Source organism: Numenius arquata, chromosome 1 (assembly GCF_964106895.1).
Source record: "Numenius arquata chromosome 1, bNumArq3.hap1.1, whole genome shotgun sequence".
Lineage (NCBI taxonomy): Eukaryota > Metazoa > Chordata > Aves > Charadriiformes > Scolopacidae > Numenius > Numenius arquata.
The window spans coordinates 25,611,615-25,753,657 of NC_133576.1; the positions used below are offsets into that span (position 1 = coordinate 25,611,615).

General features: G+C 46.5%; 2 protein-coding genes across 2 annotated transcripts; both read left to right on the forward strand.

Annotated features, from left to right (window-relative positions):
• Positions 1-3,816: 3,816 nt before the first annotated feature.
• Positions 3,817-77,157, forward strand: PTGFRN (prostaglandin F2 receptor inhibitor). The gene is made up of 11 exons (XM_074166751.1): positions 3,817-3,888; positions 6,191-6,303; positions 7,284-8,104; positions 39,172-39,537; positions 40,400-40,819; positions 45,738-46,121; positions 50,484-50,909; positions 58,005-58,424; positions 68,503-68,610; positions 75,415-75,720; positions 76,991-77,157. The coding sequence occupies exons 1-11, from the start codon at positions 3,817-3,819 to the stop codon at positions 77,155-77,157; spliced, it is 3,603 nt and encodes a 1,200-aa protein (XP_074022852.1).
• A 15,382-nt stretch (positions 77,158-92,539) lies between these two features.
• Positions 92,540-111,367, forward strand: CD101 (CD101 molecule). The gene is made up of 9 exons (XM_074152606.1): positions 92,540-92,588; positions 93,674-94,051; positions 94,969-95,385; positions 98,433-98,816; positions 99,613-99,996; positions 100,947-101,351; positions 106,257-106,664; positions 107,497-107,892; positions 111,171-111,367. Exons 1-9 carry the CDS (start codon positions 92,540-92,542, stop codon positions 111,365-111,367), a joined length of 3,018 nt encoding a protein of 1,005 aa, XP_074008707.1.
• Positions 111,368-142,043: the final 30,676 nt, after the last annotated feature.

Sequence of the window (142,043 nt, forward strand, 5' to 3'; positions counted from 1 at the left end):
AGCAGAGGTTTCAGTTTGCCAGTTGTTATTGAACTTTTATGTTGGTTTTATTTTGCATGTACTTTGCATCTCTAATCTCTTTGCTTGGCACTGCAAGTTAGAAATGAACCTGAAAAACACACATGGAATCTTCATTGACTTTCCCTGACTCTTGTCTGAGAACACAAAGCTCTTCATATCATCTCCTCCAGTCCCATCAAAGGGAGGGAAGCCCCTCCGGAAAACTGACTTCCGGATCATCCTTTGGACTGATATCTCTGCTCCTTGGGATGGAGTGACTGCACTAGCTTATATCATGCCTCTTTCCTGTTTCTAGGCTCTCGTTAATAAAGAGTGTGCCCAGATTGTCAGACAGGGTCACGATCACCAGCCCCAGCCTAATCTCTTAATTAACTCCTGTTAATGTAAGTGCACTTGAAAAGATTCTTTTAGCCTCAGTGTTCAAGAAATTAGAAGTCCTCTCTTGAAGAGACAGCATGTTTCTTCTTTCATGGTTTGGTACAGTGACAATGTCTTGCTGTATGAGAAGGATTTGCCACATCCTATGGTGCTCACTTCTCATCCCTGGATTATAGATTATTTTAAATCAACTCAGGATAATAGGTGACAGCTCAGTGTATCTTATGTGTAGCATTGCAGTCTTGCATAGGTAGAGACCTCCCGGCTTCTTGTTCCTGTAATTTCCATGTCTCAGAATAGCCTCAAGTCAAGGTTGCGTTATGCACCTTGCGTAGTAGAAGGTAACAATGTGTGAGGTTCTGGGACCTGCCAGAGAAATGCACTGTTACTGCTTCTGATATAATCCGTTTTATCCTCATTGCATGGATGTCCTACTCATTGCAATCAAGGTCAGAAAAGTATTTAAGCCTGTTTCTGATGTGGGAAGACAGCAGTCTCACAGGTAAAAAACACAAAGAAGAGCTAAGCTCGGATTGACCTTAGTGAAAAGAAGCAAGCTCCCCAAATGGAGTGTAACTGGACTGTATCAAGAGAGTGAATTTGGAGCCGGGTGAGAATTGTACCCGCTCACATTATAAGCAGAGACTCTTCCCTCCCTCGTGACTTCAATTTTGCCTAGGAGAATCCATATAAAAACAAACAAATGCCAACAGAAATGTTTCTATTGTTTTCCTTCTCTCTTTCTAATGAAAACTGTTCCTTTAAAACAGAGCAATATCCTCCCCTATGATTTTTGCAGTCACAATGCAGAAAGAGAGAGAACCTGAAAGCAAAATTGACTCCTTTTGATTTTTCCTAGTTCAAGAGAGGAGACGTGCCTGTGGGAAAGAGAACAAAAATCATGCAGAGTAAATCTGGATTTTAAACTGTTGCTAATGGTCAACAGCAATCATCCAAATAGTTATTTCTGGTTTTATAGTTTATTTGTGTTTAAGCTGACAGCAGATCTTTAATTTGATATTCAGTCTTCCTTACATAAAAATATGTATCTTTTAGATTGGTTCTTTAATTATTCACTTTGTACGAGTTGAGGCACCAAGTTGCTGGGGGATAATTTTGGCATATACTGTCTTAGCATGTATGTTCTGTTCACTAATTCTTTGGTTGCTGATGCTCAATTTGGTACTAGAGATCAAATCCTGTTTGCACTGAAGTTGACAAGAAAATGTCCAATCGTTTGAATAGGGTGTTGATTTTATCCTTACTGTTCATAAGCTGCCATAGCATCTAATGCCAAATCTTTAATACCTATCTAGTGCTTTGAAGTGCAGCCCCTCATATTAGGTAGTAAGCATTCACAATTTCAACCAAAAAGCAAGGGAGGGACTGCAGCCCTGCTGCTGGAAGCGCAAAAGAGAGGCATGAAGTAGGAGGATGTTTCATTTATTGCCTAACAGGTTGGATAACTTTTTTGCGTGTGGTTTGCTCAGTGACATGGATGCACAACCCACAGCCACGGATGGGTCTCTGTAACCTACCTATTTCCTAATTATTATGGCTCTAACCTGTAGACCATCACCCAGGCAAGGCATCTAGAGATACGCTACTAAATCTATACATATGCATGGAAATATCACGATACATGGAGCTTTCTCCTCATGTGTTTAGTGCTCAAAAATTCCATCAAATTCAACCAGAGCTCAGCATATAACATAAAGCAGCTGTTTATGAGTGCTTAAGTAGTTAGGAACCAAGCTTCAGACAGCCAGATTTGAAAAATGCAGTCAGTCTTTAAATGATGTGCTCTGTTGAAAGGAGTCTAGTATAAAAACGCTCATGAAGTCTGAGAGTTTATGATGTAAAGAAACCTGTAGCACACGGTGTGTGCTTCCTCCTTTTCCTGGGTTTCATTATGCCTTCCTGCCTCACAGAACAGCTGTAACATTAAACCCATTGAAATTTGTAAAGTGCTTAGAGATCCGCTGAAGGGAGGCAATAGAAGAGTAAAAGGTACTCAATTTTCATTGCTATCATATCAGGCAAGATAGTTTCCAGAGTGTCTTCATAATAAGTAAGAATAAATAACTTCAAATGCAGAATCTGTTCTGTGCTCATTAATAGGTATCTCTCAGACTGTGGTTAAGGACAATCCCTTTTAAGGAAAAGGTCAGCGGAGATTTGAAGATTTGAATTCATATTTCAGTACCTTTCTGAGGGCCATGGCTTGAAGCACCAGGGTGCACTTTACTAGTGCATGAACACTATCCAGGTCTACTGGCATTTGAATAATAGTGCCAGACAGTTTGTTTGACCATTTTCTCCTGTCAAATTTCAACTAGATTTTCAAATAAATCATTCACCAATATTTTTTCCTCATGATTTAGTTAGCTCAATAGCCAGCTGAACAATATTCATCAAATAAATTACTCACCTTTTCCCCATCAATCTGCAAATAATTTATTCACAAATACTTTTTACATGAGGCAGCCAGCTCTAGCCAGGACAAATCAAGGTAATTTCCTACTCTTTTGATCAAATGCCAGTAGGACTTTATCTTGGACAGCTCAATAGATGCAGGTTTTAATGCATAATACATAATGGGTAAACTGAGTTTTTCACCTTTCTTTGTGAGCTCTCTGCTATTGCCCATATTTCTGTTCAGTTACTGAGAGAGGAATGACAAGGGGGCATACATTTTCCATGCAGGTACGCTCGGAAGCATTTCACAAAAACAACTGGACAGCTTCGAGGGTGTAGGGCTCACGTCAGCCACAACTGTGATGGGGCGGCTCCTTGGCTGGAACATGCAAGCTGTTTAATAGAGCAAGGCAAAATTTAACAAGAGTCAAGGGAGGAAATGAAGATGAGTATTGTGCCCACTCCAAAACACAAAGGGAACCCAGAGGCAGAATGAAATCAAGCAATGAGGAATTTGGCCAGCACGCTGGGGATAATGTCCCTAGCTCTTGAGAAAAGGGTCTTTAATGAGTAGCCAAAACACGAGACAGCACATCCCCATGTAGATGCCTCCAGGACAACGTTCGCGCTGTGCTTCCCTTTCCCTGGGGTTCTCATGCAAGCAGTTTGGAAGCCGCTGACAGTCCCCTTCCTGCCCGTAGTGGCTGCTGTACTGCTGACGGAGCAGTTGAGCATGGCCTTATCTGCCTGTCTGCCTATCCCTCTCTTTTGTTGTGGAGAGCTTACGGCTGCCACACACCAGAAGCAAGGGGCCTCGTGTAGCTAAGGCATTGGGACCAAAAGATTTCTCCCCTGCTTAAGTTTGGCAGCCAGCAATCTGCACCGCACGCAAGCAGCACTTTTGCAGCCTCTGCCCTAAACAGGGTGCTGGGACCCTATCAGCGTGGGTCCTACTGCTGTTGGTTGGAGATATATGGGACTTCTGAATGCTATTTACCCATGCTCTTTGCACTGTATGTGGACCTGCTACGCAGTCGTCTTACCTTTGTCCTCTGCTGCTCAGGCAACAAGGTGAGGAGAACAAGAATTGTTTATCCATGTCTGTCAAAAGAGAAACTTTGCAAAAGCTAGCAAGTATACGTTGGAGGAGTGGTGCAAGTAGGGAGTGGCTGCATGTGGGTTTCTTTAGGATCAGTGTGCGTTTGTGTTCATGCGCATGTGTGCATGCATAACAATGTGTTTAATATAACACTTCAATCTCGATCCTTCCCTGAGATTCTGTTGGTTAATCCAGTTCCACCGAAATGAGAGATCCCTTCAGCCTATGCATTATGCAGAAATCTAGGTATGAAGAAATGTAGGCAAACATTTCTGCAGCATCATCAATAAATGAATTATATGTGGTATCTACTCAAAACAACATGCTAAACACTGAAAGTCAAATGGGATGCCTTCCTCAGACACAAACAACTGACCACATATTTACTCTGTATCTCATAAATAAACATGGAGAAAGCACAAAAACAGAGGAAGATATTTGTCTCGACTTTATACTTGGAGAAAGCTTTTGCCTCAGTCTGGCTCTCATAGCTGAACTATACAAAATGGAATTGGCAAGGGGAAAAAATGACATAATCACATACATGTAACAATCCATTGAAAGTAGGACACACAAAAAAGAGAAGAAAACAGGCTTTGAAGGAGAAGGTAGACTAACACAGCGGTCAGCTTCAGGCCTGCTCTTTCTGTCATCTATGCTGGCGATTTATCAGCCTCGGAGAAGTGATTCTCAAATTCAATGTGGGATCTCAAACACCTGCTTAAATTGTCACAACATTACAAGATGTATTTTAACACACCCTGCTGCAAGGCCATGTAGTGAGGAAGGAAGAAGATTGGTGATGAATGGCAGGGTAAAGATGCTCTCTTGGAAAACATAGACGCCGAAAGAGACTTGGGGATTCAACATGGGTAATGGACTCCACAAGCTTTTTGTGCAGTGTAGGCAGTTAATGGTCTAATTCCATTATTAGATACGTGAGAAGGGGAAAACCAAACGGCTGAGAAATGATTTCTGCTCTGTGCACAGCGTGTGTTTATAGACCACAATGACTTTATATCCAGGGTGGGTACCGGCGAGTAAAAAAGCACATAGAAACATTTGGAGAGTCCAAAAAATGCTGCAGTGACTAAAACTGAATCTTACAATGTGAGGCTTCAAAGAAAACAATCTATTCAGTTTAGCAAGGAGAGGTGATAGGAGTACCATGTATAGTTACTTATCCATGAAAATGGGATGGGTGTGCAGTTTTGTAGACAAAGGCATAACAAGTTCTGATGTCTCGAAGTTGAAGTTAGACAAATTCAACCTTGAAGGAAGCAATTTCCTAGCAGCAAGGATAATTAAACATTGGAATAAATTAGTAGGTGGAGTAAGGCACTTGCCATCACTTGGAGTCTTTAAGACAAGATGTGTTGTCTTTCAAACTCACTTTGATCCAGCTGCTGTGAAAAAAAAAAAAAAAAAGATATCTATGTCTTGTGTATACAGGTCAGATTAATGGATTACAGTGGCCCCTTCTGTCTGGAAGTCTGACTATATGGGAGGGAAATTGGTTCTTACTAAATACGAAGTAAAATAGTGAGATGACACTTATTGAGAATACCACACACCACAGCTCAGGATAGCAGGGGTTCACCTATTCTTTTCACCGCTGTGACCAACAGTGCATAGCAGTGGTGAAGCAGATGCCGGTATCTGGCAGTTACAATAATGGCAATAGGGAGTTCCAAATCGGACAGTCATAAGGAAAATCTTTCCAAGGACATAAGGAAAATCTTCAAGTCACTGCTGTAACTTTTCAGCACTGTAATTCAGGTCCCGGATTGGTGATCCCCAACTAGCAACAGAGCACCAGAAATACAAAGCACAGAGAAAACTTGGACTGGGGCAAAACTGGGACTTGGACTCCTGCAAAATCAGTGGCCTTGTGCATACAGTGAACTTTACATTCCTGATTACATCCGTGTGTACATATCAGGATTGCTGCTGCAAGGCTTAAGAGGCACAAGGTGATGCATTTTCAGGACTAGAGTTTGATGAAGGATCAGCAGTTTAACCAGCAGCTGGCAGGTTGATGGCAGCTGACCAGTAAGGGCGAGAGATCTTCTAACCTGTTTTCTGAATTTGACGTGAGGGAAACGTCTTGGTTTACAGAAGTGATGTTTTCCAGTGAAAAAAAAATTTGTTTGAATGCTGGCCAAAGGAGAAGGTAGAGCAGAATGATTGGAAACAGGCATATGAAACATGGATGAAGATAGATAGTTTTGTTTTCTTTGGAAAGCCCTTTCTCAGTCACGCTTGTGGATTCAGCTTCATTTGAGGTTTGGGAGCTCAGAGAACTTCAGTGTGGACAGGACTAAGTGTCTCCCAGGCACCTCGTGGCTGCAGCTCTGCAAAGAGATCTACTGTGTGCAGGAGCTCAGGTAATTGTGGTTAGAGGCTGAAAGTTCTCCTCGTCAGTTTTAGGAGGAACTTGTTTCATTCCTATCAGCCAACACCCTCTGTACTAGAAAGCATTACAGAATGAATAACAAAGTCCAACCTAAAATCCAGTCTGATAATCATGCTCGGCTACAGAGAGTGCACTTCCTGCTAGTGGGAGCAAACAACCTCGCCCAAGCCAAGTCATGCTCAAGACCAAGGTGCACTGGAGATGCTAGAATAAAGCCTAAAGCAGCCATTTTGCACGGCAGCAGCAGCCCAAACCCATGGCTCTGGAGATTCCCCACACGGAGAAACGCGTAACGCAGATCTGGCTCCACCAAACAACAGAAAATATGGTAGCTTGAAGGGAGCCTGGGCCGCAAACAGCAAAATGGACACAAGGAGAGCACTGATTTTACAGTTACTGTAGCAAGGGGCCTGAAACAGCAGATAACCGTCCAAGTTACTAGAGAGCAGGCCAGTGCCTCGGTTCTTTGTTGTCACAAACAAACAGGAAATTAAATCCCCGGGCAAACAAGAATCTCTGCGAGCAGGCCGGGAAGAAAGGCGGTGGAGCGGTGGCATGAATGTCACATGGCAGCAGCCCCGTATTGCCTTAAGTGGGAACACGGGGAGGGAGAAGGAAACCCAGTCCCAAAACAGGGCAATGCTGCTTGTGTGACGGCTGCCTGGCATCGATGGCATGGGGAAGAGCGGCCCCCTTCATGCATCACCAGGCAGACGGTGTCTGCGCTGCCTTGGCCGGGCACTGGTCCTGCTCTCCCTCCCCTGACCCAAGCCCTGAGGCCAGCGGGACCACTCCAGGGAGCGGGCAGGAGCACAAGCAGGCCCATTGCTGCCGTGTGTGCCCGTGGATGGGCAGGGGACACGGGTGGGCCCTCTCGGCAGTGCTTTTTGAGACAATGCATGCACGGATGGGGACATGAGTAGACCCCGCAGTCGGGGCTGTGTGACCCAGGTGTGAGGGAGCCTCCGTGCCCGGCGGGGGTGGGGTGCACGGGCCGGCAAGGAGCGCCCGGCTGCGGTTTGCATGTGGAGATGGGCAGGACCGACCCTACCCTCCCCCCCGGCCTGTGTGGCGGCTCGATGTGGGGGGACCCTACGCTGGGGCTGCCTCTGTGAGGAAAGGGGGCACCAGCCGACCCCACGCTGCGGAGTGCGAAGACAGCGGACACGGGCAGACCTCACCCCACAGCGGCGGGGCCTCGGGAGTGGGGAAACCCGCAGCCGGGACAGGACGGGGCGTGAGCGGCGCCGTAGCGGTCCCGCGCGCCCCAACGGCCGCTCTCAATCCCAACGGTTCCCCAGCGCCCGGGCACCGGGGCTTTCCCGGGCCACGCGTGGGAAGCGGGAGCGGCCGGAGACAGCGTCGCCCTCCGCGGCGGCTGGCGGCGGCCGGGCCGGTGTCGGCCCCTCTTATCCCCTCCCCTTTTAGGGGGTGTGGGCCGGGCCGGGCCGGACCCCCGCACCGCCCCCGCTACCTGCGGGCGGGGGCGCATGGGGGCGGGCGCTGGGGAAAGTTTGTCTCTGTGGTTGGCTGCGCCGCGCGGCGCGGCCGGTCGGGGCGGGCGGGCGGCTCCGTGTGCTCGCAGGGCAGCGGGAAGGCGAGCGGCCGGCCGAGGGAGCGCCCTGCCGCCGGTCCTCGGGCGAAGCGAGCGTGTGTGTGCCGGAGAACCCCCTCGCCTAGCGAGAGGCACCCCCGTAGCCTTGCAAGCATGGGGCACCGCGGGGAGAGGGCGTCCTGCTTGCCTCTCCTCTTCCTGCTGCTGCTGCTGCTGGGTGAGCCCGGGGGTGCGCGGCCGAGGGCAGCAGGGAGGGTGGCTGGGAGGGGGGGGGGCAGGCCGGGCTGGGCTTCGGCCACCTCGCCCGCAGGTAGTGAGGGAGGGCCGGGCCGGTGGAGCGCGGGCCCCTCGGCGGGGAGGGGACCGCCGGCCGTTCCCTGCTCGCCTGAGGCGCGGCTGAGCCTAGCCGGGGCGCTGCCCTCCGGGGAGTCCGGACAGCCCCGCCTGCCCGCCGTGCTCTGCCGTCCCCAGGCTCGCCGGGCTGTCGCCGCCTTCGCCTTCTCCCGGCCCGCCCGCGGGCGTTAACGGCCGGCGCAGCCCTAACGGCTCCACAGCCCCCTCCCGCCCCCCGCTGCCCCCTCCAAGGGCCGGGGCGCGGGTTGCTGCCGGGTATCTCCCCGAAACTTTGAGGGGCCCCATCAGAGTAGCGATGGGGCGGTGTGCGTGCCTGCAGCGTGGCGTGGTTCCCCGGGGAGAGGGGCTTCCACGGGCGGCCGGCGTTAACGTGACGGCGCAGCGGTAGCTGCTCTCCCACGACCTGGTGCCTGGGCTGTGGCCGCTCTTGAGGTGAGGGCAGCGACATGTCACCTCGCAGAGCGTGAAGTGACTCGTTTCGGGGCCGAGGGGGGTGATCCTTCTCCGGCCTGTTCCACGGCTGCAGGAGGCGCCCCCCCCCAAGCCCTGTATGCCGGCAGTAGAAACCCGGGCTCTCCGAGCACACAGGTGTTGGGGGGAGAAGCGATATACTTCTCCTGTGCCCGCCCCTCCTGGCTCTCGGCGTTTGCTGCCTCTGCCGTGAAGTTCTGCTAAGAGATGAGGAATAACTGTGTAGGTGATGTTTGATGCCATGCTCACATAATTGTGTAGCTGTCGTGAGCTTAACGTGTGGCATTGTTCCTTACCGGTGTCAATGCCAGGCAGGCAGCATGCAGTGATAAAGACTGTAGCAAGAACTACACTGGACTTGTAGCATTGTTGCTAACAGTGTTACTCAAGTAGCAGTGAGTTTAACTAGAGAACAAGAAGATCGTTCAGGTAAGATAGTTATGTGTAGTATTTAAGTGGTTCAGTGTCAAATGAGTGCAGTCAGGAGTACTTTAGATGCTGGTGAGCAAGTGTGTCCCACAAATTACTACACGCAGTTCTCGATTCAGAACACTTGACTAATGGCAGGTAGTAAGCAGGAGCCTTTTCCAGATTTGGGGTGGAAGGAGTGAGTAACTAAACAGTGCCCCAGCCCCATGCTGCAGCACTCTTCTTTAAACAAAACTATTTGCTGACTTACTTTGTGCTTGTACTTTTGACATTGCTATGACTAATTCTTTTTCAAAAGTCTGCCAGACCACTTTCCTCATGGTTTGGCTGTTGAATCTTTCATAGCCAGGTCTGCAGAGCAGATAGTTACAATTGAAAAGTCAGCTTCCTAAACCTGGGCTCGTCCCAGTCTCTCTTTCCTGAGGCTGCTTTCAGGCAGTGAGGCAATCCGGGCAGAGGGATGTCTATCTATGAGATCCTACCACACAAAGGTGTCTACTGTGTTTTCTCTTACTTGCAGCTGAGGTTAGTCATGTCATTTATCTTTACAATATAGGCATTCTGCCAGCTGGGGAAACAGTGAAGAACTGGAGAGAACACCTTTAGTGGTTTTGTTTAGAAACAGAAAGGGAATAAAATTTTTCAAGAGAATGGCTTAGCAGGACAAGCGGAAAATCAGGACTCTCAGATACTCAAGGTCATGCAGCAAAAAGTAAAAACTATTAAGGATGACATGCAACAGGAAAGTTGTTTCCTTCTTAATTCCAGACAAAATAATTAGAAGAACTTAAAATGCGTATGCACAGATATCTGGCCACTGTCCATGATATGGTTTGTCTGGATGTTCTGAGCTGCCTTTTGGGGATTTTTTATTTTTTTTTTTTAATTGGAATGGTGCAGTTAAAATTGAAAGTGCTTTTGTGCGCAGGAAAAAAACCCCAATCTTCAACTTTTCAGTTTTCCTTGTGGTGTGTGTTGCAGTATTGTTATCTTCTGATATCATTACTTAGTAGCTTCTATGAGATATTCCAAATGTTAAGAGGTTGGGAAGGTGGTGCTCCTATCACTCTGGATGGGAAAAGTATGCTTCTGTGAACACGTGTTTTCTAGCAGCTCATTAATAGAGAGACAGGTTGGGGCTTTTCGTTAACTAATGTGCTGCAAGTGTTGAGGAATTCTTGTATAGGGAAGGAGTTGAAGCATAGAAGAGTTAATCCCTTGTGTGTATTTAGACTTGATTGTTTTGTTCAGATCTTTACAAAATAACCCAGCAAAAGGATACAAATAGCTGAAGTATTTGGCTGTGATAAATAAGAATGTTTTCTCATCCTTTCTTCTGGATCCAGTACAGTTATAATCTTGGTTACAGTTAATCCAGTATGGTTATAAATTTGGTAAGTAGATTGTGGGTCCTGAGATTAAGGCTTGATCTAGTCTTCTCCTCTCCTCTGGTGTGGTTACAGCCTGAGAAGAGAGGGCAGCATGAGGGCGTTTTGTACTGCCATTTGCCTTTTTTATGTGTGATTTCATTCTGCAGTCAATCTGCCCAAACAACATGTGAAATGCTCTGGAAACCAAAACATCCCTCCTGGGACAAGACATCCAAAAAACAAAACAGGTATCTGGTGGTTACCAGGGCTCAGACTGTTAAGTAAACAGTAAGCCTGCCAGCTCCTGGATTATTTTTTTTTTCCCCCCCTGGTTCTTGTTTGAGATTCAAGGCAAGAATTTCAGTGTGTTTGAAAAAAAAGCTGGTTTTTGTTTAAGTGCTATGGGGCTTGAGGAGAGCAGGTACTCAGTAAATCCTGGGGGAAACCCATTGATGATGGGCTTTCCAGAGATGGCCTTATTCTTACTGTCATTTAGACCTGTGTGACACTCGCTGTCCGCTATGATGAAAGTCAGTTCCAGCATGCCAGATCCCCAGGAGCATTGTGTATACGTGAATAGAGTTGTTTCCTACAACTCGTATCTGAAATTCTTTATTGTTTTTTATTTTTCTTTTCCTCAGAAGTTACAACAATTAGTCTTTCGAATCAAGGTTTAATTCAAACTCTGCAATAGAAAGCTTTTGGTAATTAGTGTAAGTTATTGTGATCATGAACTTCAAGGAAAAGCATGCTTTAATCTTTCCCTGCGTTTGCAGCTAAAGTGAAAGCATTAAGAAATGGGAGAGCCTCAAGGTTTAGGGCAGGGAGATGATGTAAGGATGACTGCCCACGGAGCATTCAAGGTGTGTTAGAGTGGAATCTGCCTCCTATTCCCTTGCTGGTGCCTGCTTACCTGCCAGTGAGTCCAGGCTGGTGGCCTTTGCCTGCCTGCTGTTGGAAGAAGGCAAGTTTAGATCCTCACTGGTACTTACAGAAGGAGTAGCTAGTAGCAGCTAGGCCTGCCTGTCTCTGTTGTAGCTTTGGAGGTGGTTAAAAAGGCTCCAGACAGGGAAATACCGACAAGCCTGTCCTGGTCTTAGCAGCTGCAGACTGCTAAGGTGGTAGAAGCACGTAGTGAGCGTTGAACTGGGTTGGTGAGGCACTGAAGGGCAGGTGGTGTTGCTGAGGAGGAAGCACTTTCTGTGTGGTTTTGCCATGATGATGTATTTTCTTAGCGTGTAGGCTGTGGGAAGCTGTGGGAATCAAAGGGTGAGCAGTGTAGTGAGTGCTTTTTACATCCTGTGTTCTTTTGGGTTGGCAAATGATAGTTTAGTCACCTTTTCTGGCTCTCTTGTGTCTCTGTAGGTTCCTGCCCAGGGCTCCTTTTTAGGGAGTCCTGGTGCTTTTTCTGAAATTCTTCGACCTTGTTCTCCAGGTTTCTCGACTGCTACATTTCAACATAGCAACAGCTTGCTCTCTTTAGGTAGTCTCTGTTGTATTTGGCTCTAATCCCTGAACTGAGGTATAAACCTGCCTGAACAAGATTTGAAGTAAGCAGTAGGGGTCATTTAAAAATGCAGCCACATGCTTGATTAGAGGGGAATGTACTTAAGAAATAATATATATCCATCCGTCTAGCTATATAAACAAACATTGAGGGACATTTGAGATTTCAGCTTTCACATCTAATAAATTTATGGGTTGATTTGTTTTTGTGTAGTAGGTTTCTGTTGTTGTGTGGTTTGTTTGGTTTTTTTTTCAGTCTCCATAATCCTTTTTAAGCGCTTACCTGCAAAACAGACCTATGTATTTTTTTAGTAGGAAAATGGTTACATATCTCAATAAGATACTTTTAGAAAGTGAACATTTCAATTCTCTGTTTTTAGATGCCTTTCATTGATTTTTATTTGTGTGTGTGTAGTTCTGTGTTTTAGAAGGAAGGAAATGGACATGTTAACCGAAAATGTGAATTCTTTCTGAATATGTATAGAAATCAATCACTTGAAAGTTAAGTTGGAAAGAACTTGAGGAAAACGTTACTAACAAGCTGGGTCAAAGTAGGGGTTATGTCAGTGTCTATCAAGGTCTCTAGTACTGCTTTCTTAGAAGATCTGCAGTAGTAAATGATAAAATCTGTTTTCTAGACGTCTGTAAGGCAGAATTGTCGAGGGATACCAATGTTTCAATTTCTGTCCAAGAATAGTGAGCAGTTTCCTGCATGACCTTAGTTCCTAACCTGAGCAAGGTCCCCCAAACCTGGATCAAACAAGACAGGGAGAGACTGTAACATAAGTGGTTTTTGTCTGGGTTGTTAGTATCTCATGCCCTAAGGAAGAAATGACCTTGTATCAATGAGATAGTAAGTTCTCCAAGTGTACATTTTTTTTGTCAGTTTATTCTTTAGAAAACCTCAAATTGTAGCTTTCTTCCAAGGCTTGAATACCTGCTGAGAAGGGGTTTAAAAATAATAAGATAAACTTTTAATACACCTTATGCATTAGGTTTTGCAAGGGGCAAAGATACAAAATCAGTTTCAGACCAAACTGCTTTTGGGATAAGATGATCTGAAAAATGGTTGCTTGGATGCCAGAAGCCTTGAATATTGTCTTTTCAAATAATCAGCACAGCTAAAATAAGATAAAAAGCAAGAAAGAAGTTATGGAACTTTAAAAAGTTTCTTAATTTTTTGAGTTTCATATCAGAAACTGGCTTACTCATTTACATGTAAGCTTTCATAATTGTAAAGCATAACTGTTTTCTTCTAACTGAAATCTGAGACAGAAAGAAGGATGGTCATCTTTTTTCTCTGGAGTTGGAGGAGGTTTCGAAGCTGGGCTTCCAGTGAAAATCATTATCAACTTTAACTATGGCATTCTGACTAAGTTTAAAGTGAGCTTGATAGAAAGTAGAACCTAAATGCCTTTGTTGAGTCTTGTAGAGTTATAATGCAGTACGGTAATGCTGGTGGATTTGATGTAATTGCTATGGGGACTGCATGAAACTTGTGGTAGCGTGTTGCAGTCAGTGTTCTTTTTTATTATACTAGATGAGGCAAGTTGCAGGGAAAGTCTTGTGACAGGGTATGAAGAAGCAGCCTGGAGAACAATATCTCTTGTATGCAGCAATGGCAAAATACTGCTGCAAAAATACGAAGAATTGCTGAGGCAAGCTGAAGTATTTGACTAGTGATAATCTCTATGGCCAGATGGAATTTGCATGGATGCTCTAAAGGATCTGAACCATTAGCTGAACTGTGGGAAGAATAGGTAAATAATATTGAGTCCTGGACAGGATTTCCTTTAAAAAAGGATCTGAGGATTATTTTTGTAATTAATTGACTTGTGAACTTCAGGAATGAGAACTAATTGAAGACTGGAGCTCCCAGGCAAACTGTCACAACTGCTGATAGGCAGGGCTGCCAGCTATGCCTGTAGTGTCTGCTTGATACTTTCTGTTATAAGGGCCATCTCTTAAATTGTTTATTATTCCGCAATACTTTAGGCATTCATGCTGAAATTTTCTGGGCTGGTGTCTACCACAGGTTGATATTTTATTCTAGGAAATCCATGCTGTGCCCCCCACCCAAAAAGAAAAAGCTCCAGTATTTCCAACCATACACTTGGGAAGGGAGCAGGGAGAAGCTTTTTTTTCTTTTTAATTCTTGCATTTTCTGGCCAATTCTCCCTCCTCGCTCTTGAACAAATAATAATCACAGCTGCTAAGCTGAGAAGTTCTAGCACCTCCGTGCTTTAGAGCAAGCGATGGAAATTTGGCTGGAGAGCTAACTTTGCATCAAGAATGTGGCTTTTGCTGTTCTTATAATGTGGCCAAATTTGAGATTTTTCATAAGACCTGGAAAAGCATTAGTTTGTAAATGCTCGGTAGGGAATTAGTCTCAGGTCCCTAGAGAAAGCACTCTGTCATTGCTTTTAAGGTGTCAAAGGATTACAGCTGGATTTGGGGGCAGAGAAGTGGAAGTGTTTTTATTCCAGTTTCAGACTTCCATAAGTGTGTTGTGAAGTGTGGTGTGGGTTTTTTTTTTTCCCCTCTCTCCCCCTTCTGTGAAATTGGCCAATGCTGGAGCAACGTGCTGGTCTGTGTTGATCACTGATCATATCTGCTGTGAGAGTCTGGTGCTTGTAGCACACAAAGTATATAATCTTTCTTATCTGCGGCTTTTTTTTTTAAAAAAAAAAAAAAAAAAATCAATGTAAACTTTATGTGTGGGTTTTAACTTTTGTGCTCTGGCTTCAGTTCTTTCAGGCTTTTTCCCAGGTGTCCCCCATTGTCCTTTACTTCATGCTGGCTGTAAAACAGCTCCTGCTCCTACAGTTGCTCTCAGGGAAAAAAAAAAAAAAAGGAAAGAACTTATGCCACTCTTTTTGTTTAACAGGCTTGATTAGTCTGGACATGCCTTTCTGCTGACTTTCTTAAAGATGTGGTTTAGCTATGCTGTTTATAGTGTTTGCTTTATGACTGCAATTTGCATGTTTTCATGCTTTTTGAGTCATTCTTGCCATATCAGTAGCTGTTAAAAAGAGTTTGGTGGAGCCATTACTTTGGGTCATGTTGGTTAGCAAGAGTCCAGTTCTGACAAAAGCTAGCTCTTTTGTTAGAACTAGGTTTCTGGCACTAGGTTTGCCAGTCTTAAAAGGAATAATCGCCAATGTAAGGGACTTTATTTCCATGTTAGCTCCAACTGCAGGGGTACAGCATCGTGTTTCAGTTTGTCTTTGATGCAATGTGGCTGTGGGGAATCTTTGAGCAGGCATTGTTCTCCTACTCGCGTTAAAATGATTGTTGCAAGAGAGGCATCCACGGGGACCTCTGCCAGCTTCTTATTGATGTGTTCAGTTTCATCTATTGACACACTACCCTTCATTATTACACAGTGAATCCTGTGGCACTGGAATTTGCTATTAAATCTGCCCTGCAAAAGAGAATTGGCAGGGGCTGCTTTAAAAGCAGTGTGACCCCTGCATTTCCAAAGAATAGCTTCTAAATACGAAACAGATGCTGAACTAGTAGAGGATGCTTCCTAAATTTTCAGGGTACCAAACATAATCATTTTGAGAGAAAATCAGGATTCATGTAATTTGTGAATAATCATTTAAGTTTCAATACCCTTTTTCCAGAAACCTATGTCTAATCAGTACATATATTCGTTTGTGCTTGAATACAGAAAGTAATACTGAGGTGAAAACAGGCAATTATTTGTTAATTGAAACTGTTAGAATAAGCAGTGAGGTGTTAGTCTTTTAGTCTGTGCTCCAATCCTCTTCTGAGTGCTAGAGTGTAAGAGAGGTAATGCATCTTCCCTTGCCTTTTGCCATAAACTATTTTGTGCTTTCAGAGCACCACCCATAATATTTACCCAGATATTACATCTTCCATCTCCCAAAAGAGGTGTTATGTTCTTTAGAAGCCCAGTGGCATACTGTGTATTGGCAGGTGTTGTCAGTGGATGGAATTTATGTCTGTGAAGAGGCTTTGTGTTGTATGTAGAGTGTGCTTGTTCATATTCAGTTCATACGGAGATTTAAATTAATGCAGAGTAGTAAGTCTATTGCATCAACCTTGTTTGCCTTTGATCTCAGGGTTTGGTTCTAGGCAGGGCACGCTGTACCTTTTGGTGTAGGGAGCTGAAGTGCTTGGAGCAGGTTTCATCAGTGAGAAAATAAAGAGCATGACTGCTTATCGGAGACAAAATCACTCTGTGATTGTCTGGAGGTGGGAGGTAGCAAGGTGAGCCTGGGTCTTGCATGTGTATCACAGAGCCAGGGTGAATGGATACTAACTCTATTGACTAAGCCCTGGTTGCTGGCAACTGTATTGATAGGCACCTGTCAATAGTTGCAAAGCTGCTGACATCCCTAGGTTTGTGGATTTATTCATTAAAAAAAAAAAAAGTTGAGAAAATAGCATATATAGCCAGGAGTCAACGTGCACAGAAGTGTGGCTGTTGCTAGAAATTAGAGATGGGGGAAGGGAGGCGAGGAGAGAGTACTGGAGCAGGACACTTCCCAGAGAGAAAACGAAGTGGGGGAATAGCTTGTTTAAAATGGGTTAAAGGTGTGCCTGCATGAGAGGGTGGTATTGGGACAGTTATCACCAAAAAACAGCTGTGGTTAAAAACACAAGTTTCTCAAAGCTCTGCAAGCAGATCTTGAAATACCCTAGTTTTCTAAGCAAAGTTTTCTGCTCACCACTAGTAGGTAAATGGAATATCTAATTGTAGACTCCTGCAGAATTTAAAACAAGGACTGAAGTGTGATTCTTGTGGCTGGAGGGTATGCTGTGGCATCTGAATTGACACTGATGTCTGCCTTTTGAGTCTGAAAGGGAGGGGTGAAGGGAAGGCTGCAGTACTCTGAACAGTTACTGGGTGGGGATGTCCTTCCGAAACAGTCGGAAGAACAAATGAGACTTCAGATGGTACTCTTGTTCCTGCCATGACCAGAGGGTGCAGGGAGCGTGCCTGTTCCAGACTTTGCCTCATAAACCTATAAGTATTAACATAGATTGGCCAAAGCTATTTGGAAAGGAGCTGTTAAAGGTGATTTAAAGTATTTCTCACTGACCATCCTGTTGGTGTGAGCAGTCAGCTTTTGGTTTGTATATAGATACAGAGATTTTTCTCCCTGTTTGAAGCTGTGAAGACACTTACCTCTTTGTGCATCTGGGCACTTCTGTGCCCAGACTTAGAAGGCGGGTCCTTTCCTTTCTTTAACAATTCCTACCCAGAGTAAGAAACTGGTCCCCTTACAGTGCTTTCATGGAACACACATATGCCACAAAGTAACTCGCTGGCTTCTCTTTCTTTTGTATTTTCTTCTTTTCTTGCACTTCTGGTTTTGGTGCATCGGGGTGAGAACTCGCTTTGTGTATGTGGGTTTGGCCAAAGTCCAGCATGAGTACTCTTCTCACGTGAGTGACAGTCAGCAGTATTCCTCCAGTGTCAGGGTTGCCTTGTTGCTGTAGAATCTTGCTTGCTGTTCAAAGTATGAGTTTTTGGCAGGGAGGAGGCTAGGACCCAAGCTGCAGTTTCTGTGAATGGCATAGTGATGAAGAGCACTTCATGCTGATGATTTTTTCATCTTAGTCTGGTGGCATAAGGTCTTTTTTGACCTTGGGTGCACAGGAGGGAGAAAAAGGAAAGGTGCCTGGGGTACCTGCGTGTGAGGAGGGGGCACCATGGGCTCATAGAAGATCTAGCAATGACACATGCTGGACCTCCTTAGGACCTGTGTGCATTAAACTTATTGAAGGCCAACTGAGAAGACTGATTGCTGGTTAGGTATTCTTTCCCCCTACCTCCTTCCTTAGGTGTCAAACTCTCATGTTGACAAGATAATGTGATGAACAGCTTTAGGCTTGAAGCCTTGTGCTGATTGTTCGAGGACAAAGATACCTGATATAAGGGCCCATGTTGTGAATTGGTGGTGGAGGACAGCTAGCCTTGGGGAGTTTGGTAATGTGAAGCTAGAGCTTTCTGCTTTTGATTGTGCGGGTATGAATGCAGCCTTGTGTCTACTTTTTGCTGGGCCTGTGTAAAATGAATTACTGGTTTTGCTTCAGTTGAGTGAGCATATGCCTGCTGGCCTGAGTAAAATAGCAGCAGGTACTGGGTGGTGTTTTAGTCAACAAGGTCGCTCCCTCAATAAGGCTGAGTGAGCTCAGTACCCTGTTTCTGATACAAAACAGCCAGATGTGTTAGCTGTGACTAACTGTGACTAACACATGCACATAGAGGCTGTCGAGGGGACAGCCCTGTTTGCCTTCTTTTGACTGTTTTGTTTGCATGGGTGAGTGAAGAACTTTGGCCTTCAAAGTTACTTGGGTGCTTTTCAGTACTATTTAACATCACCACTTCACTCTGCACCTCCCCATCAATTGGTTTTTTTTGCATTCATAAGTTTGAAAGGCTCGTGAATTGATGATTGTTTTCAATACATTCAGCCAAGGAGACTTTTAACGTGTGGTAATTAATGTCCTATCTTTAAGACCTCCACGTAGTCCTGGATGTATGCCACCAGATTATCATAGGAAATATTCTGATGATTGTTCCTGTCTGTTTAGCAAGACCTCTAAATTTCTCACAGGCAACGGCATGTACCCACTCTCTTGTAATTTGATATAAAATTTGCTCCTGAGTTTAAAACAGATCTAGTACTTCCTCAGAGGCAGTAGTGCGTATGGGTAAGTCATGCTGGGTTTGGACACTTAATCTCTAAGCATGTGCAGAATGGAGCAAGTATGGCTACTCGTGTTTTTGTTCTGCTGTGGCATACTTTGGAGACGGCAGGTTGATACGTTGAGTGTAGTAGCTTGAACGGTTGGTGGGAGCTTGCCGGGATCTGTGGCTCTGCTTCAGTAGCCTCTGCCGCAGGAGCCTGAGACTGTCTCCTAGCTAGCCTGCGTGCATTGAGGTGGTTCTTTTTCTTGAAAAAGATGGCATGCATGCTTTGTATCAAAATAGATAAAGGGCAGTGAATTCCTGCTGGGAAACTTGAATAGCACTCATTTAGATAGAATTCTGCTTATCTGGTGGTATATATTGTTGGCATTTTTAGGAGAGTGGAATCTCTCTCTTGCCCTCTTTCAGAACATCTGTTTCTGTGCATGAAGTCATCTTTTGCCTGCCCTTTTTTTTTTTTTTTTTCCCCCATTTGAGTCGACTTCTACCTAAACAGTCTCCTCTGCAGCATCAGAAGTATGAATGCCAGCAGGGATTTTGTCAGGTCATCTTGGGTGTTTTGTTCTGCAGGAAAGTCACTGTGGTTAGAAGCACTGGAGTGTATACTTCTGATTGGGCAGAACCGTGAGAGGCCTTGGGACTTAAGCTGGGCTGAGTGTTGATGCAGGGCGATAGCAAAGGTATAACTGCATGTGAAACTTTACAGAGGTTCCTCACTGCATCTGTCTCAGATGAAGTAAGGACCTGTATGCCATCTCTCCTGACTATATCAGGCTGGTCTAATGAAAGATCTCTAAAGAATATCGCCTTAGACCACGTGGCTACATAAATACTGCGACTAGAATATACAGTTTTCTGTGAAGTTATAATTCTGATGATGATTTCTGCCATGGGCATGCTGAATTACGCATTGCATGGAGGTTCCTGTCACAGGTCACAAGTAATAATAAAACCAGAGTTTTAAAACCAAGTAAGTTCTACAAATTTTTGTAGTTGGCAAAACATTCTTTGAATTTGTGGTGATAGTCCTATAGTGTCCTGGTTTGGGGGTGGAGCAGAGGCAACTTTCTGTGCAGTGAGAGAGGCTCGCTCTTATCCTTGTTGCTGCGGCTCCCAGGGTCAGCTGACCTGGTTGTTTACCCTTGGAGGGGCTGTACCTGTGGGGAGGGGTGGGCAGGTCACGTGACCCAAACTGACCAATAGGGTGTTCCAGCCCATCTGCCATGCTCAGTATAAAAGCTGAGGGTTCAAAGGGGTCAGGTTGGCTCTCCTCGGTGGCTGTCTTTCTTTAATGACTGACGTCTGAGGAGGATCCTGTCAGTTTGTCTACCTTGGATCCTGATCCATGGGTTCCTGAATTAAGATCCAGTTTCCAGTCATCACTGAGTCCAGTCTGGAACTTTTCCAGTGCCTGCCGGTGACATCTCCCTTGGGGAGCTCGATACTGGTTTGTATATATTGCATCTATTTCATTATTTCCTTTTTTATTATTAATATTTCATTAAAATAGATTATTTTTTTCCTAAACTCATAAGTCTCTTATCTCTCTTCTTTCTCTCCTTGGAGCAAGAGGTGGGGGAGAGCATCTGTTGTCTTGGCATTGGCCAACCCAGCCCAAACTGAGACATACAGAAATTCCACTGTCCCTTTCTGGATTGCACCACCCTACCCCCTTAGCATTATCTAACTCAGAGTGCTGTACCAGGTTGTTTTTTTTTTTATGTTGAGATGGAAACTCATTGGAATGAGTTGGTGTTTTCTTTCCCTGTCCTTTGACTTTTCTGACATTTAAGGAGGAAATGGGGACAAACATTTAACTGGGTGACATCCAGGCTTAACAGAAGCTTCTGAGGTTAGACTGAAGGAAGTCTGTCCTTTTTTCCTCCCTTTTAAAGACAGAAGTTAAGGAGCCTCATTTTAAACTTTTCCTGCAGGATGTTTCTTGTAACTCTAGTACTGTCTCATGGTCTTAGTCTGGCTTTGTCTGCAATTCAGCATTCAACTGTTGCGTATTGCCACAAAAACATATAAATGCTGAAACAGTCCACAATAGTGATGCTAAATTTGTTACTAGTTTCCAGTGTTGACATTCGAGGATGTGGCCTTTACCTCTGCTGTTGTTTCAGGCTCTATGCACATAACTTCACAGCCTTGGTTTATGATACATCTGTTTGGGTGGGTTTCACTCAAAGTTTGAGCTAAACAGTGTATAAATATGTATCCTTCCTGTAGAAGATAAGGTTCCGATTATAATCTCAGTTGAGTTCTGCTGCTTAACAGGTGATAGTTTCAGTGGTAACCAGTTGACTGTCCAAACATGTGACTCTTCCCTAGTAGTCAGCTATGTACATAGTCTTTCTTAAAGCACTTGTCAGCTAGGAATAAGAAGTTGTTTTGATTATTCACAGCACCATGCCTGAGAGCTTTCTTACTCAGATTACAAAATCTCTAGAGTAACGTGATGCGAGTACAGCTTTATTAGAATTGTGAACTCCCATAGTGATTAAAAGGAAAGAATACATCCACCAAGTGGATTAATGAAGATGGTTCTTTTTATCAGTAGAGAGATTTTTTTCAGTAGAATCTCAGAGAATTCTGGGAGATCTTACTGGTTGTACCGAGCAACTGTAGGTGATGGACAGGTAGTGAATTTCTTGCATTGAACTGTTAATACATGAAAGTACAGTAGTGTGAATGGGGCAGGTAAAAATATAAATACCTTGAACACAAGTGCTCAGGGAAGATAATTACTCAAGTGTTCAACTGATTTCTTTTTCCTTTTTTTTTTTAAACACCAATTCTCTTTGGCTAAGAGGATCTCCTTTTATGATAAAGCCAAATAATACTTCTTTTCAATCTAGGGACAGACTGGACTTCTGTACTTTAAGATTTCCTAGCAATCCCCTGTCCAAGGCTTGCTTATTCCTTGTGAAAGGGACAAAGATCATGAAATAATCTGTGTTTTGTCTGGAGAAAGGCAAAACCTGATCTAGTTGTATGCCCTGTACCCTGCATTTTGACTCTTGGTAGGCTTAGGCTATAAAACTACAAACAGTAGAGGCATTTGTAGGTTGCTCTTGCATTGCATTATGGCGGGTGCTCTTCTGTTTAAGGTCTTGGAAATGTCTTATGTGATGTTGTGGATTTTAACTGGTTTAAGCTCCAGGGAAATGCACTTCAGTTCATTAGTCTCTAAAACCTATTCTTATTTCTGAAAAATTAAGTAGGGAGACAGGGGGTGAGGTGAGAGGAAAGTTGTATAGTTAACTAGAGCTCTATAAATGCTGTATGTACCTTCTTCTATTTAGGTGTTCACTAGCAGCAGGAGTGCCTTCTAGGTACTCTGTTACTTTCTTATAACAGTAATAATGCCAATTGCTCTCTAATAATAAACAAACTTTGCTATAGAATAGTGCTGTTAACATGATGTATGACTGCCATATCAACAAGTGAGCTAAACCCAACTGATTTTGTGATGCAGTAAAATAAAAAGCGAGCAGGGAGTGTAAATAGTACTTTGAAGCTTTAAAGTATGAATTTACAAACAATGAAGAAATTAAAAGAGAGAAACAGTTTTGTTGTATTTATGTGTGAAAGGCTTGGCAGTCTTTTTGTTATGGTCCTTAAATTGTTATGTATTGCTGATGTTTGACAGGGCTAGATGCAGAGCTGGGAGGAGGATCCTTTATTTTTAAACCATCCATTGAGAAGCCTGACTACATGTATACTGCATCTCTTTCTGAGTATTAAAAAAGGCATAACTCCTTTTGCCCACTGAAGCTTAAGATATATCACGGACTTTTTCAAGCAATGCTATTTTTTCAGATGTTATCAAGAAGCATGAGACCAAGAGGAATTTCCTTATATTGCAGAGCATTCAGTCCCTTTCTTGCTTATCTTTTTCTTTTTTTTTTTTTTGTTAATGTTTGTGAGATCAGGCTTTCAGTTCAGTTTTTTGCAGCCTGAGTTCAAGGCCTAGGTGCCGAATGAACATCTTTTGGGTATAGGTTGGTGTAGTATATATGTATTTCACATTTCTATTTTTTTTCCCTTGTTTTCTCACATATGTGTCTGTGTTTTGTGTTTGCATTCTGAAGGGTACGTCCGTTCATATAATCTCTGGTGCTAAGGCTGGGTGAACAGATCTCTTTCACTTGATGTGGCTTGCAGGGTATGGTCTGATAAAGGGGATCAGGGCTTGCTCTGCACGTTGGACTGCAATGTTTCACGCTCTGGCTTTCTGTGCCTAGTCAGAAGTAACTCTGGGGAATATTAGCCCTCCCTGTGTGTTGAGTATATCTCCTGTGTTACCGGAGGGTTGTTTGCCCCCAAATGAAGGGGGCAGTTCAGGGAGACACCTTTTAGCTAAAAATCTCAAAGGTGCTTAAAAGGTACAACTGATAATCTCTCACTTTTTAATAGTATGGACTACTAATTCTAGTGTCTGTGGCCAAGTCCATCTACAGCTTTCCTGGTGAATTTTAACACCCATGACTTTCTAAATTGGTGGTGTATTTTCCACTTCTGTTCTTATGCTGTTCTATATGGCATGCTGTTAGAGAGCTGCTGCGTTTGCACCAGACATCATTTCTTCTCAGTTGATGTTAAAATTGCTTCTTTGTGTTAATACAGTGGCTGGTGGAGACTTCTGAGACTTAGTCTGCAGTGCACTATTGCTTTTGCAATAGCTATTTGGAACCTGCAATGTTGCTTTTAGTTCTTATGCTACATATGTGTACCAGTTCAGAAAATGGCTGGCGTGCTGTCTGTTGGGATGAAGTTTGGCTGTAGAGACTTTTGTTCTGTTGAACAATGGGACATAACTGTTCTTCCCAGTGTAACAAATGTGAGGATGCCTAGGGTGAATGCAATCTGCTGTCTCTTTTGATGTAAGCTGATTGTAAGTGTTAGTTACTGAATAATTTCAGAATACCCAGGTTTCACCCAAACGTTAACAGCTACTTATTTTGTACGTAGGTTGTCTTATTAAATAGTGTAGCCTAGGACAGCTCTGCAAGGAGACTGGAGCAGAAAAGAAGCAATTAAGCACTTTCCCTCTGGGTGTCTTTCAAAAACTGTATTCTCCTCCTCCTGCTATTTTAATGTCATGTTGGTTCTCTACCTGCCTTTCTCTTGTTTCATGCTCAAAAGGATTCCCTCTTTTCTGATTTTTAAGAGTTCCTTGAAAATTCTGTGTTCTTTCATTTCTTTTTTTCTCTCTCTTCTCATTGCTGGGCACAGCTTAGTCAGCAGCCTGGATGCCACTGAGGAGCAGCACTAGTAAAAAAGGTGCTTCAAGCTCTTGCTTCCTAAAGCTGTAGAAAGAGAGGGTGGGCTGTCTCCAAAGGTCCATTCAGAGGTCTTGCATCTGACAGCGGCCAAGAGCGGATGGCTAGGGAAGAGTGAGCACACCCTGTTACTATCCTAGTGTATCATCTCATGATCATCTGTAGCTTGGAGATTTCCTAAGTTAGAGATGGTATCCTCATGTTTAACCTTGGATTATCATAGAATCCTAGAATAGTTTGGGGTTGGAACCGACCTTTAAAGGTCATCCAGTCCAACCTCCTGCAAGAAGCAGAGATGTGTTGTTCAACTAGAACAGGTTGCTCAGAGCCCCGTCCAACCTGACCTTGAATGATTCCAGGGATGGGGCATCTAGCACCTCTCTGGGCAACCTGTTCCGTTGTAAAAAAAATTTCTTTCTTCTATCTACTCTAAACCTACCCTCTTTTAGTTTAAAACCATTATTCATCCTTATTTCCTCCAAGAGTTTGCTGGCTCATGGGTGTTGCATTTGGCTACCTTTTGGAGTTTTGTTTTCTGAAATATTCTGGGTGATGGTGCATATTAGCTGATCTCTGAGTGTGTGTTAACTTTTCCTTTCTCTTTTATCACCTGTGCTGTTGACCTTTCTATTAACAGCAGCAAAGTAAACACTTCTGAGATACATTTCTTAAAACACTTCCTGTTATTCCCACTTTTAAGATGTGTATTTAGGCATGCTTATCTGAAAGCTAGTAACTAATGGCTGAATGCCAAACTTTCCTAAGAGTCCAAGCAGTAATATGTTGTGATGCAGTCTTTTATTACATGGCTGCACGTGGGCTTTCAACTGTCTAATGGCATAAAATTCTTCCTAAAAGCTTAAATATGTGTGACATTCTGTAGTACTATGTGTTAATGTGTATACCAGGGAGACTATTCAGTAATGGTTGAGTAATGGTTGAGAGGTGAGGGTAGATGCTACTTTAAATGCTGCAAGTTAATCAAAACAGGTAACGGAGAAAACTTGCTGGCATATAATCTAAAGGGGGAAAAGACTTTAAATTTCTAATGGGGAATATGAGCAGACTGTTGGACTTCTACAGTCAGGTACTGAGTTGATGAACCTTGCTATTCCGCTACTGGAGATAACAAAATACCTACATTGAATACAGGGCAAGGTTTTCAGAGGTGACGCAAGGCTTGAGGCTGTGATTCTGAAACGTCATAAAGAGACTTGGTTCTCCAGAAGGTTAATAGGGTTTTTTGAAAATTGAACCTCTCCATTTATTCAACTAGCTAACTTTGGTCACAAGAGTGGAGTGTTTCTTTTTTTTTTTTTTTTTTCTGCTTGCTCTAGAAGGCGCCAATACAAAAGAGTTTGTTTCTCTCCAGGACTGGGGTAATTAGGAGTGGAGCTGTACCTGGCGTGTGTCTTGCGTGAGGTAGTTCAGCTTTCTTCTGGTTTCTGAATCTTTCGTGTGTTGCCCACGTGCACGTACCTGCCCACCCATTCCAGAAAGTCTCTTCTTTTTGTTCAGTAAAATTAATCTTCTAGTAAATTAACCAGCAGCTGCATGCAATACTATTTCCTTTCACGTGTGAGAACAGCTTTCTAGAGGTAGAATTCAGGGGCACGGACAGCTAATTACACAGCTAATTTGCCTTCAAGCTCTCGGAGGCAGTGAATGCCAGCAAATTTTTGACTCTTACATGCTTTTTTGAAAATTTTGGCTATTAAATTTGTTGAGCAGGGATAAGCAACACTGAAGTGTGGGTGGATTTCATATCCTAGCTGTACATTTGTTCATGGCTCAACTCACATTTGTGATTTAGGGAAGAGTTCCCATTTCCACACTGAAGTTCAAGTTAAATGTGAACAGCCCTTTAAGTATCCTTTAGGAGCACACAGGCTGCATCTTTATTACCATTTTAGTTGTGGCAAGGATTGAATTTCTGAGGTGAATCTCCCCATTGTCCCACTTTCTGCACATTGCTTTTTACTGGGAAGCAAACTGAGTGTGCAATTAAGAGTCCTTTGGATGTAACTGAACCAGAAGTGTCACTCTAGGAGAGTATGTGCTGTACTTCAGGTGCCCTGGGGTCTTTGGCCTATGGCACTGAACCTGGTGCAATGCAAGTGCCCAAACATGCGTAGTGTGATACTTGGGGCCTCAGCACCAACTGCCCTCTACAGCCTTTTCTCCTTTTGGACTGTGCCAGGTGCTAAAGTAGACAGTTGTACTAGCCTTAAATTTCTGTGTGATGGGGGATAAGATTTTTTGCTTTTTAAATATTAGTGAAGTAAATAAGCAGGCTGTCTTGAGTTCCATCTACTGATCTAATACCTTATTCTCAATTTTCAGGGGTCTTAATGCAGCCAACTAGATTGATTTGAATGTTGTTTGTGAAGCTTTTTCCTGTGTTTCCAGAACTGTCTGTGTTGGTATTTGTCTTTTTCAAATAATGAAGAGTGCTGTGGCATGCCTGTTTTTAAAGCCAGCTGTTTTGCAGACCCATCTGGGGGCAATTTTATTTAACGGTCTGTGTGGGGGTTACACAGACCGTTTTAAAGACCTTGACTGGAATCCCTGTGTGCCTTCTAGATGTTGTTTTATGTCCCTGACCTCTCAGCTTTTTCTTACCTGGATCTCTTTCCTCCTCTTGTCCCCTCCAAACAGCTGACCCTCTTCTTTGCAAGGGAGAAACAATACTGTAATGAAAAATGTATCTTCTTGAAATGAGCTGTTTCATGTGTCCACTTTTTTTTATGCCAGAGATCAGACTAGCTGCTTTTTCTGGGGCAAGAGAATTTCTCATCATAGGTGCCATAGCAAATAATAAAAGCTCAGCAGCAACAAGTACTGTAAATACCTTGCAGTTCTGTTCTCAATTACAGAATTAGTTATGTAAATCTTGTATTAAAGGAGGAAGAGCCCTCATGTCTCTTAAATCATACTCTGTGTGTGCACGCATGCGTACAATTCCTTCTTGTCTAGGAGAAAAATATCTGTGCTCCTAACATGCAGGCTCCATAGAGATTAGCATACTAAACAGTATTGCTCAGCATGACCTGAAATTGGCTTTTGAGTGCTAATTGGATCTATGGGCTTTGAGAGAAGGGCTTGGAAAACAATGGTCTCTGGTTTTCCAGGTTGCAGACAGCAGTAAGGATATGGTGGTGGTGTAGGTGCCCAAATGGAGTTGCCGGGGCGGGTGCTTCTAAGCCACGGAGGTACCAGTTGATAGAGCACAAGCTAACTGTCTGCTTTGCATTTGCTTATGGCTTCTTTGCCTAGCTGCATGCATCTTTCTGTTTTCATCTTTATGTAAGGAAACAGTGATACTGTGAAATGAGCACTAAGCCTGAAACCAGGAATACCTGTGATCTATTCCAACTGCTCCTGTTCTGCATGAGTTTGATCTAGTTGGTTAATCTGTCTAAGTACATCTTCTGCAGCAAAAGAGTTGGTGATAGCTGTGCTACTGCACTTACCTGCACATGTCGACAAGGCACAGGCACTCATTCTCATGCCATAACACCCATTCTGTGTGCATCTATTGTTGGCATTTTTAATGTGGCTGCTTGCTTGGAGGTTATTTACGGTAAAGGTGGGACTGTTAGATAATTAAATTACAGATGAAAAGGATTACTCTATAAACATTGAGATCCATCCCTCCACTGGCTCCTATGTCTGCAAATCAATTTTCAAGTGTGGAGACAAGGTGTGTCAGTGCCATACGCTGCCTTGTTCAGCAGTTCCAGCAGCCTTGCTGCCCAGCCACCTCCTTCCATAATCTCTCACAACAGCAATTGCAGAGTGAAGCTGCTCTTCAGGATCCCAACCGGAGAGTCTGAAAGCCTAACGTGTGGCATTGTAGTTGCTGACTTCTGTAACTGGGCTTTGCTCTATCACTGTTTTTGCTGAAGCCTATGTGATGCCTTTGCTCATCCAGTGGAGTGCTTGCTGGGAAAGTAGGCTCTGTGTACTGAGATTTTTTTCAACGATCCCCCAAAACAATTTTTGGGTAAGTGAAGGTTAAGATTAATAACATCTGAATTATGAAAGCATGTGGCTTTTTCAATCTCATTTTCCAATCCCCTTTAGACTTAACTTGGCTTTAGACAGGACTTTGTCTGGTATGGATGAGGTGTTGGGTTAAATTGTGGTGGATGGGTGCCGCCAAATTTAAGCAGGTATAAAAAAATCACCCCACAACCCCTGCAAAAACCCTCTGCAAACCCAAACACCAAAAAAGTAAAACCCCAACCAAAAAAACCCACCAAAAACCAAAGGAAAACAACCACCCAAAAAGCCAACTAAACCCAACAAAACAGCTGTTGGTGTTTGTTTTGCTTTTTGTTTTTAGTATAATTGTCAGTGAAAAGTTAAAGACGATATTGGATTTAGCACTACTTCTACTTGAAAGTATTTTGAGTGGTTTTTTGGGACATTACCTAACACTAAAGATAACTTGGAAAACAAATGATTACTGCACACCAATAAAAATCAATACTTTGTGCTCTGGGAGGAAAAGGGGATGATAATAATGGAAATTATTTTGGGGAGAGGGAGGAGAGAGCATTCCAGGATTGCCTTTTTTAAAATGTATAATTTGTGAAATGATAGATTTATGAAACACATGGATATTGCTATATGTGCATCTTTTTAAAAAAGTCTTGGCAAAAATACTTTTTTTTTCTAGCTTTCCATCTTTCTCACCTCTGCTAGGTGCTATGTCCTGTTTAAAATCATGCTGGTTGAAAAAATGTATTAGCTTTTATAGTATAACATGATCTTGTCTGAGATTTGGGTTTTCTTGTCTTGTCTTAGATTTTCATACTTGGTGTATTATTTTAGCTAATGTAGATGAAGATTTTGAAATGATCTATACTAGTCTGATTGCTTTCTCCAGTTAAATCCAAAGAAAGTTCAGTTTAATCCTAGTGACTAGTGTGCTGCATTCCACACAGAGCAAAGAAAATGGTTGGTCTCTGCCCAGAGGAAATTGCAGTATAGAGTGAATGGATTTGAACTGCTCTGCTCAGTTCCAACTGCTTTATTTAAGATGAGTGGAAGTTAATGATATTGCAGAGCAGCACTGATTTTAATTCTGTATAATCCAGTTTGAGGACTTTTAAAAAATATTGGTAAACGTGTGCACTCCGTTTGACTTGGAATTCAACCTGTGTCCAGTTTTCAACCTGTGTCCTTCCTCTCCACTAGAGAAAATGTGAAGATACTTCAGATACAGCATTTCTGCAAATATTTGTAGCCCTGCTTCCGACTGTTGCCAGCTCTTCAGCTTTGAGTTGTGGGCTTTACTGCTTTGTCAACTGTTTTCATTAGAATGTAATATATTGAACCTCTACTCTGGCAACACGAATTGCTTCTGAGGCAGAACAACAGAAAATCACCTGTCTTGTGTGGGAGTCTAAATACCACTTCTGGAGTCCCTGGACTTTTTGGGTCAGATGTGACCAGGTAACCTAAACAGGCTGCTCTGGCAGAGTAGGGTAAAAATGGAGTTCTGTGAGACTCTCTGGAGGAAAGTAAATGAAGGTCATTAGCAGGGGCAGGTGTTTCAGGTGAGACCTAGGAAGAAGCAGCACGTTGACTCTTGCATGTAATTGTGTTTTTTCTCTCCTTCCCTTTTTGCTCCCAACTGCATTTGGGAGACTTATCAAAACTAGTTCTTTAGATACAGGCTTTTATCTTCAACTGCCAGTCAGTGGTAGGGAAAGGAAATGGAGATCATATGTGGTGGAGTTGTTTGACATCCAGAGGAATCTAAAGCCCGATCTTTAGTATTATCTCTGCTTGTTAGACGTTTGCTCCGTTTGGACCAGTAGTGCCACCGTTCTCTGTTAGACAGACTAGCCTTCTGCTTTGCAGAGCTGGGAAAGGTTTATATGGCTTCTCCTTTTCCCTCTACCTGCTGTATGCCTTGCTCTACCTTCCAGTAGAGTACCTCTCCCAGTGACTGGGAAGCAGTGGTGCAAAGTGGGATCTGTGCTGTCAGCAGCTGGCAGTAGTGTTTTAAACTAATTAGTACTGCATATGCAACCTGGTTTCTGCCTTACAAGCTTCCACTGCAGTTTTACTGATCTCTTCTCCTTGTCTTGTAACAGGAATAATCCACAGAAGCACTTACAGCAACTTCCTGTGGCTCATTTTGGCAGAGAATTGAAATGGGTTGTGTGCTTGGGTGAAAGAGATGCCAGTCAGCTGGTCTTCAAAATGGTGGACCTGAACAGGTGAACAGTGCTTTATTCCCCACAGCCCGAGAGAGGCAGTTCTGCCCGTTGCAGTTGCCTTAGCAGAGAAACATGGCAGAAGAAGGAGGCTTTCCTTCTTGTGAGACAGTTCAGTGAAGTTTTTCTAAAATAGATCTTGGGCAGCGATCAGACGATCTGCTGACTATCTGTGGTGATATAGTGTATTTTATATGGTAAAGTATTGTTCTGCTACTGTCCCTGTCTTTTTAGATAACAAGGCCTTCTGACTGGTGTTTCCAGATCTGAACTTGCCAATTACTATGTATTTATCTAAAGTAACATCATCCAGACACTTGTATTGGGCAGAATAGGTCAGGTCTGACTCGCTGGGTGTTCATCTGGCCCATTGTGCTGGTGTTTTGTGTATTTAGAGTGAGGGTGGTGGGTTTTCTTTTTTCTTTTTTTTCTTTTTTTTTTTTTTTTTTTTAATTAAAGGTGGGGGAGAGGCATAGAAAAATCTACTTAGTTTTTCTGCTGAGCTCAGGTGGTTGTCTCCCGAGGCTCTAACTATGAACAACAGTGGGAGAGAAGTTTTTCAGAGAACTTCTCTCTATTAATGACAGATAGAACTTAGGTAATGAGCCATATAAAGCAGCAAACTTCTAGCAGCTATGCAGAAGGACTCCTGCAAGTGGAAAGATGCACTATAGCATAACTTAATCACTTGACTAATCTGGTGATTTTCTGTGATGGATTGATTGCATTGGTGGATAAGGAAACAGCAACTGATGTCATCTATCTTGATTTCTCAAAGGCCTTTATTAAAATCCCACACAACATCCTTGTCACTAAATTGGAGAGATAAGGGTTTGATGGATGGGCTATTCAATGGATAAGGGATTGGTTGAATGGCTTCATCTAAAGAGTTGCAGTCAATGGCTCGGTCTCCAAGTGGAGATGAAAGTGATGTCCCTCAAGGATCTGTATTAAGACTGGCACTGTTCAATATATTCATCAGTGACATAGACAGTGGGACCAGAAGCACCCTTAGCAAGGTTGTGGGCAACACCAAGCTGAGTGGTGCAGTTGATTCACTAGAGGGACCCTGACGGGCTTGAGGAGTGGACCCTTGTGAACCTTGTAAGGTTCAATAAGGCCAAGTGCAAGTTCCTATGCCTGGGTTGGGGCAGTCCCCAGGATTACTGCAGGCTGGGGGATGAATTCAGAGCAGCCCCGAAGAGAAGGTCTAGGGGTACTGGTGGATGAAAAAGTGGACATGAGCTGTCAATGTGCACTTGCAGCCCAGAAAACCAACTGTATCCTCGGCTGCATCAGAAGCATGGCCAGCAGGTTTGAAGGAGATGACTCTGCCCCTCTACTCTGCTCATGAGGCCATACCTGGAGTACTGTGTCCAGCTCTGGAGCCCTCAGCACAAGAAGGATATGGATGTGTTAGAGCAGGTCCAGCAGAGGGCCTGAACACCTCTCCTACAGAGAAAGGCTGAGGGAGTTGGGGTTGTTCAGCCTGGAAAAGAGAAGGCTCCAGAGAGACCATATTGTGGCCTTTCAATACTTAAATGGGGCTTATAAGAAAGATAGACTTTTTACCAAAGCCTGTAGCAACAGGGCAAGGGAAAACAATTTTAAAGTGAAGAGGATAGGTTTAGATTGGACATATGGAAGAAACTGTTTTACCAGAGGGTGGGGAACCACTGGAACAGGTTGCCCAGAGAAGTTCTGGATGCCCCATCATTGGAAGTGTTCAAGGTCAGATTGGCTGGAGCTTTGAGCAACCTGATGTAGTGGGAGGTGTCCCTGCACCATGGCAGGGGGTTGGAACTAGATGATCTTTAAAGGTCTCTTCCAACCCAAAACATTCAGTGGTTCTACGATAACTAAGAACTGTGTCTTAGTGAAAGCCTTGTGGTTTGCTTAGGTACATTTGAAATTCCTTTTCTTGGGGCTGGTGGGTGAGGAGGGTGAATAGGGAAGACAGCAGGTTGTTACTATGCTGCAAAACATGTTGCTTTAATCCTTTCATGTGAATCTTAATCCACATGATACAGATTGGGTCCAACTGGGAAGGTACTTGCTTTTTCACCCAGTGCTGGAGGTGTAGCTTTTCTGAGGTATCTCAGATGGCATGGAGATTAGAGCAATCCAGCAGCCTTGCAGTTTGGTAGCATTTCTGAGGCTTTGCTTAAGATGCAGTATGCGTTTCTTCATCTTGATCGAGATAATGGGTTTTAAGCAATTATACCCAGGCTAATTCCTTTTGATAAGAGCTCTACATTATCTAAAAAAAGAATCCTAGCCACCTGGGAAAGAACAATGTAAATGTCTCTCTCATGGACTTTTTCATTCTCAATCTCTGATATCTTCAGATAATGTGCTGCAGATCTTTCAACCCATAAAAATTTATCAGTCTTTTTTTAGGTAGGGAGTATTGCAGTCAGGGAGGTGTAACAGTACCGTTGCTTTGCAAGTTATGGAGGGAGCCCTGTGTGCTCTAAATGATTCTGGGCTACTGTGGTGATTACAGCTTTGACATAAGGAATCAAATTTTGTCTCTTTTAAAGGAGTCTCTTGTTCCCTCCCTGTGCGGGCTGCGTGGTTGTAAGGTGCAGGTTGCTTCTGCTGATTAGGGTAATCTAAATTTTGTAATTTGGCAAGAGTAGCAAGAGCCTACCACTTTAGTATAGATCCCAACCCCTACTGCATGGAAAGAATAGTATGATGCTGTCATGTGTTAAGCAGGAATGGTAAGACATCTCACTTGTTAAGATTTTTTTTTTTTTTTCTTTTTGAGACCAGTAAAGAAATTTCATTAGCTTGCATTTCTGGTACTTAAAGAAATTCCTTTTCTTCTGCTTAATGTCTTTGACTTTTTCTCTCATACATATACAGTGTAGGATAGAAAATTTAATTGATTGCATTTAAAAAGGGGGGGAAATCCCAAAGCAACATGCTGTTTGTGTTAATGTTCCACTTCCAGGAAAATCATATTACATATTAAAAATAAAAATTGCATTACCAGTATTTAAAGGTTTTCAAACATTGTAGGCATGTTTTTTGTAACTTGTTCTTTCTCTCCCAGATAGTTGCAGATGATGTTCTTGATGTGTAGCTGTCTGATGATAATTGGAGCTGGGAGGAGAGGCAAAGGGAAAACAGGAAGATTGGAGATAAGGATTAAAATATCCCATGCTGATATGCTTTCGTTCTCCTTCCCCAGAGAAAAGCCTGTAAATGCGTGGCGTGCTGTCTGTCCCTTCACCTGCCTGCTCCCTAGGGAAAGTCGGTGAATGCCTCCCAGTGGGAGCCTGATCAGTTCTTTCAAAATGGAGGAAGAATATTTGTGTGGACGTGTCTCTTTGGGACAAAAAAGATGCAAAAATCATATATATGTTTTTTTCTCCCTTTTGTAAAATGGCTTCATGCATCACAAACACTGTAGTTAAGCAGTGCAGTGCAGAAGTGTGAGATTTGGGATTTTGCTAGAAATAGGAGGCAGAGTGCAGAGCTTTAATGGTGGGGAATCCATCACTTATTCTCCAGAGTGGCACAAGAAGGGTTGTGCCGGCGCAACCTCCTCATTTACACAGTGCTGCAGTAAAGTGGTGCCTTGATTGAAAATAAATGGAAGAGTTCAGGAAGGAAAATCGTTACTACCATTTGCAAAGTTGACTGCAGTATTTTTTTCCTGTCATAAACTTTTGTGAATTTGAAAGGGCTGCCGTATTTCCTTCCCAGATGTGGTAATGTTTAGTTGGCAAATGAAACAACCTTTTGTTTGGAAAGCTCTTTTGAGATTAAAGGCATCAGCAAAGTTGTCGCTGTGTCTCCTGTGACTGCCTTGGTTGAGGAGTTGGACTGTGTGTTCTGTGTCTTTCTGATGCAGAGGCTCGAGTGCTTAGTCTGAGCCAATTTACTCATTCTTCAGCTCTTACTTTTTTGGCTTTAATTGGCTTCCTACTGCATGTCACATTGCATTTTCCTTTGCCTGGCCGACGTAGAGAGTCGACCTCCTTCTCTGGGCTGCTAAGAGAACATGTTTTCTTATTAGATAGAGCTGTCTAGTGCAGGCTGGAGGAAGCACCTTCTGTAAGAGTGCTGAAGCAGATGTGGGTTCTTTGCAATGGTATCTCAGCCTTGTGGGCAACTCCACAGATTACTTCTCATCTTGTTCTTTCATAAATGATACATAGATGCAAAACCTGTGTGAAAATGAACCTCCTAGAAGACCTTCCTCATCTATAGCAATGTCTCTAATGCAAGAGGAAATCTTCTCCAGCCCTTTCCTTGAAGAGTTGCATAGCTTGTTGAGAATTTAAACAGACCACCTGTTCTGTAGATCCTGTACAATTTTGCTGCCTTGTTTTCTTGGTTATCCTAAAAATTACAGCTTGCTATTTAATGTACTCGGATTGACTTCACAACCTATCTATTCAGTCATCTGCTTTCCTTGTTCTCCTCTCTGAAAGGATTTAGTTTAATGACAGCAGTGAGATTGTGCATCTAGGTGATGGGACAAATTAATTTAAGTACTTCATGGACCATTGCTAGGGAACAAACACTAGCTCAAAACTGCCTAGGCTATGTCTTGTCTCTGGATTATTAATATGCAAGCCCCAGTTTATTATCCTACTGTGAGCCACACTTTGCCAGTGTTCCTGGTGAAGTATTTCGTGTGTTCCCTTGGGAGAATCCTCTAATCGGGTGCTTGACAAACAGCCATGAAGGCTCTGTGGTTGCCCTACTTTTTGGATGTTGCCTGGTAGTCCTGTCACCTGTCTAATGAGCCCAAAAAACATGTCCTATCCCTTGTGTTTGTGTGCTGGCCTCCTTACAGAGGCTCCTTTACATTTTGTTTTGGAAAATAGTTCCTTGCAATTCCATCTGGTGGTCTGGTAACTCCGAAAAAATAAAATTTTGTATTTAGACAATTAATCTTGTGTTCAGGCAGGTTTGGTATCCAGCATTACAGTTTATGATACAGAGACAGTTATTGAGTTCCTGCTAAGCACACATCTTTGGTGGTCTCAGTGATACTGAAAAATACTGAATTGTCAGAGTTCTGTTGTTTTCTGTCAGTAGTGTATACACTGTTCTGTCCTGCTCCATCTGTTTCTACAGTTAAATGGGATTCAAGTGTATTCATTAAGAACATGTCACCTTATATTAACAGCGAAATATATTAGGTGTCATGAAAAATAAATGTTTCCAACAAATTTACAGAGTTTGAAGCTCTCATATAATGAAAGCTGAACTTCGATTGCTCTGGGAAGATGCAGGGAGTGTATGCGAGTAACACAGGGTGCTGCAAGAATAAAATATTTGTAAAAGCTCCTCATTTATCTGCCAGAGTAAAATGGAGCTCTCCTCTTGCCAGGATCAGTGTCTGTAGCTCTGTGCCTTCTGCTACAGCTACATGAAATGTTAATCCCTAATGCACAGCAAAGAACGTAGCACCTTGTTTAGAATCTAGGGATACTCTTGCTGTTGACTGCTGCAGGACAAAAGGCAGAACCCTGAGTTCACAGCTTGCTAGATACTAAGCCTCCTGGGTCACCTAGAAATGCAGCTCACCTTTGGAGTGTCTGCTCTGTGCATGTTCCTCCTTACCTGTGGGCAGGGCATCGCAGATGCTCTGCAGTAAGTTCTTATTCTCTTGTGATGATGTCTCTGTGTGCTCCCCCCTCACAAGAATCCTAATTTATCTTAGCAGTAACAAATATTATTGGTTGTAAAATATAAAATTACAGCTGCTACAGGCTGTTCCTCCTCTCCTGCAGCCTGTTTCACTGCCCTCCTTCCAATTTTGTGTTAAACTGGAATCGCTTGTGGGAATGTGCTGTGAGGAGGGGGATAGTCTTTGCTTTTACAGCAATAGGGTAACGACCTCTGAACAGATCTGTTTAAGTCTGTGTGCCCCTATCTTTCCCTTTGACCTCCCTTCTCTTATGAAGGTGCTAATCACCCCCTACCTTCATTTAGTGTCAAAGGGTCTTAAGTGACCTTGGAAGAAGAGAAACTGATCTGTAGGTGCTAATCTCAAACACAAATGTGCGGCTCTTGCCACATTAGTCATGCCTTTATCACCTCTAGATTGGATTAGTGCAGTGCACAGTATGTGGGTCTACAGCTGAAGACACATGCAGAACAGTGTTGTCTTCTTGTTTTAGTGTCACAGGAGAGTATTTTCTAGAGAGACTCAGCGTTTGAGGAGTGCCCTCAGTGAGGATCCTGAGCTGACTTCTCACAGTGGCCTGCTGGAAGGTGGTTGGCTGTCAGGCAGTGCTTTAAAGCTTACCTGCTGCTGTTACCACTTTCTGTAAGAGGGTAAGTTCAAGGATTGAATGGGGCTGCAACTTAAGACCTAGTGAGGAAATACATTGGAGCCCTGCAGTTTGCTTTATTTTTTGTTGGTTATCTTTTCTGTATCAATGATTTCACTATCTGGTGCTTGTGTTTGGAGAGGTATCCTTAAAAACATCTGGTTGTGGAACAATACATTGACAGTGGAGGTTTTTCTCTTTGATTCCCATGTGAATGGCACAGAGAAGTCCAGCTTCCTTATTAGGACTAGTCAGTCACTTGATCAGGTACGTAATAACCATCTTCTGTGAGGGATATAAAGGGGTAAGAGATTGACCCCAGTCTGCATTACAAATAAGTTTAATAAGTACCACTGTTGAATACAGAAGGTCATGGCGATGAGGAAGTAGGACTATTATGACTGAGCCTGTACATGTGAACAGCCTGCAAAGCAAAGAGAATACTGGGAGTTATGAACTGAGGAGGTAAAGGCACTGTCATTGGTTCTGCTGTTTGCTGAACTGTAACTGGGGATAAAAATATGCTTTTCTCTTGTAGTTGTGCTCAGTGTGTATAGCTGCTTGTGTAGTTTTTAAATGCCCACAGAAATCTTGATTCTTTAACACACCTGTCATGGTTTAACTCCAGCTGGCAGCTAGGACCATGCAGCTGCTCACGCAGTTCTTCCCCTTCCCCTAGGAAGGGCAGGGAGGGGAGTGAGAAAAGGAGGGGAGAAAACATCACAGGTTGACAGAGACAGTTTAATAGAACAGTAACAGAAAAGCGAAATAACGATAACAACAATGACACAAGTCACTCTCACCACTCAGTGAATTGGTACCTTCCTGAGCAGTGATTGCTCATTTCCACACCCCACTCCTGACCAACCCCCATTTATATAGAAAGCGTGATGTCTATGGTACAGAGTATTTTGTTGGCCATTCCTTCTGTCTACGGTCCTTCTCACCTCCTATGGGAATCTGAAAAGTATATTGAAAAGTAGAAACGTCACCTAGCAAGAACCAAACCAATAGGTATTATTGACATTCCTTTCACGGCAATCACTAGAAAGAAAAATTAACGCTTTCCTAGCTGAAACCAGAACAATCTCCTTCTCCATGCCACTTTGGAGGGGAAAAGCTGCACTTTAAAACAGGTTCCCCAGTGGGTGGTTTCTCTTTACAAGACTAACTTCTTTGCCCACAGCTGGATACATATTGGTATGATGGCAAGTGGCATGTTAATCTACAGCAAGAATGAGAGGTGGGAAAGGCTCAGCAAGTATATATTGGTGTTCATGTCTCTAGCTGGTTGCTTTCTCAACAAAGCTGGTGAATTAGAGCAGTTGTGGGCTGCTGGACTTTGTGTGTTGGGGGGTTGTTTGTTTAAATTTGGCTTTGTCCCTGTGGTGCCTCAGATCAAACTTTTGGTCCAACTGCTTTAGATGTTGTTATGGCCACTTACTTGGTTTTAGTAAGATCTGTACTTCAGTGTTCTGGCTTCCCCTGTTCTACCTGGCTGCTAAAGTATCTTGCTGTGGATATGGAGCTGGTGGGATACAGTGGGCTTTTCATGTTTGGAGACAGTTTAGGTAGTACCCCTCTGAAAAGATTTCTCTGGTTGGAACTATGAATCAAAGCAGTTTGCTCTTTTGGGAAATAAGAACCTGCCAAAATCCATGTGCAGCTGTTAGGGTTATTCTTTGGGCTACAGAGCCAAATCAACCAGAAAAGTCTCCTGCATCTTTGCCAGGTTCTTTGGCTAGTTTAAGTGCTTCAAACTTTTGCCTGGAGCATAGCATGCTGCTTTGCCAGCCTTCTGCAGAGATCTGCTGTTGTTGTTCTATGCTTCTAGTGAACAAGTCCCAGAAAACACAGTCTGAACACTGTGTGTTCCCCTGCTCTGGAGGGAGCCTGCTCTGCTCATGCTCCTGTGTTTTGGGACTTCCACCAAAGAGGAAATGTGTGTTAGAAACACGTGTGGTTGCAGAAATACTTTCAAGCAAACTGTGTCTGTTGAAATCACTTCTTCCTTTAAATCAATTAGGAAGGCAAGGAAGCTCACCTGTGTTAGAGAAGCCGTTACCCTTCAGGGCAGAAGAGACTATGCTCATTTTTGGAGAATGTCAACTTACCACTCTTATGGCCCTCAAGCTAGGGGGGAGTTAGTTTCCTACTTTGACCCCTCTACTGATGTCAGCAGAAGACTTAAAATGCCTGATTAGATTATCCCCTCACTGTAGTAATGAAAACCACTTATTAATGTTGTTTAAGTGTCTTACATAGCACTTGGCTTGTATTGGAGAAACTGCTACTGACTATGTATGGTAGCCGTGGATCTATGGCTAGGTGTCTCCTTTTTTTTATTTTTTTCCTCCTTACAATTTTATCTCCTTCAGTATGTCGTTACTTAATGTGTTACTAAATAAGGAATGAAACAAAGATTGCGCACACTAAAAATGGTATATTCAGGGACTCCTGCTCCAGTGAGATTAAATGTTAATGGCAAATACTGCTCTTACTAGTCCTAGCTCCTAGCTTTCTGCAGAGTGAAGTGTCCAACCTTGTTGTATTTCTTTTTTTTTTTTTTTTTTTTTGGTCAAAGTCTGTCCTGTTAATTCCTTTGTTAACTGTGTGTTCTCTCTCTATTCTCCTGCTTAGCTTTCTGCAGAGGGCGTGTTGTGAGGGTGCCCAAAGGTCCTCTTATTCGAGTCATGGGCACGGAGGTGGTGATCCCTTGCAGCGTTAGTGACTACGATGGACCCAGTGAACAGAACTTTGACTGGGAGTTCTCCCGGGAGACTGACTTCATGCGGATAGTGAGTACCTGGGATTCTACATTCACCTCTGAGGAGTACCAAAAACGCGTGGGCAACGGGGATATCAAACTGAGACGGAGCAGCAACGATGCTGTGGAACTTGTGATTAGAAACATCCAGCCAACTGACCAAGGGAGATACAAATGCTCCACGCCCAGCACTGATGCCACCGTTCAGGGAAATTATGATGCAGAGGTCCAAGTGAAAGGTATTTCTGAAGAGTGAGGTGTGCTCTAAATTTTTTTTTTTATATTGATTATAGATGTACCATTAAGAATGTTGGATTTCTGTTGCTTATAAGCATTGTGATACTGTTTTTTTTTCTTTTTCTTCTCCTTGTTCCTGTTTAATTCTTGTAAGGCCAAAATCGAAAATTGGGAGCTATGGTAGCAAAGGCAAGTGAAGTGAAGAAGTGAAGAGAGGCTGTTTACTATAAACACCACTTGCCTTTTTTCTGTCTAGTAAATATGTAAATAAAAATGGGAAAACTAAGCAGTGGGTTTTCTGAAGATGTCTGCAAATATTTAATGTCCCTAAGCCTCTGGGTAGAAAAGCAAACTTCAGGTAAAAAAACATATCCTGTCTTCTCTCTCTTATTTATAGTGTCGTTTAGGGATCTTTCTGTATGAAGAAGGTAATCTTCCTTTTCCCCTCTAGCATGTTGATACTGCTGTCATGCCCTAGCTTTACTCTTGCATTTAGGGTTGTTCGGTAGTAACTTGGGAGACTATTTTTTTAAGTGTGTTATCTTTTACTCCTGTGAAAATCAAGATGGTTCTGGATGGGAATAGGCAGAATGATGGCGTTTGGATGAGAAACTGAAGTGAGTGGAAGGATAAATGAATTTGAATGCTTGTCTTGGTTTGTTTAAAATGGAGCACTTCCTTGAATGGATTTTCAGCTGAATTTCCTTGTTCCTGGAATATATTTATGTGCGGAAGAAGGAATTATTAGCCAGGTATTGCTCTGTGGTAGTTTTACTGCCTTGTATCTGAACAGGTCAGTGTGGGTGTTCTCTTCGTACTTCCGTTTTATGATGCTTGTGTCTTTTGGTCCTATTTTTTTAATAGTGATTTCCGATGGCTTATCAGTGAGTGGTTCAAAAGCACGTTCCTCGATGTCTCTCCGGCTGTCTGAGGGTGACTCTTTCAAGTTGCGTTGCTCAGCAATCACCACCTCACCGGAGCACACTCACCTGCATGTGACTTGGCAGATCAAAAGTGGATCGACTTGGCGGGACATCCTATCTTTGACTCATGAGGGCAAATTCCATCCGGGCCCTGGCTATGAAGAACGCTACCGTAATGGAGATATCCGCTTGGACACAGGAGCAAATGACACGTATCGGTTATCTGTATCCCAGGCCTCGTCAGTGGATGGGGGTGCCTACAGGTGTCTTGTGAGCGAATGGGTGAGAGGGGCAGATAGTTCATGGCAGAAGATTCAGGAGAAGAGTGTGGAGATAGCAACTGTGGCAATCCAATGGACTGGTGAGTGTTACTGATGGGCTGGGGTCACAGCTTGTAACTACAGCAGTGCTGTGTCCAGACTGTGATACTTTGAGAGCAGAAATTGAGTAAGCCAAACTAAATGAGGATGCGTTCCAGAAGAACCTAAAGTGCTGTTTGGATAGCTTGCCTGTTTACATCTAAGTCAATAGAAAATGTGTAGCATAATTTTTCTAGCTTTTATTTTGTGGAGAATGGGGATGATGGTATGGAAGGATTGGCTGAAACCTCTTAGATGACTAGACCTAGATTTTATTGCATCCTTAGCTCACTTCAGATTGCTTCTGATTTTCATATTTCTTAAACATTGTATTTAACCCTTGAGCATCCCAAACCTTCCCGCTGCTCTCTCATTAACATAGGGCTGTCCCGTAGCGTAAACAGCTGCACCTTCCCTGTAAAAGTGGCTTGTGATTCAGTGACAGAAGTGAAGCTTTTCTGTACATTGATTATTAAAATAGCATGGAAAGATCAAGAGAAAGGAGGAAGGCAGTGATTATTTAACAGGACAAATGATCCAGTGATTTTTATCACTGACACTGGATCACTGGTCTCATTGCTCCATTGTGTTGACAGAGATCAAGGACAGTAATGGTTCTGTTAAACACATCATTGCATGCTTGACTAAGGAGACAAAAATACATACAGTGCTGTGCTGGGGATATCCAGATCTCCCTGCCCATATAGATTTCAGGAGTAGATGCACTAAGCGCTTAATTGCATTAGCATTACTATTGCTAGTTGGCAGAGGGAAAGCAGGGGGGAAGCGTCTTGTCACTCAATAGATGGAAAAACAGGCAATGATGGTCCCTCAGAAATGTGAAAATATGATGATATTTTTAAAGTGTTCAGACAGTAGGAGTATCTTTTTGTTTTTGTAATCCTGTGATCACTATAGGGAGAGCCCCGAACTGTTGACTTTTTTGGCTAGCTCATTTGGATGTAGTTTTAGTATCCTGGTGGTACTTAGCCTGTGAAATTTGACAGGATCCATCTGCCCCCTCTTTTTCAGGGTATCTTTTGCACAGTAGAGCTTGCAGTGCTCTCTGCTGAGGCAGAGTTTGCTTAATTAAGAGCTGTAATTCTCTATTTTGTTGCACTTTTGGAGAGTTTGGTTTAAGTAGGTGGGGTTTAATCAATGACTGAAAAAAGGATGAGGATGGCCAAGACCAGTAGTACTGCAATATTTTAATGTGGTTTGAGTGTGCGGTTTTGTTTATTTGCGGGTTTTTTTGTTTGATTTTTGTTCAGGGGTTTTTTTGCCTTCAGTTTTAGCTCAGTCATTGCCAGCACTGGCACTTTGTCAGGGCCATGAAGGCTTTCTTTTAAAGTTATGCTAAATGGGATAGACTATTCTCCAGCAAAAGGCTGTGGAAATTTTTACCCACACATCCTGTAGTAAGACTTGAAGAGCATCTTGTGCTGACATCCGAAACCTCTGCACTTGAATTCTAAAATGAACTTGAGTTGTAAACAGTATGCCTGCTTGCTGCACTTCCCTCATTCTTGCTTGCTATAAACTGTGGGGCTGAATTTGTAAAATGGAAAAAAAAAAAAAAAAAAACCAAATTTGAATTAACATATCTAATGAAAAAAGTCATGCACAGGTTACTTGTGTAACTGTGGGCTGTATTTTTTTCTGTTGCTGCTCTTCTATCTGCTTGCCTATCACTTTCATCTCCTAAAAGCATTACATCTTTGGGCCCAACTTTGTTCTCAGATGTCTTTTTCTCTTTTTTTTTTTTTGTTTAATAATGCCTTGCACGAGAGGTATATAAGCTAAAGTGAGGCCTTCAGACACGTATGTAACCAAAAAAGGAGCATTGAGAAATACATATGGGTAAACTCTCTTAGAGTCCCTCTGTATGCATATACTGCCAGATTCTTAATGCCCATCACCATTTCATGAAGACAGAAGTGTTCCTTGGAGAAATGCTGCCCTTAACCTTGCAGATGAATCTTATTTTATACTCTAGTATTAGTCTGTTAAATTGACTAGGCTTTCCTACTGATTCCAATCCCATGATAAGACAGTGAGGGAAGTATCAATGAGATACTCATCAGGCAGTGGACTTTGCTTTACCACTCAGGTGTGCCTTGCTACCCTCTGTTCAGGTTGACTGCTCTGGGCTATTGGGTAGTGAGTGGTCAGATGAGTATTGTTTGGTTTTATTGGCAATAGTTGTGGCTGCTTAGTTTGGCTCTGGCCTTTATATGTTGTCTCTCATTCCTGATAATAATCCTATAAAGCTTTTACAGATGGGTACCTATTATGTAATAGAACATGGTTTTACACAGAAGTCACTAGTTTGCACCAGAGACATAGCTGCCTGTTTAAAGTAGGAGTCTGTATTCTTACTCATGAGCTTGGTCATAGATCTGCTGAGAAGAGCCATTTCTGTAGCAGCCCTGTCTACTGTCCTCAGCTGAGACTTCAAGAACAGCTGCATTACCCACTGTGGGAATGGTGCTGCACTGAGATCCAAATCTAATCTTTAGGGAATGTAGAATGAGGGAATGAGCAAGTAAAGACGTGTGGTGGCCAGGTAACTCAGTGAATGATTTGCACTGAGGTTTGCAAACAACACACAGAGCACCCTTGGTTCACCTCTCACCAGAAAAAAACAGGAGTTTTTCTACTCCTGGTCTTGACACACTAATTTCATGGCTTGCTTTTAACAAAGCTGTGGCCAGCCTGGTAACCTACAGAATGCAGAAGGTCCCATTTGAATGCTGGCTATGACTGTATGTGTTATGCATATTAAAAATCACAGGCCAGTGGAGGAATTTGTTAAATGTGTTTTAAGTGGCAATTGGCATTGCTTTAAAGTCCCCAGTGTGTCTTGGTCAGAGCAGTAAGTGGAGGAGTCTACAGGCAAGGTGCCTGAGGACTGGAGGAAAGCCAATGTCATCCCAGTCTTCAAAAAGGGCAAGAAGGAGGACCCAGGAAACTACAGGCCAGTCAGCCTCACCTCCATCCCTGGAAAGATGATGGAACGACTCGTTCTGGGCATCATCTCAAAGCATATGGAGGAAAAGAACGCTATCAGAAGTAGTCAACACGGATTCACCAAGGGGAAGTCATGTCTGACTAACCTGATAGCCTTCTATGATGGCATGACTGGTTGGATAGATGAGAGGAGGGCGGTGGATGTTGTCTACCTTGACTTCAGCAAGGCTTTTGACACAGTCTCCCACAGCATCCTCATAGGTAAGCTTAGAAAGTGTGGATTAGAGGAGTGGACAGTGAGGTGGATTGAAAACTGGCTGAAAGACAGATCTCAGGGTTGTTATTAGGGGCACAGAATCTAGTTGGAGGTCTGTAACAAGTGGAGTCCTTCAGGGGTCAGTACAGGGTCCACTCCTCTTCAATATATTCATCAATGACCTGGATGAGGGGATGGAGTATACCCTCAGCAAGTTTGCTGACAATACAAAACTGGGAGGGGTCGTTGACACGGAGGAGGGCTGTGCTGCCATACAGCAAGACCTGGACAGGCTGGAGAGTTGGGCAGAGAGCAACCTGATGTACTTCAATAAAGGCAAGTGTAGGGTGCTGCACCTGGGGAGAAATAACCCCATGCTCCAGTACAGGTTGGGGGCTGACTTGCTGGAGAGAACCTCTGAGGAGAAAGACCTAGGAGTCCTGGTGGACAATGATGACTATGAGCTGACAATGTGCCCTTGTGGCCAAGAAGGCCAATGACATCTTGGGGTGCATCAGAAAGAGTGTGACCAGCAGGTCGAGAGAGGTTATCCTCCCCCTCTACCCTGCCCTGGAGAGACCCCATCTGGAGTACTGTGTCCAGTTCTGGACTCCCCAGTTCAAGAAGGACAGGGAACTGCTGGAGAGGGTACAGCAGAGGGCTACAAAGATGATTAGGGGCCTGGACCATCTCCCTTATGAGGAGAGGTTGAGGGACTTGGGTGTTTTTAGTCTAGAGAAGAGAAGACTGAGGGGGGATCTGATCAATGCTTATAAATGCTTAAAGGGTGGGTGTCAAGTGGATGGGTCTTTTTTCAGTGGTGCCCAGGGATAGGACAAGAGGAAATGGGCACAAACTTGAATATAAGAAGTTCCACCTAAACATGAGGAGGAACTTCTTTACTTTGGGGATGGCAGAGCACTGGAAGAGCCTGCCCAGAGGGGTGGTGGAGTCTCCTTCTCTGGAGACATTCAAAACCCGCCTGGACACGTTCTTGTGCACCCTGCTCTAGGTGGACCTGCTTTGGCCAGGGGGGTTGGACTAGATGATCTCCTGAGGTCCCTTCCAACCCCATGTGATTCTGTGATTTTGTGATTCTAAGTCAGCAGTACAAGGAGTTATTGCTGCCTTCTGTTTGCTTTCGTGTCATGTTTCTGCAGCACACCTGAGGTCAGTCAGGACTCGAATATGTGGCTGGGGCTGCTTCTTATCTAAATTGATTCTGTTAGAGGAGCACAAAACCATTTCAGCAGAAACCAAGTTGAGTTTTAATGTAGTACCTGGTGATTTCAGTGGACATTTTCTCTTCTGAGAGATAGTCCCAAAACACCTTGACCCTCCTGTGAGAATGCAAAATCCTGTACACATTTTCCTGCTGTGCGAAGGTGACAATGCTGCCTGTGTTTGGAACAAAGCTTTCATGGGCTAGTTGTTGAGTTATAAAAACCCCATTTTCCCTCCCTTCCTCCCACCTTATCACACATCACTTGCTTGACTGATAATGTGTACTTCCCTTATAATAGATCATGGAGCTCAATAGCCAGCAGGCATTTGAAGGCAGGGCTACTAGCTACTTCAGAAGCTTCTGTAAGATAAAGTGAAGTCTGGATAACTTACCGGGGACTCTTAAAAAAAATATATTTTTTTTTTTAAAAGTTTTATTTTTTGTTTGAATTTTTGTCTCCATTTCTAAGCTCTAGATGTGGTCATCTCAACAAGCAATGTGTCTGTGACTGAAAGAGACTCCCTGGATCTCACATGCAACATCACAACAGACAGGAGTGGTATTTTCCAAGCGGAGGTGATGTGGTATTTTTCTGCATCACCTGATGATACCTTGTCAGATGCTCAGGTTCTGCTGAGCGTGGACCGTGATTCTGTTGTCAGTGATTCAACTCTTATCAGCCTGAGCCATGTAGATAGGAACTCCTATCGCCTATTGGTGCGTGATGTGGATGTGGAAGACTCTGGGTACTACTACTGCCAAGCAGCTATCTGGGTACCACTGCACAACGGAAGCTGGCATAAGGTGGTGGAGAGGACATCTGCACCAGTCAGTGTGGTGGTGACAGCATTAGGTGAGTGATTCCATTTTCGGACTTCATGGGTAATGTACCATCAAAAAAGGGGAGAGGACCTTGCAGAATCTCTTCTGTGTAAATTTCTTTCGTTTGCATTTATCATCTATATGTAGAGTAACTCTCTTTCACGTATAAAAATACCGATCTATCCTGTGGGGTTTTGGGGTTGTACATTATAGGGTTTTAGGATCTCTTACCGCATGTCCCTCCCACGTGCTCTGCTTTCTTGTGTTAGTGAACAGTCTGCAACTGGGAAATAGAACTTAAAAGCCTGCCTTGTTTTCCAGGGGCTGAAGCTGCCCCTGTTGTCATGTTGTCCCCTATCACCTCCCTTGTATCATTAGCAGGGCTCTCATCCAGCAACAGGCATTCTCTCTGAGCTCTGAACACAGTGATATCAGATGCTTCCCCTGATTTTTGAGTCATATACCATAAAAAATTATTTATGATGGAAACTTCATAATGAACTCTAATAGCTTTCAAAGCTGTTGGCTTTTTGTTTTGGTTTTTTTTAATCACTAGGGACACCACATCCTACTGATGGATTTAGAATGAAACATGACTTTTATACTCCTTTATTCTCCTCCCTCAACACACAAGTCCATTTTACATAGACCATGTCACATAGCTATTAAATAGTGTGACTGAGAAAGACCTAGCTTGTGGCTAACAATACTAGCAGTGTTGATTAGCATAGTGGGCACTAAAGCAGATTTTCCTGCAGTATTTAACATCCCACTCAGTGTGGTGCAGTTTTAATCAGTCAGTCCTAGAGATGAGTGGATTTTTAGCCTTTTGGACAAGCAAAGGATTATTTGTGCACTTAAGTTATGGCTTCCATACATTGCTGCAGCATTTCTGCAGTGAGTTCTTTTAATTCACCAGTGGGAGAAAAAAATCTACTTAAACAGAAACTTGATGATCTCTTTATTCTCTCCTTCCTTTATCCTCCAGTTTTTCTTGGTGGTTTTCCCTTCTTACAGCTCTAATGCCATCAATGTCCACATTATTTTGCAAGGAGCTGGTTGGAGCCAGCTGTGTTTTAACAGTTGTTCATTTAAGACTTGTTGACTGAATGAGGAACAGAAGCTGTAGGAGAAGATTCAACAGGCTTATCTGATCTACCTGGCCTACAAGAGCAGGCTGACAGTATCCTTTCTTAGCCCCCTTTCCCAAGACAAATCTGTTTTGGAGATCCACTGTGTCATGTAGGCTGCAGATTGTAAGGCTTTTGCTTTCTTTTGCTTTGTATTATCCCAGCTAAACTCTTAAGCTTTGGAGATCTCTCTTTATGCAAATATCCTTAGAAGTAAAGTTACTTGGGAGAAATACTGAAAATGAAACTCCAGCAAAACTTCTAAAAATCCTGTCACTTTAGGCGTAGGTCTAGATATGTCAGCCTACCCATCCTGTCCCCTAGTTTAATCTTGGAGAGAATAGCTTCAGTTTAGAAGCAATGAAACTCATGATGGTGTTGAAGGATGCTGTAGGTAAGGTATGTGCACCTGCTAAAATTTGCAAAGTATCAGTTGTGTTGGAAGCATGAATGAACGTAGATGTGAGGCTGGGGGAGAACCGGTTGAGCTGTAGTACTTGTGTTTGTTCCCAACTTTGGCTGGATGCAAGTATCCAGGTCTAAACCCTCTCAATGTACATGTTCAGAGCCTCTTGTCATCAGAAATCGGTAGTACTGTCCAGCTACAAGGGCAGAGCTCCTTCAACATAGAAGTACTGAATGAGGACAGCATATAGAGAGCCCACTCTGAAGCCTGTTTTTCAGAAATAAATAGCTGTGTTACGAGGCCAAATCCCAGTGACCGTGACTTTAAATTTCACATTTTAGCATTGTACAGAGCAGTTGAGCCGTGGCTGTATCCAAGTATACTTGTAATGTGTGCTGGAAGCGCGCAAGTGATGAATGTCTTAATTTCCTGTCCTCTTTCAGACATTCAAACTGTACATTCAATTTGTGAGTGTTCCCTTCTTCCCCCACAAATACTCATGCGTGCGCAGGTTCACTGCATTCTCATGTATTCTCTCATAGTGTCTGTACCTGTAGGAGTATTCCTTACTCTTTCCATTCTGATTTGACATTATTTGGGAACAGGAGAGAATAAAATACGCTCTTTAGCAGATGCTTGGTTGCTAGGGCAAGGGAAAGTAGAATAAATTTTCAGCATTTGAGGTTTTCAGCTGCATCCAGAATTTACCAACTCCTCCTCCTTAATGGTAGTTAAGAGCTGCTGGAGTATTAAGTCATTGAACTGTCAGTGAGGCTGCTCTTTGACAGCTGACAGAGTGGAGGAATGAGGTTTATCCAGCCAGCCTTTTATTCTTTCTAAATCCTCTGTTTAAGTGTCTGTCGGGGTGAAGCGCCTATCTGGAGTGGTGCTGTCAAAGCCAAAACTCTTCTTAGCAGTCCTTTCCCTGCCCGCAAATAGAACAAACCTGAAGTGATTATCTAAGAACTCAAGTTTGCTACAGCTTTTTCCTTCTTTATATTCCTGTCTAGAGAAGAGTTTCTGCTTTCATAGTCATTGTTACTGTGAAAATATTAATTGGTCTTGAATGCCTTCTTTTTAGGGGGGAAGGGGAGGTGAGGGGAACAATAAGAAAATCGCAGAGTGTGAACAATATATCATGAGGCCCTGGAAAAGAGTAGTCTTTTGTGAATGAGACAGGAAGAGTAGTGTAGCTGTATGAGGACTTAACACCAAAAGTGGGTTTTGCCTGCTACTAATAATCTATGCCTTGGTTACAGCAGAGGAATTCTGTGCATTTTCTTTTTATTTTGGCTTATGCTGAAAACGTGCAGAAATCTGCACTTATGATCACTGGTAGTAGGAATTCTGGACTTATGTAAACAGTACTTTTATGCTTTTGTGTTACCTAACACTGCAGAAATTTACCATCAGTATCACTAGATACTCTAGTGTCTGGAGTGTATTAACGCCCTTGTTCTTGCTAGATGCAAGGACACTGCATGCATAACACTTAATGGTGAGAGATCTTTTCTGCAAGCTGACATCGCAGCAGCCAGCTTACTTAATACAATTGTTTTTATCCTTTGCATCTGAAATCCAAAAGTGCATGTGCACACAGTTTGTGCAGCAGTTCTATTAAGATGCTTTGTTATCTTGGCTCATTGGTGAGCTAAGCCTAAGTTTTAGCCTTGGATTGCCTTCTCTGTCCCAATTTTAGCTTCGGTTAATTGTTTCTAGGAGGGCAAAATGCCAAATAAAACACAAAGCAAGAAATAAATATAGAGCGCTGAATACACTTACGATGTAAGAGATGTGATGAGTATTGGCCAAACAGTTGGAAAGCTAGTCTTTTTACTGAATTATAGTAGACAGCAAGACAGAAAAACATTTTAATACTAGTAAATAAATATGTATTTCCTCTGTGGTGTGAAGCTCTTGCTGTAATCTTTTTCCTTTACTGTCTCTGTAGTCTGAGAGAAAATAGCCATGCCGCTGCCTTATCGCTTTTAGGCTTTGGACAGCCAGCTATTTCAGATTTAAATACAACAGCCCCATTCTTAACCCATGAATTTCAGGTATTGCAGCCTCATACCTGTACAGCATGTACTTCACTACTCAGACTGTGAAGCTCTTCTCATCTACACATCTTTGACTTTTAACCTACTTAGTATTTATTATGCTGCCCACTGAAATTTACTGTGCACTGCTATTGGTGCTGCTTGTGGTCAGTGCAATGGTGGTACCCATGCCCCCTGGTTTTGGTGTGCGGGTGGATGAGGTCTTTCATTTTTGGGTTGCTTTTTAACATTTTAAAAATGTATTGTAGGGACATGGGATGGTTAAGTGTGGAAAAGAAGGCATTTCAGGATAGGAAATAGCCTCTTATCCTGGAGAGAAATTAGGGAAATGGGATGTCTCTGGTCAGTCCAAAGCTAGAGAATAACCAGTCTCCTGTTAGTGGAGGCTGCCCCAGGCGTTTGAACAAGTGCAAAAGGTGACTGGCTGGGCTGAAACTGAACCCACATGCTGGGTTCTTGGAGCCAGGCCTAAAGAAGGGAATGATTTTGCTCGGCAAGTTCCCTTAGTCCTGACTTTTCTCAAGTGGTCTGACTAGACATATGAAACGAAAGGTCTTGCTTGGAAATGCTGGCCTAGGGGTACTTGTGTCAGACTGGTGCAAGACTGAGAGCTGGAGTCCAAGTTCCCAGTCCCCAGGTCTTGTAAGAAAAATGCATATTCTGGCACTTGGCTTCTAGTTCAGGTGCTTTCACAGAACGGGTGTTAAAAGTTAGCAGTATCCCTGAATAGGCTCTGTCACTTTCTCCCTTCTGCTTGTAGCTTCTAACCTCTTTCTTCTGGGTTTCTTCTCCTGCAGAGCCAGACTATGAGGTGTTTCTGAATGCCTCTAAAACACCCAAGTTTTCAGATGACCCCACAGAGCTCAACTGCAGGATCACAAATGCACAGGACACCGAAGCTAATATCCGCTTCACAGTTTCCTGGTACTTTAGGAAGCGTCTGCGCAGTGATGATGTGGTGACAGAGGAACTCCTGGCTGCTATGGATGCAGACTGGACTCTCCTGCTTGGGGACAGGAGCAGAGAGCGGACTCAGAATGGGGAAATAATCTTCTCTAAAAAGGCTGCTGACACCTTCAGTTTACGAATCCAGTGGACTTCAGAAAGTGACAGAGGGGATTACTTCTGTGTCATCTCTGCATGGAGTAGGCATCGCAACAATAGCTGGGTAAAGAGCAAAGATGTGACTTCTGCATCTGTCAGCATTTTCTGGGCTACACAAGGTAGGAATCTTGCACCTATTCGCTGAAAGACCTGGGTAGCTGAGATAGTTTTCTCTTTTTCTCTTGAAAAGCATCTGCCAGGCGGCCTGCTAATGGGCTTTGGAAGTGGAGTTCTGTCTTGTGTTATTTTGTGTAAAGATCTGTTACCTTGTGTAAAGATCTCTTATTTGTGGAGAGAAGTAACTACCTAACAGCACTCACCATTTTTATGCAACAGTTTGGAGTGGAATTGCAAAGCAGAGACATGTCAGTCAAATGGCTGAGACTTTCAGGAGCTGAGCTGTTATTGTGACAGGGGTGGCATCCACCAGTGATGCTGGGGTTGTTGCTCCCTTTCATGAGTGAGTATTTTGGTCTCTCTAGGATGCATCTCACTGCTAGCAACGAGGTTGTCTTGAGGTGGAAAGAGGAATGTCACTCACTTTAAGTCTTGTCTGCCAGTCTGAGAGTTGTTTTTTCTCTCTCCTACAAGCCCATGTTTAGAAGGCACTTCTGAGGAAGTCTGTGGGCATAGTAGTACTGGAGTATCAAAAAATAAGTGGGTGGCAGAACAAAGTCATTCAGTGATTTACTTGGATCTGGACCTTTTTAGGCAGAAGTGAATTAGCTCTAGTCAGTATTTAAACTGACACTGGGAGCATTTCTTAGAAGTTAAACAGAGTTACCTGAATCGCTTAATGCAGGTTTAAAATGGGTGTATGTATCTTGGATGTCATGTAGAGTGATACCATTTTGGCTTAGGTGTGAGGTCATGCAGGAGGGTCTGCTAGATAGGGACAGAAGGAATGGGATAACCTAGGATATAATGTCTTTGGCAAAAATCTGTGCTTAGCTAAGCAGCATTTATCCTGACAGATTTGTTTAACGGTCTAGCTCAGGCAATCACAGGCAGAGAGCTGTATTTCAGAGACAAATAGTTTGAAATCAGTTTAAAGCTGTTTAGGGATAATCCCTAAACACTGAATTGGGGAGCTTCTGCTGTGATTCTGCTTCAGTGGAGAGAGAAATGGTGGGCTGCTTGCTCCATCCCCAGATCAAGCATGGTCCATGAAAAGGTCTTTTTTTTTTTTTTTTTCACTGAAGCTGGCTTCTCCAGCAGGAATAAGATCTCTCATTAATGTTGAATGCTGGTCACAATTAGTTCAGCTGTTATGCTACAACAGGAGTGTGTGTGTGTATGTGCATGCACGCGTAATGGATCATCGCCTTCAGAGCAACTAGAGAGACCAGCTGGAGTTGAAAAGTCTCAGCCTGTGTTGACATTTCTGAGGGAAAACAAACCGTGACAGGTGTGAACATTCCCTTGTTTCTGGTTTTATTCCAAAAACTCTGCTGATTTTGCAACACAAATGTAAATGTTATAGTCCCTATGCTGAAGACTACATTTTGTTGGCAAAACTTAGAGTTGGGGGATTTATGATGTGAAAGTGAGCTCTCCTACAAACACCTTCTCCTGAAAAAGCATGGTTTATGTATATAAGGGGGGTGGGAGGGCATATATAGGTTTGACTTCCCCTTCTACCCCTCACGCACCCCACTCTTCCAGCAGTTTAGCCCCAGCTGCCTTTCTCTTCGTGCCTTGTCCCCTGCCATATCCTATTCATGTGAACTCCGGACTCGGCTGTGAGCCCAGTGCTGTAGCCAGCAACTATGAAGGAGTTAATCTGCTGCTGCCTCTGCTCTGACTGTTGTTTTGACAAGTATCTCTGGTGATTTGAGTCCCTAACTGCTCCCAGTGCTTATAAAAGCAAGCAGCCAGGCTCCCACGTGTTTGCCTAAGGAGAGAACAGGAATTTGCCTCTTCCTTGGGATAACTCGTGCCTACACAGAGGCTTTTCTTCCAACTCTTTCATTACTTGCGTCGCCTGTGTTAACTTTAGAGCAGTGCTTGGGGGAGGAGCTCGGAGAAATCTCACTTTGGAAAAGGTTGTTCTGAGTTCTTTGAGAAAGGAGAAATGGTTTTATGTTGTGTCTGGGTCAGTCTGCACAGAGGGGTGTTCAGGATAAGGAAGCCTTTGCTTGAAATATAAACATCATGTGAAGATGTCAAAGTCCTTTTTGTGTGTGTTGTACAATTAAGTTGTATGTTTGCTCATTTTAACTTAAGGTTTCTTATCTTCTTTTCCTGTTTTGTTCTGTTGGGACCAATAATGCTCACACGTCTTTCTGCTTACTCAGCTTTGTAGATGCAGCCAATGGCTATCCTAGATCACCAGTATTTTTAACATAATCTGCCTGATTTGTTTCTTCGTCTCTTTCTTCTACCCTCTCCTCTGCCAGGGTGACAAACAAAGCATCTTTATCTCACCTCAAAAATTAAGAGCATCAGTTTTATTGTTATTTTTTTGCTTATTTAGAGTATAAATTCCAGTCAGTAAAAAAGGGGTAAAGGAAGGGAGGAAATCTCTTTTTGTCTGGCTCTGTAGATACTTTCATCCCAGAAAAAAGTTTGATAGTTTAAAAGATAATTTTATTTATTTGAGTGGGAGTACTGCGCCTATATTTAAAACACAGGTGTTGTTTGCAGTGGAATGCAGAATTGGTGCTTGTTTCCTCAACCAGTGTTGTCAACTTTGGATCTACATGGAATTCTTTGTGAAAGACAATGTTCTCTTTTAATCAAAATTATAAATCCCAAAGGTACTATTATTTGGGGTTTTGTTAATATTTGTCTTTAATTTACAAAAGAATTGTATTGAACGTAATGTTTCTTGTCCTGTTGGACAATATTTCTTGTATGGTTGGACTAGATGATCTTAAAGGTCCCTTCCAACCTAGAAAATTCTATGATTCTGTGATTCCTAAATGCTTACCCAGGTCCTCCCATCACATTTAATTGGGAGCAAGGGCATCTTAATCTTTCTGAAAAGTCCTGTGAATAGAGAACAGGTGATATTTCTGCCACCCACTTGTCCTTACCATTGCTGATGTACAATAAACACTGCCTGGTACAGGCAGGCAGTCCCTCCTAAGCAAAGAAATTTCCATACCCATAGCACCAAGCTGCCAGGTATATGAGCCGGTTTGGGTGTAGGAATCAGAAAGTGCATTAAGTTAGGTGTATAAGCCCCAGATAGGGGTGGCTGGGATCCTCATGCCCATCGCTGTGTGAGGGTGAAGTGTTTGTGCTCTTTGCTTGGCAGGGGAGCAGGCTAGTTGATGGTGGTCTAGTTGTTGTGTGTGTGCAGTGGGGAGAGCCATTGCATTGTATATACATGTATCAGGTTGCGGTGGGGGCCTTCACATCCCTGCTGTGTTTTCAGAGCTTTTGGTATCGGAGCTGCTGGGGCTACAATTGCACCTCAGGGTGTTGTATAGTCTCCTTCTTCTACAAAGGCAAAGCTGTCATTACCTTAATGTCTGTTGCATCTCTTGTACTTGCAATCTAGCTAGTGCACTGGGGGATGAAGAAGCCTTTATGAATACTGAGATGGTGTTACTTGAGGCTGCTGACGTTAGGCTCTGAGGTTACTGTGAGCTGTGGCCATTGTGCTGCTTTTCCAGCCTGAGTCAGTGGTGTTTGCTGTTTCCTGAAGTCTCCTTGCACTTGTGGCTGTTAGGCTTCTTTAGCAATTTGACTGGCTTAGATTATGAGAAAACTCCTTTTGGTCACTACCCAGGATATACTCTTGAACCTGAGCACGCACTTTGTGGTAGAGAGCAAGAAAATTATAGTGTGGCTTAACCACTTGGAGTGGCTGGTGACAGAAGGCAGAGGTATGCACTGCCAGGCTCCAAAGTATGGTTTATTACTCAAATTTTATCTGAATCGTTTGGCTAGGATTTTTTTCTGCTGCTAGCCCTCTGTCTTGGAGTAGTGCCCAAGCTGGTTATAAGCTTTGGGTATGGTTTACTTAGGATCTCTTCCCCCTACTGCTTTCCAACATAAACTCTACTGACTGCAGTCTCCTGTATATGACTGACCAGGGTGTGTTTTATCATGCTCTTCGTTCATTTTGTGCTTTACAAGGAGGAGGTGAGTCTCTGCATGTGATTGCGAGTGTGTGTGTGTTTGGAGGGGCAAATGTGGAGGGTAGTGGTCCAGACACAGACATCGCCACCTTGGCAATTCTTGGAAGATTAGAAATAAGATCTTAGGATGCAGTTCTTGGAAGAAGATGTACTTTGACTTCTTTGGTCCATCTTAGACTATAAGATCTGATGATTAGTTTCTGTTAACATAGGAAACATGAAGAAACTTTCCCACTTTTCTTGCAGATTACTTGTTATTTCTAACCTAGGTGCCAGATCTTTGGTTTCTCCTTTTTCCCATAATGTGCACTATTACACGCAGAGACAACTACATGCTTTTCTAGGTGGGGGTGATGGAGTGCTAATTACATTTCGTCTGCTGCTACTGAAGGAGAACAATTTTGGCACAGAACTATTCTGTTAAGAATGGTGATCCAGTTGTTTCCAGTTGATGGGGCTCTTTTTGTTTGTTTTACGGTACTACATACGCAGATCTCTAATATTATTGCTGATTCAGAAATGTTCCTTTGATTGTTTTTGACTTTCTTGCATGCAGAAACATTCAGCACCTGTACGTGCTGGTTTTTGTGTCCCTTTCTGTATTCTGGTCTGCGTTTCTTAAAGCCTCACCTAAGATGCGATGCCTCTGCCTTCTGTATTCATCAAACCTAAGGATCTTTAAATGTAGAAAAATACTTTGAAAAGGCTTTCATAAGAATATGTCTCCTTTTTCTCTGCTCAGCATCCTAATTTCTAACCCTTTTGAATTCTATCACTGTTCTCCAGCTACATCTCTGGACCTTAGATGTTCTCTTCCACAAACTCTACAGATGCCATTTCTGCTGCTGTCCCATGCCACCACCACTCCTTTCTCCTTTTTGTCAGCAAAAATAATTGGTAAAAGCAGCATTTTCTGTTGCCCTTAAATGGAAAATCAAGAAAGGATGTCTAGGAACAAAGTTTGCTCTGTTCTTAGTGAGGACAAGACGCTCCCCTGGGTACTGCTACCTGACTGTGGCTCAGGGAATAGTTGAGTATTTGGAGTCCACATAGTAGGGAGAGTTGTCTCTCTAGATCTGTAGCTGCTCTGATCATGTGAAGGTATTTGTCTTAAGTACATGTATGAAAGACCAAATGCAAGATTTTTTTTGGTGTCTAGGACCCAGCGCTCTGACATAAAGATCAACAGCACAAGGAATGTTTGAATCCAGAGGGATTTTTGCCCAGAGCTTCCTCACAAGGCCTAGAAAGCAGCAAAATGTGGCAGAGAAGTACAGCTGGCTGTTTGTGCTTCTGTTTTTGGGGCAAAAATATGTTTGTCTACTAGATTCCTAAAATACATGGCAAACTGGTCTGTGCTGGCCTCCTAAATGCTGCAACCTTATGAAGAGGGTGATATCAGAATCTCATGGACACAGAATGAGGAAGAAATGGATTTGAAGCCTAGAATCAGATCCACGATGAGTTCTCGCAGAAAGGAGCAAAGAATGACTCGGCGTGTGCACCTTCAATTGTGATTGTACCCTGAGTGCCTAAATGTGCAACTCTTATTCCCACTTGCTTAGTAGGTGGAAGTGTTGGGGGGGTTGGTGTTAGAGTATCAAGTAATTCTGTGCTCAGCGAGACCACTAGAAGCTGCTCAGCCTTCTGTGCTCCTGCTGTTTCTTTATATAGCTTTGTACTGTGATCTGCTTTATACAGTACTGATTTAAAGTTGTCATACCGGGTTTCTCATCTTGTGGGCTGTGTTTACTCATTGTGAAAACTGCTGCTCGAAGGCAAAACACTGCAAAATATAATCTTGACAAGTATCTTGTTGCTCTTGTGGGGAGGGCATAAATAATACTGCATTTAGTTCAGTTTTGGGGAATGTGTAACAATCTCACCATTGCTTATTTCCCTTTTCCTGAGAAGTTTCACCTTGCATAAAGGTGATCTGTGTGGTGGTGGTTTGTTTTTGTTTTTGTTTTTTTTAACGTGTCTACACCCATTTTTTTTATAAGGGAGGGAAGAGAGAACATGATGCAGCAAAGTCCGTCCAGCAAGTTGGACTGGCTGAATTCTCGTAATACTGCTGCTTTGGGAAGTAGCTGTAAGCTGTGTGTTCTGCCCCAGCACCCTGTCCTTAGGAAGAACCTGAGCGTGTGGGGTGTCTCTTCATTGCAGTGCCAGGAAACTAGCAACTCCCTTTCCTCTTATCTGGTTCTGATTTCAGTCGCTCCTCATTTTCTCAATTTCTTATTGTGAGCTTGTATTTTTTGTGTCTTGGGGCTGTGCTCCTAGATGTATAATTTTCCCAAACCCTGTAATTAAGGGATTCTTCAGATTGAGGAGCCAGCAGACTTGAAGAATGCTGAAGAAACAAAAGGAAACTGAGCAGTAAGTGTTGCTGGCATTCTTGATGGCAAATGGGCTGTTGGGAAACATCAAGGCTTCTGGTAGGCTTGTGGTCAGGTGAAGATATGAGAAGCAAGGGAAAAGAACACACACTGGAGGCAGAGGTATACCAAACTCTTTCAGCACAGAGGTGTGTGTATGGGGGTGCTGGGGATGTAGACTTCTTGTGTTGCCACCAATTTTTTTGTCATGCAATTTCAACTGATCTTGGGAGTTCAGCTGAATGTGTCTGGATTGCTGTTAGGGTGGATTTTCAAGGGAAATGAAAGAAGCTACACTAAGTGCTGCCAATTCAGCTAGTGGTAGCTTTTGTCACTAGTAGCGAGTACTTTAGCAGTGTCCTTGTACTCTGTCTCTGACAGTGCTCTTCCAAATCCAGTGTAAAACTGTGACTCTGAGTCTTATCTGACTAATACCTTTTGAATAAAAAAAGTCCTGGAGGTCCTATCATGCTATGGCCTCTGTATTGCATTATTTTTTCAGTGTTTGGTGTTCGTTTGAATTCTTGCATCTTGTCCCAAACTGTTGTGTACTGGTATGTGTTCGCTGTTGAGTAACATTCTGGGATATCCATATGTGTTTAGATAAATGTGCTGGGATTTGTCTCTCAAAAAGAAATAAAATGTACTTTGCTTATTTGTAATCTTCTAGATTGGAAGGTGCTGCAGAAATATCTGCATCTATTTATTAACCCCGCTCTTGCTGCTTATTTCCTTCCTTCTTCAGATTACACACTTACGGTGGAGGCAGTGAAATTGAAGCCATTCTTTGTAGCAGGCCACACCTTTGAGATGACATGCAAAGTGTCTTCGAAAAACATCAAGACGCCACGCTATTCTGTCCTCATTACAGCTGAGAAGCCACTAACAGATCAGTCAAATCCCAATGGAACCACTCGCATAATCTCCTTGAACCAGGATTCAGTAGTGCGGCTGGAAGACTGGACGGACCAGACCCGTGTGGATGGCGTGGTTCTGGAGAAGGTGCAGGAGAATGAGTTCCGCTACAGAATGTATCAGACCCAGATTTCTGATGCTGGGCTGTATCGCTGTGTGGTGACTGCCTGGTCTCCAGGTGGTGGTGGCATGTGGCGTGAAGCAGTGAATGGTTTATCCAACCCTATCCAGATAGACTTCCAGACGTCAGGTTGGTATAAAATCTAGCAGCTGTGTGCCTAATCCAGGAAGGGAGAGAGGTCTTTGATGCTCTCCCAGTAGTTTCCCTGTCTCTGGGAAATACCTACTCTTTGGAACATGGAAGGGATCTCCAAATGGTATGATGGCTGAGAGCTTTGTCTCCTTTGGTGCTACTTGTCTCCTTTGCCATATTGATTGTTTACAGAAAGATGTTTAATGAATTGGCTGTAATCATAGCCTCTGGGTTTTTATTTACTAATGCAGCTTTTATGGTCCTGCTGGCTCAGAGCTGGTTCTCAATATGGAGTAACTGCCACCACATTTCCTGGCTTTATCACTAGATTGCTGTTAGGTAGCGACTGCTCTGGAAGAACACTAATATAAGCTGGATTTCTGTTCCAAAACAGACTCAATTAGCATAGCATTAAACTGTGTGAACACTTCCTGTTAATGTAATTGCAGAAAATGGTCAGTTCAAGGCAATGGTAACATTTCAGCAATCTCAGCAAGTGTATCATGTTACTGGAAGACCTTAGAAGACCCTTTATGGCTAGACTAAAAAACTCCACAAATTGGGGTGAATTTCACTAACCAGAAGTGCGTCCTTATCCCCACATCCTTGCTGAAACCCTTACTTTCAGCTGTAACATAGCCTGCCTCTTGAGGTTTTTCTGGGGAAGTGTGCCTGTCATGGTAACTTTCTGGGGGCGGGGAGAGTGGGACAGTGTTGGTTTGGATCATCAGAGATGCGTGTTAACCCTGAGTTCCTATCATGCTGTGTGAGTGGAAAGTGCAGCGGAGTTGTTACAATGCTGGTGCATCTATGACCAAGAGGCTTATCTCATGATTTCATAAACCAAGCTGGTGACGACTTGAGCAATTTTGAAGAGCTCTCATTGTAGCCCAAAGGTGCATCCGATGTTGGAGCTCTCTAGTTAGCTCATTTATCTCAAACCTTCTTCACTCCCTCACTCCTGTTCACAAGCACAGCATGGGAGAAGGTCTCTCCTTGCATCCCTTGTTCTTCATGTGATTTATTCTGCTTTATAATAGTGGGACTGCAGGGTTTTTAGATGATGTGTCTGTGACTAAAGAAGAGCAGCCTGACTTCTGGTTGCATACATAACTAAGGTAATTGTTCTTTACAAGGTAATTTCTGAAAACTGAACTTCCTTATACTAGGCACACTGGGAAAAGGACAAGGGCTGAGCGTAGGGGAACAGCCTTGCAATGAGGACATCACTTTATAAGAAGCTTTGAAATGTAGCATCCTGTTGTCTTTGTTGTCTTCTCAAGATGGTTTAATGTGCTATAGTTTTAGCCCTATTACTCTTGATACCCGAGTTGGACACAGTGGGAAAGCAGCATTTGTAAAGGGGTGATGCAAGAATGAAACCTATCCCAAGCCCTGCCCCTCCAAGTTCTAACGTGGAGGCTTTCCTGCACACAGTGGTGGTTGGTGACTCTCCCAATATTGCTTGCTTTATGTCACTTTGAGCTCCCATCCAAAAAGTTTGGTGAGATGCTATTCGGGATGCTATTCATATCCATGGTTCAGAGGGAAACCAGTGAGCTATGCAAGGGAGGGAAGTGTGCATGTTGCAGTCTTGACTTTTTTGCTGTCACTCTCTGCTCTCAGCCTCTTCACCCAGATAGGATTTCTGGCACATGGAGTGAAGAAAGGGAGGCAGCCTTTAGCACTGCCCTGGGAATGTGTGAATTCCAGTAGCAGGGCTGGAGCAGGGGGAGGGATGGTCCTGAAGCCCTGTCAGCCTTTCATTCTTTTTTAAAGAATGAAGAGAGAAATGAGATCCCAGGCACAATTTATGGGAGAGCTATTTCCCAAAATAATCTTGGCATGTAGTAAAATCTGGCTTGAAATACCTTCCTTTCTTCAATTGATGGATGAACTTTATGTCCTTCAGTTGTTCCTTGGATATCCTTGCTAGACATTCATCTCTGGGCATGATGAGGACATGTGATGAGCACAGTTAGAATGGACTAACTGTGGAATTATTATTTGGAAGACAGAAAACGTTTTGTGGGTGTGTTACTTTGGGGCTTTTTGTGGAGGTGTACTGTCTGATGCAAACTGTGACTGAGTCAGGGAGACAGAGGCAATGGCAAAGTTGTGGAGCAGCTATAAAAGCACAGCTCGGATATCATGCCCTTGCCTTGCATCCTGGGGTACAGGCAGCTGTCAAACTTGTTCTTCAGAAGAAGAAGTTGGTGCCAGATTTTGCTTAATGAGAATGATGACAGGCAGAACTGCTGAGGTAGCTAGTGGTTTCTAGGAGAATGAGAGGTTCCCCGAAACTGGAGGGAAGATACTAACAGCAAAGGGTCAGAAAAAGCAGGGGCATGCAGCTCTCCAGCCAACTGTAAAAGCTGGGCAGCACCAGTATGCTAAATCCTGAGTTAAAGGGAGGGTGAGGTGTGATGAGTAGTTTATGAGTATGTTTGTCCCTGATAGGAAAACTGTTAATGAGTCAATTGCACTGACTTCTGGGGTTCTCAAAGTGTAAAAGAAAGTCATTTTAACTGTGACTGCCGGAGGGGTTATAATAAGGCAGTACAATTTCAAAAAATAGAAGGTATTCCAGTCTCCTCCCTACTTTGAAGGTTTGGACTTTGACGGCATTTTTCAGCTTGCACCATGAGGGATGAAGTGGGGAGGGGAGCATTTTCAGCAGAAGGAAGTCCTTAAAGGTTTTTACATGAAGCTTTTAGTGGTAGGAGGAATTTTTCTCAGTTGTTTTTATTGATTTTTATTGATTCCCCTTTGATAGGAGGTGGGGAGACTTGCGAAGATTGGAAATCCTTCTCTCCAGTTTGATTCCCTCCCAGATCTCTCCGAGTTGAGTGGTGTTTCAAGGAAGGGTTTTTAGTGTGCATACGCATTGTGCAATGTGATCTGTCTGAGCGGCAGGAGGCCTGTAAGCTTTTTATATATGAGCTGGGGACTGTGCACATGAAACTTCAGTGTTTCCTGCCACAATAGGCTTGAAACGCGGCAGTGCTCTGAAATGTTTTTCCATGAACATCTGTGGAAAATGTCTTGCTCAGATTCTTTCCATTCAAGGCAGAACTTGCTGGCCGCAAGCAGGGACCTCCTCTCTTCTTTCTCCACTTGCTGTTGCAGAGGGATGTATTTATTCCATTTGCTTAACAATCTGAAATGCTAATATAAAGACATTTGCTTGAAACTTCCTGAACTAAAAAATGTGATGTCGATTTTGTCCACCGAATTATATAAACTGGAAGTTGGCGGTGGGGATGATGGTGAGAAGCCTAGTATAGGTCATTAATTCTCAAATATTCAATCAATGGCAGATTGTTCTCTGCTGAATATATTTTAAGACCAGAAAGGATCTTGTGAATCCTCTGGTCTGGCCTTATGAATAACATGGATCACTAGACTGATGTCATAAAATGAATGCCTGTTGTATGTCCGGTAGCTGTAAACCAAACTAAACTTACTTGGGGGGCAGGGGAAAGCTGTCCCATATGAAGACTTCAGTATTCTTCGGTGCTTCTTTTTGGTTTTCCCAGACTAGAACAGAAGTTTCCCATGTTTTTCAAGTTTTCCCCAGCAATGTGAGGGACGAGCAGCTGCCAGTGCTTGTCTTGAAATTTTCTCTTAATTCGTTGCATCATTTCTGCTGAAACTCAAACGCATCCTCTCGCCTCCTGAGCTATTGGATGATGTATGTGTGTACAGCCTTTCAGCCTGGAACACACCTGACTTCTGTTCCTTGCTGTTCTCCTTCTGAAGCTAGTCTAAGACTTGTGATCCTATCCACCTAGTCTGAAATCTCTTGCTTGTCTTCTGGTAACCTGGAGGTGTTGCTCCAGTGGCAATGCCTTTGCACTGCAAGGGCTGGGCAGCGGATGAGAGGGGCATCTTTTCTTCATGCTCCCCTTTGCCTGCAGTCTTAGCCAAGCTGGCCAGCAAAGGTGGGAGTCAAATAGCTGGGAACTTGATTCAGATCCGAGTGCTTAACCTGATGCAGCTCTGTGTACCAGTATCTGGTTCAAATGCCTCCAGCTGGCCTGCAGCTGGTTTTTTTAATGCTGAGGTACCTGGTGTCTGTGAAATCCACCTGGTTTATCATGGTATCATAAATTCTTCTTTTGGCATTTGTCCTTTAATTTTCTACCCTTTTTACCCTGAACCTGGCAACCTGGGTTAGTGTTTAGAGTGTCTTTGCCTGCTATGGACTCACAAGGATTTCCACAGAAGTGACTTATTTTCTTTTCCCTTGAGGGAAACAGGGAAAAGGAAGCTTTTAATCTCGTATTGAAAAGTATGTTATGAGAGAGAACCATTGGGAGCTTGGCTGTGCTCTGAGCTGGCTTCCCCCTGTGCCATTCAGCAGAGGGCAGAAAGCTCTGGAGAGGCAAAAATAAAAGAGAACTTTAAGGGAAGTGACTCAATGAAATCTTCAACTCTGGATTACATCTGCATGTGAGCTCATTGCACAGCAATGTATTATCATTCGCTTTGGAAGAAGCTGAGATAAACCGAGAGCTGCTGAAATATGAGCTGAGTATTGATGTTGAACTTGCAATTAAAATGGAGCAATGCCCTGCAATGACCCTGAGAGATACTCAGTTTCAAGAAAGGAGACTAGAAAGAGTCTTAAAGGAAAGAAACTTAATTGTGGAAGTGAATGAAGAGCAATACAGCAGAAACTCTTTGGCAAGAAAGGCCGGTATTTTCCAGCCACTGTTAATGGGCAGGAACATGCTTTGCCATTGTGTGCCTCTGTGCATTAATTTGTAGCTGGAAGTAGAAGCCACAGACTAAACTACAGGGGGCTTCTTCCAGTAACAGCTATTATGAGGTTTGGGTTAAAACTTAGGGAACAGCTCCATGAAGAAGCAGAGAGGGGGCAAGGGGCTGGAATAGTGTGGGTGGAGGAACTCATCTGCAGAAAGGCAGGTCATGGGATTCTCAGTTCAAGAATTAATGATTTGGTGCCAGGGCAGTTATGAGTAATGTTTTGGAAGACGGACAACTTGTGGGTTGCATCAGGTTTTTTTCCCCATTGTGGTCTGTGGTGCTGGCTGATTGCAAGCAGGGAACCTGCATGCAGTGATTGCAGCCTCCCTGGTGATTAACGGACTGGGCACAAATTTCTTGGGTGGAATGGCCTGCTCTGGATCTCTGTTGTCAGTCACGTTACTTGACCTTTCTCTGCTCTACTTTACTTGTCTGGAAAATAAAGGTAACTCATGTCTGTGGGGAGACTATACCTTATTTTTGCAGAGAAGTATTGGCTAAAATGGTACAGAAAAGGCCAAAATGTCACCTAGGTAATTAGGATCTCTTCTGTTGTAAATCTAGATGTTAACGGGTTTTTGGTTATTCTCCTACCTTTTCCCCTTCTTTTTCTTGCAGATTTAAGGTGTTTGGGTTACTGAGCAGGGAAGGAAAGCAGGGAGAATGGGGTGACATCAGGTAAATAGGACTCAGGATTTTTTACCTTTCTCCGATATGTAAATCCTTAAGCTAAGTAAATTAACTCAAACTTAAACTCCTCCTTTACACCCTGCAGCCTGTTCAGTGTGAATGTGATTGAACACAAAGTAGTAAATCAAATTTGGTGCAGCTTTTTCCTTTCATTTATATACATGGAAAAATTTGCAATACACTTTTTAGCTGAAAACTGTTTTACTATAGGATTTGGATCCTGGAGTTTCCTTCCTGGGTTGCATAAAATCAACGCTTTGAGCAATGAGATCTACCATGAAAGGTTTTTACTAGTAAACTTCTAACCTCAGTTTTTTCACTTTCTGTTTAAAATTATGTAGTGTTTTTCAAGCATTTAGAAGTCAAGAAATGCTCAGGGAACTCTTTTAATTCCTATCTTGACTGCAAATGCTTTTTGATCTAAAACTGTTATTACTTTATTGAAGAAGAAAACTTCTTTTAGGCGTTGTATATGAGCTTACATATGGCCTTACTACTATGAAGAACAGAGATTTTGGCTTAGTTCAAATCAAAGGTCTTAGCAGAAGATGGCAATTTAGGGGAAGGTTGATGCTTAGCTCTTAGAATTGGGAATGATGGTTTGTTTTGTAAATCTGTGCTCTTTAGTTTCCAGATTAGCTGAGAGAATGACACAGCTTCAAACCTGAAGTTATTAAAATCCAATTATTTCTCAGCTTTCAAACTCCTGAGCAGCTTTCCTACACTTAACTTTGCTTTGTTCTTGATGAGCTTTACAGGTCATGCTTGATCTGTCAACCCTGCAATTGAAACTAAATTCTGGTTTGTTTATTCTCCCAAGTGACCAGTAGGTGCCAATAACAGTATTTCAAACTGTTAAATACAGATGGCAAGGTGAGCAAAGCCACATTATCTGTTATCTGTAGAGTTCTATTTTTCTCAGTGTTAATGTAGCATGAACTGGGATCTCATCGAAGGAGAGTTCGTGTCACCTCTCCAACCTTTCCTGTGACACTGCAAGCGCTTGAAAGTGGCGATGCAGAGACCCTGATAGTCGGTGTCACCAGTGTCAACAGGGAGTTGCCTGTTAGCACATGCCTCCATCTATAAGCTTGGGGTTTAGGGTGCTTTTTTTTTTTCTGTCTTGGAGGGTAAAAACTTAAGAAAAGCACTTGGGTTTTATGTGCCAAGCACTGCTTGGTCGAGCCTAGATGAAGGCTTCTTGAATACTGCAGTGTGATGGTAATGGGGGGAAAAAACAACCCCAACAGGATCCAGAATGTCACCAGAATACTTCTTTAGAGAAGGGTGGCATGCAGATGGCTCTAATCCCTCATTAAAAGACATGTTGTCAGTTTCTGTGAATCTTTCTCAGGCTGTGTAGTGATGACTCAAGCGTACTCAGCTCTGACTCGTGTACCTTATGGTGGAGGGTAAGGGATTAAATGACCTTTGTGGTCCAGCTCAGGGCTAGCAGGTCTCTGTTGAAAATAGCCTCCTGCCTTTTCAGGTTTTGTAGTGGGGGAAAGAAAAAATCTTTGAAGATGCTTTATTCTGTCCTTTCATGCCTGAGGCCCAGGGCATGGGGCATATGGGCAGAAGGCCTGAGATACTTCCAAAGAAGAAAGATGCTCATCCAAGGAGGTTGCAACCACACAGTTTTCAAGACTGAACTAAGAAGCTTTCACTGTAAAGAAGCTTGCTTAGGTTTAAAATGTTAAAAAAAAAATAAATTGTTTTCCTTCTTCAGGTGGAGGGGGAAGAGCACAATCACTGACACATCTCTCCACTCTGTTGAAATCCAGTTCTTCTAACACAGGACAGTGATTTCTCCCTGGAGGTACAGATGGTAATTTGCAGGAGATGTACCCTAGCAGGGAAATAACCAAAGGGAAATAACTGTTTGTGGCTTACCACGGGGAAGTACGATCGTGAAATGACAGAGCAGATGCTGCCTAGCAGCATTCTTACTGCCCAGGAAGCTTTGACTCTTTATGTGGGAGGCAGGGTAGAGATGTGCTTGGTGACCCAGAACTGAAGAGTATCTAGGGAGTGCTGCATTACCATGATACATGGCCTTTCCTGGCTGAGTGACCAGACAAGCTTAGCTTTTACCCTTGTGACATTCAGTGGCCAGGAGTGTTCAGACTCCACTCTGCATTAGTGGTTTGTTGCCATGCCAGGGTTTGAAGCCAGTGTCTGTTGAATGCAGTAGATGCCTGGGCTTTCAACCTACCTTTCAGGAAACAACCTTTCAACCAATAAGGCCTGAAAAGTCCTATCTATATGTACCCTCTGTATTTGCTTGCTTTTACTCTGCCAGGGCAGGGATGATACCAAAGTTGGGATGGTGCAGTTCATCTCCCTTGCTCGATCACTGCTAACATCTAGCTAGGACAAAGCCTGTTTGCTGGAGTAGAGCTTGTCCCATATTCCTGACGTGGTGTCACCTCACTTACCACTGGAATTTAGGATAGACCCTGAGCTATAGACAGTACCAGGATTATTATGGTGCTGTTCTGCCTTTGATCAGTGCAGCAGAGGGTATGTGCTGGGAATGCAGGGATGTTCCTGGCAGATTTTGACAGTCTCTTTGTTTCTGTTGGTGTGACAGTTCATACACAGCTTGAGACTTTTCTGGTTACAGTTGGCTGGAGTGCCCTGGTCCATGCTGCCTTTAGTCCCCTAAGACCTTGAACTTCTGTCTGCACAGCTGCAAAGAAAATGAGGGAAAATGTCTTGTTTTATCTGAAGTTGGATAATCAGATAGGCTGCAAGGGGAATGTAGTTGGTGTGTGTGTGTGTGAATGTCAGGAAACGAATTCACATAGTTTAGATAGAGGCTGAGGAATCAATCAGATTAATCTCTCTCCGCAGAAAAGCATCCTGTCATGCTGAGCTTAAGTTAGGGCTGTAGTCTGCTTGTGAAGTCACTTACCTGAACAGCTGAACTTCAAAGCGTTCTGGGTCTCTTATTTCCTTAAATATGCTCCAGCAGAAACATGTAGGAGCATTGGCTGGTAGTCCATATGTAACCTCTATAGCATCTCTACCACCCTTTTATCCTTGCTTGGTAGGGTAACTTGCAATCTTAATTTTTAATAGAGAGGACTTCTAGTGTCAAAATGGGTACAAACCTCTGGTATTATATGTCTGCATACTGCCCTTGTGTACAAAGTACAACTGCTTCTGGGGCAGAGAAGAAGGCCATAAGAAATTTATGGTATAACAAAGAGTAGCACATTGTGCCCTGTGGAAATTGTGGGGGGAATTTTTGAGGCCACAGATCTAATTATTGCATTGTAATTGGAATTCATTTCTTTGTGTGCTGTGTAATCTCTGCTGACTGAAATAAGTCAGGCCCTTGTACTCTAGAATAGTTTCACCAAAAATAATAGCTCTAGCTTCATGGCACATCCAAGTTTCTTTCCAGAACCTCGGTTTAGAAGTGATGTGATAAATGCGTGCAGTGTGGTGATTTATCAGCATAACTTTCCACAGAAACCTGTTGGGAGAGTAAGGGACAAGTGGTGTGTCTTGGATGATTTCCTTAAGTATTCTTTATCAAAAGTGTTGTTTGCCACTGATCTTCAGTAGCATGTAAGAGTGGAGGAGGGGCAGATCTTCTAACAGCTTTTTCTTTCCTCCCAAACCACCTTCCTATGCTTGTTGTTGCTGCTGCTGTTCCAGGGGTAGCTGAGCCAGGTAATGATAGCAGCTAATGGAGTCCAGGGAGGGTTAAAAGGGTTACTTCTTAATCTGAGTCCCAAGTTCCTTCTTGTGTTCCCTGGCCCCTTCCCCCAGAACCATTCCAGAGGCCACCGTTAGCATCAGCTTTTTTCCTATTCATGTCCTTTGCCTTGTTTAGTAGAGAAATCACTAAGGGTATTTTGATACATTCTTCAGTTTCTGCCACGTGAAAGGGTACTAGCAACGTTGGCATATCCAAGGAGTTGTGGTTTTGTTAATTTTGCACCAGAGATGTAGTTGTTCTCAAAATTTGGGGAAGTTTTGTTTTTTAACTTATGTACCTCAGAAATCAAACACCACATGAAATCAAACCACCAATGTCTGAGCATTTCCTAACAGCGTAGTGGTTTTCAGCAGTACCATCACTTTGCAACTGAAGGAGTTACTGTGCCCTTGGGCTTTGAGACAGCTTCTTCTGTAGAATATATCTGTGGCAGAGCCTGAAGGAAAACCCACAGCAAAGTGTTATCAGATGCACTTCTTCTATTGTCTGTGTTTCAAAAATACTGATATGCTGTAACTCGAATTCTTATTGACAGCCTCAGCCAAAAAGATCAGTGCTTGATTAGCCTGAAGACCTGAACTCTCATTCTCTTAGAGGAATCACCAGTGAAAGACTGGCTCCTTTTGTGCTGGGCAGTAGAAGGCAGACTTGGGCAAGCAGCCTTTGTGTTGGGTGACGGGGCTGGCAGTTTGGGTACTTAGTCTTAGTGCAGGAATTAGTGGCTAAAAATGGGTAACTATTTTGCAAACACATGCTTACTTATTCTACTTCAGAGCTCTGTCTCCACAAACTAGCAAAGAATACTTAAAACACATGCAAGAAAGGTTTTGGACACTGAAGAAAAGCCTGTCAGTAATAATTGTGGTTACTCCTTTCTAGGTCCTGTGTTTAATGTCTCGGTGCATTCTGACAACCCAACGATTTACCAGGGTGAACTGGCAGATTTGCTGTGTATCGTCACAACGGAAGGAGTGGCACTTGAACCAGGTATTTTAGCAAAATTATTCTACTTGTAACTCATTTGCCTTCACTAGGCAGAACAATACCAAGTTACAACCCTATGTCCTTGGAGTAAAGCTGGAGAATTGAGAAGCAGCATTAAAATCCTGTAGAAATAATTAAATTCAAGAGCATGTTTGGTTTACACAGCCCAATTTCAAACAAGAGTTTTTGTTTAATATTCTGAGGAGGGGGGGGGGGGAGAAAAAGTGTTCTTACTGCTAAACCCTCCTGTGCTCTGGGTAACAACTGACCCTGCTGCTGGTAATCTCAGTCTACAATCACTAGATGGGCCACGAAAACTATTCCTGTTTCCTTTAGTTGAAAAGGAGGTCCGTTGGCAAAACCTGTTGGGAGAAAATGGTCATCTGTAAACAAATCTTAAAGTCACCTGGCCAATCAGTTTCACATTTCAGAGCGAATTTAAGGCTTAATTTAAATCTAAACATCACAGTAATTGACTACTGCAGCCTAAATGCTAAAATTGAATGTTTATTGCTGATGCCTTCAGAGGTGAGCCTGCTTTTGTATGTAGAAGAAGAAAGAAACAAAGTACCTAATTGCTGTGAAAAGGATAGCGGACACTTTAAAGGCAAATTTTTTTGAAGAGCTGAAAAGTTCAGAGAATTGCTTAAAACCTAGCTGCCTGCCAAGCATTGCCTGAGCTGCTTTTCATCAAAATGCTGTGAGAATAACTGTGGTTATTATTCCCAAAATTTGGATTTGGAGTGAGTTTAGGTTTGTTTTTTTTTTGAAGTCATTCTCTCTATATATATGAATATAAAAAGGTATTTTAAATCTATAAATATGTATGTAAATATAAATTTATAAATGCATATACCTAAATATAAAGATGTCATGATTCATGCAAAACTTAGAAATCTGCATGTAAGTTACTACAAAAGAGGTGCTGTGCAGAAAATATTACTTATGTAGTAGCTGATGTGATGAAGTAGCGAGCTTAGTAAAGGCCCATCACTTTGAAATTCCAAGTTGTCTGTTCTACATTAAATCTGAGTGTAATGGGGAAGCAATTTGTTAGATTACAGTTGTGTGCTGCCTGTGGAAAAAAATGATAGAAGTCTGTAGATTGTATTATTGAAATGCTTAGTAGGGAGGCAAAGCTGAGTAAACTTTATTGCTGTGAAAAGATTTCATAGCCTGGGATACTGGACACAGTAAACAGTGATGTATGCTTGTCCATCTGCCTCAGTCTGTCCTGCGGTTTCTGCTCAGCAGGAAGCCTCTTCTAAGTTGAGGTGTGCCCAAGCTCTTACAGGTATTGTTGCGAGACAGTACCCAAAGCAGCTGGCTCTCTTTGCAGAGCAATAATTACTGGCAGGGAGCAGCTGGTGCTTCTGCTGGTGCTTGACAGCTGAAATAAGCTTGGGGTTGCCTTGTGAAAGAAGCCTCAGCATCCCTGGCTCCCTTAAAACTTGAAAAGAGGCCACTTAGTTAACAGTGGGGCTCTCCTGTCAATGCTCTGCTGCAGTTGGGTTCGTGATGGTTTTTTGTGTGTTCAGTAGCTTGAGACTGGGAGAAGCACTGATGAGATAAGGATAATCAAAGGGATTGAAGCAAAAAGGTGTCCTCTTCGAGGGACTGCTCGTCAGCACAATTAAGTTTTAACTGGACAACTTCATAAGGGTTCATGGATGTCTGTTGAACTGATAGATGATGCCTGGAGTTGGAAATTAGGCTGTTTCCAGCAGTTGTGAGCAGCCAGTACAGTACTAAATGTCAGCACTGTAATCTGTTCCATAGCTGGGTAATGTCATATTGGACACGGCAGATCTCTGCCTCTGGTAAGTATTTTGGTTGGCTTGGGGTTTGTTTTTTTTTTGTTTTGTTTTGTTTTGAGTCTGTAATGGGTCAAATGAGGCACAGGCAACAGATATGCCTAGAATGGAGTAAAATGTGGCACTGTGGCAGGTTTTGAGGGAACCTTTCAGTCCATGATCTGAGCTTCCAGTTGCTGAACGAGCAGGGTTTGGGGCCTAACCAGCAATGCTGTGTGGAGAAATCCCATATGGGCCTTTCATGTGGACCTGAGAAGTTGGCCCCTCTCCAGTGCTTGCTGGTCCTCTGGATGAGACCGGAAGAAGAGCTGCAGGGAACAGCTGGAATCTATGCAACGCCTGTAGGGTGTGCAGACTTCCCTTGTCAAGTTTGTCATCTTGGCCTTGAGATGAAGGCGACTTAGAGCAGTGGGATAACAGAGCAGATTAGGTGAAGAAAGGCTTTAAGGGCTCATATGATAACAAAAAGATGTAATAGTAATCTTATTTCCCTGTATCCCATTTCTGATCTGTCTGTATGCTGAGTCAGTATCACAATTTAATTCACAACTGGAATGGAGAACTTGCTTTTTAAAAGTGACAAACATTAGACAGACTATGAAAATAACAGGGGCTGTCTCATCCCAGTGGGAAAATGAGGCATGTTGTTAGGGAAAGCCTACACCAGGTAATCATAAGCAGAGCAAGAGCTGCCAGCATATCTAGAAGAAAAACCAGATGACAGCAGTACAGACATGGTCATTCAGTTTGGGAATGTGATGAGAAAGGAGAGCAGAGCAATTGCATTTGATTCTTTTCTGAGGGGCATGATGGCTTTCAAAAGCCATCTACTTTTCTGTTGTCAGACCTGCTGCAGAGCTGTGTTTTGGGCCCTCTTGCGAGCAAAGAAGGATCAGGGAATTTCATAGGATGTCTTGTTAAATGTGCATCCAAAACACTTTGAACATAATTGGTATGCAGGCCAGCTCTGCTTTTGGACAGATAGGCACTCAACTTTGTGAGCATGCACATGGATCATTATGTATGCTTCCTGTAATAAGTAAGTTTCAGGTGCCACTACTCCCTCTTTGTATGCACAATCAGAAAAATAAAGTACTTACAAGGAGCTGAGGAAAAGTTAAATGACCAATGATCTTTGTCAGTGCCCTTCTTTGTTAGAGTTAGATCAATCCATTTGTTTCTCTTAAGTGTTGGACCCTTATGGGTTGGACCCTTGTTAGTAGAGGAGTTCACAATACTTTGTGTGTGTGTGTGTATCCACCCTGTGGGAAATTTTCAAAAGGGTGGAAAAGGTTTTGGCATGACTGCTGCACGCTTTAATTTCCTCTGCTTCTTAGAGACCCTGCTGAAATGGAGTGTGTATTACTAAGCTCAGTACATGGCAGCAGCTGCTCTATCTGAAGAAGTGCTCCTTTGCCTTAGCAGCTGTGGTTAGTTTTGAATTGATATGAGGGGAGTATGTGTGTGTCAGGGGGGAATATAGTAGTTCTTCTGTGCCCTGAAGATATAAAAGCTACTTCTGATATTTCTGTTGAATACACATATTCACAAACAATCTCTCTAGATTTTCCCAGATCACCCCTTCTTGAGCTATGTGCTTAGGGATTTAAAAGTACTACTTAGTGTGCCTGAAAGATTTTTTCTTTTTTTTTTATCTGCTCCAGACAGACCCAGTGGGCACTCTGGAGAATTTAACAAAACCAGCTTGTTTACCTCTTGTATGGCTTGAAGTGGTTTGCTCAGCTCTCTAGGAAGCCCTATTCAACCTCATTTAAATGTAGTAAACAAAAAGGGTCTCAAAATTGTGATTCAGCACTGTAACAAGATGTTGAGAGAGCTCCATTCTAAGCAGTGGAAGTGTATGGTTCCTAAGAGCTGGTCTAGAAATAGGATTCCCTGTTTTGAGGAGCAACTGGCCAGGGAAGCAGCTAAGACCCAGACAGCTCAGTCCTGTGTGTCAAATTGAAATGTGCATAAAGATGTGCTTTACATGTTGATGATCCTTACTAACTGAAGAGAGGAGGAAGCAGAGCACCACTATTAACTCCGCTGGAAGAGCTCTGAAGCTGTCCAGCTCCGGATGCTTTGTGTTCCTTTATAAAAGCAGCTGAGTTGCATGGCCTGGGGGCACTGAGGTCCTTGATGGCCTTCCAGATTACAACATTGTGGAACATGGAAGGAACCTATGAAAACCTTTGTAGGTTAAATGTGAGTGTGGTTCTTGTAGTTGGGTTGATGTTTGTGGGTTTTTTTGTAGATTGGAGACAAATATTGTGGGAGTGACTTGCCAGCATTGATGCAAGGCATGTGTGGAGTGGTACAGATGCTTTTGCGAAGCCTAGTGTGTTACCTGTTTTATGTCACTAAAACTACGTATTTATCAGCACTTGGGGGAGCTGCTAGGCATGTTCATCATGGTTCTTTAGAGAGTACCTGGTTTATGTTCTGGTTTTGCTAAAATTTCCTGTGTTTCTATTGCATGAAAACCAGAGATAGATAGAAATGAATGGCATGATTTTGCTGTATTAAGCTATTTCAAGGAGGATAGTGACAAAGAGTACTCGGAGCCAAATCCTCTCTCTGACTGTCTGTAGTGAGTCACTAATTGCACACTGTGTATACTGACTAATAAAATATGTTGGTATAATATTGTTGTCCCATGTTGTAATCACAGAAGATAGATTCAGCTACTTCAAAGTGACAGCAAGTGCCTGCACTCATCTTTGTAAGTGGAGGGAAGGGAACCTCAAATTAACTGAGACTGAAAAGAAGGAATTCTTCAAAGGTAGCAGGTTGCTTGGGAATCTGAAAGCTAGATTATTTTTCTTAATATCTAAATTGATGGTTTAAACCTTTTTTAGCAATTGCAATGGTGTATTCAGCGTAGTTGGACTCTGGCCTGGAAGGTGCCCATATGCTCCTGTGGTACCTGGAAGCACAAGAGGTAGTGGCAGTCTTGATGATCTTTGGAAGGAACTGGTTGTTCCCAACATTGACTGCCTGTGGACCAGTGCTATTACCATATTTGGCATAAACAGGCAGCAGAGACAAAGAGTAGTTTATAGAAACAGAGCTCTCTCCAGTAGAGGCCCTGTTTCCCACAGACGGTTGGATGAGTACACGAAACAGAGGTCAGAGTTTGGTTCCGTTAACCGAACATGTGTTTATGGTAATTTTTATTAACTCTGCTTTCAAGGGAAGCAGTCTGAGAGCTATGCCAAGTAACTAATAGCAGTACTTGTATGATAGGCAAGAGTGATTGTTGTGAGGGCTGCTGGTCCAAAGGACCTACGCTGACCGCCATGTAGGACTAGGAAACCTACTGCTGCTGTAGGGCTGCAAAACAGGCAAGGTGCTCTCTTGAGGTTCTGTGCTGTCATCCGGAGCAGCTGGCTGTGGCAGGCAGGGCAGGAAACTGGCTGGTCCCCCAAAACAGTTTGATCAGCCAGCTTCTGTGGTAGTAACATCTGCTTTTTCATCTTTTTGTTTTGGAAGATGTGTGTAAAACCAGTGCACCTTACAGGCGAATTAATTATATCCCAAACGGTGGTTTTTGGCTGCAGTAAGGGGGAATGTTCAACCTGGCCAGCTGATGCTATACTTAAAGTAGCGGAGCTGAGGATGTCCTTTTACTTCACTTTACTTTAAAATAATATTTTAAGATTCTCTTCCTTCCTAAGCATTAGCTTGCCTGATAGAGACTTAAAATCTGTCTTCGCTTTATATCTGCAAAGAAGTACAGCAGCAGGTTTAGGGCTTTAATTTTTCCATTAGCCTGGAGATCAAATGTAGAAGTTGAGAAGAGCAAACTAAATTAGCCAAAAGATCAGTTTTAAATTTCAGGTTTCTAATACTGTGTTTTTCAGAGATCTCAGTGCTAGCAAATGGAGGCTTGATACATTGCCAAAATCACTGGGACTGTCTTAGGTGTGAAAAGGTCAAGCCCTGTGCACACATTCTACCAATACCCAAAATGCAGTACAGAAATAGTAAGCTCTGTTTCCAGTTTGGGCCCATCAGTTTGCTCATGTGCCAGGAAGGAAGACCTGTTGATGAAACAAGTGAGCAGGTTTTCCTGTCTATACTCTAGGTCATCTCAGGTTTCAGACTCTGACAGGTGTTGCTGGGCTCACGTTAGCAAAGAATAGCAGTGATTTTTAAAGTAGATTCTCAGCTACATCAGCTTAGCAGGGTTAAGACTGAGATCTACTAATGGGATCAATAGGATCTTGCATGAACATCAAAAGAGCTAGATGTGTTGATGAACTCTGACTACCTGTCAGCTATGTTAAATGTTAAAGGTGTTGTAAATGCATTTTATGAAGTATCTCCTTGGGTGGTAAAACTTGTACAAGGTGTGATGCCTGATGATGTGTGACAGTAACCCACAACTCTGGGGAAAGAAAAAAGTCAGGCGTTGCTCCTGAATATTTTGTATTTTTGTGCTCTGTGTAGAACCTCTGTATTCGTTTCATCAGATAAATGTAAGGAAGGAGTCTTTGGGAAAGAGACTTCTGACTTTGTGGTTGTGTAGGCCCTGCATGAAGATAGTGATAGCAAATCACTCTGCTAGCAAATACTTAGCTCTTCCAATCCCTTTTCAATGTAGGTTCAGCATAGTTGTAGAACTTATTATGAGATTAGGCCTGCTTGATGAAAACATAGGTCAGAGACGAAATACAAATTTCAGAATGGCAGACAGGAAAGCAAGAGACCTCCTCTTTGTTGTCCCTGTAGTAAGTCACCCTTTCCGTGCAGCTACCTTCTTCATGCCAGTGTATTTCAGAAGTTCACTGTTTGAATCCTCTTAGAAGGACATGTTCAGGGTACTCTTTTCTTTTTTCTTCTTAATTTCTTTTCTTTTTTTTCTTCCTCTGTCAGATGAGTGTTGGCTTTGTTACTTGCAGATTAACCTTTCTGCTGAGAAGTGGCACTATGAATACTCCTCAGACCTCACCAACATGTCCAAATTCTTCTTTGTCCATAAATGCAGATGATATGTCCTTTGATGTCTCCTGGTTTGCTGTGCGCTCCTTTGCATTGGACAGAGAGCCTGTCTTGCTGGCCTCGCTGGACCGGAGAGGGATTGTCACGCAAAGCAGGAGAAATGGGAGCAGTGATCTCAGCCTGGAGAGAATCAGCCCGCTGGAATTCCGGCTCCGCGTGCATGGCTGTGAGGACCATGACTTTGGGAACCACTACTGCGTAGTGACCCCGTGGGTGCGATCTGCCACCGGTGTATGGCAGCGGGAACCCGACATCAAAGCCAAACCCATCTTTCTGTCTGTGAAAATGGATGGTAAGAGATTGCAACATACGTTATGCAATTATTATTTTTTTTTAAACACCTTGTTATGTCTTACTCTGACAAATATTCCCCATGGCTATTTTTAAAGGTGCCTGTGATCATCTCACTAGATTTTGTTATCCTTTTCTATTGTTTGCAACTTTTGATTCCAGATTCTGTAGACTAGTTAGGCCTGAACAGATCATACTCATAAGACTGGAGTGTTCTCTTTTCTGATCATCTCTTGATGATGTTTTGCGTAGCTGGGGCACCTTTCAATCAAGGCATAGTATTCTCTCCAAGTGTTAACTCTTCTGCTGCCTGCAGGAGGAAGCCTTGGTTTGCAGATGGGGTGTGCTGAAGTAGAGTCGCGTTGTGGTTAATACCAAATCTGAGAACAGAAAGTCAGAGCTCTGACTCCTTCTTCCCTCTCCTAACCACAAGACGTGCTGCTCCCTGCACTTAATGCCTTGTCTGCTTTCCAGCCTGAGTTGCAAGTGTTGCTAGACTTCATCAGAAGCAAGTTGCGTGCTAGTTGCTGCATTCAGCATGTAGCTAAGGAGGAAAATTAATGCAGGAGGGGTTTTGAACTAATTGCTTTATTCTCAGTATTTCCAGGAAACGTCGTATTGGGAAGTTTCATGAACTTGAAAGGAATCAGGTTTTGCTCTCCCTGCTGTGCAGATGACTATTTTAACTGTACTTTCTAAACTACTTATAGTTCTTGACGCTGCCTTTTAACTGAGCAGTGGGTGCCTATGAATTAAATCTCTTTAGGTACCAATTTTGGAGGTTGATTAGACAGGGTTGCCAAGAGGCGGTGAATATACTGTACGGTTAGTTCTAATCGAGCAAAGTATAAAGCGGTCCACTCTTTGCCATTTGGAAACATATGACAATGAGTGCAGCTGCAGCCTGCCTGTGATGGGGAAACTTTGCAAGGCTTCTGTTTGGAGGAACCAGGTAATGGAGTATTTCTTGGAACTAGATCTACTTTGCTGTCTCACTCCGAGGTTCCTTCTGGTGCTTCCAGCCTCCCTGACGCTTTGAAATGGTGGAGGAAGAATTAGGATGATGAGTTAAGAGAGTCCAGTAAGAAACTAACTTTCCAAACCTCAAAAGACAGAAATCAAAAAGGAGAATTAGTGTAATTTCTTCCTGAAAGTATTCAGTCATGGGCAGATTCATTATGTGGGATTTTTTCCTTTTTTAGGCAAAAACAAATAAAAGGGTGCTCTGAATTTCTCGGTGATATCTAATGACTTTGCCTTCCTCTTTTCAGTTCTGAATGCTTTCAAGTATCCCCTGTTGATTGGCATTGGTCTGGCCACTGTCATTGGACTCTTATCCTGCCTCATTGGCTACTGCAGCTCCCGTTGGTGCTGCAAGAAGGAAGTGCAGGAAACGAGACGAGAGCGTCGCCGGCTAATGTCGATGGAGATGGACTGAGCGTGGGAACCAGACACACTTGCATTTCAGGAGAGACTCACGGGGCTCTCGGACTGTACTGATACACTCGCTCACAGGCCCAGACAAGACAGTGCGTTTCCTCTCTGATTTCAGCCTGGACCTCAAGCTTCTCCTTGTTACACGTCATGTCCTGAGAGCATTCAGGCCATATTTAGCGACTTGGAGTTCTCCTTTTCCAGCAGCACTTTCTGCATAGGGATCATGTCCTTCTAATGTGCAAACTGTTGAACCTTCTTTCAGCAGGGCCCTGTGACAAAATTCACTAAGTTTTTTGTTTGTTTGGTGGTTCCCCCTCCCCATCCCCTTCTTGGTTTTGAAAAGATGTCCCTGTATGAAAGCGTGATGGGCAAGGTGATGGGTGGGGAAGGGACTGGTAGAAGTGTTAGACTTTAAGTGTATTAACCAATCTACTGTTTCCCTCTACCTCCATCACACCATCCTCTTCCCTTTCTCTGTCCACCTTGGTATCTCACAGCCTTCTTTGTATTGGATTGGAGGCTGGAGAAGGTTCCTCTGCTGGTGCCTCATGAGACTGTTCCAGCAAAGAATTGGTTTGTGGTTGTCAGCATGCCTTCTCTTCCCTGACTTTCAAAGGATTTGCAATTAACTCCAAAATGTAACTTGCCTGGAGGTCTTTGGGACACTTTTTATAAACTTTTTTTATTTTATTTTCAGTGCTCAAAGCTCTTAGCTGTGGTGAATAGAGGCTAACTTGGCAACCCTGAAGAGTCAATCCTCAGACAAGCATTTGTTGAATGTCTGCTTATGGCCACCTTCTCTCCCACCCTTCCTCCTTCTTTTCCCCCCACTACAGCTGCTCATGTTGTGCCTGAGACCCTGTTCTGCTTGTAGCAGGGGGGCACATGGTGTCTAGGGACAGTGTCTGGCCTTCTGCTGGCCTCGGCAGAGAGGCAGACCTTTCCCCACTGGTGATGGTGTGACTTACAGGGGAAAAAAAAAATTAAAAATGAGATGGATCTTTGTCTGCAGTTGGCCAACTGATCATGTTTTGAGAAGACTTGTAAACTATGTATTGCCAAATGCACAGACCAGACTCCAGTGCTGCTTTTGCCAGTCACTCAGTGGTAACCCTTGAACCTGTGAGTAGAGTCTGAGATTAGCAGTAGCTGAAGTGCAGTTCAAGGTAGGAACAGGAGCAAGCCCAATAGGGCAGCAGGATTTTTCCTTCAGGTTCCAATGATCCTGGTCTTGTATATGGGCCTGCAGCAGGGCTTTCCCCGTGGGTTTGAGACCTATTTCTAGGTGCTATAGTATAGAAGTCCTGCTTTGGTCTTCCACGTACGCTGAGCTGCCTCCTGACTGGGAGCAGCTCCTTTTCCAGGCAGTTCTGTCTTCCCAGTGCAGCTGGTGTTTTAAGCAATAAAAGTCAGAATAAAGATACTGTGTATAAACAAGAAAGTAGGACTGTACCACAACCTGAGGTCACAGCCAGGGTTTGGCTTGCATCAAGAAGGGTGCGAAATGTAGAGTTGAGGCCAGGGCTCAATCCTTTCCAGATCTTTTTTTTTAAGATAAAAGGAAAGATGCTAAAGGAGAGCATCCATGGAAGGCAGTGGCTGTGATGTGCTGTTGCCATTATAGACCATGTGTTATGTATTCAACCTGCTTCACGAATAACTCATCCCACTGCACATTCCAGGGGAGCTGCAGATCTAGTATCTGTGCTATGAAGGCTTCATTTTACATTAGTGTTTGTGGAACCTTGCACTCAACACTCACTATTTCAAAATCAGGGTTTTTTTTGTGGTAAGTTTTCTTTGTGCTGGTTTTCTTTTTTCCCCCTGTTTTGCATTGTGACCTTTGTTCTGAGGCTGACGTGAGGTTTTTTTCTAGAACGCTGTTCTGCTTCCTGCTTGCAAACACGCATGCAGTCATGTGTGTACATCTGTATGCATAGAGGTGTCCAATGATTTTTGGAAGCTGAATGTGAGACATCTTCAAAATGGACTTGATTTGCCAAGTTGGGGCTTGCAACTTATTTGACTAAAACATTTCATGTAGTGTTCCAAACCTGGGACACACAAAACCTATAAACCTTTGGAAGATCATTTGGCCTGAACATTCATAACAGTTTATCTTTCTGGCCTGATGTGTTCCTTTTTGGAAGAGCTCTGAAAAAGCCTATGTTGCAGGCAGACGTAGCAGCCTCTGTTGAGGGAACAGGGCAGAAGCAGTTTCTAGCTTCCGCTGTGAAAGCTCAGAAATCCGTAGCAATGCTTTCCAAAGGAAGAGAGTTGAGGAAAGGATTCACATGGATATTACTTTGACAGCAAGAATTTTTCTTTCTCTCCTATCTGCCTGCTGTAGTGAAATCTTGCTTTTTTCCTTGGATGCTATGAAACACCATTCTGGTGTTTGGGATGCTGGCTGTCCTTCCCACACTGATGTAGCAGCTTCTTTCCTGCATTAACATCTGCTTTCTTCACGGAAGGCCTGTGGCATTGGGGCATCTTGGGAGGGGTGGTAGTGGCGGTGAAGTTTGAAGCACAGAATCAGTGACTTTCTGTCCTTGCAGACTGACTCCTTTTTTCTGTGCTCTTGGTTAAGTTTTAAGGAAAGAGGTTCATGACTGTAATGCAATAATTAGGGAATGAACAAGCAGGGAACTGCCAGCTCTTCCCAAGCACACAACGTAGCACACTTTCTCCCTGCTGGAAAAAACTCAGGGTTATTCTGGTCAGAGCTCTCTGCCCTATGTCCTTAGCTAATGCTGGCCTTCCTTCATGGCCCATAACAAACCATCTTTGTCATTCCAAGTGAAGCAAGTTTGCTGCTAGCTCGTACTGCTGCCAGCGCCTTGGAAGGCAATGCTGCATCCCCTTCCACCCTGTATTTGCTGTAGTTGGAAGGCTAGAAGCTGAGGGGCTAGACTTACCCTCCCAGGTTTCCTTCTACTTGTGCCAATTTTTTATTATCCCCTTTTTTAAAAATAGAGTGGGAATCTTACCGCTAATGAAGAGAATATCTAGGTCACTTTTCATGTTTTTTATTATTATTATTTCCTGTGTGACCGGGGTTTGTGTGAGTGGAGGTGTGTGTGCATCTGGTTGCGTATTAAACCTGCAGAGTATCAGGAGAGTAAGCTGCCTGAGATGCAGCGCAAGCCATCCATATCCTCCCTGCGGCTACCTGTGGTATTGTCAAAGTATTCTAAGGGCTCATGTTGATGTTCCTCTGTTTGCATTGCCACATCTCCTGGTTAAGCTGGTAAATTCCTCCAGGCACTTGGAATTTTGATCCAGGACAAGCTTGAACATAAATAGCAGAAGGGCAAGATATTTTCTTTCTTTTGTTTTAATTTCAAAGTTATAAAATAAAGTGTTTGGCACAATTCTGGAATGCAGGTACCGAATAGTTCTAACAATGCTGTGTAAAATGTTTCTTTTTATGTTTAAAATAAAGAGCGAGCCTTTTTGATTATGTCTGTGCTGTGGGTCTGGATGTTTGAGCTATGGGCAGTTCTTTCCTTGTACCTTGCATTTATGCAGACACTATTGTTGAGGCAAGGGTATCAAATGTAAACCTTACAGTCCTGTTTACAGCACTGCCTACTCTGTAAAATAAGCATGAGCCCTATTTTACAGTAAGTTTTAAATATTTGCCTACATTTATGTGATGACTTGGGGTACGTAATTGTTTTCTGATTCTATGCTGTTTCTACCCTGCTGTAAGTCAGCCATTTTGTTGGGGGAGTTTCCTTTTGATTACCTAGGGTTAGGAGTCACAGTTAGTGTGTTCAATATCTGCTGTAAAAACTGGGCATTAGATGTTGAGTCTTTGAACCCTTCCTGAGACTTCTAATTTTCAACTTACCAGGAGGAAAATCAGTAGTTTTGGAAGTAAACTTCTTGCTTACCTTGCTAATGGCTGAATTTAGGATTCTTTTCCCCCCCAGCAACCATGTAAGGACACAATGATAGTACAGCAAGGTGACTTGCTTTCCAACAAGAAGTTGCTTGATGCAGAAGTGGGTTTGGGATGCCAAGACAGGCTTTGGCAAGGGTGGGTTTTTTTCAAACTGGTGCATGCTCTGTCCGAAGTGGCTGCAGTGGAGGCCAGTTGACAGCAAAGTATGTACCTTTTGGCCTCTTTCCAGATGGTGGTGTTGCAGCTGACATGGAAAGATATCCTCTGTAGAGTGTGTTTATGGGAAGCTGGGAGGTGGCATCAAGCTGTAAGTTCCTAAGGGGTGGTAGAGACCATCAGCTGAGATAAAGAAATATCATAAATGGGCTCTGATTCCTCAGCAGTGTCTTTGGCAGCTGCAGATGTTTGACACATGCATGCCCACAAGTGATGAGTGGCATGCTGTGGGACAGCAGCTGTTGGCCTCTAGCTGTGCAGGTTACAGCTTACTGGTAAATTTGGATTAGCTTTATGAAATCCTCTTGCCTCCCCTTACCCCTGGGATGACCTGGATCTTAATACAGTTCTTGAAAGGGTGCTAGGATTTTATAATAAAGAAGAAAATAAAGCCAAATCTTGAAATCTGGAGAATGAAGGGGGATACTTGCAAGTAACTGCCTGAGTGTTGCAATAAATGATGGGAGTTACCAAGTCTTCAGCCATGTGTCTCCAGCACAGTCTCTATCTGCCATGTGTTCAACTCGGCTACCTGCATGTAGAGGTACCTGGCTGCCTAGTGTCATAGGGACAGCCTGAAAAGCACTTCTGTGCCAGAGCTGGGTGTTTAGTTGCTTCTGTAGCACCAGACTTAGGCAATGTGCTCGGCTGTGTTTGTTTCTAGGCCAGTTCTGAACCCTCCACTGGGCTTAATCTGACTGGAGTGTAGAGTAGGATGCATGAGAAGACCTGCCTCCTCTTTGTCATGTGAAGGTGAAGCTGGTCATCCACATCTTTGAAGGAAATGTATAGCTTTTGCCTTTTCAGTGGAACTTCCTACATTTCTATGATTGCAGGGGACTGAGGTCTGTACAGCAGGTATCAGGAGAGATTGAGTTTCAAGAAAGAGCCTTTAGCAACTGATCCAAGCTATGGGACGTGCTAACTGAAGGAAAAGCTCACTCTTGTGTGACGTAAATATTCCTTAAATACAGCACATAGCCTTCTATCGGACAGCCCTTTGCCAAGGATCTCCTTCCATTACTGAGGAAAACAGCATTAGGCTGTTGTCAGCAGATGATTGATATTGAGAGCTCCAGGGGAATGCCTGGGTTATTGAGGAAGCCAGATTCTGTGGATTTCCAGGTCCCTCAGGAGAGCTGCCACAAAGACAAGCTGTTCTCCCCTCTCTGGCAGCTGAGTCGCATTCCATGAAGTACCAGAAGTGTAAGTGCATGTCTGCTTCCGTCTCTGCCAAGGGGGTAGAAAGGCAGGACTTTCCAAAGGAGACTTTGTGAAAGCAAGTTAGTATTATATCATACTTTGTTCATGTGGGATTTTATAAGCTCCAGCGTGTACTGGGCCTTAGGCTAGACCACAGACTTAGTCTGAGTTCACCTCTGCTGGCTTTAGAAGTGAATAATGAAGCTTCAAGATAGATGAACATGAAGTTCTATTTCTTGTTGGCAACTTAACCTGGCTCATGCCCTCTGGTTCCTTGTTTGTGTGATCCTGCCAATGATTTGACATGTTCAGCAAGACGGCAAGGAGTCTCAAAGATACTAAATACGTGAAAGTTTCATAAAGGGTGGGGCTAGAGAGAAGGGAGGATGCTTCCAGAGCTCCTCCAACAGAGCTAGCAATAGGAACTTACCAGTTACTGGCCATCTGAGGACAGGACCAGTGTTGCCTTTGTGGCTCTTGTTGCCCCTGTGCTGATTTCAGCTCTACAAAGGGTCCTGGGCATGGTGTGCAGGGGCTGGGATGTTGGGGCTATGGTAAACAGGGAAAATAGCCATGCTGCTTAGTATCTGCCTGTATATATGAAGCTGTATGTGGCTACAGCCAAATGCAGGTTCTGAATGCAAGTAGAATAGTACTAACCTCCCCTTTGGGTCTTCAGGTGCATCCTCTTTTTTTCTCTCCTCCCCTTCCCCCTCCCCCCCCCCCCCCCGCTTTGTTTGTTCATTTCCTCTCTGTTTTGTTCCCTCTGCCTTCCGTCTTTCATTTCCCGTTCTTTCCTTCAGTAGTCTCTTCTTGCCTTTGCCATCTAGACCAATGTTTGTCTCTGCATCTCTAAAGGACCACGCTCTTTTGTGTTCATCTCTGAGGGAGAGCTGAGGTATGTTGTTGCGGTGCATCCTTGAGTTATCTGCTGAGAGCTCAAGCTGCAGAACTCCAGCCCAGTGCCCAGTACAGATCATCTGCAAAGCTGGCACCAGACACAAATGCACACAAATGTTTTGGAGTCTCTTTCCTCATGAGGACTCCAGACAATATGCAAGGAAACTAAGCATCTCTGATGGGGAAATGACTCCAAAGAGACATTCAGTTTTCCTTTGTTCAAAGCAGGAGGGACAGATTTTCTTTCTAAATAAGATGGCTTGGGCCTGCTTTCTCCTGAGCGGCTGCTTGCTATCATAACACAAATGCTGCTCAGTGTCTACGAGTTCCAGAAAAGTGACCACTGTGCTTGAACAGTATACTTAGTATGAACTAAAGTCATATTTCAAGGTAACTATGATAGTATTCATCTTTAAAACCTGGGCTAGCCACCCTGGACTTGAGAAACAGATACGTAAAGAATGTAATTTATCTGACCTACTTGAGACATGCATTTTAGAATAAGGAGAATCTGAAGGTACCCATTTCTCCCCATTCGCTGTACAGGAAAGCGAAGCTCACCTAAGACATAAGAATTGGGCAAGATAAATATAGAAAAGTATTGGCCAGGCAGGTAGGGGCTGAGAGAAATGAGCTAATGGCAGCTGCCTCTAGTGATGGGCAAGGAAAGGAGGGAGGAAGGCATAGCAGATAGCCATAGTCATTATTCAACCAAGAGATCAACAATGGGTCCTCGATCTCTGTAGTGACCGTTCTCACATAGCTTATGTTTTTGTGGAAACAGTTCCATGGTAAATTTTAATCTTGATTTTGTTACTTGTGTAACATCTCTGCGTAAGAATAGTCTTTGGATTACAGTTGTCAGGAGAGATCCAATCCAGTCTAATTGTGGTTTATAGCCTTGCGCAGGTTCCTAGTCTTCAGTCATGCATCTTTTCTGCAGTGTGACTAGTGGAGTCAACCAAGTCTCATACTGAGGTCCCTGGTGTGTTATCCAATGTCCTGTCCCTCTGAAGCTGTCTCTTCTAGTAGCTGTATCAATAGTGAGTGACCAGGCTTCCTGAAGTATTTATTTAGAGCAAAATCACTGCCATAAGGTGAGTCTTCCAGCAATGAAAAGGATAATATGTCTTCCTTCTTTATCGGGTATTTGGCCTTCTTCCACATGGACAAACCTTACCAGCTGTTTTCTGTCACTGCCCATTCTCTTCCCCCCAGCACCCTGTCACTGTGGGCTGACAAGCATAGCCTCTTTCCCTAGCTCAGAAATGTCTGTCTCTGATGTTTCAGGGAGAGCCCCTTCAGAAGCTGAGCTCTGAGGACCCAGCCTGGCAGAAGTATACACTTTCTTTAGAAATAGGATGTTAAGGGCCTTTTGAAGCTGATGGCTTTTTCTGCAGCCTTTCAAGTGCATGCTGAGGTGTCCTTGCCTGGTGCCGTTATCTTTTTCTTTCTGTCTCCCAGTCCCCTGCATTCACCCAGAAAGGTCTTTTGTAAGTTGCTATTCATTAACTTCCCCTTCCTCGACCTGATTGTATACAGCATTAACAAGACCACTTTCATACCCTTGGGTATGGCATTGCTGTGTTTAAACCCTCCCTTACTTTGTCAGTGGTGACAGCAGCATGTCGTTTGAGCGTCACCTTTTCCCAACTTGACTGAGACCCGTGTTTCAGTAGTGAGAGATGTTCTCCATGTCTCTGGGAGTAGCAGGGGAGGTGCTACAGGCTCTCTTAGCTGGAAGGTGTCAGGCAAAAGTAAGATAATGGCTGCTGTGTTGCAGTACTGGGTGCATCCTTTATCAAGCCCTTCAGCAGCAACACAGGAGGAGGAGTTGCTTTCACACTGAGGCTGACAATCCAAGCACAAAGAAGTGAGATCTAGTTTGTACATTTGCAACTCTTCCTGACGTATCTGTTTAATCAAGGCTGTGTACCCCGCAGGCTTTCCTTGGAGTTGTCTACAGCTCCTGCCTTTTGTTTGAAGGAAATTTGTTTGGCTTAGCCTAAATATATCTTAGCCTTTCTGTGACTATAGCCAAGACATCCTCCTTTAGTGCAAATGGAGGATACCAGCAGCAACAGCATCAATATTGCCTACACTGTGGTCTGCTGTTCTGCTCTTGGGATGCTTGTGCAGCAATGGGGCGGTGTTGTCCAGAGTGCTCTACCCAAACCGATGCTGAGGAGGGTAAAAAGGTGGCATATAGGAACAGAACATCTACTGTACAGCTGTCTGGTAACTAAACACATGCAGACCACTAAACAGCATGTTAATGCTACATTTTGAGTCAAGGGCCCACACTGACAACCCCTCAGGCCCCAAGCTGAATTTCTTTGGACACCTGCATATGTATACTTGGAGAGAAGCTTTATATTCATAGAGGAAGGATGCATTAGGTACTTCAAGAGGAACTGAAGCTGGCAGTTCTGGGATTTTAAAAAGGGGTGCTCTGGCTCTGCTATCAGACCTTGTGAAACTGCTGCTTTTCCCATGATCTCAGAGGAGTGGGAAAAAGGGAATTGTTTCAGGTAGATGAGGAAAGGCTTTGATGCTAGGTGAGCTGTAAGTGTAGTTCTGCTGTTGCTACCTTGCTTTATCACTCCAGCAGCATAGCTGTGTATCACTCCCATGTTCTTAGTGGTGGGGTGGCCACACTCTGCCCGTATGGACAGAGCCTTTGTGTCCTCACTGTAAGGATGGGACGTTATGTCTACCTTCATGTTGGGTCTTCCCTGAGTAGCCCTTGTGCTGCTCCGTGAGACCTACAGCCTCTCCCTCTTCAGCCCCAGCCCTGCAGTTGCCTGCCTATGGCAGGGAAAAATCCATGCGCTTTCAGATTCACATGCTGCCATCAGAGGGAGGCACGTGCTTCCTGAAAAAAGGTATGCTTCCACTGCGTACCTTTAGTACTGGGAAACACATATTTTGCGCATCTTCCACTTGGGCCTGTTAGGAGAGCAGCTCCCTACTGTAGTCACTGGTGCAGTGGGTTTTGGCAGCTGGAGTTGTCATTTTTCCCAGCTTAGATGTATTTAACAATTGGCTGGAGCAATGGCTGTTTAATTCCCTTGCTAACATTTCCAGGGCAGCTATTTTTTTTTTTTTTTTTTAAAAACCTCTTGCTTCTGGAAATCCTGTAATCAAACCCAAGCTCTGTCAATCTAATTAGTTTTGAAGTGCAGCATCTCCATAACTTAGAGACCTAAATAAGCAGCTTAATGTTAAAACCGAGCTTCTCTCCCAACACATAATACTGTTCTGTATTCCCCCACAGAAGTTCCTACTATACAACAGCCTGCTGCGGTTGCTTCCCCTCTTTCCCTCTCTTAACCTCTCTCCTCTCTTCCCTGGCCTCTGTCTTTTCTGTGTCCCATCAGGAACTGAAACAACTAGGCACAACCCTCTGCTGCTCTGCTTCAGTCTTTCATGGTGCTGCTTGCTGAAAAGATGCTGATGCCGCTTTGAATGTCCAGCGCAGAGAGCGGTCCAGGGGCGGCACATAGCAACTCCTGCTGCTGCGCAGGAGCCAAGCAGGGCAGGGGGGCTGTGCTTGCCGACTGCTCGGTGGTGCGATGGGGTCCTGCGTGTGCTGCAGCGGGGGATCTCCGGGATTTACAGAGGGCAGGCTGCACTGCCTCAGAGACAAGCCCCGCAGCCAGAGGAGTGTGGCCTGGTGCCACGGAGGAAAGGGCAGCTGCTGAGTGGTGCCTCTTTGAGGTGCCACATGAGCTGGCAAGGAGGAGATGAATTAGCTCCCTCAGTGCAGCATCCCTCCTGGTCCCCAGTGGTACATTGTGCCCCTCCCTGAGCTTTCTGCCACCTGCAGCAAAGGTGAGATGTCCAGGAGATTTATGTCAGAAATGCACTGTTGGCCCAAACTACAAAGACTGGTGTAGAGAGGTCAGGCTTTTCACCCCTTTTGTGTGGGTAGAAGATTAAAAAAAAATAAAAATTTGGGGGGGGGGGGGGGGAGGGAGGGAGGATGCTAAAGAGCACCTTTTATTAGAATAAGATATATGAGGCGTGTGGTTCAGGCTCTGCTTATGTCCCGCTGGCAGAGCAGGTTCAGAACAAGTGTGTTTGCTTGTGCTGCCGCCGCAGGGAAGCAGGAATAACCCATCCCACTTTGCTGAAGGCTTTTGGTGTCTCTGCAGTGCCCTGGCCAATTTTGTTCTTCTTTGACTTTTTGCAGTAGAAATGATGATGCAAACAGGACCAAATGCCAGTTCACCAAAAAAGAGCTGTGGGCATTTTCTTCCAAGGCCGGCCCTGGCTGCTCTCTACTGAGAGCAGATAGAGTGCTAGAAAGCTGCAGTTGCACAGGACGGGTGTTCCTCTGCTTCCCAGCCTTTTCTGTTCATAGATTTCAATTGCTTTTTTTTCTAATTACTTGTTTCACCTCCTGTACCAATGATATTGTGTATTTTGCTGCAGAACAATCACAACAGCCTTTTCTTGCTGCTGTGGGTTTTGCTCATGAAGACCATGCATTGCAGCCATGTCCCACAAAGGCTCAGGACACACAGGATTTGAATAACAGAAGCAGTCCTTCCCAACGCCGTGAGAAACGGTCACTATTTTCCTCACCTTTGCTAGGATTCCCCCTGTTTTTGTGGCTGGCTGGTTTCCCTGGGACTGGTGGGTGGTTTGATTCTGCAGCACGTCAGTGGGGAGATCTTTATCCACCAAGATTTTGCTTTGCTCCAGCAGCCCAAGGTGAAAGCCCATGTAGCTGCAAGACGAGCTCCCAGCAAAGTGAGCCTGGCTCCGGCAGCAGCTGGAGGATTTGGGTATTTGTGCTTTGTCAGGAGGTTTCTGCCCACATGAGTGTGCCCGGGGGATCGTGGCTGAGCCGGCTGGCCTTGGGGAAGGCAGGCAGCTGGCCGGCTCCTGCTCTGTAATTGGGAGAAGTAACCAGTTGCCTTTGATGTCTGAGCTGGGCTGAGAAAACCTGACGGCAGACTTCAAAGTCTGTTGTGCCAGCTCCCCCGATTATCTGTAGGCTTCTGGCGCGTCCCCCAAGACTGCTAGCTTATCCCAGCTAATGCTGTGCTCTTCTCTGCATCCCTCCTGCTGCCTGGCTCCAGCCCCTCATGAGGCTGCAACCTCCATCCCTCCCTGTCCTTCTGCCCCTCCGCAGTCCCTGTGGGTATGTGGCAATGGCACTTTCTGGCAGGAGGCTTGTCTCCTGAGATCTGTGAAGTAAAGGCAGAGGAGGCATTTTTGGAGAGCTTGCACCTCTGGGCTATATTCCCTCTCTCCGTTTGTTCACAAGAGCAGCTTGAAACGCAGGGAGCTCTCTGCAGCTGCCCTTTGCGAGGCATCAAGGTGTTTACAGCTAAGCAGGCACCATGTGCCTTTTCCCTCCAAAAAGCCTCTGGGGTACAGGGCTCCCATCCACACTGCTCCAGGGCAGGTCACACAAGCTAAAGGATTAGGAGGGGCTGGGAAGAGAGGGCTGTGTTTTCTTTGCCCCCTTCAGCCTCTCTGCTGGGACCTTACTGCCTCAAATTAGTCTAGTTCCTTTACCACCTGTGCTTCAGTGCTTGGGGAGCTCCAGGGTGCTCATCTGTGTGAGTAGAGATGTGGAGGGTAGGATGTTGCTGAGGGCTGGCTCAGATGGGGGTGAGGAGATGGTAGAGTCATGGGGCTGAGCAGAGTCCCCAGAACTCGTGCTTGTCCCAGAGCAGTTTGCTTTCACCTGGGGTGTTGCATAGCAATGCCAAAAGCTCATGGAGGAACCTTCCCTTTTAAAGGTTGGTGGGTTTTTTTTCTCACAGAGCAAGTAAGCAACCTTAGCAGTGGCTGAAAACCCTTCCTGTGCAAAGCTGGATTTACCCAAGATGTGGTTTGACGTCTGGTTTCCTTTGGAAGGTGGGGTTCATTGCTACTTTTCAGAAGATGGGGTAGACTGTGACTTCTGTTGTGATGAGTGGAAGCCAGCAATTAATGTGATGGCTGTGGGCAGAGGAAACCACAGCTGCCCTACCCCCAGGCACTCAAATGGGGTGAGGGAGTTCATGGGGACCACGTAGGCAGGCAGGGGATCTGGGCTGCAGCCTATCCCCTATGCTTGCCCCATTGCTTTTGGGTCTCAACAGTCTGTTTTCCCTGAAAACCAACACTGACCATGGGGTCACCTCCTTCATTCTCAACAGCTTCCTCCATAGCATACCTACCCTGCTGTGGCAGTGATCTTGCCTTATCCCCACCCCTCCCCAGGCTCCTTGCAGTGTGCAAGGCAAGTGTCTAGTCAGCACTTATCTGGGAGGTTTCCAAGTCACCACAGATATTGCTAATTGCTGCTGTGCTCTTTTAGGCAGAGTCTAACTTCACCCTGGCTGCACTGGGCTCGGTAAAACTTCTGATGCTGCATTTTTGGTGGTGTTTTTCTGGAAAGCTTTGCCCTAAAGCAGCTGAGGAGCACATGAAAAGGGTGCCTGCAAAGGGATTAAGGGAGGCAAGAGGAAGGAGAAATGGGTATGGAGGCATGCAATTAAAGATGGTCATCACCTGCATGAAAGCTAAGGCAATCTGACCTCCAGCCTTGTGATCTGGAGTAGGGAGATGGTGGTACCCTGCTTGGGTGTGTTGAGAGGTGGCCTTGCTGCTCAGTTGCTGGTGGTAGTCAGGCTGCACCAAGGGTTAGAGGCTAATAGCATTTAATCCGCATGGCCCTGGTGCAGCACTTCAGCTCACCAGCTGAGGCGCATGGGCACATGCGCTGCCTGGCTCAGAGGAGGCAATTCCTCCGCTCCTTGTAGGAACGGGCAGGGACCCTCTGTGCTATCAAAGAAGCGTATTTCCCCCTCACTTCTCATGTGGTGTCATCCCTAGGAAAATAGGGTAAGTTGATCTTTCTCCCCATGGAATTGGCTTCCCTGATGTGGTTTCTAATGGCAATAATGTCTTTGTAAAGGGTTCTCTGATCCTCTTCCTTTACCCTGCCTTGTGTGGTTAATAGCCCTGCCATATGTCTGGTTGCAATGATTTCCCAGGGAGGAAGAGAGTAAGTTTTAGACTACACAGCCCCAGGAAGAGGGAGCTGTTGGTTTTGTCCACAGAGCATCATCATTGCCTGCGATAGGGCTGGGCCAGGCAATCCTATTCTCCCTGGTTTCTCTATTGCAAATGTAAACAGCGATTCATGCATCATTAGAGTTGCAAGCTTGGAGTTAAACTGTCCCCGTGTGTGTGGTTATCTGCACACTGACTGTCGGAAGCTCACTGAGGTTGAACTCCAAGTTTCCTTTCCATTTACTCTGTCGTTATAGCAGAGATGCTTTTCCCTCCTCCAAAGTGGTAAGCGGGTTGGCTTACTGTCAGCAGGATCATCCCTGGGGTACTGCAGGCAGCGGGTTGCTTTTGGAAAGCAAACCCTTTCATCCCTTCTGAGATGGGAGGGTTTCATCCTGGAGCAGGGAACAGAAGCCTACCGTGCATTATGGCTATGTGAGTGGCTGTGTCCTGTTGCCACGGGACACAGGCCCTCCTCACCAACAAGTGTGCTGGGGTATTCCACCGCTTGCCAGCCTCTGCCCTGTCTGCTCACCTCCTCTGCGAAGGCAGCATGCGGGTTTCAGGCCCGCGCTGCACCCTCTTTGCCCGAAACAGGTGCCGCTCCTCTGCTCCGTTTCATTGCAGCAACGGTGGGTGGCGGAGGACAGGCGAGATCTTGCAGGGACCTCTCTGCCTGCTGCAACAGCCCGTCCCCCCGGCCAGCCTGTATTTGCCTTTCTGGAGAGCTGCATGGTGCTATGGGAGCTGCGTGCGCAGGCTGACAAGGAGCCAGCTAATGGAGGTGTGAGCCTCTGCCTCTATCTCCTGGCCCCGCAGGCTGTCATATGAATCAGTTTATTAAACGGGGGAAGGAGGGACCTCGTGTTTGTTTTGCTTCATTACATGAATCTCGTTCCCTCAAGGAGTCCCGTGGGATCAAGCAAAGGACTTGTTTTACGGTTGGTTTTCGCTTGTGAATCCCTGAGCTAATTTAGCCGTTCAGTCGATGCCCTGGCAGCATGGCGGGAGCACCGTGGCTCAGGGGTAAATGCTTTGTGCCACCATCCTTCCTGGGGAGGGGGGATAAAAATCAAAACAAACCCAAAACCACTAAAACAACCCTCTCCTCTTCCTTCCCTCCTCCCCCCGCCCCCCCCCAACCCCCAAACAAATCCTTTCAGAGAGTGTCTCGGGTTTGAACCCCTCACTAGTGTTTGGCTGCATGCCCAAGTTGTGCCCCTATCAGCCTCCCACCATGTCCCTGATACCCGCCAGCAGGAGCAGCAGCCTGCCCCAGGCTGCATGCTGCCGATGGCAGCTGAGGCAACCGCAGCACTTGCCTCTGGGGCTGTGGCCAGCAGTCACCTGGCCCCAGCCCTCCCCGTGGGGCTCCCTGTGAGCGGTGCTGCTCCAGGGTGCCCCGCATGCAGGTACCTGACCACGAGATCATTTCTGGCTGATTTCTGGTTGCGTGGTGATCCTTTGAGAGCCAATAAGCCACCTGGGCTGGCTGTTAAGTTGGAGGGTCTCCTGCCTGTGTATCAGACGGGCTGGTGGGGGTGCTGTGGGAGAGACACCCCACTTGGGGTGTCCCCACTGCACCCTGAGGCAGAGCTTGGTCAGCGATCCTTGGGGAGTGCTGTGCCAGCCCAGCTTCTACCTTGAGGCATCGTGCTGCCTCCTGCAGCTATGGAAAACAAATAAGGGGCGGGGGGGGAGCTTCAGCCCTAGAAATCTGCCCCCATCCCTCCCTGGGGTCTGGCCCCTTGCCCCCTCTGTTAGCAGGGAGCAAGCTACTCCATGCAACAAAGTAGGAGTTGTGAGGCAGAGGGTTAGCTTGTGGGCTGCTGTGGGACAGCAAAGCCACAGCTGGTAGTGCTGGGCACCTAGCACGCACACAGGGGCTGGAGGGGCCTTGGGCATCACCCTTACCTAAGCAGTGTGGGGCTGGGGTGCTGGCTGTCACCTCCCAGAGGCGTGTTACTTTGCACCCCGCTCCCCAGCCTCTCACTAGCCATTTCTAGCAGAGGAAACCGCCACTGCCAGGCAGCTTCCTCCCAGCCACTTTCAAAATAGCGGGGTGGCTGTCGCTGTTGCCCACGAGAGCCTTCCACCACCTCTCTGGGAGAGGACCCAAGCAGAGCCATTTCCCATGGGGCTGACACGGTGCCTGGCAGCTGCCTTCCTCCTCCTCCTCCCAGGTAAGTGCCCTGCACTGTGGTGGTGTCTTTCCTGGGGCAGGTGAGGGGAAAGTAAAGGACCCCCTCGTTGTGGATGGGAGCTTTGCGGGTGGGTGTCTCAGTGGGCCACGTTGCTGGGGCTGCGGGGCCAGGATGGCCCCGCCGTGGCCACAACTGCTCTGGCTTGGTGGCTGTGGGAAGAGGTGTGGTGGCATGTTCTCCTTTGGGCACTGTGATTTCACTCTAAAGCAATAGCCTGGACCCTGGCAAGGTTTCAATGAGGGGACATGCACACCCCTGCTGCGTGAATACTGGGGGTGCGGAGGGGATTACCTCCCCACCCCTTCCCTTAGGAGAGGTTTTCTGAGGGTTTCTTAGCCTGTGGTGCCACCCGCTCTCTTCCCTGAACGAGTCTCAATGGTTGGTTTTTGACTCGGTGCCCACGTCCTCTGGGCGTTTCGCTCGGTGTGCGTGATGGGCACCAGAATAGAGCGAGTGTCACTACTGGGAGCTCTGTGGGAGGGGAGGGTGCACGGGTGGCCATCACCTCCCTAAACTCCTTGCAGGCAGAAAGGGGGGGACCCCTTGATGCCTCCCAGTGCCCCTTGTCTTTGGAGAAGCTCTTGCTGGCTCCCTCTCCCGTGCCCTCCCTAGTTTCTCTCCGTGGAGTACCTCTGCAACACTCGGCCTGCTAGTTCCTTCCACTGTCCCATGTCCCTTAACTTCTGTGCTGTGTCTCCTTCTCTGGCAGTGGTCAGCTCTGGCACCTGCTCCCTTCCCCTCCCAGCTTGTGCAGGACTTGAGGGCTTGGTCCTCTTAATTTTGATCCACCACAAGCTTCCTCCAGTGATCTCAGCCTGATTGCTGCTCCCTCTGAACAGCTGGCTGAGAGATGCTCTCCAGCCACGCCACAGGCTTGACCGCCCTCTGGCCCTGGTGGTCTCAGTCATTGACCCAGTATGCTAGAGGACAAGAAAGTTCAGAACTTGTTCTTACAATTGCAAGGGATGTGAAGTCTTTGGACTTTGGACTGCCGTTTTGGGTGTGCAGCCCTTGGGTGGCATATACCCCTGCAAACACTGTGTGTGCCGACTGTTTGCCGGCAGGTTTGAGCACAGGCCAGCGGGTGGTGGCTGTTCAGAAGGGACCCCTCTACCGAGTGAAGGGGTCCCACGTCACGCTGTGGTGCAAGGTGAGCGGCTACCAGGGCCCGGCAGAGCAGAACTTCCAGTGGTCCATCTACCTGCCCTCCGCCCCCGAGCGGGAGGTGCAGATCATCAGCACCGTCGACCCCTCCTTCCCCTACGCCATCTACACCCAGCGTGTGCGCAGCCGGGGGATCTACGTGGAGCGGGTGCAGGGGGACGCCGTCCTGCTGCACATCACCGAGCTGCAGGAGCAGGATGCTGGGGTGTATGAGTGCCACACGCCCACCACCGACGAGAGGTACTTTGGGAGTTACAGCGCCAAGACAAACCTCTCAGGTGAGTCCAGAAGGAGAGCCCTTGTTCCCTGGCCAGGCAGGGCTGCAGGCAGGCTTCCACCGCCCCCCAGTTTGTGCTGGGTAGAACTGCTCATCTCTTGGTCCCTGACAGAGGGGCAGCTGGGGAAAGGGGAAATTAATGGCACTGGGAGGGCACAAATTTTCCTTTTTCTCTCCTCACTGTGGGTTTCCTATCCTATCTCTAGGTGGACAAGGGTAAGATGCCCAGAGGTCCTTCAGCAGGTTGCTCTGGCCGTTGCCTCCCAGGCAGGGCAAGGGAAGGCAGAGGAAGCTTTTGCTGTCCCATGGCCTGACTTTAATTTCTGTTCCTGATGCAGCCACAGCATTTCACAGCTAAATGGGCAGGAGTTTTCAGGCTCTGTGCATTAGCTGTTGGTGCCCTCTTGGGTCAGGGTGTGGGACTTGACCCAAGCAGGATGTCTGCAGAAAGAGGGAGGGAGGCAGCTCCCACAGAACACTGGAAGAGGGTGGAGAGGCACAGGGAAAGGCCCTACTGTGAGCCCTACCAAGTCTACACAGTGGTATGCTGCTTCCATCCGGTATTCACCCCTGTTCCCACCTTTATACTGGTGGTGTGCCAGCCCGTGCTTGGGATCATGAGGGGCTGCTCGTTAATCTCCTTGGGGTTGCCTACTTAATACTGCCAGTAGCTTGTCTGAAGAGGGTACTGCAGAGAGATTTGCTGTGCTTTCTTCCCTGCTGAGGTTTTAACCGCTTTCTATTTTGGTGTAGGCTGATGGAAGCCTTCTCAATCAGCTACAAAAGATAATTCTCCCACACTGTCAGATCCCTCAGGGCCTGACTGCAGTTTCATAATGACCAGCAGGTTGCCCATCAAGGCCAAGAATTTATTTTTCCTGTGCTCTGCTGCTCTCTGTGTTTCTCCCCTCTGCTCAGTGATTGCAGACACTCTCTCGGCTTCCATGGTACCCCAGGTCCTCACCCGTGCTGAAGGGGAGGCGGTGGAGCTCACCTGCGAGGTGTCCAAGTCCACAACCCAGCACACGCATCTCTCTGTTGGCTGGTACCGTCTCCAGGGAGCAGGAGAGAGCCATGCCGAGGAGGTCCTCATCCTCTCCAAGGACTTTGTCCTGAGGCCAGGGCCCTCTTATGCACAGAGGTTTCTGGTGGGGGACATGCGGCTGAACAAAGTTGGGAACACCACATACAAGCTCTCCATCGGGGGAGTGGAGCCATCTGACCAGGGTCAGCTGTACTGTGAGGCAACTGAGTGGATTGAGGATCCTGATGAGACATGGAAGGACATCTCTCGCAAGCAAACAGGCAGGACGTCACTGGAGGTCATGAGCCAGGGTAAGGTCCTTGCAAATTCATATGTTGGCTCCAACTCCTTTATGCATTCATGGCTCTATAGCAGCAGCCTTCAGTGGCTTTCACCTGCCTCTGCTGCAGCCCAGGGACTCACCGGTGAGTCTGGCCGCCTCCACCATGCACTGCGAGGGGCAGGCTGGTCTCAGGGCCATGGCAACCCCTGGTTCGGGAGCTGTTGGTGCTTCTCGCTTTGGAGGTTCATGTAGCTGAATCTCCAGTGCCGGCAGCAATCATGCAACTTTGTGGGCCCACACAAGATGTTAGCAGAGAGCAGTGTGTGCCCACAGCAGCCTGGCTTCTTGGCAGCGTTAAGCTCTAGTGTGTGGAAAACTGTATTGCTCGAGGGTCTCATGGCCTCAAAAACTGAAGTACCCAAGAGTCGTCTCATCTGCCTGTCCTGGTGCCTCGGCCACGGGCACCAAGGGACACGGGCTGCACGGCTCTAGTGTCTGCTGGCTTCCAGAGCAACTGGTGTTGCTGTTTATTAGACCATCCCTATGTCCCCTCCTAGTAGTTCATATATAGCAGTAATGGGACTGTGGGCCACACTGTGCTTTGAAGTGGCTGCACGAAGGTCCTGGCCTTATGCTCTAGGAAGACATAGTATTAGGTATTTAGAAAGAGGAGACTTAGACCTGCTAACATGTATGACATGAATTAAAATAGGAAAGTTTGAAAACCAGCCTCTTGCTAGTGCTGCCGATCTTCCCCCACTCCACTCTGTGTCTGCCAGGTATCTCCCGTTCCCTCTGCCCAGCCGCTTCCTGTGGCTCTTTGCATCTGCAAGCTCTGTGTCGCCTTGCCCAGGGCCGGTGGGAAAACCCTTCTCTCCCCACTCCCCTGGGATGGTTACAATGCTGTGTGTTTGCTGCCACTCCTCTGAGCACCCTGACTGCCATCCCTCCTGCTACAAGCCCTTTGGCTGCCATCCCTTGCCCTGCTCTTCCCCCAGCTGCGTGTGGGTAGCTGTGCTCAGAGGAAGGGAAAATCTCTCTCTCCCACCAGTAAGTTTTGCCTCAAAGCAGCCAAGACAAGGCTGCATCTGATTGATGCTCTTTAATATATGCAGTAGTATGTAGTAAAATGGGAGCAAGTTTCTCACTGAAAACCTGCCTGGGGAGGTGGTGTACCCCATCTTCATGCAGATGGAGGAGGCTGCAGAGCTGGGGTGGTGAGCTGTCTCATGGGAGGGTGGTGAGTCAGAGCAGGAAACCAAAGAAACGGATGGGTAAGGACCAAGCACCCTGTGTGCAGCTCAGGGGGACAAGGTATCAGGGGGAGGGAAGTGCAGTCTCCCACTGTCAGAGCCTGCTTCCCGAAACCTGGCTGACTGGCAAAGCCTTTATTCCTCTTGTTTACGTGCTGTTTGCAGCAATGGCTGTCCATGTCTGCTGCTGCCTGGCAAGCAATGGCAGTTGGTGCGCTTTCCTGCGTCTGCTTGTTTAAGAAGGTTCATCATCACCGGTAGTGTGTGACTTTGGGTACCAGTGGCATAGGATCATTGAGAAACAGAGGAAACTTGTCAGAGTTTAATATTTGCCCTGTGGTAGCTATTATGGGAAGAAGGGAGGCGATGGTGGTAAGGGGACAATATGGTGGTTGTATTAGAGCTGCTGGTATTGCCAGGGGGAAACAGGGGCGGGCGTACAAGCCCTCCATCGCGTCTGCAGGGCTGGGATCTCCCTCCAGCACCCAGTGGGAGACCCCAGGCTATGGGGCTGAGCACCCTGTCACACTGGGAGTGGTGACCGCTCTGACGGCGGCCATCTGCTCCATCAGTTTCTATAAACTCTCCAGCAAATATTTGGGAATGCCAAACATATCTGCAGCGGCTGGGATTCCTGTTTGCAAACTGTTTATGAAGCAGTGTTTAAATTCACAGGGTGATCTGCTTGCAATAAATTGTTTGAGCCCTTCCAGTGGCAGTTTGGGAGCTGCTCTGTTTTACCTCCAAAGTTGCCCTTGTTGTTAGACATGAGGGGCACCACAGTGACCCAAAGAGATGGAGTGGTGTGAGCCAGGCTGCTTGCCCAGGGAGTCGGGGCTCAGCCCTACCTCCTGATTTTTGGCTGTGCCACTGCTGTGTGGGGTCAGGGCACAGGGTTTTGGGGCACCCTGTGGGTCTCTGCCTGCAGCCACTCTCCAGCCAGGCTGATGCCGGGAACTAGGGGGCATTAGCAGCAGAGGCTTTGAATGCCCCATAAGGAAGGTGAATCGTATCATGGGACCCAAAGACAGGGTGTCCTTACCTCAGGTGTGGATCTGCCAAGGGAAAGATGACTTTGTGCTCCCTCTGTCGCTGCCCTCTTTGCTTGGCACCTGCTGCTAGCTGGTGTAGGGTTCAGGACAGGGACTAGGAGATGACCTCCACCTGCTCTCACTCTGATCTCTGCCTCTGACCTCTCCATGCTGTGACAAGTCTTGACATTTCTGCTTTCTGTAGGAATTAACCCAAAACCTCTTCAACTTGGAGAGGGTCTCTTGCCCACATCCTTCAACAGCCAGTGAGGGCTGCAGCATGCGGGACCAGCAGCATCAGATTCAGATAAGCAACTTGGATGCCAGCCCTCCATGTACCTTCTCCCACTACAGACAGCAGAGTTAGAAACACCACTGAGTGATAAAGCCCCTTTGTGCCCCTTTCTGGTTTAAGGGATATTTGTTAAATGAATCAGAACAGCTCCAGGAGCTGCCCTCTGTTCAGATGCCTGAGCTGAGCAGAGGATGGCTGTGGCCCAAGGCCATCCCAGTGGGTGCTCTGCTCTGGAGGGGTTGGCCGCTCCAAAGCGGGCAGCTCAGCTCCTCGGGGCTCTGGTGCTTCCTCCACCTGCGACTGCTGGTTAGTTCCTGGAGCTGGTGACGGTCACCCCATGGGCTAAATTTTCTATCATAATCACTATTCTAATGAAAGAAAATGTGTCATAGAGAATTCCCTCCCATTTCCCTCTGCACAGCTATAGATGCTGCCAGGTGAGAGGGAAGGGTGGGCAGGGCCACCCAGCACCTACTTTGCTTTTGATTGCCCACAGGCAGAGACCTATCCGTGGACATCGCTGCTGCTGAAAGCTCCCTTTCCGAAGGTGATACCTTGCAGCTAAATTGCATGGTGGGAGCCCAGAAGAGCAGCAGCAGGCACTTCCAAGTGCTTTGGCTCCTCAACGGCATGGAAGTGGCCAAGGTTGACCCCCATGGGGTATTGATTTGGGAGGACAAATACGAGGAGAGAGCCAAGATGGGACAGCTCCGAGCATTCAAGCACAGCAACACGGTTTATGTCCTCACCATCTATGAGGTGGGGCTGAAGGACAATGGTACATACCATTGCTCTGTTTTGGAGGTGAAGACTCCTGGAGACTTTCACAGCATCCAAACCAATCTGTCATCAGGCATCCAAGTCAACGTGAAGCCAATAGGTTAGTAAATCTTAATTGCTGCTCTTCCGGGTAAAGCCTGCAGTGATCCCTGACTGGGGAACGCTTCAAGTCTGGCCTCATCTTGGCAGGGGCAACACACCTGCTGTTTGCAGCAAGAGCACAAATGTGCCATAGATTTTGGTGGATAATAACGGGAGAAGCACTTGCTCTGGCAAACATTTAGCATGACAGTTGCAGCAGCTGTCAACAAAGTGTAAACCTTTAGCTCAGTTTCTTTGCAAAAACTTTTGTGGCAAATAGGTAGAGTTCTGGGGAGGCTGTGTCCTCCTGTGTCTTGGGTACAGAAAATTGTGAACAATGCATGTTGCTGCTCCTGAGGATCACAGGATGACCCAGCAGAACAGGTGCTTCTGGCTGGGAGGGATCATTGCTATTTCCATCAGGGCGCTCTCCCTGTTTTGGAGGGGTGACTTGTGAGAAACCACTCTAAGAAACATGTGTAGGAGACTCTTGGTTTCCTTGTCATAGCTAGATGATGGCTACTCTGATGTAGCAGGAGCTGCCTGTTGGGACTCTATTTCTTAAATATTTCTTTATGTATCCATGTCCCAGGAAAGACATTAAAGAAGAAAAAAAACACACAAAAAACCAACCAAAAACCAATCACAAAGCCCTCTCCAAAGAATAAGAAAAAGCTGGTTGAAAATTTCAGACAAGTCCTTTCCTATTCCAATGTCAAGATTTATCTAGACTCTCCATTTAATGCCACAGTATCTCTGGCTTTTTCTGAGGAGCATCACAATGTCCTCTCCCACGCAGTAACTGTTGTTTGCAGAGAGACGCATGCGCCTGTCTGTGTCCACCAGCACGCCGCAGGTCATGGTGGGAGATGCCTTGATCTTCCTTTGCGAGGTGCAAGGAGCAACCGAACGTGTGTCTGTGCGGTGGTGGCACCTGCCACCACAGCACCCAGGTCCCCGGATGCTGGTGGCCACCATGGGGCAGGATGGCACCCTGAGCCTGGGCAGTGCCTACCAGGATGGCAGGACTCGTGGGAACCTCCGGCTGGAGAAAGTGAGCTCTGGTGCTTTCACCCTGGTGATTCCCAACACACTGGATGAGAGTGACAGCGGGCGGTATGGGTGTGAAGTGACGGAGTGGTCCAAAGGCCGGAGGTGGACAGAGGCAGGAGAGGCAGCAGTGACAGTCAGCTCCATGGGTGAGTTGGACCACCCCTATTTTGGGGTTTTCAGGCTGGACATACTGGAGGCAAGGCTGGAGAAGCGGGTGGGCGCATGTGGGTAGGACAGAGGTGTGCTCTGTCCTGAGCTCCGCTGCTGCTGCAGGGTGACCTGAGGCTGATCCCTTGGCCCTGGAGTGCTTCAATTTCCCCATTTCTAGCAGGCTTCTTGAGTCCTCCAAGAGGTGTTTTGGGAGAGACAAGTGGGACAAAACAGCTAAGACAGCTGGAGACCTGAGAGGCAGTGGCTTGTTCAGATCTTTCTGTCTGTCTCCTTAAATTGAAATACAAAATATCTGGTCTAACAACATAATTACTTACAGTAATTAAGATCAACAAAGGCACTTGCTGAGTTGTATGGTGGCCTCTGTCAGAGATACACCTCTGGTGCTGGCATCTGATTGCTTCTCCTGGCCTCCTGTCTGAACAGGGAGCCGCTAACTTCCCCAGAGTGCAATGCCCATGTTATTTCTTCTTTTGATTGCTGGAATGGGCGCCTTTATGGAGAGGCAGCTTTTGGCTGTGATTTAGAGTGGTTTTCCTTTCTTATTGCTGGGCCGGGTGCCTGAGAGCGCTGGTCGGGCCACAGGAGTTTGTTAGGCTTTTGTGGAGGGTGGAAAGAAGCAGCAAACCAGGCAGCAGCATCAGCCAGAGGATCTGTGGGGAGCCTGGAAGAAAGGAAACTCAGGGTTGCCCGGGGGGAAGCTGAGGGTGGGAGAGCAAGGCGGCAAGGTAGGAGAGTGGGCCATGGGGCTGGAACAGCGCAGCGCAACTCAGGGGAGAGCAGCAGAGGAGCAGCGCGAGTGCTGGCTGCCATGGGGCTGCGGTGGCTGGGGCGGTGGGGATGGTGCTGCGCGGGAAGGGTGGAGACGAGGTGGCGCAGGGCAGGATTTCTGTCCCGGCACCAAGGGCTCTCTCCTCCCGAGCAGGTCTTGGTCTGCATGCCACGCTGAGAAGCCGAATTGCCACCGTCAGATATGGGCAGGGCTTTGAGCTCGTCTGCCAAGTGAGCGCCAGCTACACCTTCGAGGAGGTACCAGTGTCTGTGGGGTGGCTCTTCCAGCCCAGCCCACCCACTGGCTACTACCACAAACTGGTCTGGGTCTTTCCTAACGGCACCACGGTCTGGGGAACAGCACAGCCACACTTCCAGTGGAAAGCCCAGCTGACGAAGGCTGCCACCTCCTTCAGGCTGCGCATCCACGACGCCACCACTGCCAATGAGGGGACGTACCAGTGTGAGGTGGAGGTCTGGAGGAGGAATGCTCCACCTCTGGAGCAACCAGCGGCCACCACCAGGTCCAATGCAGTGGGGATAAAGGTAGTGCTGCCAGGTAAGCAGTGTCACGGGCGCTTCTTCAGCAGAGGTCTCTCTTTATGCAACTTTACATCCACCAAACATCTGGGGCAACAAGGACCACTGATGGCTGGGGTGTTCCCAGCAAGATTACTTCCCAGGGCTGCATGAGACAGTGCTGCCTGTCCTATATCTTCCTCAGCATCCACAGCTCCTGACAACACTGTTGGAGGCAAATTTGGTGTTGAGGAGTGGCAATGTCTATTTTTTTACAGATTATGCCAAGCATAGAGGGATCAGCCTTGCCAGTAGGATTTTAAGCCTTGTTTCTGGGAAGAAGTACCCCCCCCCAAAAGGAGCCCAGTTGAGTGCTGGGGGTGTGAGGTGCCTCCCAGGGCTGGGCTTCTGGGGGAGCTTGAAGGCGGTGGAGAGAGACCAGTTCCCGAAGCTGGTGTTGGGATGTCTGTATCCCCCTGACTATATACACCCTTGGTGTATTTGAGGTGTGCTGAAAAAGTGCCAGGGCTCTGTGCTGGGCTGAGAGCCAGCACTGAGCTGCAAGGTGCTAGGGGCTCTGGGTGGAGGCATCTCCTCCCGGGCACGCCTGGGCTGCGCAGCCGGGGTCCCTGCTCTGGGTTCCCTTTTATGGCCACCTCTGCGGGCAGGGTCCGTGCTGCCGCTGTGTCTGCCAGCATCGTGCAGGCAACCTCATCCTCTTATGGAAGAGAGATGTTGCAAATACATAGCAGCTCCCCAGCCAGCCCGCTGTGCTCCTGCTCCCCCACCACCCCTGGCAGCAGCACAGGATCGGCTTGCCCTGCTCCCGGCTGGGGCTCCTGGAGGAATTGAAGGGGTTGATCTGGGAAAAACCTCTGAGCCTGTGGAGGCAGGCATGGGAGTACTGGGGTTTGGGTCTTTTTTCCTCCTCACCAGCAAAGGAGAGTTCTTGCTCTTTTTTCATGCATTAAGTGCTCCTTCCTCTAATTCTTTGGTTTTTGGGATCACAACCCGGTGAGCTGTAATCATGCATTTTCTGTGTTTTTCAGCTGATAGGTTTGCTGTAGCATACACTGATACGTTTCCTTCCCTGTTCGGGCTCGTTTCCATGGTGCTCTCCCTCCCGCTCTGCTGCTGCTCTTCCCTCACCCCTGTGGAGCTGGGTGCTGTGGTGCTCTGTATTATACCTGAGCTAAAGACAGCCACGGGCAGGGGGTCTGCAGGGTGGTACTGAGCCCAGGGGTGACAACCAACAGCATCCGTGAGCATACATTAGTAGTGTAAATGGCATTAAGATGAGCAGATGTAATTGTAGAGCGTCTACACAGAGAAGACAGCAGCAGCGGAGCAGCGAGATATTAAGATGTTTGGCTCCAGACGTATTGCAGCTGTTACTGGGTACTGCGGCGCTGTAAAGATGGTGGGAACTGGGAGGGAGTGATGCGCAGCGGGAGGTGGCTGCTGGCTCTAGTACCGTCTCTCTCAGGCAGCATGAGCCAATGAAGGATGTTTGGGAAGGTGGAGAAGTAAGTCTGGGAAGGATGCCGGCTCTAGCAGCAGTGGGATGAGGTGAAGCTGAAGAAAATGAAGCTGCAAATCAGGAAAATCACCAGCTTGTTTCTTCACACCTGCAGAGATACTGGAGTCCTTGACTTTTGCTTCAGCACTTTGTTTACCACAAAGCACCTAAAGAACCACAGTCGGTGCTTCAGGAGTTTAAATGCCACTGTAACTTAGGATGGGAGGGACATGTCTGAAGAGTCATAACAGGAGGGAAAGGAGGACAGGTCTTTGCCATTTCTGACTTATTAGGTAGTTTAGCATCTGACTCTTGGTGGAATCTCATAATTAGTGCCCTGGGCAGCCGGACGGAGATCCCGCAATACTACACTTTGCTGCCCAGCCTTATGCTCTTATCAGCCTCTCAGTGCAGAAGCCCACAGTGGCTTCCCCCGGCTCTGGAACGAGCCACAGGGGGCTTTGCACCAGCCGCCTCTCTGTCCGTCTGGCCCCACATGGGTCACTACAACAGCCGTGCCCTTCTGTATGCTCCACTGCTCCCCAGCCGGGAAGAAAGCACAGCATCAGCAGGCAGGGTTCACAGAGAGATGGACAGCGAGAGGCTCGGCTTGGTTAATTAAATTGAAATTGAAAGGGAAAAGAGCACCACGTCTTTCTGTGCCCAAGGAAGAGGCAGGCAACTGCTCTGCCCTTTTCGGTAATTGATCTTTAGCAGGAATGAGAGGAGACTTGGAGTTGAAAGGAAGGGGCTTTGCAGCAAGTGTTCTGCTTCCTCTCAAGGTGATCTTCTCTGTGAGCGTAACAGCAATTTTTCTCATCAAAATCGAGTGCTCACAGCAGCAGCTCAGAGAGTGGCTCCTCTCTGAGCTCTGGTAGCTTTTGCTTCTCTGGAATATTTTCTCCCCACTGGGCGTCAGGCCGGGCCATGTTCAAGTGAGAGGCCACCCTGGGCAGTTTGCCGTCTCCTGTGCTGGCAGCCTCTCTGGGTTTGGGGAAAGGTCCTCGGTTTTACCTGCTGACTCTGACTTGCAGCAGCGCTGCCGGGACGAGCTCACTTGGAGGGAGGTGCAGGGTTTGGTCCAGCATGGCCCCACAGCTGACTTCTCTGGAGCTCCTTTTTGCTGTGAGAGGAGCAAAGCTGCTTGCGATGAGTGGTGGGGCTACTCTGCTGGCACGCTCTCCCCGGCAGCTGCAGCTGGGGAAGGCACATCCATTCGGCTGATGTGGGAAGGTAGTCCCCAGTGTCCCCCACCTCCCCTGGTCCTTTCCACTCCTCTCCTGTGGCCTTTGAAGCGGGAGCAAAGTTTCCAGTTAAAATACCTGTGAGTATTTATTTTTTTTTTTTCCCCCTTTGGCAGAGTTCACTTTTGGCTTCCTGAATAAAGCTCCTGGATTTCAGCAGGCTGGCTGAGTGATATTCTCTGTACTTGAGCAGCTGAAGTTAGGAATCATAGCGTGGTTTGGATTGGAAGGGACCTTAAAGATCATCTAGTTCTAACCCCTCTGCCATGGGCAGGAAACCAAGTGTCTTACTTTTTTTTACAGTGTGATCAGTTTACCTGTCACAGAAACGCAGGGTAGCTGAGGTTGACAGGGACCTCTGGAGGTCATCAGGTCCAACCCTCTGCTGAAGCAGGGCCAGCTAGTTCCCCAGGACCACATCCCAGATGGCTTTTGAGTATCTTCGAGTTGGGAGACTGTCCCTCTCTGAAGATTTGTGTTTCCTTAGAGCTGGCTATGGGCTGGGTGCACTTTTAACTACTGAAGTTGGAAGACATCAACTTGCATCTGGTTCCTAAGTACACCCAAGTCTGCTTGGTCGCTGCCGAAATCCTCAGCAGTGAGGTGAAGCAGTAAGCATATATTGGGACTTAATGGATGTGCAAGTCCTGCTGTAGAGGAAACTGTCTACCTTTTGGTGAAAAGGTATCTCCATAGTGAGAAGAGAAGAGGGAGGAAGTACAACAGGGTGCAAAGAGAAAAAAGCAGCATAAGTGGATGTGAACTGGTAGATTTTGTTGGCAAACTTGAGAGGGAGGCAGAAGCAATGTGCAGGGGTGTCAAGGGCCATCAGATGGGCTATTTTGCACAAAAGAGGCAGTGGTGGCCTCTGAAGTGGACTGCTTGAGGTTTGAGAAGAAATGCTTGAAGGAAGAGGGAAATGTGTGGGCTCTGTCCTGTGGTGTCCCTCTTTCCCATTGGCCTCAGCAGGAGAAGCCACAGCTCCCTCCTGGTCCATGGGCTCTTTCCATAACCAGTTCCTGATGCATCCCTCAGGGAGGCGCTGCAGAGGAGAGTGCCCTGCTGAGCCTGTGGCTGAGGGCAGGGGGCTGAGGCATTCTGTGGGGCATCTCAGTGTGTCCTCTGCAACCCATCCCTGAACCAGCATCTGGGGGCTGAGCTTAAGGGAGCTCAATTGTCCCCAGCCTCCATGGCACAGGGTGTCCATGGTTCAGCTCATATGAGGTTCAGCTCATATGCAAAGAAAATACTAAGAATGGAAACGCAGCCTATGGTCCCTTAAAGCCCTGATGGTGTCTTATGCTGAGTGATTTCTGTCTAACCACAGGTAGATTTTGTGTGTACTCCTTCACTGGCCCCATCCGACAGTGGTGTCTCAGCGTGGAGGGGAGAGCTGAGGGGAAATGCAGGCAGTCAGAGGCCCTTCAAAGAGACCGGTTCCCAACCTTTCCGCTGCTGGGGGAGAAGGAAAGGCAGCAGCAATGAGTGACGTGCAGCGGGAAGGGGTCCCTCAAAGCAGGAGCAGCACAGGCCCATCGGGAGCAACTGTGTACCCTTCCATGGGGGCAGAGCTGCAGGCAGCACCGCAGCTCTCCTCTCCTGAACTGCTCACTGCTAAACTGAACAATTGCTGGGTATAGCGGATGTTCAGGGGCGTGTTATGTGGCTTCCAGTTAATAACCACAGCAAACATCTGAGGTGGCGACTGTTAGCGAAATGCATGCAGGTTCTGTAGTCTCTCTGAGATAAGACACTTTTTCACAGTCCCCAAAGCTGTGGGCTGGTTTTGTCGCTTATGTGTGAGCCTGCTGATAGAAGCAGTGGTAGACGGACACGTTTGCTTCAGACAGAGGCTTGGCCTCCAAAGCTCCAACAAAGCATCTGCCTCCCTCCTCCCATTCCTGCCCTGTGGTCCCCCAGGCGCATCCTCTGCTACTCCCCTGACCAGCGGCACCCAGTGATTCCCTGTCACAGTTCAAATAAGGGTGGGTGGGTTTGCTCTTTCCCTCCTTTCCCCCCACCCTTCCTGCTCCAGCATCCCCTAATAGGTCTTTCTCCTCTGAGCACCCTCTTCCTCTCTCTTCTTTCAGCAGGTCTCTCAGGCCAGCCATATTCCTCTCCTTGCCACAATTCCTGTATTGGCAGCTGCAGAGGCTGTGATTATTTTGTTTCTCCATTCTAGAAAGCAAGCTTCAGGTAGCTACAGAAGGGAGGTCTGTGGAGATTGCTGGCGGCGCCGACACAGCCGTTGAGTGCAGGATCATGTTCGCCCTGAATAATTCTCAGTTTGCTGTTACCTGGTACCTCCTACCTCCTCCTCCGGCAGATGCAACCCCCCTGCAAATCGTAAGGACCAACTACAGCAGCATACAGGAATATGGGGCTGAATTCAGCTCTCCTTCACAGAAGTCCCGGTTCCTGAGCCAGAGAGTGTCCAGCAATGTTTTCTGGCTGCGGATACTCTCTGCAAACCCCGGGGACCAAGGCAAGTACTACTGTCTGGTGGAAGAATGGCTCTGGCTGGTGGATGGCTGGCACAAACTTGGAGAGGGAGCATCAGGAAGGACCACACTGGAGTTCAAGCTCCCAGGTGAGCTGGCAGTTCTCTCTTGTATAGATGCTGCTGGACCAGGTTGGATCAATTTAGAACCTGTCTGGCAGGGCTTAGGAGAAGCAGCAGCTCCTACATTGGACGTGCAGGAGGTGTCAGTGCCTCTCAAAGGGAAACAGGGAATTGGGAGGATGTGGTAAATCCTCCTAAACCAACCAAGCTGTTATTTTTGCCATTGGCAGGTGATATCTAATGCTTCATAACAAAGTGAATTGTGGCATTTTCTTTTCCCTCCAACACATGAGGCGCTTGGTTGTTTGTACAGTGCTGTGACTAGAGAAGAAGCCCTTTCCTGGTACTCCTGAGCATTCTGAAGCAAGACACTCAGTTTTCCTTGCCCTGCAGGGGTACCCTTACCCTTACCATTGCTGCTGAGAACACGGCTGAAGGCTCAGCTGCTCCCACCTTGGGCACTGCACCGCTACAGTGCACAGTGGGTCTCCCTGGCTCAGTTCTTCCCTTTCTCAAACTCACTTGACTTATGGGTTGCAGCCTTAAGTAAAATCGATCAGAAAATTCCAGTATCCTAAATAGCTTTTGGTCCAAAGGATACCATGTCATGTATTTGGAGGGGGTGGGAAGTATTACAGCAGAGGGTTGTGAAGAGAGGGCAAAGATGATAGGGGAGGGAAAAACTCCCCAGGGAGAATGAGTCACAGGAGCACGGGCCCTGTGGGCATCCTGCAGAGGGGGCCGTCCCAAACCCCCACACTTTGCTCCAGATTTTTCTGTAAGACTGCGGGCGCAGGCAGGAGCATTTCTATGGCAGTGCAATATTGCAATGTCTCTTCCTGCTTGCATCCTACCCCAGAGCGTGAACTGCAGCTGGAGAAAACCAACTACAGCGTCTCAGCGAGGGAGGGCGAGGAGGTGACGCTGCACTGCCTGCTGCAGGGTGCCCGCCTGCCCACCACCCACCTCTCCGCCACCTGGTTTCGGGTGAAGGACAGCAGCCGTGTCAGTCCCCTGCTCACCCTCCACCGCGATGGTGCCATCAAGTACCCACAGGAGAGCCTGGCAGGGAGGCTGCAGCTCCGCCGCCCCACCGCTAGTGACTTCAGCCTGACGCTGCTCAGCGTGGAGAAGGACGATGCCGGGTTCTACCACTGCCAGGTGCAGGAGTGGCAGCAGCAGAGCGAGGGGAAGGACTGGGCTCTGCAAGCCTTGGCACGCTCTGGGTACACCCAGCTCACCACCATCCCACCAGGTAAATGCTGCTGGGTGCGAGGGGCAGCTCACCCCATAGCGGTTCCCCATTAGCTGCGCTGGGAGGTGTGTGTGGGGATAACGGCAGCTCTCTGCTGGTGATGCTGGCTGCAATGGCAGGGATGCAGCATGGCCAGGAGGACTTACTAAGGGATTGCAGAGGAGATCAGTGCTGGGGTGATCACCGAGTTGTGTTGGGAGCCAGGGAAGTCCTTTGAGGGACACATGCTGTGGGTCTGGTGGCAGAGGCAATGAGATCCCATTCCCAGCCCATTGGTCTGCCAGGGCTGAAACCCAGGTGCTTGGCATTGTAAACGCTGGAGGTGGTGGTCAGATGAGATTCCAAGAACTCCAACTATGAGGCACATGGTCCAAAGGGTACCGTTGTGTTCATTTGCGTCTGCAGCATTTTGCTGGCTTGTGGGGGTCCCTGCAGGACCTTTGCAGGTACAACTCTTGCTCTCAGTCATGCCACTGGGGACAGAATGCTAACTGTTTTGGGGGGAAAAAAATCTTGGTGTGATTTTTCTGGCAAGTCCATCTCCAGTGAGGTTTCTAAAAAAACGGCCTTTGTCCTCTTGGGGTGAGTTGGGGTGCATGCCATGCGCAAAAATAGAGCTAGATTCTGCACACAGAATTTTAAATAAAAAAAATCTAAAAAAAACTAAAAAAGCAAAGGGTTCAGTCAGGCTGTCCTGGTTTGAAGTAAAACGGAACCAATTTTCTGTTCTGTAACTTTACACCCTAGCTAGGCCTCCTCTAACTCTCTGAAATTAACAGCATATTGTGGAGAAAACTGCTCGTTCTCAGAATGATAAGACCAATGTTTGTGCTCCATGCCAAGGAATGGTATGCAGGGAGGCCCTTGCTTATAGTTATTGCTGTAACAACCAAGGTCAGCCCCTTTCGTATTTGCCCCCTTAGTGGGTCGGAAATGGAAAAAATGTAGAGGGGTCACATTAGTGGGGAGGAGTGGACAGGACAGGTGACCCAAACCTGACCAACTGGGGTATTCCATCCCATCCGCCCCATGCTCAGTGTAAAAGCTGAGGGATTAAAGGGTCAAGCCCCTTCCTGCGATGGCCGATGTCCAGAGAGGACTCTGTCTGTTCATCTGCCTTTGATCCCGATCCGTGTGTTCCTGACTCCAGAGCTGGAATCCAGTTCCCATCCGTCACTGAGTCCAGTCTGGGACTTCCCCAGTGCCTGCCGGTGATGTGACTGTCATCCTGGGAGCTTGATACGGTTTTGTATATATTGTATCTATTTTATTATTTTCTTCCTTATTTTTATTTTAATATTAATTCTTCATTAAAGTAGTTTAGTTCATTCTAAACTTCTGAATCTCCTTATCTCTTTCTCCTCCTCTCTCCTCTTTTGGGGGGGGAGAGAAGGGGGGAGGAAGGGCCATCTGTCGGTCTGGTTTTGGTAAATTCGGCCAAAACCACGACACAGGCACACACAGTTGTTTTGTTGGTTTTTTTTGTTTTTTTTTTTTTAAGGAGGTAACAGGCAGGAAAAAAGTATGCTCTTGTTGCCTCTTTGGGGAAATAGGCGGCTTGGATGACCCATGTGAAGGAAAAAAATACAAACAGTGAAATCAGTTGTGTTGCACCCAGGTGAGAGAATACGGCAGTTCTTGTGCCTTCAGGCCTGGAGTTGCCATGCCCGAAGCCAGCCTGGGTGCCCACATGTGGTTATAGCTTCTGCAGCAATTTCCAATGTTGGCTGATGTGGAAGAGCTCGGGGGGGACCCTGTAGAGCCCTCCCTTGTGCCTGCTACTGGCACAGGCAGGCACAGAGCCTACTCACATGACTCTGCACCTACAGCAAAACTAATCTGGATTTAATTGCACAGGGAGGGATTGACAGCACTTCATTCCCCATGCTGTTATGTTCCTGCTGTTGTCCATCAAGGCTCCCTCTAGCTCTCAGATTTCTCCTTCATCAGCTCCCTGTCTCATTACCCGTTATCGGTGGAGTAACCATTGCTAAAATTGCTCAGTAACTGCTGGAAAATTCTCCAATTTTTGTATAAGTGTTTTTGCCAAGTGGTTTTCATGTTTTTCATAAAATCCAAGAGGTGTGGGTTGTTTGGTTTTTTTTTTGTTTGTTTGGGGTTTTGTTGTTGTTGGGTGTTTTTGTGTGTGTGTTTCTCCGGTGATGCAGGTATCTCAAAATGCCGTTCTGGCTCATGAATTTCAATGTTTCGGAGTTTTCTGAGAGGTAATGACACAGATTCAGCTCTAATCCCTGATGCTCCCCTTTAGGATTCCTCCCTAGTACTATAAAGGCATGCGTGTAGCAGAAACTTCTCCCTGTTTTCCTATGAGAGAGTAAATGCTGCTTCCGTTTATATGAATGGGGTGCAGAGCTTCAGAGGTAGAGAGAGCTAAAAGCGAGTTTCTCAGCCAGGAGTGGCCCCCAGGTTGGTTCGTCCCTAGGGTCCCACCTAGCCTACCAGGTTGTGTGGGTCCCCCATGAACAGCTTCAAATCAGCAGACCTGCGCGTTCAGCATGGTTCTGCGGAGCAAGCATAAAACTTCTGCACATGAATCTCAGGTAAAGAGGAGAGTTGAGGAACAACATTTTCAAATGGATGAAGCAGACCCAAAGGAGTTGGCATGGTCCTTCATGGTAGGCCAGGTGCATCGGAATTGAAGCTGTGTGTCAAGTAAGGAGATTTTGATGGCCAGGACTAGTGAAGGACAGAGGGTCCACCAGCAGTATAGGCAGCCTCCGCCTCAAATGGGGATCTGTTCTGCAGGAGCTGCCTGCAGTTTGGCGTTGCTGAAATAGGATAGAAGCAAGGAGAGACAAGTGTCTCGGGGAGACAGGGACATCATTGGCGTAGTTTCCTTTGCTTTCGTCTTGTCCCTTCTTGTTCAGTCATGCAGTCTCTGACAGACATCTACCTCACCCTGCTATCACTGGTGTCAGTAGGGACGCAAGGGGTTAAGGGTATGTGGTTTTTCCTTACTGAGCCCAGTCTGGAATGGGTTAGCTGAAGAGTCATGCTGTTTGTGTTGGGATGTTTCAGCTGAATGAGCTGGGGCCCTACCTGACCTCCCAAAACAAGAAATTGAGACAAATCACCTGGTTTCTCTCACCCTTCTCCTTGGGTAGCCGGTATGAATTCTTAAAAATTGGTAGCTGTTGAAGATTGAGGGAAGAGTGGTAAGAAGATAACCTACAGAAACAGTAGGAGAGAGAAACTCGAACTAGCTTGGAGCCTCACTTACTTTTTTTCTTTCTTTTTTCCTTTCTTTTTTCCTCCAGAGTCAACTGTTTTGTCTAGGATCTGCTCATCCCCACCACTGCTGAACTTCATGCTATACTTACCACTGGTTCTGATCTTTCTCCTGGTCCTTGCTGTCTTCTGCTGGTACTTCAAGTTCCGAAAAAGCAAGAAGGGCAACATCACAGGAGACCAGCTGATGGAACTGCAAGGGGATGGAGAGGTCAAGAAAACGTAGCTGGTCTATAACGGCAGATGTAATTTGAAGGAGCAGAGCTGGACAGCTGAGGAGGACTGAGTACTTGCAGAGGGGCTTCTCATTGTTTTGTAGTAGCTTTTTGCAATTGTGTGTTTACTTTCAGTGGAATGAAGTGGCTTTGAATTACTAAGCAGATAGGGCTTTCTTAAAAGGTGTTCCTGTCTCTTAGGTTAGGTACCCACCCATTTCACACTCTGTTCATTGTGGTATATTTGAGGTCCTTGCAGTATGTGTCTCCCACTGTTGATGGAAGTGGTGTTATTCCTCTACAGGTATAAGGGGAAAACCAGCTGTTTCCACTGCAACACAAAAGTATCAAATTGCTACTCGTTTTAGGTGACTTGACAAAATGTACAGGCCTAGCAGGGGTACCACAGCCATCCACAAAAAAGAATCCCATCGACCCAACAAGGGACTTGCATGGAATCTTGGATCCTAGAAGGAAAAAGTGAACACCAAGCCATCTTGGAGATGAGTGTACAAAGACTTTCCAGCTCCTTCCTTCGCTGGGACTGCTGAAGTTGAAGGCAGCATCCAGCCGCTCATGCCTGGGCTGTCTGGGTCAGGAAGCTGCATGGCTGGGACCTGGTATTAGACACCTCCAGGTTCTACTATATAACAAAAAAACTCCTATGTGTGTGCTTACAGGGCAGCTCCTCTATGCTCTGGGATCCTGCTCAGGCTCATTTTTTCAAGGCTGAGGATCTCTGCTACCCGAAGGCTGGCTGGCTGGTACATTAGAGGAAAGGAGATTTCAATCCAGTCCCTGTTCCTCAACCCCTAATAGTGCAAAGTGGGATGTTGTCCCAGCAAGTTGTAAGGTCTGGTGTCAGGGCGACACTCCAAAGCACTGTCCTGAGACTAAAGCAGCCATATGGTAATCATGGCAGATGTTTATGAACCTGCTTCCTTCGTCCAGAGGGAGGGTTGGAGACACCACGTCACCTCTAGATGATCTGTTCAAGTCCTTACAGGGCAGGCAGCTTTTCTAATTGTATCCTGAGGAACTGGGAGGTGCTTCAGTCCCTTTCTCCTTGAAAAAGTGCTTTTTGTATGAGTTTGGAGACTACTGCTCTTGTCTCCCTGTTCAGCCGCCTCTGTCTGTACTGACTGGCTCAGCCTTTCCCTGTGAGTTATGTTTTCTGGACCTCGTGCAGCTTTTTCCTTTTGCCCTGACCCCAGCTGTCTCTCCTGCAGCGCAAGTGCTCGGAGCCGCACGTGGGGCTCTCTGCAGAGGTTTCCCCCCTGCCTTGTGGGTTATGTCCTGTTTACACATCCCAGTAAGATGTTTGATGTTCTGTGTGCTGTGACAGCATGGCGCTGTTTGCGCTTGGCTTGCAATTCACAGGCTCCTCTCCTGCAGACTTGCTGTCTAGCAAGTCGTTTCTCCACTGTGTGTTCAGGCTGTTGACTTTTCCTATCTAATTGAAGCAGCGTTTGCATCGGTATGTTGAACAGCTTTCTGCACCAGTTTGTAAAAGATCCTGCTGTCTGTTTGTCTTAATTCTGTCTCGATAATGCTTTAACTCACGGACCAGTTTCAGTCTGTTTTGACAGAGAAACAGATGCTCCCAGGACATTAAACTCCTACAAGTTTCATGAAAAGTGGTAGCTGGATGAGGGAGAGGAGTCAGATGAGTTGTCCCCCGAAGAGAAGGCTGCAGTGTGAGTTGCCTGACAGCCAGCCCCGAGCCAGCAGTACACTGGCTGCCTGGCACCCAGCTCGTAATTAGGGGATGCAGAAGGGAGGTATAGGTGTGCTAGAGTGTGGGAAAGGAAAGAAGGAACCATTTTTGACCATGACACATTAGCAGCTATTCTGTGTACATAGTTTATCTGCCAATTTTATGCTGTCCCTCTGTGTTTTCCTTTGGATTGTTTCCTTAGCTTGCCCATAAGAGTACCTTGGGAGCATATTTCACAAGCCTTGGTAAAGTCAAGAATATATGATGCCTACTGCTTACCCCTTCCTCACAAGGCTTGCAGCCTTCTTGCAGGGGAGATTAGATAGGTCTGTCGTGCTCTGTTCTTGTTTAAAACAAACAAACAAAAGTTTCTATTCTTTTTTTCTTGCCGCCTTCTAGGTGCTAGTAAGTACTTTGTCCCTGTATTTTCCTGAGGATTGCAGTTAAGAAGATGCAGGGTGTTAAGTTTCCCCTTCTTTTTAAAAACAATTTTGCCCTTTTCTCGTCACTTGGTGTCTCACACCTCCTCAGGTGTTATTGCAGAAAACCACTAACAGACGGCTTGGCAGCCCATTCTATATGTGTCTTAGGATGAACCTTGTCAAAAAAGTAACCTATTTAAGTTGCTACTCATTACTGGAGTGCTGGGGCGGTGGTGTGGGACACCCTCTATGCTGCTGTGTGTGGGTCAGTCTCCATAAGCTGTGCAAGCCCTGTGAGTGACCTGGCTGGGTTTGGTGCATCCCCCAAGCCCGTGCTGACCCCTCACTCGGCCACCTTGGGGCACTCGTTGCAGGTCTGTGGTGGCGTCTTTACTGCCATCTGATCTTCACATAAAAAGCTGCAGGCTCTACTGCAACACAAGATTTTTGTCTGGTGGACTGAGGGAAGAAGGTGGGGCAGAGAGATGGAGGTTTCTCCATCAACGGGGCACTTACTACTTCTGTCCCATTTGTGCTCAGTTAACCAGAGGCCTGTGCAAATAGCAGCTTTCTATTCATGCAGGTTTAGAGGTTTTAGTTTAAGTTTGTAAAGTGTGCCTAGGGCCTTGATGAAAGGCTCTGCAAGAAGAATGTGTGTTTTTACCGTGGCGGGGATTTTTCCTCTTTATTTTTTTTTCTGGCTTTGCTGGATCACTGCCAAGCCTTTCGGCTATATTTTTTAAGATGTACTTTTTTCCATGGGTGAACTTAGAAAGAGTTGTAACTTATCACAGCAAAAGCTCCAAAATAGTCCTATTTTTAAAGAGAACGTTTCACTCAGTTGAGGTAAATGTGTGAGAGGGAAAGACGTGTGTGTGGTGGGTCAGGGAATGGTGTTACTGGGGCTCTTGGCTACCTTTACCCACGCCCATCGCCACCTTTTTTCCAAGTTCAGCCTCTGATGTAAATTAGAACAGCTGATAAAATATATATTTAGCTTTTATAGCCCTGCGGGGGAGCACAGTACAACAGGGCAGACCCTGCAGCACAGCAGTGCCCCTGTCGCACTCCGTCCCCCGGGATGTGCCCTTGCCCAGGGAATGTCCTGTGTGAGGGCAGCGTGTGGCGAGAACATCCAGGGTCTTTTCATAGGCTTTAAAGTAGCTTGAAGGGGCCACAGGGAAATGTAGAGCCACGTCCAAGAGGAATTAATCCACTAAGAAGTGCTTGCATGGGGCTATAGGAACACAAGAGCTGTGTTGTGGGCAAACCCTCACTGTTCAGAAGATGGATGACGTGAGGGTGGGAAGATAACCCCTGCCTCGTGTTGCCTTCCTGGAACACCTTTGGGCAGGAGCAAGGCTAGTGCTCAGTGACTGCCGGGGTGGCTCGCTCAATGTGCAGTGGGACAAAGGATCGCGCCAGTGCCTCTCTCACCTTGAGCTGAGGACCTTTCACTGCAAGGCTCTTCTACCCTGCGAGGAGGGAGGGTGGGTGATGAGTTAGTTGCTGTGCAGTAGCGGTAGGAATTGGCTTGCAGGCAAAGAGATAGTTTGCATCCTCTGGCAGCTGATGGCTCAGGGTTTCCTGGCCTGCCCTCCTCCCTGGGAGCGGAGGGCACAGCAGCAGTGTGCTGTCCTGTACTGCCAGGGCAAGGTTGTTGAAGAAGGTTGCTAAACTTTCAAGAAATGCTTCCAAAGAAATGACTTGGAGTTCTCCTGGCATGTCCGCTCTCAAGCAGCATCTCTTCATTCCTTCCTATTAACTCTGAGCTGGTTTTGAAATTTGACATTGTTTTCTTCCTATGATAAAATACTTAAAGACTGGAAATAAAAGATGCAGATTTGATATGTGCTTTAGTCTCACTTGATGCTGTATCCATTCCAGCTGTTTCCTGCAGCCCCTGTTTTTCCTGTGTGTCCTTCGGCTTTGGTCTTTGGCACCTAAGGCAAAGTGGAACCACTCCTAGAACGCTAAATCTTCCTGAACCACTAAGAAACTGCTGCATCATATCTACCTACTGCTACTTTTTTGGTCCTTACCCAGTCCTCCTCCTCTTTTCTTGCAGCAGATAATATGGGATTACAGTCCTGTTGCACAGGGCAGGAAAAGGCAGCCCTTGCCCTACAGCAATGCTGTCCAAGGCAGAAGCAGTACAAACCATGGGGCGTGAGGTGGGAAGGATGTGCGAGAGGTAATGTGGTGTCTGGCTCACTTTGCTACGGCAGAAGCAGGAGGGACCAGCACAGTGTCCTTTCAGCCAGCTACACTTGCCAGCAAAGAGGCTGGTTGTGGTGGTGTGGGACTGACAAGATTAATGGCCCCCTACCTGCTTGGGCATTAAAAAAAAAATAAAAAATCCTTTCATGGACATTCTTTAAACCAAACAGAAGTGTGTTTTCCTAGCAGCTCTTATTTAGAAATGTAAACTGGAAAGTGAGGCCCGGACACTACTTGCTTCTGCAATCCAAACAGGAAATAGAATACTACAAGAACAAATTTGAACATGCGCTCACCTGGACTTTCTTGCTTTCATTCATTCATTATATTTTTTTTCCTATAAGTTTCTAAGGACAGTTGTATGTTTATAAGTGACATTGGCAGGGATCTGAGCCCTCCTCTACAGCCAGTACCAGAGAGCTCTCCAGGGATGTGCAGGCACAAGCTCGCTACTGCCGTTGTAAACCACTCGCTTCCATTAGCAGCTTTATTTAAAAAGAATAATCGGAACAAGGGGTGTTTTGTCATTTAATGGACACTGTGCTCATTCCCCTTGCAGGCGTGGGGTGCAGGTTGTGTGCCTGTGCTGCTGGACAAAGTGAGGGGAGAGGGAAGGGAGCTGATCCTCTGGCATCCCTGGAGCCTGCCCTCACGATGGGTGCCATCCTCAGACCCCTCCTTGGGGACCATCACGAAAGCAAAGCATGGTGGGGGTGGCTGCAAAGCAGGGGCTGACCTGGTCTCTGGCCTCTTGCATGTAGTTTGTACCTGCTGCTGTAGGGGTGGGGGGAGCATTCATTTCTGGGACTGTCGACTAAGTGTGAAAATTCACCGGTGGGGGGAAAAAAACATTGGTTTTATCATTATTTTAAGCATGAGGGAATGAATGGGTGAATTCTGGGAGCAGTATGGCAAACCAGGAGGGACTGTGACTCCTCGCAGCCCCCTCGTGGGATGCTAATAGGGAGGAGAGGCCCACTGTCCCATTTGAAAGAGAAGGGCCATGACCAATCGCTGTTAAATGCGGCTGTAATGCCTCACGCGGTGGCCACCGGATAAAAGGCAGAGGCAGCCTGAACTGTAAAGACGTTTCATTTCCCTGGTAATGAGGGAGACACACTGTGGCAATGAAACCGGGGAGAGAGAGACCATGAGATGCTAATTTCTGTTCCTGCTGCCGCTGCTGCTTTGATCTGAAGCAAATGCCCGTTTTAAATTGCAAACGGATGCAAGTCAGATATCATCCAGCCAGTGGCTTACAGGCTTAATGAAGTGGGACGTACGCTTCTGCCTGATAATGTTAGGAGAGGCAGGCTATTCAGAGAGGAATTACTGAAGGTCTAAAGAGACAGGGAGAAGGGATGGGGGATGTCATGGGGTAACTCTCGCCACCAGCAGTGTGGCACAAAGTCCCCTCTCTTCTGTCCTTGGGAAGCTATGCCTGTGGTAAGACCCACACCCCTCTGTGCCTAGAGAGAAAGCTATGAATATACTGTCCTGCTATTAAGCATCTATGTTTTAAAGCATGCATCCTGTACAGGCAAATCAAGGTCACCCTTGCTCTTTGGTCTCAGAGTGTGAACATCAATTTGGTGCGTTCCCCAGTTGAGGCGAAGGTATGGGAGCTAAGTACCTCATTTTGTGCTATCGTTTGGGCATTTAATTGGACTTGAGCAAGAAAAAACTTGGTGACTCGACTGACGAGGCCATCCTGGGGCAGACCCAGAGGTTCCTGGGAATGGAGTCATCAAGACAGAAGCAGTGATCTGGGAGCCTGGTATCTCATACTGGACACCCACGTCTTCTTGAGCCTCTGTTATGGGCAAAGATCTGGCCTGTTTTGAAGAACGAGTGTCTAAAGGCATATTTATTACACTCTCCGCTAATTCAAGGTACTTGGGCCCTCGGATCAGGCCAGAGTTTGTTGTATGTCTTGCATGGGTACTCGGAGGCTTGGATGGCTCTGCAAGCTGCTACACCGGGTCAGCCAGACACAGCAAGGCTGGGACACCTGGAGGCAGCTGGGAAGCTTGACCTCTACAGGAGGCAAAGAAGAAATGGTTTGACTATTGAAAAAGGCAGGGGTGGCTCACAAATCTATTAGTTCTTTGACAGAGTCAGTGGGCATCTGGATGAGAAAAATCTCATGGATGGAGTCTGTGCAGAGCCAAAAGAGTCTCCACAATGTCCATCATCAAAGGATCTTACAGAAACTAAGTAACGATGGGATAAGACTGGCAGGTCCTTGCATGGATAAACTATTTGTTAAAACTACAAGGCAGAAAAGAAAGTGAATAGTTCTGACAGAAAAGGGATGTCACCAGTGATGAGACCTGTGCTGCTCAATGAACATGTAAATGGTCTGGAAAAGAGGATGACTACTAAACAAAGAAAGGTAGTATTAAGTTAGTCAAGGCATTAGGCCGAGGGCTGGCTCTGACAAAATGCACAGGGGCGTTATGGGAGTGAGCGTCCAGACAACGAAATAGCAGATGACATTCTGTGTAGGTGACTGTAAAGTGAGGCACGGTGATGAAAAGATCAGCCTCAGCTCCACATATAAAAAGATGGGCTGTGAGCCGACCATTATCATTCAGAAGCAAGATCCTGATGTGAGAATAGCCAGGTATTTGTAACATCCGCATGATGTTCAGAGCAGCCAAGATGGCAAACAAGATGATGTGAGTTATCGGGAAAGAAATGCAGACTGAAATAGAAGGCATTGTTTTGCTGCTGTGTACATCTGTGGTGCACCCACACCTTCTGTGCAGGACCGTTTCTCCATCCCCAGAGAGGACGGCAGACCTGGCAAGGGGTGCAGGAAGGGCTGGCAGTGACTGATGAAAGCCATGACACGGCTTCCAGATGGGGAATGGCTGAACCACTGCGGGCCTGTCAGTCTGGTGGAGATGACCCCAGGCTGTGTAAGAAGCCTCAAATGGCAAGGAAAGGATTGAGAGCAGTTGGGCTTTTCTTCTCTCCCTGCACGAGAGATGTGGGACACGGAAGAAGCTAGCCGACAGCAGCCTCCAAACAGAAGGAATGGAAAGGAGCAAGGTTTTCATACAACATGCAGTTAAATTGGAAAGCTCTTTGTTATGGGATGCTGTGCTATAATTTTGTGTTTTCCAGGAGAAAAGATCAAGAGGGAAATCTACTGAGCATTGCTAACCATGGCCATCCTGGTAAGCCCAGAGCTGTGGTTTGGTAGGGATTTGGGGAAGTATCACGGAAGACAAAAGCAGAGCAGTCATATGCTTTAGGCCTGTGCTTTTGGCCATAGCTCAGACAAGGTGAGGAGGTACATAGTCTGATGGTTCAGACTTTTTAAATGTTCTTGTTCTGTGTTTACTTTGTAGCTGTACATAGAACTGTATAAGATACAAAAAAGTCACCCACTCACATTTTCCTCTTCCTTTTATACTGCCTATCAGGGCTTTTTTTTTTGCTTTTTCTCCACACACACACACACCCACCCACCCCCAAAGTGCTTCTAAAAGCATTAGAATTCTCTTGCAGTAGAGTAAATCATATTAAGCTATAGGCCACTAGGCAAGATGAAGTTTTTAGATTATCCTTTCTTTTTTTTCCATTCAAGGTCTTCATACCCTCACAATAGCATAGTTGAGAATTTTCTCTGCTTAACAAATGAGGGAACTTAGACACAGTAGTTTGCTGTGAAACAGGCAAAGAAATCAGAAATCTGCTTTTTTAGAACATCTCTAGAGAGGGAGACAAGAGGAAAGACTGATTCCAAAAGTGAGAATCAAAGGGAAAAAATCTCTCTGCTGGACCCAAAATAAGTTTCCATAGAAACAGATTTTTCTGAAAATGAATTACTGCAGTATGAAATGAAGATTGTGGATCTAATTCTGCAAAATATTTAAGCATGTTCTTTGCTTATCCCTATTCAGCTCAGGATGCAAGCATGTGATTTCCATGGAGGCTTATGTGCTTTACTTGATGGAAGTAGAAATAAGGACAAGCCGTGTTGAATTGGGATCCAGACTTTCTTGTGCTTCTTTGCCACCGACAAACTTGCAACTTTTATGACAGCACATGTTGTTTTGCTGCTAGAAGTATAGACCCCGGTGCATAGACCCTGGTGTTTCAGTTTGGGAGTTCAGCACAAAGTTCCAGCAGATTCTTCCCGCTAATGCGGAGTGGAGTCAGCAGAGTCTTTATATTGCTGGGTACTTTATTGTTTTGTGAATCATCTCTTTTTCTATTTACATGCAGACTTAAATTTACATGGGATATTTATTTTGTAAATAAATACCATGGTGATTATCAGATAATTAATTGAGAATTGATAGCATAAGAGGTTGAGATTTGTTCCTAATCTATCTATTGTGCACCTCTATTTATGGCCTATAGACATTCTAAAGACAGCATAAGTTTTTAATATCTTGCATGCTAATTGCTCTTATTGTGACTGTTGCTGGTAAATGATTGGCTTTAGTTGAAGCTATTTAAGGCTGGTTTGTGGTCGTTTTGGTCCCCCTCTGTTGTGACTTTATGCTCAGCCAAATGAATAAGACAAATAAGGTCCGACTCAGAGTTTTATTCCCATTTGGTATACTTGGAATAGATGAAGCTTTTGTGTAGCCAAGCTGTGGCTACTCTTCTTCCCACAAACTTTCCATGTTCTTATTCCCTCTTTATTTCACGTTGGCTTTCAACTTTTTACTTGCCGAGGTGTCTATTTGTAGACCCCCCTCCCAAGTATTTCCCAGAAACACTATAATGAATTTAAGCCTATTGATGATAGCACTTTGAAGGTCTCCTCAGATGCTGAAGAACAAATAATCCGTGTGGAAATTGCATCTAGTTTTCTTGTTCCCTCCACTGAGCCCCTGTGCATGTCCCAGCCAAACTAAACTCTCAAGGCATTTACACAATCCATCCTAATGTGAAATTCGACATGGAAACCGTTGACTTGCTGTGGAGTCTGTATGAACAATCTCCCCTGCTTGTCACCCATCAGGCCACCAGTGCTGTCACTGCACCAGGCTGTTACATGCAGTGGGATGGTGATGGTCACTGATGGTGAAGCTGGTGCTGGAGCCTGGGTGGTCAGCAGAGGGGCAGTTTCAGCTGCATCTTTGCACTGCTGGGCTTTGGTTTTCCCTTACAGCTGGAAACTATTTCTCAAAACTTTCTCTGACAGGGAGATGGAAGACATGCTTCATCTCCCAGAGATTCAGTTGTTTCTTAGTGCTTGATGGGAGCCACACTTGCTTTGCAGGCATCCTCCCCCCACTTCTCCCCGGTTTGGGATATTTTTTTTTTGCTTTATCAATGCCTGCCATGCTGTTACTATCAAAAGTGCACACTAGCGATGGCAGCAGTTGTGTCTCCTTTGGCGGTGGTTTTCAGTTCCAAGATTTTCAAGGTGTGAGGAAAGGATGCTGTCAAAGGGAATTACATCCCTCCAGCAAAACTAATGAGGGGAGCTGCAGGGGCCCGAAGGACAGTCTTTCTCCTTAGCTGCTTTCAGATTCCTGAGGAGGCCCGTGACCTGTGTCAGCGTACAAAGTGTTGAACAGATCTGCATGGGAGGAGCAACTTATGTCACTCTTTTGCTGCCTCCTCAGGTCTGAGCAGGGCCCCTGATCTCACATGCCCAGAAGTGACGGCCACCCAGTCCCTGGCTGGTGGTGCCCACTTCCCAGCCTGTCTTGCCCAAATCCCCCCTGGGAGGCATCCCAGGACCACAAAACATGCTGTGGTGCTGGGCACACTTTCCTCCATGCTGCAGGTGTGCACTGGGGGGGTAGATCCCCACGTGGGCCACCTCTGCTGGTCTCCTACCCAGACACACTTTCCTTCTGAACTTGCAAAGCCTGCTGTTTGCATGCCAAATTGAAGTCCTAAGAATGAATAAAAACAACCTATTTTTAATCCAGTGTGATATCTCTTACTCTTGGCTATTTTTTTCATAATTGGTTCTGTTTTCTGCTAATGATTTGAAATTTAGCATCTATTCCTGCCTCGGAGTGTTACTTTGATAACTGGTGTTAAGGAAGAAGATTAAGACTGTTGTTAGTAGTGGAGGCTGCAGGACATATGGGTGCTGCAGACCTGTTAGTGATAGACAGAAAGTTGTTTTGAGGCAGTGGGACAGATTGTCTGGGAATCCTGGCTTAGCAGCAATGAAAGGCTGATGAGGTAAGTAGTGCTGGGAAAATCCTGTTAGGGAAGGAAAAGAGCAGACTGGAACTGAGTGATCACAGGATGCAGTATTGACACTGCAGTTTCTCTACAAAACTGAACGCACTTTTGGCACAGAAATGGGAGCCTTATTTCTCTCCCTATTGCACTTGCTTCATTAGCAGGCTTGTAAGGCGCTCTGAGCTTTCCGGCATTTCGTAAAGGATTAGGACCAAAAACTTGTCCTGAACATTTGAAGCAGTTGGATCGGGTTTGGATCAGATGTTTCCACCTCCATCTCATTTGCAGATACTGTGGAGTGGGATCCAAAACAGTATCCCCAGACCTGGCCCTTGTTGATGTGACAAGTATATAACTTGATGTGACAGTATATAACCTCATATACTCTGGAGCAGAAATGTTCCTTGCCAAACTGGAGGGGAGCAATTTCTGAATTCAGGCAGGGCAGCACAGGCAACAGAGATGTGTACACTCACGTATAGTGAAACCTGTGGGTACCTACCAGCACTGTCTCTCCAATGCTGGAAGCTGCCCTGTAGCTGGAGTCTGTGTTTCCATGTTGGGCATGTTTTGCAGCACTCCTAAAGCACTTCCTTGGCTCTGTATCATCAGTGGGTGATTTTTTTCCTGTTTCTGTATAATAGGTAGATTGGCTGTGATTTATTTGCACATTTGGTGATGTACGTGCTCTTGCGCGTGTAGGAGTTGTGTGAACTCATGGTGAAGGGTGATTGTTGAGCAGCACAAGTGGACGGATTAGGTCATAAAACTAAGAGGTGTTTGGATCCACTGGCTGAATGAGTATGTGGGTAGGATATCCAAAATCCTTCAGGTTCCTAAATACAGCCTCTCCCACTCCTTGCACCCTTCTGATCAGGCAGGAGCAGCAAAGTGGCAGACTTGTCTCCCTTTTTATTCTCTGCTTTTGCAGGAGATATGGGGACGAGCAAGGGAACAAGTTCTCCTGCAGAAGAAAAGAAGCAGTGAGGGGTCTGCAAGCAGAGACAACACTTCTGTCAAGCGCAGATGCTGTCTGGGGACAGTGCAGTGGTGGTTCCCCCTTGTAAGAGGCAGGGGGAGGGGACTCTGGGGGGAGGGATGGCTGAAAGCAGTGTCCCTGGGTAGCAGGGAAGCTGGCCTGGAGGGGGACTGCACAGAGGTCAGGAGGTGCAAAGACCTGGTGGGAGGATGGGGTCTGGAGACAGGATGAGTCTTGTAGAGCAACCCAGGTTGGAAGTGTCTTTCAAAGACCATCTGGTCCAACCTTTTGTGGGAAAGGGAGCCTAGATGAGATTATCTGGCACCCTGTCCTGTTGCGTCTTGAAAACCTCCAGCGATGGGGACTCCACAACGTCCCTGGGAAGGAACGTGTTCCAGTGACTGATTGCTCTCACTGTGAAAAATTTCTTTCTTACATCAAGATGAAATCTCTCCTGGGGCAACTTGTACCTGTTGCCCCTTGTCCTCTCCATGTGAGTCCTCATGAAGAGAGATCCTCTGTCCAATTTGTACCACCCTTAGGTACAGTAAAACTGATGAAGTCACCTCTGGGCCTTCTCTCCTCCAGGGAGAAGAGACCTGACTCCTTCAGTTGTTCCTCATAGGGCAGATTCTCCAGCCTTTTGATCATCTTCGTGGCCCTCCTTTGGTTCCTCTCCAGTCTGTCTGCATCTTTTTTCAATTGTGGTGAACAGAACTGGACACAGTAGGCTAGACGTGGCCTGACAAGTGCTGAGGAGAGTGGGATGATCACATCTCTGTCTCTGCTGGTAATGTCCCTATGGATGCAGCCCAAGATCTGATTTGCTTTCATTACTGCAGCTGTGTACTGACTACTCATGTTCAGCTTGTCTACCAGGACACCCTGGTCCTTGTGTCCCTCCTTACAACAAAAGTCAGGAGAGCCCTAAGGGGTGGATGGTTTGTCTGGAGGAATTTTGTTTCTGCAAAGGCTACTACTCAACTTGTCTGGCTGCCACACTGCAGTGCTTTGCTTTTCCCCCAGGGAAAGGGGAGCCGGCCACTAGGTGTGGGTGGCAGGTCTTATTTGCACGCTGAGGGTGGACAGAGTAGTTGCAACATTAGTCAGGAAGTCTTTGATGCAACAGGAACCCCAAGGTGCTGAGACATGTGCCCCCCCAACCCCGCAGCTTCTCCTTTCTCATGTGAAATGCTGAGGCCTGTGGCTGGGGAAGGCCACCAGCACCCCTGCTGTGGCTCCTTGCTTATCTGCTGCCCACCACCATGGGCTCTCTATGTACACATCTTCCAGGCAAGGCTCCGTCCAGCTGGCACAGGCATTTGGAAAATATCTTCCTGATGCTTGTCTGGAAACTACTTATGTCTATCTCAGTAAAATGTCACTTTTCTTTTCAAAATCCCTCTCTTCCACATCTCTGAGTTGCAGAGTTGACCGTCAGCATCTTGAGTCTCCATATGGAGCCATCGCTCCCCTGCCTGCCTGGCTATTTCTTAGCTTTTCATGGGAGAGAGCTGAACAAAAGCCTTCCTGTTTCCCTTGCTGCAACTCAGCACTATGCCAGCCACAGCAAAACTGCGAGGATCTTGTCAACTTTTTGCTAAAAACTTTGAACCTCTGTGAAAATCTAGCAGCTGCGTGAGCTACAGACTCAGCAAGGTGAGCAACGTCTGGTGGTAGACAAATCTAGTTGGAAAGACAGCCTGGAAAATCAGAAGGGACGTAGAGAGCTGTGGAAACATGGGTGCATCCCACAGCATCCAGCAGGCTAGAGTTGGATGGGAAGCTGTCCTTCTCTCCTGCAGACAGAGGGGCAGCAGAGCCCATCAAACATCTGTCATCTGGTGGAAGAAACCTATGAGCTTTTCAGCTAGGTTTTGGGGAGTTCAGCCTGCCCCATCCTCCCCACAAAGAGGTATGATGGTGGGCAGCAGAGAGTCAGACTTGCACCTGAAGCCCGTTAGCTGACATCAGCTCCGTTGGATGTTGAATCCTGTCTTTTCCTTTGAAATCAAACTCTGGGTTTGGATAAGTGTCTGTTTTTGAATTGTGTTCAGGAGGAAGTGAAGAAGGGTGGCTTGCAGAGCTGTGACATTGGCCGCAGAACCATGGCCTACAGAGCAGTAAGGAGTAACCCATAGAAGCGAGGGCCCTTGTGGGGTTTCTAGTTAAGAGTTGGACAAGAAGGCTGCAGGGCGACATACAAGAAAGCAAAATTAAAACCATCATTTTTCAGCTTCAACTTGTTGAGAATCAACAAACCATGGCAAATATGGAAGAAATCATCATAATCTTTTGGTTTGGTGGTTGAAACCAACATCATTATCAGTAGAATCCTGCCACACCTTTGTGGGCTGATGGGGTTTGTATCCGAAAATCGGTATTTCCTCCAGCCTCATAAGCAATCGCTAGAGAGAGAGGAACATTCTGTAGCCCTTGTGAGGGGCTCTGCCTGGGAGACCATCTGCTCGGCTTTGAGCTCGGTGAAGGTGGCGCTTGTCAGAAGGGACATGGTGCAAGACGTGGGCTCTCTCCCGCCTTGGCAGCTGTGATGTGCCGTGCCGGCAGGCAAAGCGCAGCTAACCAATTCCATGGGGAGCCACCGGCTCGGTCTCCGGTGACGTGACTTGCAGCCGCCACCTGACAGACGACAGCTCAGCGCTGTGGTGGTTTTCCCCACTCTGTTACCAGGCCACACGTCACGCTTCTCTTAGCCACCTCTTAAAGGCTTTTTTTATAGAGGCCCAGTGGCTTGTGGGTTTCCATTAGCCCTGCCTGCACGTCATCTGGCCTCTGATGATGGGAACCTGTGAGGGGACCCCTTGGGCTGGGATGGTGGCAGGGGACGCCTTGCCTGCCCCTCTTCAGCTCCTTTCAGGGCGGTGTAGGAGAGTGAGGGGCCCCAGTTAGGTGCTGTGTGGCCACTAATCACATTGCAGGGCTGCTCCCAGTGGCTGGTCTGGCTGGTGCCTTGGAGGGAGTGGGGACTGAGCATGGTGGTGTGCATTGGTGGGGCTATGTGTGCGACTTGGAGTCAGGAAGGCCACCAGAGCATTTTGGCTGACCTCAGTCAGGACAGAGCTTTTCACCTGGGTATCTTGTGTTAAGTCTGAATAATGTTGTGGTGATGAAGTTAAGAGGGAAAAAGACTCCAGCCCTCCTCTTGGAGTGAACTACAGTGGAAAATTATCTTCCCAGCCAAGAGCATAATTTTATTTTTTTTTTTTTCCCCCTGATAGGGCTTGTTTTACTCCTAACTTTCAGCCTAACTCTTCTTTTACCTTTCTCCACTGAATTATTGAAGACTCTGGAGAAGGTACTTGTTTAAAGCATCTCACAAGTGTTTTTGGACAGCCCAGACTACGCCCTTCATTGGACAGCATTTTCCCCAGTCTTAGAAGATTCAAACGGGTTTAAGTGGACGGAAGCCTGGAGGTACAAAAGCATTGATTTCTCAAGTAACCCACACTGGAAGGTCTGCTTATATATTTCAGGATTGCTTGAGGCACTTGTACTTAAAAGAGAGCAATTAAGGAAATAAAGAAGTTCTTGAAGGGCTGAATAATTCTTTCACATTAGTTTCCACTATAAAGGTGGTTCTGGAGGTGCTTATTCAGACCTTGCTCTTTTCTGGATCAAGATGAGATAGCATCAGAGAACTGAAAGAGGAGGAGCTGGAACAACCAGACTATTATTATCAATAAGCTGCCAGGTCACAATGGCATACAGGCAAGAGGTCTTAGGGAACACGAGGATGAAAGGGCTGCATCTTGAAAAGAAATATTTCTTTTCTTCTTGAAGGGAAAAAAAAAAAACAACTCCCACACAAAAAACTCTGAAAGAAAAAGCAGTGTTTGATAAGGATGGAGAATGTTGTATGCACATTTTTAAGGGCTCTTGGGATGATCCGGAGAATTATAGGCCTGTTCGACATGCATGCAAATGAATGCAATACCTAGTAAATTAGGAGAATTGGCCGTGAAGCTTACACGGGTAAGACTGCTCGGAGGTGCAACCTGCAGAGATTCTGCAAAAGAAAACCGCATTTCCTCAACTCTTGCAAGTCTTTGAACAAACCAGTGAATTAGCTGAGAAAGAAGAACTGTCTGACATAATTTATTTAGCTGTTTTCCAGCAGGCTCTTTGCAAGGGCACATTCAAGATGTGGCTGCAGACACCCAGCTAACAGTGGAGGAAGTGGCTTGTCGCTGTGGCTCCAACACCAGCTAGGAGGTGGGAGAGCAGGTGGTCAGTGGTGGTATGGGGGATGAGGTACAAGTGCAGCACTTTGATCAGCCATGGCACTGTAACCTCTGGGGCCAGGGAGAAACACGCCGAAGCTGCAGCGAAGCTTAGGGCACTCAAGAAGGAGGAGGAAAGGTGGGTGGAACACCTGAAGAGGGAAGCAATGAATTCACTCAGAGGGCAGAAGGAAAAGGAGTTGTCAGGGAGGGGTACCTATGCTAAAGATGGTGCAAGGAAGAGGTACTGAGGGGTGAGAGTCATTGTCTCCTCAGCATTGCGTGTTTATGTCCCGGATACTAAAGATCTGTGTGTGTAGGACACCAGCAGGCTGGCAGCAGGGACAAAGCTGCTTTACTGGGTCATTTCAGGGGTCTGTGTTAGACCAGTCCCAGGGGGAATGTTGAAAGAAATCCAGAATAGTTGACTATCCGAAAAGGAAGTAGGTAGGGAGAAGAGAGGAACCCCTTCTTGGTAACGTCCGAGTCGGTAACCTCCAGGCATGGAGGATCATGCTCTTGCTGAGCCACTGAAGCACGTCTGATCAATAACTCAAACTCCCGACTTGCACATTAGCAGAGTCAATTATCAGCTCTGCTCTCTGCTTCCCTGATTATTATTTCAGCATGTAGCAGCTGCTTCGCAAGCGTTATGGCCCATCACACTCTGAAGGGACTGAGTTAAATGCAGATTATTGACCGATGAGGCCATGAGAATGTACTGTAAAATATACAGTCATGTTCACCCATAAATCCCCAGTGAGAGTGCTTTTTAAAGAAATTCCTCTTGCAGTGGGAGCGCTCTGGATCACTGTCAAGACCCTGAAAAATATTTTTTCCACCTGATTCCTGCCATCTCCTCTGTGGTGGTGTTGTCTCTCTTGGCGTTGCATCTTCATGTGGATAGGTGGTTCTTCATCCCTCGAGCTGCTCATTGGGACACCTGGGCTTCAGCAGGGACGCTTGGGTTACAGTTGATTCTGTACATGGGCAAGGTGAGCTGTATTTAATGCTTCTGCTCTGGCCCTGTTTTTTCTGCTCCTCCTGAGCTTCTCAAGTTGCTTGAAGTTCCTCAGTTTTGGCTGAGGTTGTGGGCTTATGGTTTGAGGCAGCCTAAGCCCTGATGAGCATGAGCAGACTAAATGGTGAGCTGTTTGAACATCAGCTCGTGACAGCTTTCCCCTCTCTGCCAGTCTGATATACTACCGCTGGCCATCAGCTGTGTGGTTCATGGAGGCAGGCAGGACTGCCCAGGTCGCTTCGTTTTGCAGATCTCCTTGGCTTCAGGACCCAAACCTATTTCAAGGGAAGGGGTGCGTGTCTTTATGGTTATGAATTGGGAATGCTGTGCATCTACACTGAAAACCTCTCTCTGTTTAAGATGCCAGTAGCTAGGCCAATCGTGATGAGGTGCTCAGCAGCTGATTAGCTTGGTAGTGCCTTTTGTCTGAAACCTTAGAGGAGCCTGGGCTTATCCTGGGCAGGTTATTGGGCATTGCAAGCATAGTGCACGCTGACAGGTTGTGTATAAATGCTCCAGCACTTAGGCGTTGGAGGAGATCACTGGCTTTGATCGCTGCCCCCAAGCTGAGACACGGTGTTTTAGCCCAGGTAGTGAAGTTTCATGCACTTGAAGCTGGGTCCCTGCTGCTGGCAGCCTACTGAGGCTTCCTTAGTGCTTCTAAGGATTTCTTGATCTGCTTCTCCCCAGGGTACTCCCCTTCCAAGGACAGGAGATTTCACATGCTTGAGCTGGAGCCCTAAGAGATGGCTAATTTAGAGCTTGATACAGAAGTTTACAGAAGTTTGGGGTTGTTTTTTTAAGTATAGTTTTGACATGATTCTAGGATGGGTTTTTTCCTAAGCTTTCTCAAATGCAGCGTCCTGGCCAAAGTTCTGGCTGCCAGTGTTTTTAAAACTGTTGGATGGATTGAGATCCTTGGGGCCAGACCCTCAGGAGTTCCCAGGTAGGCCTGAATCTACTGGGCTGGTGCCAGCAGGTGTAGGGGGATCCTGCTGGTCACAATATCTAGGACCTCGTGCTGAGTCCCAGCTAGTGCAGCATCTTCATGTCATGCAGATAAAAGCACTGCAACAAGGAAGGGAACAGAAAGCACTCTCCACTGTGGCAGGGACACCACAGCGACTTTTCTTGGGGGTGAAGAATAAGCTTTCTGTTGTCTTCTACCCTGGTGTTTACTGCTGTGAGAGCTTCATGTCCTTCAGAAAGGGCCACAATGGTCTTTTTACTTTCATGGGGGAAGGAGGCGGATGTTGTGAGGGCAGCTAACAAGGGTGCCAAGGTGGCTGAGTGCTTGGACAGCTTGCTGGCCCAACCAGAATTTGGATGGGGGGTGGCAGCATTTTGTTTCTCCCCCTCCTGACTAGCCTGTCAAGTAATGTCTCATGCTGCTCAGCAGCTCTCACTGAGGTTACCTACCCCCGGACATGTGATGTTTTAGCCTTGAAGGCTAAATGCAATGGTTAGGGGTGGGTGTTGGGAGGGCTCATCACATGTGGCTGGGAGGCTGACAGTCATCCATCCTGTGTGTTCGTGTCTCACCCCAGCTACCCATAAAGAAGTTAACACAGCTGTACTGCTTGGTCCATGTCCTGTCCCTTCTCCCACACACACCCCACAGCATGTTGTCCACCACTGTAGGCTTTGTCCCAGGCAGGGCTGTGCACAGCAGCACACAGTAAGGCTACAGATGTGCAGCTGGTGGTGTGATCCTATTGCAACCCCTCCGCGTCTTTGAGTGGTGTGAATTCCTAGGTTTTCGCTTTCTTTAACTCCCTTCTCATCTCATTTTTTGTTCCTGGGGGTTGTTTGTCTGTTAACACACATGCTCGCCTTCAACTGTGTCACACACATTTAATTTCACTATCAGGGTAAATCTCTCATATCTTTTCTGCCAGGCTAAAGCTTTCATATCAGCCCTGCATAAATTTATCCCCTTCCCCACCTCTCTTCCACACCCTGCATATGCTTGAAACACCTTTGTTTAAATATCAGCCTCCAAAGAGTGGTTTGCTGATGATGGAGTTGGCCTCCTTATCAAGGACATCGTTGCAGGGGGACCAAACTCATCAAGGAGGGACAAAAACTTTTGAAGAACATCCAGGAAAGGATCATTGTGATGACCTCTGTCCCTTCAAAAGACTTAGGTAAGTGGAAAAGCTAATGAGCTACTGAACTTTTTTTCTTGCTTGTCATTGTCGTAGAAGTCTAGCTAGCTTGGAGTCTCATAACTGCCTCGTGCAACCCGTCTGGAGATCCAGATAATACCTCCAGCATTTGTTATGTATGCACTGATGTTCATTGCTGCCTTTGCCTGCTCTAGAAATGTCAGGCTACACACGATCAGTCCCGTGGTGTGATATGAAACCTCTACACAAACTGCGAGCAACTGAAACCACACTGCACCAGCACAGGCTGTTCATGTGACACTTCTAGTCCAGCAGCAGTTTTCAGAATGGCTTTCTCTCACTTCTCTTAAAACCTTCCATGTCCCCATAGTCAAAGACTCATGGGCTAGACCTGTAGCTGGCACCTGGTTAAAGTTGATGGGTGCATGCCAGATCTACACCAGCTTATACGCTGGTCTTCAGCTTGGGTCCTCCCACAGCTCCCCAGATGTGTCTCTGGTCCCTTTGGGCATGTCCTTGGCTTCAGCCTGGGCTGATTACCTGAATACCAAGGCAGGTATGGAATTAGATGTGGTTATATTGTCTCTTTCAGGCATGCAGGTTAGGCTGCTGTAGCCCTAACTGTGTTCTTTGATGTCCGAGGGATGTGAAAAGATTTCAGTTTTTGGAGAGGAGGAGGCTGGTAGGGAATACAAACGAGGTTTGCTAAACCACAGAGACAGTGAACAGGGAGTTGTTGTTCACCCAGCCCTGCAGCACAGCCAACTGTGCGACATTTGCTGAAACTCCTACACCTCTTTGGAAAAAGCTACAAGAGGAAGCACATCTTCATGCAGCAGGTCCTGGATGCCTGGCCCCCAGAGGCAGGCCTGGATGCCCCCCCAGAGGCAGGCAGCACTGGCAGGCTCAGGCAGGATGAGAGGCATTCAAGGACAGCAGACTCAGGAGCGGGGTCCTTGAAGGGATGGGAAATGCCCCCTCACACCCTTGGCTCCGCAATGATGAGTGATGTGGAAGGATAACAGAGACGGATCCCAGGAGTTGTTGACCCTGTGTGCTCTCTCCCATGGCCGTGGTGGGAGAACAGGCTAAACAGTCCATCGCTGTGTCCCGCAGAGGCGTTTCCTAGGTGTCTAATCCCAAGAATTAAAGCTTTGAGAGAAATCTCCCTCTCTCTGAGCAAAACTGGGGATTTGGAAGCTGACAGGTAATACTGACAGAGAGAATTATCAGGAGGTTAAATATGCGAGATCACACTGGTGTCCTCAATTTTTCTGCTCCTGATTTCTCCGCTGTGGCAATGTTCAAACTCAAGTGTGTCCTGATGGATGCTGTCTTATCTTTTCTTTCTGCAACATGGAGGTCATGGTTTGTGACCGAGGTCCCCACTGGTGGCAGCAACCCAGTGGGAACCAAACAAGCTGAAGCCTCTGATTAAAAATGCCCCTGTGGGGAGAACATACCTAACCATGCCCCAGAGAGTCATAACGGCCTAATGGCAGCCAAGCAAAGGCCAGAGTGCTGACGGGGTCTCAATCCTCTCTCTGCTCACCTACATTTGTGGAAATACAGGCTGTAAGTCAAGGAGACCTTAATATAGCTGGGACTGTTACCCTCTCAATCAAATTTCATTGCAACTTGAAGAGAGGGCAGTGAGTACACATCCATGGGGATGGGAAAAATGCTCTCTCAGGCCTCTTTACTTTGGAAACTGGCCTGGAAATAAACCTCAGCTGGAGTGAGCCTTCATCTGGGGGTGCTTTTGAGGCTGGCAGCTGCAGGGTGGCTGCCAACACCTCGCAGCGCTGCTGGGGTGGCACTTGCCTGCCTGCTGCCAGGTCCCTGCCAGCCCAGCTAGTGATTGCACTGACACACACAGATGCAGGCTGCAAGGAGTCGGGCAGAGAGGATGCTTCAGCTCCCCAGCACTTAATTAGATGTGTCAACGGGGAGGTGCTGGAGGGGAAGGAGAAACCCCCACCCTGAGGCAGAGAGCCCCACTGGAGACAGGCAGATGTTTATAGACCAAGGCTGAAGCACCTGCAATCCCCAAATAAGCAGGAAATAGTTACGCGTGCTCATGCCTGTAAGTTGCAAGGCAGGGACAGGGGACAAGTAAGGTGGTTGCATCCTGAGGACATGGCTGGGGGTGCTGGGGACGAAAAGATAGGCTGCCTGCTGGAGGAAGAGGTTGGGACAGTGTTGCTCAGAAAGCACGTCATGGGGAGGAGAGGGGCACACCTCACATATATATGTGAGAGGGCCAGGGCTATAGCCATTCAGGCAGCAGCAGCACCTTGGTGGTCAGACTGGGGAAAGTCTCCAGCATGCAAAGCCACCCGGTCCGGCTGACAGGCTGGGGAAAAGCCCTCAGAGTAGTGGGTGGGGTTTGGTGGTGCAATACCCTGTATGAGCACCTGGACTGGAGGGAAAGAGAGGGTACTTCCTGGGGAAAAGCAAAGCTGAGCTCCCACATTTAGGCTCGAGCAGTAAGTCCCCTCCTGGGGCACTGGGCTGTCGGTCCCAGCCCTGCTTTCCAGAGGGGCTCTGCTTGCTCAGGTCTCTCAGCTCCTGGTCTCAGTGGCGTGCCTGGAACAGTGGCGTCATGGTTTTAAATAACATGTGGGTGAGCTCAGCTGTTGGGTGTAGATGAGAAATGGGTGGGCTCTCTGCTCTGTAATTTAAAAGCTGACTCTTGTTTAGCTGTGACTGCATCACCACCAGCTGGGAGCACCAAAGCACGGGTGGCTGTTTCTAGGTCAGCAGTTTTCTGTCCTTGCTGTGAAGCTCCCTGTGGACACCTGTCCTGCTCTTTGGGGTCTAAGGTATGTGAGTCTGCTGGCAGTCTTGCTGACACAAGGGCATGTGTCCTCCACTGGAAATCACTCTGGGCTCCATAAGTGGTTGAAAACCTTTGGCTTAGTGGGGAAATGCCTAGTGCTTGCTGTGTGGCACGGACCCACCTGCAGTGTGGGATGGACCCCATGTCACCCTGGGTCACACTCATCGACGTATTTTTACTTAGAAGGCCCACCCAGGTCAAGCAGACCTATTCTCTTTTGCCCAGCTTGCTGCTTTCCCCCAAGGCACTGCTGCCCTTTGAGCCCCTCCCCAGCCCACAAGCCCTGTGAGGAGGAGGATGGTTGAGCTGCCTGCTCCTCTGCCTGCCTGCCTTCCCACCCCTGCACCTTGGGATGCTGCTTTTCCAGGCCAGTCCAGTGGTTCTGGCTAATGAGTTGTCACCTCAAGCTGCCGCTGAAACACCCTGGTGTGGCTAGTCCTTGAGGTGACACAGTTTCCTGCATCTTCACCGGTCTCTGGCACAGTCCTGCTCAGGGAGAGGATCACCGCTGTGAGGGCTCCAGGCATCCACGGAGAGCATGGGGAGCCCAGTGGTTAGCAGGAAGGGCCTGTTGTCCCTGTGCCTGAGCGCAGGGAAATGTCACCTAACTAGTTGAACTGCTGTCAGCACCAAAACTCCCCCCGCCCCGCTCTCTGGTGCTCCTCTGCTGGCATTCGACATGGAAATGATCCTGATTTATTCTGGAATAATAGGATGAAATGGTGCAAAGGAAAATTTTCCACTGAGGATCAAGATAAATTGCCCAAAGCAAAGTCAGCCAAGAGAAGGGAGGGGTGGGGGTGGGGGGAAACTCTATTGCTCTGGTCACTCAGAGGACCAAACATCACCCTGGAAAATAAAATGTTGGAAACAATGCGATGCTGGCCAAGGAGCATTGGCTGAGTTAAAAGGGGTGGGTGCTGACCTCCTCACAGCCTCTGGGGTTTATGCAGGGCCTCCCAAAGATCTTGCCTCCCACTGCCAGCCAAAAGGGGGGAGGCAGGCAGCAGCTCCCGGGGGCCCTCAGTGGAACCTGAGCCAGGGCTGGGCTCCCGGAGGGTTTCTGACAGTCTGGCACCATCTGCTGGGGTTTCCCGGGAAATAAAGCGTGTTTTGGGGAGGCGGCTGTGCCCCTGGACAGCAATCTGAGGGCTGAGGACGGCGAGGCAGCAGTGGGTCCTGGGGGTTTGTCTCCACGCTGGATCTGTCGGGGAGGCAGAGATGACCCTCTCCTCCTCCTTGTGGTCAGGGCTTTGCAGTCAATGTGTCCTCGGTAGCAAGGTGGCATAGGTGACTGATGGCTGGTCTTTACACACCTAAGGCCAGCTTCCAGCTTGAGCCAACCCGGCGACCCATCACCAGTTAGCTTGGTTTAGCCAAGGGGCTGGGGCCTGGCCACACGCAGCCCCTTTGCTTTGGAGAAGGTTGCCTGCCTTTTCTTGGGCCTGGCAAGGTCAACCTTCTTGCTACCGAGTTTCCCTCATATCATTTCCCTTTCTCCTGTCTCTCCCTGCCCAAAGGTGGTGGTCGCTCCTGCCCCAGTACCTGGTTTGCTGCCCAGGTGCTCTTGATTTGTGCTTGGAGGCTGTGCTAGAGATGGGAAAGCATCCCGGGGCCACTGGGAGGAGGGTCCTGTGACAGATGGAGGTACACTGAGGCAAGGGCTTCCTCTTCCAGAAGAACCCTTGCTGGGGTGTGCTGGGGCTTCCTCCTCAGAGAGGTGAGAAGGAGCAGCAGCAAGGTGAGCATGCTCTGAGGCCCCTCGCTGGGCAGCTCCTGGGAGCAGCCCCCTTGCCCACCACTTGAAGGCAGGAGGAACCCATTCCTGCCTGTGCGATCTGGCAGCATGGGCACTCTGGGCACGGCTCTGTTTGCAGAAGCAAACTCATCTCTACTGCCTTTGCCCTAGGGTAGTTGGGCAGCAAGACTGGCTCCCTCTTGCAGCTGCCCTGCCCCTTTCTGATTTTGCCCACAGGTCCCGGGTGAAGCTGTGCCCGGCGCTGGGCCCTGCCTCACACATGCAATAGGTGAGAGGCGTCCCAGATTCACGTGCGCTTGTCCTTATTAGGGGCTCCAGCGGAGGAGGGAGGAAGGGAAGGAAGGCGATGGAGAAAGGCAGAAGTCTGCTTTCAGCAAGACAGTCTGCACAAATGGACTGGCTTATAAATGAATTTATAAGTTGAAATTGGCCTATAATGAGAGAGTTACTGAGAAAAAAAAGGACTCTGCACTGCAAACCACTTAGAAGTCTGAGATCTTAGTGCATTATGCAAAGCCAGAGGGGAAAGGTCAGGTCCTGTGAGCAAAGACATCACAGATTATTCCGAGAGGTGATGGGCAAGCTGAGGCCAGTTATGTTGCCTACCCCACGGTCCTTCACTGGCCCTGGGTGCCTTCTCCAAAAAACGTTCCCCTCCTCTGATAAAATTGCAAGAGCATTGGGCTCTTGAAACTGCCGCTAAATGCACTCATTAAAAATGGTTTTATTTCAAGGCAGCTTTTACTAGTAATGGTTCTAGAGTTAGTTCTCAGGAGAAATATCATAGTTTTGAGGTTTTTCTTGCTAAAAATAAAGCAGTCTCCCAAGCCCACTGCTGTGGTTGGGCTTTGTGCTTACAGACTTCTGTCGACAGCTTGCTTAATGAATGAAGATGTGAGGAAAGAAAAGCTTTTCAATGAGGAGTCTGTGTGCTTCCCAGGGCTGGAACAGTAAACAAGATGTAAGCAGTGATTGAAAATAAGACATCCTCCTCTTGGTACTCTCTAATGCATGCAGAATTGATTTCACCTTTTGAATTCTTTGAAACCAGAGAAGTTGGTGTGCCTCCATGCATGTAACCCATGGGTTATCTGTTTGGGAAGCGTGCAAAGATTCAGGCTTGTCTGAGTTATGTACAGCCGGTAGGTGTGGGGAAAGTTCAGCCTACGATCTTCCTTCTCCCAACAGTAATCTGACCCCCAAAGCTGTCCAGAAATCTGTTGCCTCTGATTTCATCCTCCCCCAGCAGCTGACCTCCACCCTAGTGCTGCCTTTCTGAGGTGCAAGGAATAAGCATTTCTCTGAGTCTGAAATGATGTCACGTACCATCCCCAGCTGTGAATGTGAGGTGTCCACACTGTCCTGGCTGCCAGTTGTGCCTCACTCTGGTGCCTACAGCGGGGGGCACACAGGAAGGAGACTGGGCAAGCTCGCCATGAGGGTCTTTGGTTTCCCTGTCTTTCCCCACTGCCTCATTCCACAGTAAATCCACTCTTTGCATGTGGGAAAGCCATGCTTCTCTTGAAAAGTTCAGCAAGCCTGGCCCCTTCCTAGCCCAGCATGCCAATGGCTCGGCTGGTGACCTGCTCTCCTTGCCTGTGCAGAGCTGCTTCTCCTTGCAGGGTTGCTGCCTCTAGGAAGCTGCTGTCTTTCCTGCAGTCTGCCCTGGCATTTCTCTTCCCATGCTGGGAGTGTATTGGCATATTTTCTCTCCTTACAGTCACATGCAGCTATAAAACATGCTCTCAAACAATTGGTCTGGGAGCTTCCAGAGCTCACTGAGAGAGAGAAAAACGGCATCTATATAAAGACAATCAGCCTCAATATTCAGCTGGTATTGCTCAAAGCTGAAAGGCTTGCGAACCTCCTCTGCAACAGGGAAGAAAAGTCTTAGGTAATGGGAAGAAATAACAAGCAAGGAATAAGAGCCAGGAGGTACTGCTATAGTGTCTGTGCAAGCAGCAGCCCTCGAAGACTCAGCACAGTTCCTACATATAAGAAGCGCGGAGTGCTCCCACTCCCCCGGCTCCCCAGCACTCAGCGGCACCACTCCTGTCCCTCCACAGCCCCGGGGCTTGTGAGGCAGCAGCAAACCTCCTGGTACATCTGCTGGGGCCCATTTCCCCTAGAGGTACAGAGTATAGACAGAGATGAGCTTTCTGGAGTAATTTTTAAGTGAGTTCTCCCATCAGAAATGATTCTCTGGCTCATACAGGATAAAAGGGGACCTGCATGACCTTGGTGTGCATTGACCCAAAAATGCACATCAAAGAAGATGCATTTGGTATCAGCCAGAAACCCAATAGAAATGTCAAACCTCCTGTGGATAGATGTGAACAACCAAATTTCACTGGCTATTACCTCTCCTGGGAATATCTGAGATAACACTGGGGCATGATTTTTTCTTTTTCCTGGAAGTGCAGCACATCTGTGTTTTCTGCTGAGGTCAATTAGAGCTATGGGAGATCAGAGGCTGATGAAAAATAAGTGCCTTGCTATTGTCTTGCCTCCTGAAGTAGTGATTCTTTGATTTCTGGGTTATAGTAAAGCACTTACTTTGGAATCAAGTGAAGAGCTCTTGTCTGCTCCTGCCTCTTCCCAAGGGCGAGGACACAACGAGCTGGCTAGATCCCCTCCTGAAGGAAGACAGGAATGGAGTTGCCTCACTGGTGGTGTGACCCTGCTCTTGGGGATACAGCTGGGCATGGCTCTGGTCCACCTCCCGCTCTGGGGTGCAGCAGCACCTGGGAGAGCATGGTCCCCCTCCCTCCAAACCCCAAGGACCAAGCAAACGCTTGGTGTTCGGGTTATACTACATCCCCCGGCTCCCTGTGCCAAGGCTGCTGCGCTTTTGTCACTAGGGGAGAGCTAGCCAGCTGTTTGCTGTATGACTGTGCCTGGCTGACATCCCAAAGTGGTTTGCTGCTTTCCCTCCCGGCCCACAGCTGTGTGGGATTATTTGGCTGAAGGAGGTTTTTCCCAGCACCGGCATCTCTGGTGGCAGCTGTAGAAAGGGGTCATCCACTTGGCAGTGAAAGAAAGGCACCACCTTCCCTATCACTGACACATTCAACAGGGCAGTCCTTCGGCTGGCATCAATTTCCTGAATTCCACCAAAATTGGAGAGGGCCCTGGACTGATGCCAAGTCAGGAGCTGCCACCTTTCTGCTCAAGGACACATGTGGTGTGTGCTGAGGGCCTGTCATGGTGGTGCAGAGGGCTTGGTGGTCTGCCTCTTCTAGATGCATGGGAGGTCTCCTGTGGGCAGCAGAGAGCCCCTGGCATCCAGGGGCAAGTGGGACCTAGAAATTCTGAGGCACCCAGGAGAGGCAGGTCCCTGCTGCCATGCTCTGGCTCTGCCTGGTGTGAGAAAGCAAGTCGCTGGGAGGTCACTCAAACCTCAGCTGAAAAAGGGTCCCCAACGTGCCAGAGTCAATGGTGGGGGAACTAAACACTCGCAAAGCATTTCTGAGAAGTTCCTCCACTTGGTGCCATGCAAGGAAAAAATCTGGAGGACGCATAAGAGGTCTGGCTTTGGCTAGAGCCATGTAAGGAAAGCTGGAGCTGCAGCTGCTACAGTTAAACCCGAGAGACAGAAGAGAATGTCTGTATGGTTTGGGGGCACTTCAGGCAGATTTTGTCCTATTCTGTCTGCAAGTTCAGTGACTGTGGTATCTGCAAACATGGAAGGAGAGCAAAGCCTTTTCCTTGCACGTACAGTGCTGGCAGGGGCCGTGCTCCTCCTCTCCTGGGATAAAGGGGCCCCTGCGAGCCAAGCAAGAGCTGACTGCATCTGCGAGCCGGTGCACGGTGGGGGTCTCAGCTGGACCCCCCGCCCCGCTGCTGCGTGGGATGCCAGTGGGGAACTTAACTAACGATTCTGCCCGTGATCTGGCTTGTGTCGCCTCAGCGTGATGGCACGGGGGGCTGCCAGGGCTCCGGGGCTTGGCACCTCCCTCCCGCTTTCGCTTGTGGCAGCTGGAGGATGATACCAGCGTGTGACAAGCTGATCCAAACGGCCATAGACTGGACAGGTTTCAACACACATTTTTAGTGCCTCGCAAATCCTTCCCTTCCCCATGCTCCAGCCACAGCTCCCTGACAGGCTTCTCTTCTACAGATCCGTGGAGACTTGCCCGTCTCATGTTCGCCTGAGGAGCCCAAAGCGTGTGACTAGCAGAAGCAGCAGACCAGTTTTTTTGCTCTCAAATGCAAATGAAAAGCAGTGGCACTATTAGTAGCAGGCGGGCTTTCTGTGGCTTAGGTCCCCCTTGCAGCCCTCCAGCTGATGCATGAGACCAGCACCTGGTGAGGGATGCTGGAGGTTGGCCACCTGCGTGGCCCTGCTGCAGCCAGCTCCTCTGCAGCATTCCCCTTGCACCGCTGCTCCACAGCTGGCAACCAGAAACGACCATAGAAATGGATAAAGATGTGTTGTTTCTGTGCTTGGGGCAAGAGGCAGGGGCAATTCCCAGGGAGCAAGCGGCATGGTCTATCACACGTTGCTGTCTCCCCGTGCTGTGCTAGCCATGTGTCAGCCTGGTTTCCCCCCAAATGACAGTGTTCAGACAGCAGAAATCCAGAGTACAATTTCATCTGCTGGAAGGGTCTTTCTGGGGCTTTTTGTGAGGGGTTTAGGGGCTGTACCTGCTCCTGGCTGACCAGGGAGCCTGTTAATCCCTGGAGAGGTGTCTCTTTTTGCTGTTTCCTTGGTGGCACGGTGACAGCGAGGCCAGGCTGTGCTGTGCAGCCCTGTGATTTGGGGTCAGGGTTTTAGTGTTTGCCTCTGGGGTAAAAGCAGGAGAGGGGGAAAAGCCCAGCTCCTCTGAAATACCGCTGGCTCCAGGTTAGGTAGGGCAAAGGAATCCCTACCTCACCTGTGGGCGCTGGCTGTGGCAGCAACCCAGGCCCTCTTTTAAAAAACCCTGATCTTTCCAGCAGCCTCTAATCAATCTAAAGGGTATTTGGGCTTGTAGCTTGATTGGGGGCAGAACGTGTGCCTGCTGATGTGCTTGTCGCAGAGAGAGAGAGCAGTGGCTCTGCCCTCCTCCCAGCAGCAGGCACACCTTTCCCCCAGCAGCCTGGCAGGGCTCCCTGTGTGCCTGGTGATTACAGCAGCCCCACCAAGCTGGTGCAAGGGCTTGCTTGCCAGCTACCTCGTGTGGCAGCTACCCCTCTCCACGGGACAATGCCTGAGCTGGAGCAGAAGTGGGACTGTGACAAGGTAAACTGCATGGACAATGCTCTCCTTAGAGACTCTTTGTGTCCAGATGTTGGAGAAAGTAGAACTGGGGAGGAGACTTGGAGATGGGACTAGGCAACCTGGTCCTCAACTAGCTCCCAGTTCAGTGATTGCCTTGTCTGCCAAAGCACAGCAAGGTGCATCCCCCTGGGAAATGGCACCACATGGTGGGAAGGGGATATTTGCCAACTAGAGGATACGCTGTAGTAGAGCCAGAGAACAGAAGGTTTGCGGAAGGGACGGATGAAGTTAAAGGATGGCAGGGCTGCTGGAACTACTTTTGGCTCACTGGTGCTGTGGCTCATCCTCTCTCCGTTTTGTTGACAGGCATTGTGGTTGCCAAATGCTTGCTGTGGGTACCTGGAAAGGTGCCTTGCCCACTCCAGCAGGCCTGGAGTGGGGGGGAAGACGCTCAAGGGAGAGAAAGAAAGCTTTAGCTGGTCAAGCGGGTCTGCCCTAAAAAAAGAGCAGGTACTCTTTGAATACCATGCAACAGTTATCAACAGGGTGAGGATGGGAAAATGAGTTTTCTTACATTTGTCACTCATGACATTATAAATGTTTCTCACTGCCCTGCTGCTCAGGCAAATCATGGGATGGTCCAAGCAGGGCAGTCAGCATACAGGGGAATTTCCTCCTTGCGCTAGATGGGTTGCTTGTCAGCCCCAGCTACTGCTCATCCTTCTTGTATTGCTGTTTCTTCTCCACCTCTTTTCTTTTGTAGGAAACCAGAATTAAGGATGGGGCTTATCACAGCCTGCCTTTGGGAATGGTAGATTTGTAGGGAGAAGATTCCTTATGCTGCAAAAAGTAATTACATCTAAATAGCAAAAGAAGATGCTTAAGTTCTTCCCAGCTATCACCAGGGTGAGGTCTAGGAGAGCTGACAGCCTGGTGTGAGAAAGGTGTGGAGAGGAAGAGATGTATGCTGGAGGGAGGAGTGGCCTCCTGTCATTTTCACATGGCTCTTATGCTAGTGTAGAAGAGCAGCTCTCAGGCCCCGGAGCCCCAAATCCTGAACTTGTTATTAAATCCTAATATACACAGCACTTCTCAAAATAAGAGGATGCCCATGCTGTGTTGTCAGGGATGAGGTTTGGAGGCTCCCTTAGCGCTCCTCCCAGGGGAGGAGGGTGTCTGTGCTTCTCTTCGCCCTTGTCTTCTGAGCCCTGACAAAAAACCCTCCAGCAGTGGGGGGAGGCTTTCTTGCAACAGTCCTTATCCATGGGGACCAAGATTAAGCTTCAGTGCTCCACGACTCATTTACCACACTCTACCAAACAGCATTTGGTTGGTAATAATTTTCACTCACTGCAGTTTTGTGTTTGGAGAATTAATTGCTTTAATAAGGAGCTTAATTAGAAGTGCAGAAGTAGGATAAACAACAGCGATATCGGATAAGCGGTAAAGGCCGCTTCTGTAAAGAGAGATGCTGCCCTGCCGCCCTTGCGGTAGGAAGGGGTATTGGGGCAGGTGGACTGCATCGCCATTCCCTGCAGCTGTGTTTCACGCCTCATTGCTGCTGCTTCTCCTAGCGAAAGCCACCCAGCTTCATGCGATGGCGTTGTACAGGAAGCCTGCGTTTAGGGGAGATTTGATGAGCTGGTCTGTTTAGAAACAATATGCTTTTGCATCCCTTGCCATTTCCAGGGAGCTCTGGCTCCCAGGGGCTTTCTCTGACAGGTCTCCATGTGCAATTCCAAATCTTGTAACCTCCTGGAAGAGGTATCAGAGCAGAAGCAGGGGGCTGCAGCCCTCCCTGTGCCAGAGCATAGTGCAAGGAGACGCATCGGGGAGATGCACCTTTGTCATCCCTTGCCCCCAGGCTGATTTTGCAGCCTGGTCATTCCCACAGCAAATACGAACATTTCTGACTCCAGCTGAGTTAAAGAGCTTCAAGAACAAATGAACTCCAAGGCAGAAATAGGCTATTTTCTCTCT

Bases quoted from the DNA above. Each gene is read 5' to 3' on its own strand.
- PTGFRN (XM_074166751.1), top strand. From the start codon at position 3,817: ATGCTCTTTGCACTGTATGTGGACCTGCTACGCAGTCGTCTTACCTTT. The intron at 58,425-68,502 runs GTTGGTATAAAA...ACTCCTTTCTAG, and splicing joins GATAGACTTCCAGACGTCAG to GTCCTGTGTTTAATGTCTCG. The intron at 75,721-76,990 runs GTAAGAGATTGC...TCCTCTTTTCAG, and splicing joins TCTGTCTGTGAAAATGGATG to TTCTGAATGCTTTCAAGTAT.
- CD101 (XM_074152606.1), top strand. From the start codon at position 92,540: ATGGGGCTGACACGGTGCCTGGCAGCTGCCTTCCTCCTCCTCCTCCCA. The intron at 98,817-99,612 runs GTTAGTAAATCT...TGTTGTTTGCAG, and splicing joins AGTCAACGTGAAGCCAATAG to AGAGACGCATGCGCCTGTCT. The intron at 99,997-100,946 runs GTGAGTTGGACC...CCTCCCGAGCAG, and splicing joins AGTGACAGTCAGCTCCATGG to GTCTTGGTCTGCATGCCACG.